The 144,179-nt window shown below is 43.3% G+C and overlaps 1 protein-coding gene across 4 annotated transcripts; it reads right to left on the minus strand.

Annotated features, from left to right (window-relative positions):
- Nucleotides 1–16,942: 16,942 nt before the first annotated feature.
- Nucleotides 16,943–89,900, minus strand: MCUR1 (mitochondrial calcium uniporter regulator 1). Of its 4 annotated transcripts, none has more exons than XR_010126576.1 (10): nucleotides 89,181–89,866; nucleotides 82,081–82,200; nucleotides 77,471–77,574; nucleotides 76,536–76,637; nucleotides 75,592–75,633; nucleotides 74,093–74,164; nucleotides 69,161–69,214; nucleotides 67,167–67,281; nucleotides 17,307–17,428; nucleotides 16,943–17,221 (listed from the first exon to the last, which is right to left on the minus strand). XR_010126576.1 is itself a non-coding variant. In XM_054492304.2 (9 exons), exons 1-9 carry the CDS (start codon nucleotides 89,605–89,607, stop codon nucleotides 66,102–66,104), a joined length of 1,092 nt encoding a protein of 363 aa, XP_054348279.2. In that variant the 5' UTR covers nucleotides 89,608–89,900; the 3' UTR covers nucleotides 66,081–66,101. The 4 variants fall into 4 exon arrangements, 2 of the variants coding, with proteins under 2 accessions (XP_054348279.2, XP_063521897.1); XR_010126575.1 differs by having other exon boundaries at nucleotides 16,943–17,224; XM_054492304.2 differs by lacking the exons at nucleotides 16,943–17,221; nucleotides 17,307–17,428 and adding an exon at nucleotides 66,081–66,157 and having other exon boundaries at nucleotides 89,181–89,900.
- Nucleotides 89,901–144,179: the final 54,279 nt, after the last annotated feature.

The raw sequence follows: 144,179 nt of genomic DNA on the forward strand, positions 1-144,179 counted from the left end.
CAATATAGGCTCACTGCTTGTCTTCATAATTTTATAGCTCTCTCTCTCTCTCTCTCTCTCTCTCGGTTCCGGCCACATTTCAGTAAAGGAAGGGGTTATATAAGCACTCTGGTTTGATGGAAAAGTAATTTTATGATTGAAGTATGAAATGAAATGGCTCTTCCACTGGGCAGAGGCATTAATGCCATAAAACTGCCTTTAAGGGACTATTAGAGGGTCACCATGACTGCTAGAGCTCAGGGCTGTTACTTTCTAACCATTACATGCCTAATGTCATGTGTATTATGCTTTAATAACTATTTAAAAATTTGACCCCGTAAGGACAATTTTGTAGGATAGGTTAGGTGTCCCAGATCAGGTTTCCTAGAAACGGAGGCTGAGATGGGGTTTCTGGTACATGTGATCTTTTGAGAGAGTGCTCTCAAGGGAAATCTGTAGGGGAATAAGGGAAGCAGACTAGCACGGGGAGGAAGCCAGGCAAAGACATAAGCTCGGCGAGGTCTGGCTCCAGCCTAACCCCACAGGAAGCTCTGGAGTGTGTGTGCACCATGGAATCATCCCACCTTAAGGCAAGAGTCCAGGGCTTTTAAAGCCTGTATTAACCACTCATTAGCTGCAGACCACATTCCTCCCTGGGGTGGTATAACATCCCAGGGATCTCTGGGCAAGGAGGTGAGGGTGTGGCTATGAGTCACTGGCAACATTCCCTGCAGCCTGAGATGGGTGCACCAGCAGGTGACAGGACGTGCTCAGGGCACCAAGAGCATCCAAGGATGCTTTTTTTTTTGAGATGGATTCTCACTCTGTCACCCAGGCTGGAGTGCAGTGGTGCCATATCAGCTCACTGCAACCTTCGCCTCCCAGATACAGATGATTTTAATGCCTCAGCCTCCTAAGTAGCAGGGATTACAGGCTCCTGCCACCACACCAGGCTAATTTTTGTATTTTTAGTAGAAACGGTGTCTACCATGTTGGCTAGGCTGGTCTCAAACTTCTGACCTTAGGTGATCCACCTGCCTCGGCCTCCCACAGTGCTGAGATTACAGGTGTGAGCCACTGCGCCTGGCCTTCAAGTGACATTTCTAATCACACACCTGATCATTTCAATGACTACATCTGCCTTAAGAGAACTCTCTGAATGTTGGCATTACTGAGCAATGTTGGGATGTCAAAAGTCTTGCAAATGTGTCCATCAAGTAAGTTCACATTTTAATAGGTTTAATCTGGGAAGAGGGTCTTTCATAAAGAGACCATTTTTAGAATACGTGTGTAAGTAGGAACACAAGCCCGTAAGTTTGGCTGTTGCCACCGTGCTCATTACTGACCTTCATCATGTTTATTTTCATGGTCCATACGCCTTTTTCTACTCTCTGTTGACCATGAGAAAGTCTGTCTGTGTCAGCATGGTTTACCTTAGTTCATAAGGTCCTCATAGATATAGGTCACAACTATTTACTGTTCTCTATGTAGCATGTTGCACAATTATGGGTTTAACAACTGCTTCTTGTTGATGTAGGGATGTAACTCTGCTTTTTTATTATGGCAATGATATTCTATTTGATAATTGCCCAGGCCTTAAATATATGACTAAGGCATCATCCTGAGCAGGACTTGCAAACTCAAATACCTCCATGAGACAGGTAGATAATGTAAAAGAGTGAACGAATATAAAACAATATTTATATTGTATAAATATAATAACAGAGTGGAGGTATAAACAATAACAGAGTGGAGAGCATAAAGGAATTTCAAATCAAAATGTTCCAAACACTTCACAGGTCAAACGAAACACCTCTGTGGGTCAGATCTGGCCAATGGTTCACCAGTTAGTGGCCTAAAGGCTAGGTCTGAACTCAAAGCCGGAAATTCAGGCCAATTACAGGTGTCCTGGATCTGTCTTAGGTTTGCCAAAAGCTATCATTACTTGTCCCTGCCTACCGTGGGTGATCTGAAATACCAGAGTTTTCAGTCATGCTGCCCTGCCTGTAGAACCAGACCTGGAGATTTTGAGATACTTCCTGGCTTGCCAGGGAAATCTGAGTCATAGACGCCCCATTTACTTAACACAACCACAAAAAACACCTTCAAAGAGCCTATTTCCTATTGTAGTGCCCTATATCTAGGAGGCACTCCTTAAATACTTCTTGATGACACAAGCAAGCTACTTTCATAATGCTTGATTTCAAGTCTTTATAACCCATCCAGTGGTCTTCATTCTAAGAATTAAGTGTAGGGGCTGGGCACGGTGGCTCACGCCTGTAATCCCAGCTCTTTGGGAGAGTGAGGCAGGCAGATCACGAGGTCAGGAGATCAAGACCATCCTGGCTAACACGGTGAAACCCCATCTCTACCAAAAATACAAAAAATTAGCCAGGTGCAGTGGCAGGCGCCTGTAATCCCAGCTACTCGGGAGGTTGAGGCAGGAGAATGGTGTGAACCCAGGAGGTGGAGCTTGCAGTGAGCCAAGATCACGCCACTGCACTCCAGCCTGGGAGATAGAGCGAGACTCTGTCTCAAAAAAAAAAAAAAAAAAAAAGAATTAAGTGTTCACAGTTTAATTATGATGCAAAGATTACATATACTATACCAAGTGTTGACAAGGATGTGGAGAAACCAGAGCCCTGATACGCTCAGACACTGCAGGTGTGAAAACAGTATGGCAGTTCCTCCAGGCTTAAACTTAGATTTCCCATATGACCCAGCAATTCTACTCCTGGGTATATACCCAAAAGAAAGGAAAACATATGTTCACATAAAAACTTGCACACAAATGTTCATAGCAGCATTATTCATAATAGTAAAAAAGTAGAAATAATCCAAATATCCATCAATCGATGAATGGATAAATAAAATGTTGGCCAGGCACAGTGGCTCACATCTATAATCTCAGCACTTTGGGAGGCCAGATCACTTGAGTCCAAGAGTTTGAGACCAGCCTGGGCAACATGAAGAAACCCTGTCTCTAGAAAAAAATAAGAAAGTTAGCCAGGCGTAATGGTGCGCACCTGTACACCCAGCTACTCGGAAGGCTGAGGTGGAAGGATCTCTGGAGCCCCTGATGTCGAGGCTGCAGTGGTCTGTGATCATGCCACTGCTCTCCAGCCTGGGTGACAGAGCGAGACCCTGTCTCAAGAATTTTTTAATTAAATTAAATTAAACATTTAAAAATAAAATGTTGTCTACTCATATAGTGGAACATTATTCAGCAGTATAAAGGAATGGAGTTCTGGTTCTGATAAATGTTACAACACGGATGAACCTTCATAATATTATGCTAATTGAAGGGTGCCAATCACAAAAGACCACATATTTTATGTTTCATTTTATATGCAATGTTCAGGATAGGCAAATCCATAGACACAGAAAGTAGATTAGTGGTTGTCAGGAGTTGGGGGGAGGAGAGAGTGAGGAGTGACTGCTAGTGGGTAGAAAATTTCTTTTGGGGGTGGTGAAATGTTCTAAAAGGTATGATGGTGATGGTTGCACAACTTTGTGAATATACTAAAAACTGCTGAACTGTACATATTAAATGGATAAATTATGTGGTATGTGAATTATATATCAATAAAGCTCTTATTTTAAAAAAGATTATATGTGCTATGAAGGTTTTTGTCACAAGCACCAAATACTGTGTACATGAATTTACTGCCATGTAACTTTCAGTGCTTTTCTTACTCCTGGCACATAGTAGGCCATCAATAGATGTTTGTTGAAGGAATGGTGAATGGGTTTCTTAGAAGCTAGAATATTCAGTGAATTGGGCTGGAGGATTCTGATTTAAATTTCTGGAAGCTATCCTGAAAATCCATGGATTTTCTTTCCTACAAGAAAGAAACTAGCATGAAGCTTGGCATATGGCATGCTCTCAATAAATAGCAGTTCCTTCCCTCTTTTTTCAAAACAGTTCTAAAATGTATTATTCTACTGTCTTAGTATCAGCCTTTTCAGCTTTATAATGAATTATCAATGGAAATAAGAGTAGAAATTTTAAAAGACCAATCTTATTTATGTCCAGTAGTGGGAGTCACACTCAGCTAAGAAATGGTTTTTCGATGTTAAAATTTGAATAAATGGGCTAGTACAGTGGCTCTCAGTGCATCAGAATCACCTGAAGAATTGATCTGGAGTGGGGCTCAAGAAGCTGCATTTCCAACAAGTTCTAAGAGAGACCAGCATTTCTTCCTTTTAAAAAAATTTTTTTTAATTTTTGAAACAATCACAAAATTACAGGGAAATCGGAGATACAATTCAAAGAACTACTTCTACTGAGCCATTTGAGAGCAAATTGCTGACATCACCTGTGTGGAATTTCTACAAACAAGATATTCTACATAACCGAAATACAACCATCAGAATCAGGAAAGAAACACTGATGCATTAGTACTATCTAATCTTCACATCCCATTCAAATTTTACCAGTTGCCCCAATAACATTGTTTACAGCTAATGATCCAGTTCAAAACCATGCATTGCAGTTACTTGTCATATGTCTCTAGCCATGAAACACTTCCTCAGTAACTCCTTGACTTTCCTGACCCTGACACTTTTGAAGATTACAGGCCAGTTATTTTTTAGTGTCCTTTAATTTGGGCTTGTCTATTTCCTCATGAGTAGATTCAGGTTATGAATCTTGGGCAGGAATATCATAGAAATGCCTCTGTGTTCTTCTCAGTGTATCAGGTGCCACACAATAGTAATGTGTCGCATTTCTGATGATAACTATCATTTAATAAAGGTGCTATCTGTCAGTCTTCTCCACTATAAAGTTATTCTTTTCCTCTTTGCAATTAATAAATATTTTGTGGAGAGATGCATTGAAATAATCCAAATATCTCATTATTCATCAAACTTTCATTTATTTATTTATAGCTCTATGGATGTGATTTCCAATTTTATTCAATAGGGTTAGAATTCATCATTATTATTTATTTTGATATTCAGATTGTCCCTCAGTAGGCTAGTGGGAGCCCCTCTACCTGGCTTCTATGCCTTTTGACATGTCCCCAACACTTTCTGAGCACTTCCTGACTTTCAGGCACAACAAGATGTTCCAGACTCATCTCGCGCTTTCCATGCTACAGCCCTGGAATCAGCCATTTCTCCAAGAAGCCATAATTCCTTTTAATTGCAAATGGTGTTTGAGGCCAAAATCTAGGTGCTCAGTGTGCTTATTGATATCGGAGTGTTGTTCCTCTAGGCCTTTTCAGCGAGAGCTAAGTAATATACATACATATGTATGTTAGGCATTGATTGCTGTATAACAAATTACCACAAATTTAGCATCTTAAAACAACACACATTCATTACCTCACAGTTTTTGTGGCTCAGGAGTCCTGGCATGGCTTAGTGGAATCCTCTGCTTTAAATTCTCACAAAATGTCAACTGAGGCTATGGTTTTATCTCAGGGTTCATCTGAGGAAAGACACACTTACAAGCTCATGTGGTAGCAAGATTCAGGTCTTTCTGGGTGTGCTGAACTGAGGGCCTCAGGCTTTTACTGGCTATTGGCTGAAGGCTACCCTCAGTTCCTTGCCATGTGGGCCTCTCCATAGGGTGATTCATCACCTAGCAACTTGCTTCATCAAAGTCAGCAAGAAGACCAGATGAGCTGGCTCATGCCTGTAATCCCAGCACTTTGGGAGGCCGAGGCAAGGATGACTTGAGCCCAGGACTTTGAGACCAGCCTGGGCAACATGGCGAAATCCTGTCTCTATAAAAAATACAAAAAAAGTAGCTGGGCATGGTGGCACATGCCTGTAGTCCCAGCTAATTGGGAGGCTAAGGCAGGAGGATCGCTTGAGCCCAGAAGGCAGAGATTGCAGTGAACTATGATGGCGCCATTGCACTCCAGCCTGGGCTACAGAGCAAGACTTTGTCTCAAAAAAAAGCAGAGGCCGGGCACAGTGACTCATGCTTGTAGTCCCAGCATTTTGGGAGGCTGAGGCGAGCGGATCACCTGAGGTCAGGACTTCAAGACCAGCCTGGCCAACATGGTGAAACCCCATCTCTACTAAAAATATGAAAATTAGACAGGCTTGGTGGTGCGCGCCTGTAATCCCAGCTACTCAGGAGGCTGAGGCAGGAGAATCACTTGAACTCGGGAGGTGGAGGCTGCAGTTAGTTGAGATTGCACCACTGCACTCCAGCCTGGGCAACAGAGTGAGACTCCATCTCAAAAGAAAAAAAAAAAAAAAAAAGCAAAAGAGAGTCTCCAAGCAAGATGGACATTATAATCTTATGTAACATACTCACAGAAATGACATTCCATTCTATTTGCTATATTCTCTTGGTTAGAAGTGAGTCATAGGCTCTGCCCACACTCAAGGGGAAGGCATGAATACTGGGGGTGAATACAGGGGGTGCAGATCATTCCAGGCCATCTCAGGAGCATCTTTAACACATGGTAGATGCAAGAGGAGACTCAGGCCTCCCAAAGTGAATAATTGGGGGCCTTCTTAGAGTATGCCCACCACAATACATATATATGGATGTTCATTTATGTTTATAAGTCTATCCATTCATCTATCTTGAAAACTCTGATTCATACTAATACACCCAATTTTAATCGAAAACCACAATATTCATCTTAGTTTTCTTCCTTTCCATATTTTCTAACTCCCCTTTCTGACAGTGAGAAATCTTTATATATATATATATATATATATATATTTTTTTTTTTTTTGAGATGGAGTCTCGCTCTGTCACCCAGACTAGAGTGCAGTGATGCAATCTTGGCTGACTGCAACCTCTGCCTCCTGGGTTCAAGCAATTCTCCTTTCTCAGCCTCCCAAGTAGCTGGGACTGCAGGCGCCTGCCACCACACCCAGCTAACTTTTGTATTTTTAGTAGAGATGGGTTTCACCATGTTGGTCAGGCTGGTCACGAACAGAAACCTTAATATATTTCTTATTGCATCAATCTCCAAACTCCACAGTTGTCTCTTCTCCCTTATGGATGCTTTTCTTTCTCCGCTCAGGCTCTGATGCCCCATGTCAGGCTGCCCCCAGGTAAGGATGCTCGGATACACACATCAAGCACCCCCGTGAGTGGATGCCCCTCACCCTGTAGGCTGTGACTCCTGGGCTGACCTCCCCCTTGCGTGGAGGCCCCTCTACCTGGTGTGGCTCTGACGCACCGCAGCCCTGCCTCTCCCCTCCCTGTGAACGCCCACCTCACTCTGCCCCATCTAATACTTCAGGACTCAGTCATTCAGGAAGAAAGGGTAGGGATAAGAAAGGAAGGAGCACATTTCCCTTTAATGTTTCCATTTTCCTCATTAAATACAGTTCCCCTGCCCTCCCCCAAAATATGAGAGAGAGGGTACAAAACATTCTCTGAACAGATGGTGTAAAGTACGAGTGGCTATTCCATAAACTTGCAGCTTATTAGCTGGAGTTGAAGGAACTCTCCTGTGTGAGGCAGCAGGGAAAAATATAAAGGAGGGACAAATGGAAATAGTCATGCACAGTGTTTTCATTTCACCTCCATGCTCTGCTCCGGCTCAGCTATTTGCCAGTCTGAGATGCCCACTGTTTGTCCTTTGCATTAGTTCAATTCCTCACTCCATTCAAGGGCCAGCTCTCAAGGTTCCTTCCACAGAAATCCCTCACTAACCTGAGCCTGGCTATTTTCCCCTCCTTTGAAATTCCAACCCATTTTCAGTCTTTGCCACTCACATTCTAGCACTTGATTCTACATGAACTTGCACTGGTCTCTAGCTTTTTCTTTTCTTTCTTTTGAGACAGAGTCTTATTCTTGTCATCCAGGCTGGAGTACAGTGGCACAATCTCGGCTCACTGCAACCTCCACCTCCCGGGTTCAAATGATTCTCCTGCCTCAGCCTCCCGAGTAGCTGGGATTTCAGGCGCCCACCACCACACCTGGCTAATTTTTGTATTTTTAGTAGAGATGAGGTTTCACTATATTGGCCAGGCTGGTCTCGAATGCCTGACCTCAAATGATCTGCCTGCCTCGGCCTCCCAAAGTGCTGCGATTACAGGTATGAGCCACCACACCCAGCCTCTAGCTTTTTCATATATACATTTTTTCTCCTAAGCTAGACAATAACTTCCTTATAAATACACTTCATTGTGTGTTTCACGTGCTTGTTGAGTGATGAAAACCAGCCTTGCTGTGGAGTGATATGATATTGACGGGAAGAGGGGAAGATGGAAACCCTTTCAGAAGGGTGGCCACTAGCTATTTCATCTGTTTCTTTGCTTAGCTCATTCTCTTCACTTGAGAGCAAGCACAGCATTGAGATGTTCAATAAATACATACTGAATTATAATTTAAAATTTACGGGAACCACGATTTCTCCAGAACACACGGACCCCAGAATACATGTGCAACATATTTCAATGACCCCAAATGGATAATCAATGACATGCACATAAAACTGGAGGGATGGCTTTATTTCCTTCCCTGTTTTTCTGAACCCTGTACATCATACTAGCCCTGAAAGTTTGAGGATCTTGCTGAATGTGAATGCACAATTATTCCCACAAAGCATTGAAACAGGGATCAAAGGTTAAGATTATGTTCTGATACAGCATCAAACTTTAAAAGGGCAGCAACCTTTGCTGCAATAAGAAAATAGTACGACCAATTTCCTAGTGTGCTGAGTAGCCTTATTGTATCACAGCCAGGGTGTTTAAGGGGATTGTTTCTCACGAATCCTTCAAAGGTATCCAGTGTATGGAGCTACGTGTGATTTGAATTTCAGACTTATTTAAGTAACAACTTAGAAGATTGTCTAATTACAAAGTCCCTAGTAACTATGTAGGGGTTGGATACTAATCATTGTCACAGAAATGTTAAATATCGGCCAGGCGCGGTGGCTCACGCCTATAATCCCAGCACTTTGGGAGGCTGAGGTGGGTGGATCACCTGAGGTCAGGAGTTCAAGACCAACCTGAGCAACATGGAAAAACCCCACCTCTACTAAAAATACAAAAATTAGCCAGGTGTGGTGGTGCATGCCTGTAATCCCAGCTACTCAGGAGGCTGAGGCAGGAGAATCGCTTGAACCTGGGAGGCAGAGGTTGTGGTGAGCTGAGATCACACCACTGCACTCCAGCCTGGGTGACAGATCGAGACTCCGTCTCAAAAAAAGTGTTAAATATCTTGACCCAAATCACTAAAAAGCATCAGATCTGGAAAACCTTGACCTTTTGACCAGTATCTCTTTCTGAAGTCATTGGGGATATTATCATTTTGTTTTTGTTTTTGTTTTTTTGTCTTGTTGGTGTTCACAATGAATAAGAAGACAGTGGCTTTGGCTTGCACATTGTATTCAGGTGATGTTATCAAGCCTTCTCTTATCACCCCAATCTAATATCCAGCTAGTCAAAACAGACCTAGAGCATAACATCACACGATCACAACACACAGTACATCCAGTCGGCAGCTGCTGGGAGGACAGCCGCAGTTCCCCTCGGCTGAACGTGGCTCCTTTAAGGGGCAGCCGCAGGAAAGAATGCATGTGTGCTGCCAAAACAACATGTGAGCCTGCGAAGATGATCCTGAACTTGAGCACGTGAAGAGGGTGATGCAAAACATAGACCGCGCTCTTTCTTTTTGGCAAAAACAAGAGACAAAAGACACCTTGCAGGAGAGAGGAAGGGAATTTTTAGATGTGTTAGTTATAGCCATGTTTAGAGGATTTTCTCATCAAGTAGAATATTTGAGTCTAGTTCCATAAGTAACTGGATACACATGTACACACACACACACACACACACACACAGAGACACACACACACATGCACGCTGGTTTAGTTGCCCAGGGAGTATCTTAAGAAATCAAACTAGCATTTTGACTTTTGTTCCGTATGTCAGGGATCACTCAGAGGTTGACTCTGAGCATTCTTGTTCCTTGTGGGGAGCACTGAGGGGAATGACTGCTTTAGGATAGGGCTTTTTTTTTTTTTAGGATAGGGCTAGCTCTATAAAGAACTGTTTGCTGAAGTCCTTTGTTTGCTTAACTACCATCCTGAATCAACATACTCTCGTGATGAGGACGAGACTGTTAAAACGAGGCTGGACAAGAGCACGCAATGTAAATCTACTCTCAAACACACAAGCGGTTGAAAATGCCCCTATCTGAGAAACTAAGTAACAAATGAGAAGCTTTTGTGCTCAAGAGAGGTTCTGTGATGAATTCCTTTGTTTAGCAAATACCTCAGTTATTTTGGCTATGTATCTGCATTTTCAATTTTCAGGGTGCTTAGTTTAAGTTCCACCTGTACTAATCAGAATGTTGTTTTAAAAAAAATACTGGAAATAACTGCATTTTCCTTTGCCAGACTACTAGGTAGTGAAACAGCAGGGGCTTTGGAGTCAGACCTAACTAGAACCCACCTCTGTCCCTAACTAGTAAAAGCAAAAAGGTCATTTTGCCTCTCTGATTTTCAGTGTCTGTATCTGTAAAAAGGGGACCATTCTTCCAAGTTCACAGAGCAGTGTGCGGTACAGTGCTGGCCTGCAGTAGGTGCACAGGGAGTGAAAGTGATGATTGCGCTTGTTAATTACACAGTCAGAAGTCTACAGAGCTTGCATGTCATAGAAGGCCACCACCTCAGACCTAATTCCTGTCCAGGCCAAGGAGAGGGATAACAGCCAGCTCCTCAGAGAGTTCAAAATTCAGAGCATGGATTCTACAGGAAGGCAGATTGAGAAAACATGTCCTTCGAAATCCATCAGAGGCACGAAAGGACAAATACTATATGATTCCACTTATATGAGGAACCTAGACTAGGAAAATTTATAGGGACACAAAATCGAATAAAGGGTCTCAAGGGCTGGGAGAAGGAGGAGGCGTTGTTTATAGGGTACAGAGTTTGTGTCTGGGATGGTGAAAAAGTTCTAGAGATAGTGATGATGGTTGCATAACCATGCCAATGTACTTAATGCCACTGAACTGAACACTTAAAAATGTTTAAAATGGCAACTTTTGGGCTGGTCATGGTGGCTCATGCCTGTAATTTCAGCATTTTGGGAGGCTGAGGCAGGAGGATTACTTGAGCCCAGGAGTTCAATGCCAGTCTGGGCAATATAGTGAGACCCTGTCTCTACAAAAAATTTAAAGAACTAGCCAGGTGTGGTGGCATGCACCTGTGGTCCCAACTACACAGGAGGCTCAGGCAGGAGGATGGCTTGAGCCCAAGAGGTCAAGGCTGCAGTGAGCCATGTTCACACCACTACACTCCTGCCTGGTGGACAGAGTGAGACCCTATCTCAAATAAAATAAAATAGTAAAATTTTATGTCATGTATGTTTTACCATAATTTTTAAAAAGAGAAAAAACATCACTGGAATGAGGCAAATTAAGATACATCCACTTGTGGAATTCTATGTAGCTGTTAGAGGGAATGGGGTAGATTTTATTCTACTGACATGGAAAGATGCCCAGGATATACAGCTAAATGAGAAAAGCAAGCTGCAATCGTATGTGTAGTATAACGCCAGTTTGTGTTTTTTTTTTCTGCTTGAATTTCTTTACATTCATTAACTAATCTAATCTTCACAACACACCTATGATGTATATATTGTTATCATGACTCCATTTTGCAGATGAGGAAACTAAGGCACAGAGAGGTTAAGTACCTTGCCCCAGGTCACAGATCTAATATGCAGTAAAGCTACAGTTTTTTTTTTTTTTTTGAGATGAAGTCTCACTCTGTCGCCCAGGCTGGAGTGCAGTGAGGTGATCTCGGCTCACTGCAATCTCTGCCTCCTGGGTTCAAGTGATTCTCCTGCCTCTGCCTCCCGAGTAGCTGAGATTACAGGCCCCTGCCACCACACCCAGCTAATGTTTTTGTATTTTTAGTAGAGATGGGGTTTCACCATATTGGCCATGCTGGTCTCGAACTCCTGACCTCGTGATCCACCCGCCTCAGCCTCCCAAAGTGCTGGGATTACTGGCGTGGGCCACCGTGCCTGACCGAGCTACAATTTTGATGCAGATCCAACTATCTGGCCCCCAAAATCTGAGTTCCAAACCCTTCAGCATCAGCTTCCCTGGGAGCATTTTAGAGATGTGGATTCTCTGGCTCTGCCCCTGACCTACTGAATAAGAATCTGCAGGGTAACTATCCCCAGATGATTCTTGTGCACATTAAAGTCTGGGAAGACTGAAGCCTAAAGCACCATGCAACACAACGCCAGTTTTATAGTAAGTATTAATACATGCATAAAATAATTTACTTGGAATTCTGTGGCCTTTTAAGTTTTTTAACTGAGCAATGTATTCTAGAAACTAGACCAAAAAATCTGTATTAAATTGGCCATGAACCAGGTTCACATCCTACGTCATCATTGGCTTAGGAGTTATTCTGTCAGAGTTTAGAAATGTGTTTCTCTTGGAGCTCCTGCCTACAGCTTTCCTAATGTAGTCCTTTACAATATAATAAAACCTTATTAAGTTGAACTGAATTCTTTTATTGTTTTGTTTTGTTTTTTGTTTTTTGTTTTTGAGACTGAGTCTCACTGTCGCCCAGGCTGGAGTACAGTGGAGTGATCTCGGTTCACTGCAAGCTCCGCCTCCTGGGTTCACCTCATTCTCCTGCCTCAGCCTCCCGAATAGCTGTGATGACAGACGCCCACCACCACGCGCGGCTAATTTTGTTTTTGTATTTTTAGTAGAGACGGGTTTTCACTGTGTTAGCCAGGATGGTCTCCATCTCTTGACCTCATGATCCTCCCGCCTCAGCCTCCCAAAGTGCTGGGATTACAGGCGTGAGCCACTGCACCCGGCCAAGTTGAACTCAATTCTGAATTGTAATGCATTCATTTTGAACATGGTGAAGGCTTTAATTAATTTAAGAATTGTTTAGTAAATAAATTGTTATGCTAGTTAATAGACTTGTAAGGGGACACATTTAACTGCTTAAATAAAGCCAGATCCTTTTTTAATTTGAAGGATTTTAGTACATTCATTATTAGTGATTGTAAGTGAGACGTCAACATTTATTAAAGGAACATGACAGTGCTTCTCCATAGACAGTCTGGAAGTACTTAACTAATTGGTAAAATGTAGTTTAATCTACTAGAACAAATTTCCTTAGAAATAATTCCATAATTTGTACACTTTAAGTAGTGAAGTCTACTACCTTTCCACACCCATTCTTGCAACTGAGCTGGGTTAATGACGTTTTATTTTACCAGGGTTTGAATAATAATTATGTAGTGATCATGAGGTTGATTAAACTCTGAAGTAAGAATGTTCACTTAATACCTCCATGCCTCAGTTTCTCCATCTGTAAAATGAGCATATTAAGGGGCACAAGCCAGGTCACAACATGCGGTTGTGGTGGTTGTGCAGGTTGAGAACTGCACAACTCTAGGGGGCACCATTTACAACCTGCATGGTTGTGGGCTGCTCCTCTGCTTGGAGGGTTCCTGAGAGGATTAAATGAGTTAATACACACAGCCCAAGTGAAATTGTGCCTGGAACAGAATAAGCACTGCTTAAGTGTTTAATGTTAACAGAATAGGTATGGATTCAAGGAGTTTTTGCTTTCACATAAATATTGTAATAAATGTCAAGAGAAATGAACTTGGAGGGTGTCATGCACTTTCCTCAATAAAAATCAATATGATAAGCAATTACTGTATTATATCCATATTCTTCCATTTAAACAGTCAGAAAAGCAACCTATAATATAAAGACAAAACGAAAATTTCTGCCTTCAAGGGCCCCATAATCTCGTGTGTAACAGACACACGAGAACAAATTGCTGGGGAGACCGGGCACGGTGGCTCATGCCTGTAATCCCAGCACTTTGGGAGGCCGAGGCAGACAGATCACCTGAGGTCAGCAGTTTGAGATCAGCCTGGCCAACATGGGGACACCCCGTCTCTACTAAAAATACAAAAATATGTAACCAAATTGCTGGGAAGAAGGTGGTAGTTAAGAGTGTGGGTTCTGGAGCCATACAGACTCCAAATCCCAGCTCTGCCATCATCAGCTGGAAGACCTTCACCTTAACTTCAGCTTTATCTCTTTAAACCCAATTTCTTTTTCCATATAATGGGGAGAATGATAACACATCACAGAACTGTCACGAGGGTAAAAAGAGGCAATGCATGCAAATCCCATCCCCACTGCTTTTGTCACTAGTAAACTCTCAGCACATGCTGTTGCTTGTTTATTATCTCATCGGCATCATTATGATTGCATAGGCAACTGTCTTCTGCTTCACCCTCCATTCCCCAACATCCCTACTTTTTTTCAGACCCTGCTCTTACCATTATGATGTCCATGTGTTTCTCCTCCTTGGCCTTTGCTCTTTAGCATTTATTCTAAACCCTTAGCTTGGCCTAATCCAAGACTCACTTTCTTGAACCAAAGCCTAGAAGGAAGACCAAGAGAGGTGGAAGCCCACTTAGACCACTTACCAACAATTAGCATCTGCTCCTATCCCTTAGGAATAGCAAAATGACAATGGTTTTGTCCTTCTAAGGTAAAATGTGGTTTTGTCCTTATAATGACATAATATAAATGTCCTCAAATGTAAAAAAATATATACACCCTGCAATTTTTTTTTTTTTTTTTGAGACGGAGTCTCGCTGTGTCACCCAGGCTGGAGTGCAGTGGCACGGTCTCAGCTTACTGCAACCTCTGCTTCCCGGGTTAAAGTGATTCTCCTGCCTCAGCCTCCTCAGTAGCTGGGATTACAGGTGCCCACCACCACACCTGGCTAATTTTTGTATTTTTAGTACAGACAGGGCTTTGCCATGTTGGCCAGGCTGTTCTCAAACTCCTGACCTCAGGTGATCCACCTGCCTTGACCTCCCAAAGTGCTAGGATTACAGGTGTGAGCCACCGCACCCAGCCTGCCCTGTAGTTTTTTTTTTTTTTAGACTGAGTTTCGCTCATGTTGCCCATGTTGGAGTGCAATGGCACGATCTTAATTCACTGCAACCTCCACCTCCCAGGTTCAAGCAATTCTCCTGCCTCAGCCTCCCGAGTAGCTGGGATAACAGGCATGTGTCACCACCCAGGCTAATTTTCTATTTTTGGTAGAGATGGGGTTTCTCCATGTTGGTCAGGCTGGTCTCAAACTCCCGACTTAAGGTGATCCGCCCGCCTCGGCCTCCCAAAGTGCTGGGATTACAGGCATGAGCCACCGTGCCCGGCAGTTTTAACTGTTTCCTGCAGTTTTATCTGTTTCATGTTTAGCTCTTTATTTTAAAGTATAAGCATTAATTATTGCCACACTTAGTAATTTTTTAAAGTTGAATTTGTAAAAAAAAAAACAAAACAAAAAAGGGCTCATTTGTTCATTAAATGAGACTACTGGACCACCCACCAGCTGCATGGCAAACATTGCGCTGCATAAGATATAAAGAGAAATAAGGTAGAGACTGACTGTTCCTCCAGAAATTTATACATTTGGATAAGAAACCCAGGGTAATGACAGTAACATAGAAAGTGCTATGTCCTGCAACATAGATAAGCTCAGGATGTTGGGGTGTGTTTGATTCATTAGGCACCACTGGCAGGAGCTTAAGGCCTGCAAGCTTTACCAGGAACTATAAAAATATTTGAGTCCTAAAAAAAAAATATATAGATACACACACACACACACACACATATATATGTGTATTATATATATATTCTAAACCCTTAATGGAGAGAATGATAGATGTATAAATGATATATCATATAAATATCATATTCAAAATATAAAAAGAAAACAAATTATATATAAAAATGATATATAAATACATTCAAAATATAAAAATATGAAAACATCAAATAAACCTTTAATTAAATTTCTACATGATGTAAAAATGCAACACTATGTCAATCGCCTCCAAATTCATTTAGTATTTATTTATTTATTTATTTATTGAGATGGAGTCTCCTTCTGTTGCCAAGGCTGGAGTGCAGTGGTGTGATCGTGGCTCACTGAAACCTCTGCCTCCTGGGTTCTAGCGGTTCTCCTGCCTCAGCCTCCCAAGTAGCTGGAATTACAGGCGCCTGCCACCATGCCTGGCTGATTTTTGTATTTTTAACAGAGACAGGGTTTTACCATGTTGGCCAGTCTGGTCTCGAACTCCTGACCTCAGGTGATCCACCCGCCTTGGCCTTCCAAGTGTTGGGATTACACACGTAAGCCACTGAGCACAGCCACATTTAGTATTTATAAAAGTTATTACATCTGAAAACAATTTGTAAACTAGATTATTAAAAGATTTCTGCTGGGCATGGTGGCTCACGCCTGTAATCCCAGCACTTTGGGAGGCTGAGGCGGGTGGATCACCTGAGGTCAGGAGTTTCAGACCTGCCTGGCCAACATGGTAAAACCTTATCTCTATTAAAAATACAAAAATAAGCCAGGTGTGGCAGCAGACGCCTGTAATTCCAGCTACTCGGGAGGCTGAGGCAGGAGAATCACTTGAACCCGGAGGTGGAGGTTACAGTTAGCCAAGATCACGCCATTGCACTCCAGCCTGGGTGACAAGAGTGAAATTCCATCTCAAAAAAAAAAAAAAAAAATTTCTACAGGCCATGGTGGCTTACACCTGTAATCTCAGTCTTAGGGAGGTTGAGGCAGGACAATCACTTGAGCCCAAGAGTTCAAGACCAGCCTGGGCAACAAAGAGAGACTGGTCTCTACAAAAGAATAATAAAAAATGAGTCAGGCATGGTGGCCTGCACCTAGATGGTTCCAGGTACTCGGGAGTCTGAGGTGGGAGAATTGCTTGAACCCGGGAGGTTGAGGCTTCAGTGAGCCGTGATCATACCACCACGCTCAAACCTGAGCAACAGAGCAAGACCCTATCTTAAAAAAACAGAAAATCAAAAACCAAAACCAAAAAAAAAAAAAGATTTTTACAATTACCAGATACGTAGAATTATTACTGATATAAACAATTATAAATTTAAAATAATTACTCATAGTCCATTCCCAAAGCAATGTTATAAAGCAAATTCTTTCAAAACTATACCACGAAATTATATTTAATTTAGGATTTGGACACATTTTAATATGTCTAATATGATGTGGCGTGGGGTGTCCACAGGCAGTATTATAGGCCCACCTGAAGTCTTAGAAGAGCTTGGTTTCTGTGTGAACCTCTGGGAAAGATGAACAATCAGCTGGGCGTGGGGGTTCACACCTGTAATCCCAGCACTTTGGGAGGCAGAGGCAGGCAGATCACAAGGTCAAGAGATCGAGACCATCCTGGCCAACATGGTGAAACTCCGTCTCTACTAAAAAAAAAAAAAAAATATATATATATATATATATATATATATATATATATATAAATTAGCTGGGTGTGGTGACGTGCACCTGTAGTCCCAGCTACTCTGGAGGCTGAGGCAGGAGAATCACTTGAATGCGGGAGGTGGAGATTGCATTGAGCTGAGATTATGCCACTGCACTCCAGCCTGGGCGACAGTGAGAGACTCCATCTGAAAAAAAAGAAGAAAAAGAAAGAAAGAATGATGAATAATCCAGACTTGGAGAGCCAAGAAAGGCCTCCGGGTAATGCCTGAGGGAAGTTGTGAAGGGGAGTTAGGTGGGTTAGTTAGTTTGTTAGAGATGCCTTGACAAGGTACCAAAGACTGGGTGGTTTAAACCACATCAATATATTGTCTCACAGTTCTGGAGGCTGGAAGTTCAAGACCAAGGTGTTGGCAGGGTTGGTTTCTTCTGTGGGCGCAAGTGTGAATCTGTTCTACGCCTCTCTCCTAGCGTCTGGTGGTTTGCCAGCAATCCTTGGCACTCCTTGGCTTGCAGCAGCAAAATTTCAGTCTTCACGTGGCATTCTCTCCCTACATCTCAATCTGTGTCCAAATTTCCCCTTTTCATAAAGACAGTGGTCATATTGGATTAGAGGCCTCCCTGCTTCAGTATGACCTCATCCTAACTAATGATACCTGCAATGACCCTATTTCCAAATAAGGTCACATTTGGAGGTCCTGAGAGTTAGGACTTCAACATAAGGTTTTTTTTAGGGACATAATTCAACCTATAACAGTGGGTAAAGAAGTGATGGGGGGAAGGCCAGGGAAGGAGGACAGAGTAACTCATGCAAAGGTCTCACAGGGAAGAGAGAACACAGGACCTGTCTAAAAACGGAATCAAGAGAGGTGAGATAAGGGATCAGATCACAAAACACTTTGTAAACTAAATATGGGTTTAATCAAAAAGGCAGGATTTTTCAGTGTGATTTTGTTGTTGTTGTTGAGACGCAGTCTCACTCTGTCACCCAGGCTGGAGTGCAGTGGCAGGATCTCAGCTCACTGCAACCTCCTTCTACAGGGTTCAAGCGATTCTCCTGTCTCAGCCTCCTGAGTAGTTGAAACTACAGGCTTGCGCCACCATGCCCAGGTAATTTTTGTATTTTTTAAATAGAGACAGGTTTTGCCATGTTGGCCAGGTTGGTTTTGAACTCCTGACCTCAAATGATCCGCCCCCTCTTGGCCTCCCAAAATGCTGGGATTACAGGCATGAGCCAGGGGGCCTTCAGTGTGATATTTAAAAATCAAAATGAAACGACAGAACAATCCTTATGCATCTCCGCTCTCCCATGCCCTCTCCTTATCAAACTCCCCCTCTCCCAAGATCCTGAAAGCCAACTACGAAAGAACCAAGGCCAGAAGTCTAGGGAGTACTTTGGGTCACATGGCTTGTACCTGGCACAACCCAGGTGAGAATCCAAGGAAGTGACTCCTGTCCAAGTCTCTGCTTTCTACACACCATGCTATTTTTATTTCTCTTACTTAGTAGGTAATTCTTTGGCTGTTATGGAATCTTAGATCATAATTTTTGGAGCAATTTTTAAAATCTGGAGTTCTGTAATCGAGTTAATATCTCTACCTTTATTTTAAAAAAATTCTTTTTTTTGGAGGTGGAGTTTCACTCTTGTTGCCCGGGCTGGAGTGTAATGGTGCGATCTCGGCTTAAGTGCAATGGCACGATCTTGGCTTACTGCAACCTCTGCCTCCCGGGTTCAAGAGATTATCCTGCCTCAGCCTCCCGAGTAGCTGAGATTACAGGCGCCTGCCACCACATCCGGCTAATTTTGGCATTTTTAGTAGAGACAGGGTTTTTGCCATGTTGGCCAGCCTGGTCTTGAACCTCTGACCTCAGGTGATCCGCCTGCCTCAGCCTCCCAAGGTGCTGGTGACAGGTGACAGCTTGCTGGCAGCCCTCACAGCCCTCACTCGCTCTCGGTGCCTCCTCGGCCTCAGCGCCCATTCTGGCCGCGCTTGAGGAGCCCTTCAACCCGCTGCTGCACCGTGGGAGCCCTTCTCTGGGCTGGCCGAGGCCGGAGCCGGCTCCCTGGGCTTGCGAGGAGGTGCGGAGAGGCACGGGCAGGAACTGGGGCTGCCGGCGGTGCTTGCGGGCCAGCTGGAGTTCCGGGTGGGCGTGGGCTTGGCGGATCCCGCACTCGGAGCCACCGCCGGCCCTGGGCAGTGAGGGACTTAGCACCCGGACCAGCAGCTGCGGAGGGTGCACTGGGTCCCCCAACAGTGCTGGCCCACCGGCGCTGCACTTGATTTCTTGTCGGCCTTTAGCTGCCTTCCAGCGGGGTAGGGCTTGGGACCTGCAGCCCGCCTCGCCTGAGTCTCTCCCTTCCCCCCGCCGTGGGCTCCTGCGCGGCCTGAGCCTCCTCGACGAGCACCGTCCCCTGCTCCATGGCGCCTGGTCCCATCCACCGCCCAAAGGTTCAGGAGTGCCGACGCAGAGTACAGGAGTGGCAGGCAGCTCCACCTGCATCCGAGGTGCGAGATCCACTGGGTGAAGCCAGCTGGGCTTCTGAGTCTGGTGGGAACTTGGAAAACCTTTATGTACAGCTAAGGGATTGTAAATACACCAATCAGCACTCTGTATCTAGCTCAAGGTTCGTAAATACACCCATGGACCCTGTATTTAGGTAATCTAACAGGGATGTGGAGAACTTTTGTGACTAGCTCAGGGATTGTAAACGGACCAATCGGCTCTCTGTAAAATGGACCAATCAGCTCTCTGTAAAACAGACCAATCGGCTCTCTGTAAAATGGACCAATCAGCAGGATGTGGGTGGGACCAGATAAGGGAATAAAAACAGGCTGCTTGAAGCCCTCTGTGTCTTCTCCCTGCCCCAACCGAGCCATGCAGTAACGGCTGGACTTCCCTTGCAGGCTGTGGGAGGTTTTTTGTTTTTTGTTTTTTGTTTTTTGGAAGTTTTGTTTTTTCACTGTGCAGTAAAGCTTGTGGAAATCTTGTGGATGTCCATTTTTTAGGTCCACACTGCTGTTATGGGTTGTAATACTCGTTGCAAAGGTCTGAAGCTAGCGAGGCCGCAAACCCACCGGGAGGAATGAACGACTGTAGACGTGCCACCTTAAGAGACCACAAACCCGCTGGGAGGAATGAACAGCTCTAGACGCGGCACCTTAAGAGTTATGACAGTCACCGTGAAGGTCTGCAGCTTCACTCCGGAAGCCAGTGAGATCACGAACCCACCAGAAAGAAAAAATTCCGGACACATCCGAACATCAAAAGGAACAAACTCCAGACTTGCCGCCTTTAGGAACTGTAACAGTCACTGTGAGGGTTCGTGGCTTCATTTTTTAAGTCAGTGAGACCAAGAACCCACCAATTCCAGACACAGTGGGACTACAGGTGTGAGCCACTGGGCCCAGGCTATTTAAATCTTTTACGAGATTAGACTTAATCAGTCATAGTAGGAAAACTGAAATGATCTGTGTATGTATCTGTCTCCTTCACTAGTCTATGCACCACCTGGGCAGGGCCATGGCCTACCCATTCCTAAACTACTGCTGAGTACTGAGCTCGGTAAATGTTAACCATGAGGCCAAGGATGCTGTCTTCCTCAGCTCTGGAGACATGTTCTCAGCTGGGTGTGCCCAGGATCAGGCACTGTATACACAGTTAAAGACCCGGGCTGGGCCTTATAAGCCTTTTCAGACTTTATACATTTAGGAGTCCCAGGCTACTATGAACAAAAATCTCATGGTGAACCCCAAACTCAGAAGTGACTGCTCTAAATAGAAAAGCCAGATATTTGCACATCAGAAATCCTGAAAAAAAAAAAAAATGACAGAGGAGTTCTAAAGAAAAAAAGAAAAATCCTAAACAAGAACTTTTTTAAAAAACACACAACCCAGAAACCACAAGAAAAACATGGACAGACTACGTAAAAAAATAAATGCAACAAAAGACATGGTTAATTCTTAAAAGGCATATGACAGTCTATAATAAAATATTTACATCATATATTCTAACTAAGGTTTAATATCCTAAAGGTACACAAAGAGCCAGAAGAAGAAAAACTCAAAAGGAAAAGGCAAAATAGCTGAATATGAAATTTGTGTAGTGGCAATACAGAGGGCTGATAAAGTGTTGTTGGCTGGGTGCGGTGGCTCACACCTGTAATCCCGGGACTTTGGGAGGTCAAGGTGGGTTAATCACTTGAGGTAAAGAGTTCAAGACCAGCCTGGCTAACATGTTAAAACCCCGTTTCTACTAAAAATACAGAATTAGCCAGAAGTGGTGGCGCACACCTGTAATCCCAGCTACTTGGCAGGCTGAGGCAGGAGAATCACTTGAACCTGGGAGGCAGAGGTTGCAGTGAGTTGAGATCGCACCACTGTACTCCAGCCTGGGCGACAGAGTGAGACTTTGTCTCAGGGAAAAAAAAAAATTAGCGGGGCATGGTGGCACTTGCCTGTAATCCCAGCTACTTGGGAGGCTGAGGCAAGAGGATCGCTTGAACCCAGGAGGTCAAGACTGCAGTGAGCTGAAGTTATGGCACTGCAGTCTAGCCTGGCTGACAGAGCAAGACTCTGCCTCAAAATAAAAGAAGATAAATTTTTTTCTAAAAACCTGTATTGCTTCATCAAGTTGAAATGCTTCAGATGAACTACCTGCATTAAGGGGGTCATCTAAGAGAGGTGATGGGATGTAGAGAGACAAGCGCTGGACTGGGAGTTAGGAGGCCTGGAATCAAGTTTCACTTGTGCTAGTAACAGCAAGACCTTAGGAATACCACAGAACTGTCTAGGACTCAGTTTCCTCATCAGCAAATATTGGTCTTGGATTAGACAACTTTAAAGTTCTCTTCCAGTTCAACTATTCCTCTATTTTTGTTTATAAGATTCTATGTATGTATGTATGTATGTATCTGTCGTTCTATCTACTTAGCTAACTATCCATTCATTTAGGTTAACAATTTTAGCTGGGCAAGGTGGCTCACACCTGTACTCCCAGCACTTTGGGAGGCCAAGGCGGGTGGATCACCTGAGGTCAGGAGTTCAAGACCAGCCTGGCCAACATGGCGAAACCCCATCTCTACTAAAAATACAAAAAATTAGCCGGGCATGGCGGTGGGCACCTGTAATCCCAGCTACTTGGGAGGCTGAGGCAGGAGAATTGTTTGAACATGGGAGGCAGAGGTTGCAGTGAGAGCGGAGATCGCACCACTGCCCTCCAGCCTGGGTAACGAGAGTGAAATTCCATCTCAAAAAAAAAAAAAAAATGGGGGAGCAAGTAAAAATACAATATGATAAGAAAAACATTCTAACAGTACGAAAATACACACAGTGAAAAAGTTTCTCTCTCACCCATGACACACAGCACTCTAGTTTCTGCCCTTTAGCCACTCAACACTCTGTTTTATATGCAGATAATTCTCCATCCTTCCTTTTTTCATATAACTATTTAGAAATGGACCTGCTAGGTTAGAAGATATGTGTATCTTATGGTGTTTGTGTGTGTGTTTGTTTCGTGAGACGGAGTCTTGCTGTGTCACCAGGCTGGAGTGCAGTGGTGTGATCTCAGCTCGCTGCAACCTCCGCCTCGTGGATTCAAGTGATTCCCCTGCCTCAGCCTCCCAAGTAGCTGGGATTACAGGCACACACCACCACGCCCGGCTAATTTTTTGTATTTTAGTAGAAACAGGGTTTCACCATGTTGGCCAAGATGGTTTCGATCTCCTGACCTCGTGATCCACCCACCTCGGCCTCCCAAAGTGCTGGGATTACAGGCGTGAGCCACCACGCTGGGCATATCTTACGTTTTAATAGATGTTGCTAAACTGAGCACCAAAGAGGACCATGCTTATTTTTCCAATTCTTCATCTACACCTTATGTTATCAGACTCTCATTTTTGTTATTCTGCAAGATGGAAAAACTACATCTGGTGGTTTTTACCTTGCCTTTCATTTATTGTGTATGAGGTAGAGAATCTTTTAATATGCTTAAAAGCCATTGACATTCATTATTTTATGAATCACCTATTCACGTACTTGGCCCTTTCTTTTTGTACAACCAGAATTTTTCCTGGAATGCAGAAAATGGGGCACCCTTAACACCCCTGTCATGGAGAGATGGAACTTGAAGGACATCACTCTTAAGGCCTGGGTTACAGGTGGGTGTTTGAGGGCAGCAGTTGGTGGAATGGGCCAGGAAGGACTGGCAGAGTGTAAAGGGAGGGCTCCCGCTGGCCAGCTAAGAATGGCTTTTATATTCCAAAGGTTTTAAAACAACAACAATAAACAAAAAATGAAGAAGAATCTGATACTTTAGGGGATCACATTGACCCACAAAACCTAAAATATTTACTATCGGGCTCCTTGCAAAGAACATTTGGGTTGAAAAGAGAAAGAAGAGGCTGAGATGGAGTCATCTGGGAGGTGGGAACAGACTCAGCTAGAATAGCATCTCAGAATTGAAGAGTTACAAATTATCGGAGATTGGAGGGGTTAACAGTGTTGAATGTGACCCAGAAATCAGGTAAGATGGAGATTTAAGAATGCTGAGGCGGGCGGATCACGAGGTCAGGAGATCGAGACCATCCTGGCTAACACGGTGAAACCCTGTCTCTACTAAAAATACAAAAAAATTAGTCGGGCGTGGCGGCGGGCGCCTGTAGTCCCAGCTACTCGGGAGGCTGAGGCAGGAGAATGGTGTGAACCTGGGAGGCGGAGCTTGTGGTGAGCAGAGATTGCGCCACTGCACTCCAGCCTGGGCGACACAGCCAGACTCCGTCTAAAAAAAAAAAAAAAAAAAAAAAAGAGTGTATTGGAATTGACATTTAGAAAGTAGGTCACTGTGACCACTGAGCAGTTTCGGGGGTGTGTTAATACACAGTCTTTTGAGTCACAAGAAATAAAAACAGAGAGAGAGGGAGGGTGGAGGCGGGGAGGTCGGGGAGACACCTGTAAAAAATGAGGGCTTAGTAAAAGTTAATTGAAAAAAAGTGTCGTGATTTCTTTAAGACAGTTAATATTATGAATGCGAATACGTTCATTTCTTTAAAGCACACCTTTGCAAAAATGTTCATTTCTTTTCTTTTTTTTTTTTTTTTTTGAGACAGAGTCTTGCTCTGTCGCCCAGTCAGATCTCAGCTCACTGCAACCTCTGCCTTCCGGGCTCAAGGGATTCTTCTGCCTCAGCCTCCGGAGTAGCTGGGACTACAGGCGAGCGCCACCACACCTGGCTAATTTTTTGTATTTTTAGTAGAGATGGAGTTTTGCCATGCTGGCCAGCCTCCTAACCTCGAGCTCCTAACCTCAGGTGATCTGCCTGCTTCGGCGTCCCAGAGTGCTGGGATTACAGGCGTGAGCCCAAAAATTTGGCCGTGCCCGGCCAAATATGTTCATTTCTTTAAAGCACAACTTATTTAAAATCTGTCTGACTTAAGCTATGTATCTTTCCATTTCTAATCTCTCACTCTATAAGGAGGCAAATTCCTAATGGACTTAAAAATAGAGTGTATCAGGACCAGGTGCAAGCCAGCCCATCTCCCTCATGTTATTGGTGAGGCAGCCGAGGCCCATGGAGGAGAAGTGACCTGATCAGGTCACACAGCCACTGTGCAAGAGCCACAATTCTGGTTTTCAGTCCCAACTCTTTTCCACTCTATTGCTGCCATTTTATCTTCTTTAACACTCCAGGACCATCTAACATCTTGCTCGCATCTAGTAGATCCTTCATAAATATTTTGAATAATTATATATTTCATTTCTAGACATTGTATTTTATTTTTTTTCAACCTTCTGTTTTCAATACCTTCTTTCAGTTTTGTAAAACTCAACATCATTGTATTTTAAGAATGCAGATTATTGGATTTTGATAAGTATAGACTCATGTAATCATCATAATCAATATTTACAACGTTTCTGTCTTGGCAAAATAATTCTCTACTATTCTTTTTCCATCTTTACTTCTGATCCCAGGTAACCACGAATCTGCTTTCTGTTGTCATAGATGATTTTCCCCTTTTCTGAAGTTTCATATAAATGGGATCATACATTATATACTCTTTGGTGTTTGCTCCTTTGATCTCACCTAATGTTTTTGAAATAAAAATATATTCAGGGCTGGGCATGGTGGCTCACGCCTGTAATCCCAGCACTTTGGGAGGCCGAGGCAGGCGGATCACCTGAAGTCAGGAGTTCGAGATCAGCCTGGCCAACATGGTGAAACCCCGTCTCTACTAAAAATACAAAAATTAGCTGGGCGTGATGGTGCACGACTGTGATCCCAGCTACATGGGAGACTGAGGCAGGAGAATTGCTTGAGCCTGGGAGGCAGAGGTTGCAGTGAGCGGAGATTGTGCCACTGCACCTCAGCCTGGGCAACAGAGTGAGACTCTGTCTCAAAAATAAATAAATAAATAAAATAAACAAATAAAAATATATTCAATGTTTTGAATTTATTCAGGTTGTGTACATCAGTAGTTTATTCCTGTTTATTGCTGAGTAGTGTTCCATTATGTTGACATATATAGATAACACCATCATTATCTATTTACTTGCTAATAGATATTTTGGTTATTTTCTGTTTTGTTTTCACTATTATAAATAAAGCTGCTATAAGCATTTATGTACAAGTCTTCTTGTGGACATGTTTTCATTTCTCTTGGGTAAACAACTAGGAGTGAAATTTCTGGGTCGTATGGTTAGTGTAACCTTATAAGAAACTGCCAAACTATTTTCCAAATTGGTTGTGCTGTTTTGTACATCTATCAGCAATGTTCATCCTGGCCAATACTTGGAACTGTCAGTTTAAAAAATTTTAGCCATTCTGGTGGCTGTGGAGTGGTATTTTCTTGTAGTTTTCATTTGCATTTCTCTGATAAATAAAAATGTTAAGCATTTTTCATGTACTTATTGGACAATTCTATATCTTCTTTTGTAAAATATTTGTTTATATCTTTTGCCCATAAAAAAATTGGGGTTTTGTCTTCTTACTGTTTATTTATACAAGCTGTTTATATATTCTGGATAGAAGTCCTTTGTCAGTCCTTTCTGACGTATATGAAGATTGGAAGTTAAAAATTTGGTGGAGTTCAATTTCTCAATGTCTTCTTTTCATGCCTGTGTGTCCCATCTAAGGAATCTGCCTAACCCAAACTTGTGAAGATTTTTTCCTATTTTTTCTTATAGCAGTGTTATAATTTTAGCCTGTAGAAGTAGGTCTTTGATTATTTCAAGTTAATTTTTGCATATGGTGTGAAGTAAAAGTTAAGGCTCATGTTTTTTCATATGGATATCCAGTTTTTCCAGCACGGTTGTTGAAAAGATACCCTTTGCTCATTGAATTACCTTGGCACTTCTGTCTAAAGTCAATTGACTATATATGTGAGGATCTACTTCCGAACTCTCTGTTCCATTAATCTATTTGTCTGTTCTTACACTAATATTATACTATCTTAATTACTGTAGCTTTATAGTTAGTATTGAATTCAGTTAGTGTAATTCCTCCACCTTCATTCTTCTTTTTAAAAAAAATTCTTGGCCAGGCGTGATGGCTTACGCCTGTAATCCCAGCACTTTGGGAAGCCAAGGTGGGCGGATCATCTGAGGTTGGGAGTTCGAGACCAGCCTGACCGACATGGAGAAACCCCGTCTCTACTAAAAATACAAAATTAGTCAGGCATGGTGGCGCATGCCTGTAATCCCAGCTACTTGGGAGGCTGAGGCAGGAGAACTGCTTGAACCCAGGAGGCAGAGGTTGTGGTGAGCCGAGATTGTGCCATTGCACTCCAGCCTGGGCAAGAAGAGCAAAACTCCATCTCAAAAAAAAAAAAAAAAAAAAAAGAAGAAGTAGTAGTCTTGGCTTTTCTATGTCTTTTGCAATTGCACAGAGATTTTAGTGTGAACTTATCAACTTCTTTTTAATAATATGCTTAGATTTTGATAGAGATTGCACTGAATCTATTGTCAATACTTTTTTCATTAAAAAGTATCATTCAGGGTTTGCTGGCTTTCATGCATGATGGCTTATTTCCTTGTATGTTCTGAGATATTTTCATTGTGAGCTCATATTCCTTGAAAATCTATCTCTTGTAATTTGTTGAGGCCTGGATTTAAAATCTGTTTTCCAGAGAAGATTTGTATATATATTTCCCAGGCATAATTTACTACCTTGGCATATTCTAAACAAAAACTGAAACACAAATTTTAAACAAAAATGGTTTATCTTTTTGTTGTTTTAGAATGATGGTGTCCATTTCTAATAATTATTTTTTCCAGTTTTCCCATGGATATATGGGTGGGGAAGATTGACCAGTTTATGTCACTATATATGTGTAAAATGAAGAAGTTAAAATAGTGTATTTTCTTCATGTAAGGTTAACCACTTGGCAGAGAGTTGGATTAGACCAACTCAGAAAGGACAATCCTAATGAACTAAAATGGGAATTTCTCTAGAATGAGAGCAACTGAACTAATTTCCTTCATTATGAAATTGGAGTCAATCAGCAAAAGATTTATTTGAATCCATCTTTACTACAAATTAACCATACAAATGTAAAAATAGATAAGTAGATTCACAATAGTCACTGCTGATGGTGTGTGGAGGTGTGTTTCTGTGTGGCAGTGTTAGACCAGGAGTGTGTAAAGGTGCAGAGAGGGGCTTGACAGTGTTCACAAGTTGGAGGGGCAACAGAAATAAGCAGGAAAATGCGGGTCCACCTGTAGGAATTTTACCTGCATCTATCTGCCCTCTCCAATTTCTTTTTCTTTTTCTTTCTGTTTCTTTTTTTTTTTTTTGAAATGGAGTCTCACTCTGTCGCCCAGGCTGGAGTGCAATGGTGCGGTCTCAGCTCACTGCAACCTCTGCCTCCAGGGTTCAAGCGATACTCCTGCCTCAGCCTCCTGAGTAGCTGGGATCACAGGCACATGCCACCACATCTGGCTGATTTTTGTATTTGTAGTAGAGACAGGGTTTCACCGTGTTGGCCAGGCTGGTCTCGAACTCCTGACCTCAAGTGATCTGCCCTCCTCGGCCTCCCAAAGTGCTGAGGTTACAGGCGTGAGCCACCGCACCCAGCCCCCTCTCTCCAATTTCTAATAGCACATTTTCCACGTAGACTGGATGGGCAATTCCAATATCTTGTGCTTCTCTAGACCAGTACTTCTCAAACTCACCTGGGGATCTTGTCAAAATACACATTCTGATTTAGTAGGTCTGGGGTACAGGCCTGAGATTCTGTATTTCCATTAAGCCCCTCAGGGGATCTCAATGCTGCTGGTCCACGTGCAAAATTTTAAACAGTAAAGTATGGCCTTAGCTCATGCCTCTAATCCCAGCTACTTGGGAAGCTGAGGCAGGAGAATCGCTTGAATCCAGGAGACAAGACTTTGGGAGGCCGAGGTGGGTGGATCACTTGAGGTCAGAAGTTCAAGGCCAGCCTGACCAACATGGTGAAACCCCGTCTCTGCTAAAAATACAAAACAAATTAGCCAGGCCTGATGGCACATGCCTCTAATCCCAGCTACTTGGGAAGCTGAGGCAGGAGAATCGCTTGAACCCGGGAGATAGAGGTTGCAGCGAGCTGAGATGGTGCCACGGCACTCCAGCCTGGGTGACAGAGCAAGATTGTCTCAAAAATAAAGTAAAATAGGATAAAGCAAACAGTAAAGTCCTACAAAAATATCTATTCTACAGTTTACACTTGCCTACCTAAAGCTCCACTATTAACTTTTTTTTTTTTTTTTTTTTTTTGAGATAGAGTCTCACTCTGTCACCCAGGCTGGAGTGCAGTGGCACAATCTTGGCTCACTGCAACCTCCACCTCCCAGGTTGAAGCGATTCACCAGCCTCAGCCTCCCGAGTAGCTGGGATTACAGGCGCGTGCCACCACGCCTGGCTAATTTTTTGTATTGTTAATAGAGACAGGGTTTCACCATGTTAGCCAGGATGGTCTTGATCTCATGGCCTCATGATCTGCCCACCACAGCCTCCCAAAGTGCTGGGATTACAGGCGTGAGCCACCGCGTCCAGCTGGAGCAGGTCATTCTTATGAAGACACATGGACTGCATGTTGTCTTCATTATGGTGAGGTATACAAATAGCATTGACAGTGCAGCCTCAGAGGGAACACCCTCTCCTCCTGTTTTCTCTTTCTCTTGTTCTTCCCCTCTCCAGTTGAATATTTGAAATCGTAAATGATGTGGGACCTTGTGAAGTCTTCCTGTATCTTCGTTGTTGCTTTGGTCAAAACCTCATCCAAATACAGCAGCTAAAATCCTACCCAGGAAAGTCTCCATGAAGCAATGGGAAGTTTTAGGGGTGACCTCTATACAAATCGAAGTGCTTCTCAAAGAGAAGTGATTATTTGGACATTCATCTGCAGGAAAACCTTTGGTGATCACTATTTACTTTGGAGAGGGAGGCGTTTCCATAAGACATTTCCCCCAAGATTAATAGAAAGCAGGAAGGCATCTTCTAAGGAATTATATGTGGTGCTACTGAAATTTGTTATCCCATAGAGCAGTAGGTGCTGATGCTCACATGAGCAGCCAGAGCCGGAGGAGAGCGTCCGGAGGCTGCAGTGTGTGAACAGGCTGTTAGGGGCTTGTTTTAATCCAAAAGAGATCAGGAAATCAGACCAGAACAAGGTGAGAGGAGAACTGGGACCACAGGTTCACCCAAACCAAGAAACAAGAGAAGCCAGGAGATCACATCTGTGCTACAGAAAAAGAAATGAAAGAAGGTTGGGTGAAGTGAGGAGGAGTTTCTCTACCTGTAGGCCCAGAGGTACCTGCGCCAGGCTGTGACAGGCCATGTGTGTACCCTGGCAGCCTGCTCTCCCCATCGTCTGACATTGATTGACCAACTCATTCATTCTTTTTTTTTTGAGACGGAGTTTTGCTCTGTTGCTCAGGCTGGAGTGCAGTGGCACGTTCTCAGCTCCCTGCAACCTCCGTCCCCTGGGTTCAAGCAATTCTCCTGCCTCAGCCTCCTGAGTAGTTGGGACTACAGGCATGTGCCATCATGCCCGGCTAATTTTTGTACTTTTAGTACAGATGGGGTTTTGCCATGTTGGCCAGGCTGGTCGTGAACTCCTGACCTCAGGTGATCCACCTGCCTCGGTCTCCCAAAGTGCTGGGATTACAGGTGTGAGCCACCGTGCCCGGCCTCATTCACTGTTTCATTCAACAGATATTACCAAGCACCTACTACTCACCAGGCATTCTTCCAGATTCTGGGGATATAATAGTGAACAAGACAAACTATTTCCTTTACGGAAAGGAGGGGGTCAGCCCAATAAACAAACAAACATGTAAAAATGTCCTGGGAGACTATGGAGAAAAATAAGCAAAGTAAGAGGATGGAGACCGTGTGTCCTGGGTGGATTTGCTGTTTCATATAGAGTGCTCAGGAATGGGGTTTCCAGTGATGGTGAGCAGAACCGAGAGGACAGGAGGGAGCAGGCTCTGCATTCCCTATTCAGGCAGAAACATTATAGACCTTAGTCACAGAGGACCTGGAAGGGCCCAGAACCTTCTATTACCAATAGGCTTTAGTATCCACACCTTTGGCCTAGCTCACAAAATATTTATAATGGCCTCAGTGACACCTTATTTAATGAGATGCTTACATACTTTTTTTTTATTTTAAAATTTTGATTCTAAGGTTATTCCAGAGGAAATATTTGTGGATTTCTAATTAGTCGGCCCCACAACTGAATTAAGATGGAATGAGGCAGCCTGGGGGTTCAGAAAAGGCTCAGAAAAAAAATTTCACCAAGTGAAATTTCAAGTGAGACCTGAAGGTTGAGTGAGATTTAGCTGGGGTGGAGGGAAGAGCTGAGTGGCTCAGAGGAAACAGTATGTGCAAAGGCCCTAGGCTGGCTTGCTTATCCTGAAGATGTCATTTTCAAGATTACACTGTACAGTCTTGAATCTCCAAGCACAGGAAGGATACCTTCTCCTCAGTGTAAGCCAAAGCTATTACGCACCATCCTCTCTGCAGGCATTTTGGCATGTACGCGTCCTCTCTTCCCGGCCCCATGCTGCTATTTGTGTGTTGGGGATCTTGTTTATGTTAGATTCTGATTCTTTAATTTCTTAAAGCCCTCCCCAGAGCCTTGAAACCATTTTTTATGGCGCCTGACGTGTATCTCCCTTGGGTCCTGAGGGTGACAGGCCTTCTGGCCCTGAATTCCTGTTCTCTTGATTCATTGCCAGGCTTGGCTGGGCACTCATTCAGTGGCATCTGGAAAATAACTTTCCTGCTCCGTGTTTTAGCTTTTTAAAATTAAAACCATACCATTCTATAATCTCACAGTCATATTGTGATGTCTCCATTAAAAAAAGTTTACAATGATTTGAAGAAAATCTTATATATTTAGTTTTGTACTAGATGGAATAGAGAACTAAAATATGTACTTATAAGTGTACTCAGGTTTTGGAAAAACTGATACATGGAAATTCTTATAGCATAATTCTATTTGGAGAGTATTTTTTCACCTTAAAAATCACTAGTAGTTTCCTTTAAATAATTTTCCCAGTGTAGTTAAAATCAGATCAAATTTTCAAAAAACTCAGTTCCTGTTCAGCCTTTCAGCATCTGTAGGGAGATATTCATTGGATAAGGAGAAGCACATCTATATTGCTCTTCTGCCCTCCTCTACCCACCACACCAGGACTTGCTAGGCCTCTCCCCCCAGAACCATCTCATTTCTAACCTTCAGGTGGACCCCTTTGTGCCCACCGATAGATTCCATTTGGCCCAGATTCTGGAATCAGAGCTGCCCTTGGAATACTCTGTGCTCACTGGTCTTCTCTTGCTCCCAAGTCTACACTAGCTACTGCCCCATCTCTTCACTCCTTTTTCCAACAAAGCTCTTCAGAAAGTAGTCTCCACTGATTGTCTCCAATCCTTCCCCTCCCATTATATCTTGAGCCCTTTTTTTTTTTTTGAGACAGAGTCTCACTCTGTTGCCCAAGCTGGAGTGCAGTGGCACCATCTTGGCTCACTGCAACCTCCGCTTCCTGAGTTCAAGGGATTCTCCTGCCTCAGCCTCCCAAGTAGCTGGGATTACAGGTGTGCACAACCATACCTGGCTATTTTTTTTTTTTTTTTTTTTGAGACGGAGTCTCGCTCTGTCACCAGGCTGGGGTGCAGTGGCATGATCTCAGCTCACTGCAACCTCCGCCTCCCGGGTTCAACTGATTCTCCTGCCTCAGCTTCCCGAATAGCTGGTACTACAGGCATGCGCCACCACGCCCAGCTAATTTTTGTATTATTAATAGAGACGGGGTTTCACTGTGTTGGCTAGGATGGTCTCGATCTCCTGACCTCATGATCTGCCCGCCTCAGCCTCCCAAAGTGCTGGGATTACAGGTGTGAGCCACTGTGCCCAGCCTAATTTTTGTATTTTTAGTAGAGATGGGGTTTCACCACGTTGGTCAGGCTGGTCTCAAACTCCTGACCTCAAGTGATTCACCTGCCTCGGCCTCTCAACGTGCTGGAATTACAGGTATGAGCCACAGCACCTGGCCTTGAGCCCATTTTAATCAGGCTGTCACCCGTCTTCCTCCTCTCAACAGGAGATCTAGTGCCTTTGTCAAGGTCACCAGCCAAATCCAGTGGGCACTGCTGAGTCCTCCTTTTCCTATGGAGCTTGTTACTCTCTCTGCTGTCTCCCTGTCCTTGGCCTCTGGACCGGCATTCTCTCAACTTCTCCCCACTCCCTCACACTCTTTCCTGGATCTTTCTCGCCCTAATCCCCAACCACTGGAATATTCCAGGGCCCAATCTTCAGACTTCTCTCCTCACTGTACAGCAACTCCCTAGCTGGCATCATTTAGTCATGTTGCTTTAAATACAGTAGTCCCCTCTTCTCCGCAGTTTTACTTTTCTTGGTTCCAGTTACCCATGGTCACCTGTGGTCCCAAACTATAAGATATTTTGGGGCCAGGCGCAGTAGCTCATGCCTGTAATCCCAGCACTTTGGGAGGCCGAGGTGGGCAGATCACTTAAGGTCGAGACCAGCCTGGCCAACAGAGTGAAACCCCATCTCTACTAAAAATACGAAAATTAGGCTGGACGCGGTGGCTCACACCTGTAATCCCAGCGCTTTGGGAGGCGATGGTGGATGGATCACGAAGTCAGGAGTTCGAGACCAGCCTGGCCAAGATGGTGAAACCCCATCTCTACTAAAACTACAAAAATTAGCCGGGCGTGGTGGCAGATGCCTGTAATCCCAGCTACTCAAGTGGCTGAGGCAGGAGAATTGCTTGAACCCGGGAGGCAGAAGTTGCAGTGAGCGGAGGTCGCACCATTGCACTCCAGCCTAGGTGACAGAGCGAGACTCTGTCTTGAAAGAGAAAAAAAAAAGAAAAAGAAAAAATTAGCCAGGCATGGTGGCATGCGCCTGTAGTCCCAGCTACTTGGGAGGCTGAGGCAGGAGAACCGCTTGAACCTGGGAGGTCCAGGTGGCAGTGAGCTGAAATGGCGCCACTGCATTCCAGCCTGGGTGACAGAGCAAGACTAGGTCTCAAAAAAAAAGATATTTTGGGAGAGAGAGAGGGAGGGAGGACGAAAGAGACTACATTCACATAACTTTTATTATAGTATACTGTTTTAATTGTTCTAGTTTATTACTAGTTACTGTTAATTTCTTACTGTGCCTAATTTGTACATTAAACTGTATCATGATTATGTATGTATGGGAAAAAACGGAGTATATAGGGTTTGGTAATATCTGAGGTTTCAGGCCCACAGACCCACTGAGGGTCTTGGAAAGTATCCCCCACAGATAAGAGGGCACTTCTGTATATTGGGAAAACTACCAAATTCATATTTCAGCTGGGACTGCTCTTCTGAATGTCAGACTCATATCATATCCAACTGCTGACTTGACATCTCCACCTGAACATTTCACAGGGCATCTCAAATTTAACATGTCCACAATGAAAGTCAGATTCTACCTTGCAAAACAGGCTGTTTCCAAAGTGTGAATAATGGCTCCCCAAATATGCCCACATCCCAATCCCCAGAACTTGTGCGTGCTACCATACAGGGCAAAAGGGAGTTTGCAGATGTGATAAAATTAAAGATCTTGAGAATGAGGAGATGCTGCTGGATTATGTGGGAGGGACTAATGTCATCACAAGGGTCCTTATAAGAGAGAGGGAGGAGGATCAGAGTCAGAAAGAGAAAGATGTGACAGCAGAACCCAGGCTGGAATGACGTACTCTGAAGATGGAGAAGAGGCCGTGAGCCAGGAGACGCAGGCAGCCTCTAGGTGCTGGAAAAGACAAGGAAATGGATTCTCCCTTGAAGCCTCCAGAAGGAACACAGCCCTGCCAACCCCTCGACTTTATCATTTGTTTATTTATTTATTTATTTTTGAGACAGAGTCTCGCTCTGTTGCCCAGGCTGCAGTGTACTGGCATGATCTCAGCTCACTGCAACCTCCACCTCCCGGGTTCAATTACAGGCCTGCTCCACCACACCTGGCTAAGTTTTTTTTTTTTTTTTTTTTGTATTTTTTGTAGAGACAGGGTTTCACCATTTTGGCCAGGCTCGTCTTGAACTCCTGACCTCAGGTGATCCACCCGCCTCGGCCTCCCACAGTGCTGGGATTACAGGCACAAGCCAAGCCACCACACCCAGACTCAACCCCTTGACTTTAGACTTCTGACCTCCAGGACTGTAAGAGAGCATACTAGTGTTGTTTTAAGCCACTAAAGTTGTGGTAGTTTGTTACGGCGTTAATAGGAAACCCATACACAAGCTTCCCCGTGTCAGTAAATGGTGACACCAGCCTTTTAGTTACTCCAGAGAGACACTGGTGTTGTCCTCATTTTTTTCTCTTTCTCACACCCCACATCCAATTCATCAGCAAATCCTATTGGCTCGGTCTTCAAAATATATCCAGAATCCAACAACTGTTCACACCCGCCACCAGCATCACACTGGTCTCCTTTTTCCTGGAGGACTACAGGCACCCCCTAGTGAGCCTGCCTGCTTCCTCCTCGCCCGTCTGCGGTCTATTCCACATGGCTGCCAGCATGATCAGGTTAACCCAGAAGCTAGACTTTAGCATTCCCCTCTCAAACCCTTGGACAGCTCCCCGCCTCATGAGGAAGAGAAGCCCATGTCTTTACCATGGCCCACAATGGCTCCCCAAGTCTGGCTCCTGGACACCTCCCTGAGCTCATCTTCTGTCCCTCCCTCCTGGCTGAAGCTCCAATCCCACCATCAGGTGCTGCCTAGAGTGTCCTTCAGGAGCTGAGACGTGCTCCTGGCTGCCACCCCTCGGATGCTGAGGTGGCCTTGGCTGGGGAGCGCTGTCCCCCTCAACACCCCATCTCACTCCCTTCTCAATGTAGCCAGCATCCAGTGGCTGAATGGTTTGGAGGTGTAAGGGCCTGTCCCCTCTCCCCAGCTCAGAGCAGCTCTGAAGGGCCATCCTATCTTCAACATCCCCATGGGGTTGCCTGGGGCTTTAGTTGAGACTGCATCACAGCTCATCTCCCTTTGCCCAGTCTTGCTTCCTTCCCCTCTTTCCCTTCCACGGTTTGATCCCAAGAGCACTTCCTAGTAAGCATCATATGTGTGTCAACCATCATCTCAGACACTGCTTTCCCTGACCTGTGAACCTGATCTCTTTGCTATACCAAAACACCCCAAGTACACTTGATCTCAAAGCTTCTGCGGTGACTGTTCCTTCGGACTGCAAAGCTCTTCTCCTAGGTATTCAGGAAGTTTACCCTCTCCCTTCCTTCAAGTCTCTGCTCAAATGTCCCATGGCCTGTGGCCTTCCCTCACTACCTTATGTAAAATAGCAAACACCATCACCGTCACCAGTACGATGAACTCCATTATGCAGCTTTTTTTCTATAGTATTTAACCTCATTAGATATATATTTCCTTGTTTATTCATCTTCTCTCACTATACTCCAGTTTCACAAAGGCAGAGACTTGATCTACTTTGTTCACGGCTATTTCCATAATAACTAGAATAGTGCCTGCCACATAGTAGAGGCTTAGTACCGAGTCAGGCTGGTGCTGGTCTTGCTGTGACCTAATTCCAGTAACTGGCTCACCACCATAGCCCCTGTGATGAAAGTTTCGCCTTGAGGCTTTTCATCTTGACCCTTTTGATACCTTTGATTCTGTATCAATGCCATCATGGCTTCCTTTATATCCTCCACAACTAAAGGCCCACCTGTGTTTTCCTCAATCTTTCTAGAGTTTTAAATCCTACTCTGTAGTTTAGTCCCTCCATACCTGCCCTTAAGCTGGAGGAACCCCACCTCTCAGGCTCCAGGTGCACTTGTGTGGTGGATTACCGAAACTCTCCCACTCCAAAAAAGTCCCCATTCTCATCAACGTCCCTCCAGGGTCTGGTCAGGCTCCCTAAAAGCCCTGTCCAGACTGTGAGCCACACCTTGACCTTCAGCATCAAAGAGGGCATTGCTACAGGGGAGGAAGCTCCCATAAGAGCCAGAACGACCTGGGTGTGAGTCCCAGCTCTGTCATGTACCAGTGGGGCAGCCTTGGCGGGTCACTCGCTTCCCTGAGCAATGGCTTACTCCCTGGTAAAGCTAAGTCAATGATGTCAGCCTCACACAGTGGCTGTGCAACAAGACATGAACACATATGAAAACAGTCAGTAAATTTCTCCCGACTGAACTGAAATCCTCTGAAGTACCTGCCCTGTTGTGTTAAATGGAAAAGTGTGATGTCCTTAGGAAGAAACTCTGATACTAGGTAGCTCTATGTGCAAAAGAATTTGCTGTGGGAAACCTTTCAGTACAACATGAAGTTCCATGATAATTCCAAACATATGTGAACAATATATAAGCAGTGCAGCAAAATCATATTGTCAGCCAAGTATACTAGGTCTAGGCATGATCTCAAGGATGGGAAAAGCTTGGCTTCACCTCTGAAAGGTAACCTTCAACCAAGAGGTAGCACAAAAGCATAATCAGTGGATGCGTTTCCCTCCCCCATCCATGCCTTGCCCAGATTTAATGGAAACATTTATACTAAACCTTGCCAAATTCACAGAAGTTTTTCCAGTTCCCATTACTTTGCTATTCAAAAGGAAGGGAGTAATCGCTTCAGAGGTAGGGTGTGGTACAGTACACTTAACAGAGTGCTGAAAGCAAGTTCAACACAGATGACCAGTGTTGCCAGATTGCACAATTCTCGAGTTATTTTCGTGATGGGCAATGTTTTTCCTTTTTATTCCGTTTTCCTCCCTCTGGAGTTGGCTAATGATTTCCAATGAATAGAACTCTGTCCAGTACAATCCAGTTAGCCCACAATGAACAGAGTGTCAATGAGAGATGCTGCATTGACAGCCTTTATTTTAGTGGATTCCCTGTATAGTAAAGGTGGAAAAGGAACTGCTGTTGGGGGCATTCATTTGTAATTTGTCCTCTTGGTCTGGAAGTGGGCCATCAGCTCAGCAAAGATAATACAGAAACATACAATAAGGTCACCACTCTTTCTGAAGCCTGATCCATCATCTCTTGGAGAATCAATACATGTATAGACACGTTATGAATGTGTTTAGTCTTTTCCTACGTGACCAGGTAGGAAGCTTCCTGGTCCAACCTGGGTGAGTCTTCATGTTGGCTTGGCAGGTAGTGTCAGGCATCTGGAGATACGATATACATGTTTAGCTCCCTGCAATCAGCAGTATGGTACATTCACTACCAGCTGCATTTTCTCTGTGATACTGCCAGAAAGAATGTGCTTAAAGTCACTATTGATTACTCTTTAATCCACACTATGTTAGGAGCAAAATTGAATCCGACAAGACATGGTATCTCTTTTCCACATACTTTGTGCATTCCAATAAATAGGGCTGTCCTTGAGGGTATGAAGTGTGCATCCAAGAAGCCCGGCAGATTCCTTCGTATTCAGCCCACGGATTGTTCAGAGATTCCCAATTTCCTCCTGGGGAGTTGGGTGCAGGAGTCAAGAGGGATATTTGAGTCAGGGAATATTTCCCAAGAGGAGCCTTAGTATTTAAACATCCGTTTTCTTTCTTTTTTTTTTGAGACAGAGTTTCACTCTTGCTCCCAGGCTGGAGTGCAATGGGCACGATCTCAGCTAACTGCAACCTCCGCCTCCTGGGTTCAAGAGATTCTCCTATCTCAGCCTCCTGAGTAGCTGGGATTACAGGCGCCCAACACCAGGCCCAGCTAATTTTTGTATTTTTAATAGAGACGGGGTTTCACCATGTTGGTCAGGCTGGTCTTGAACTCCTGACCCCAGGTGATCTGCCTGCCTCAGCCCCCCAAAGTGCTGGGATTACAGGCGTGAGCCACCACGCCCGGCCCAGTTTTCATTTTTAAAAAATCTATTACATGCTCATGATAAAAAAAAATTAAACAGTGCACAGCGAAGAGTATACCCCCCTCACAGCATTTCCCCCCTGCAGTTCCCATCCCCCCAGGCGACTACTGTTATGAATTTTTTTGTGTATCCTTCCAGAAAGAGTCTATGCATATAAGAGCAGCTTTGATTTTTGAGATGCATTTTTGTATGTTCAGTTCAAGTGGTTCACAAGATGCCTTTTCCAAATAACTCCATGGCAACGCAACTCTGGAACTCACACGCACATGGACGTATACATGGACACACACAGTCGTTCTTTTGAGCATAAAATGGAGGGGAAATGATGCAACAGAGAGTGAATAGAAGGCATATTCCAGTAAACCACAGTGGTTAGTGGCTTCTCAGATGGTTCCAGACAGCTTTTTGTACAGAAATAGCTCAGTGAGAACACCCCAGCCTACTCAGACTGCAGAACAAATCCCAGGAACTTGCCTTTGTGCAATCTCCCCCTTGAAGCTCAAGTCTAAACACATCAGAGCTTGGCAGGGCTGCACGGGTACGTTAGTGAACAGACAGAACACCCTGGCTCCTCAGGCGCTCCTTGTTTTTTTCCCTCTGGACCAGCAGATTTTTCTTACAGCTTACACCTGCTCCTCCCCCACCCCCAACAACATGCAGAAATGGAAAGCCCCTCAAGTTTTCCTTGATCAAGAGGTTAAATAAAAAACCAACTCTCTCTCACACTCTAAGGGAAAGGAAAATAAAAACCACCAGTAGGTATGAAGCTAAGACACACACACACACACATTTGGCAGAAATAAATTAAGAAAAATCATTCTATCTATGAGACCATTCTGAAACTAAGTGATGCATGATATTATTCAAATTTGCAAAGTGTATTTGTCCTCAGAATAGAGATGGCTGAATGGGAGTGATAGTGTCTTGATAAATTGTTGTTCTAGAGATTTTCCAGAACTGAAATGTGCAACAGGACATTTGAGAACTATCTTTTATCTAAATACTGATGTATTAATAATTTAGCAGTATTAAAAGCACTGTCATAATTATTAGTAAAATTAGCTCATCTATAAGCATCTGAATAAAAATGTCTCATCAAAAGCCAAATTCTAATATAGGAGCCACATGGAAACCAATAGAAAAGAAACATTTCCACTGCATAGGCTGATATACTTGAAAATACAGGTCTTACTCCGGTCAAAGAAATAGTTGTTTATACAGTTTTGAGGACACTGACAAGATCACTCTTAAGAAAATACCGCCTCACCTTCTGGCTAGTGCCTGAAAATCCTTTTCTAGTTGAGAAAACCTTAAATTCCTCAATAACAGATAAAGTATAATAGGCAAATTCCCTTGAAAAGAACAGCAATAATAATAATAATGCTAATTTCCTGAGCACTTACTTGTGGTAAATGCGTTACTTTCATTCTTACTCAGGACTCCACATGAATGATCTCCTTTAATCCCTGCAGAAGCTAGTTTCCAAGATGGCTTCCTAAGCCCTTGCCTCTGCATATTCATGCCCTTCTGTGGGGGCTTTCCCTTCAATCTGAGTGGGCCCTTTCGTAACCAACAGAATGAGGCAGAAGTGGTACTGTGTGGCCTTTGCAAGGCTAAATCAGGCCTTACAGCTTCTGCCTTGGTCCCTTAGGATGCTCATTCTGAGAAAGTCAACTGCTAAATACAAAATCCAATTACCCTGAAACCACCATGTTGTAAGGAAGCTCAAGCTAGCCATGTGGAGTAGCTGAGTGGAGAAAGAGATGCCTGGCCAGCCCTCAGCTATTCTAGCCAGATGTGTGAATGTAGAAGCCATCTTGGACACCCAGCTCCTTGTAGCTTGTAGATGGTTTGGGGCCCACCCAACTTCTGAGTATAGCTGCATGTGAGACCCCAAGTGAAAACAGCCCAACTGGGCCCAGACAACACACAGAATCATCAGAAATAGTAACAAATTGCTATTTTAAGTCACTAAGTTTGGGGGTATTTTGTTACACAGCAATATGCAACTGAAACAATCCTGTATTTATGGTACAAGGTTTTTTGTTGTTGTTTTGTTTTGTTTTGTTTTCCGAGACATAGCCTTGCTCTGTCACCCAGGCTGGAGTGCAGTGGCACGATCTCAGCTCGCTGCAACCTCTGCCTCCAGGGTTCAAGCAATTCTCCTGCCTCAGTACAGGCACGCACCACCATGCCCAGCTAATTTTTGTATTTTTAGTAGAGACGGGGTTTCACCATGTTGGCAAGGTTGGTCTCGAACTCCTGACCTCGTGATCCGCCCGCCTCGGCCTCCCAACGTGCTGGGATTACAGGCGTGAGCCACCGCACCCGGCCTGTTTCTTTTCTTTTCTTTTCTTTTTTTGAGACGGAGTCTTTCTCTGTCGCCCAGGCTAGAGTGCAGTGGCGCAATCTCAGCTCACTGCAACCTCCGCCTCCTGAGTTCAAGCGATTCTCCTGCCTCAGCCTCCTGAGTAGCTGGGATTACAGGTGTGTGCCACCACACCCGGCTAAATTTTTTTGTATTTTTAGTAGAGCCAGGGTTTCACCATGTTGGCCAGGCTGGTCTTGAACTCCTGACCTCAAGTGATCCGCCTGCCTCGGCCTCCCAATGTGCTGGGATTACAGGCGTGAGCCACTGTGCCTGGCCTGCTACAAGGTTTTGAAGCTCACAATTAACTCTCCAACATCAATTTTACTGCTTCCTCGCTGTGCCATTTGAGGAACTGACCCCAGTCTACAGGTTCCCCTGATTAGTTTGTGCTAGTAGCTCTCAAACTGTGGTAGCATCATTGTCACCTGAGAACTTGTTCTCAGGCCCTTCTCTGGACCTACTGAATTCAAAACTCCGGCCAGCTGGGCGTGGTGGCTCATGCCTGTAATCCTAGCACTTTGGAGGCTGAGGCGGGCGGATCACAAGTTCAGGAGATCGAGACCATCCTGGCTAACATGGTCTCTACTAAAAAATACAAAAACAAAACAAAACAAAAAGCCAGGCATGGTGGCACGCGCCTGTAATCCCAGCTGCTCTGGAGGCTGAGGCAGGAGAATGGCTTGAACCTGGGAGGCGGAGGTTGCAGTGAGCCAAGATCATGCCACTGCACTCCAGCCTGGGCGACAGAGCAAGACTCCGCCTCAAAACAAACAAAAACAAAAACAAAAAACAACTCCAGCTGAGGCGCAGTCATCTATGTGGTCTGATACGTCCTTCAGGTTATTCTGATGCGTGCTCATGTTTGGGAACCACAGGTGTCTGTACCAGTCATGGTAATCCTATCCCTCCTTGCTAGTGACAACCAAAATGAGTGATGGAGGCATAAGTCTCGAATCATTGCGGTTTAGCAAGGCAGCTTAAAGGGAGTGCCCAGGAAAAATGCGAGTCACAGAAGCATCTGTGGCTGTTTTTTCCAAAGAGGGTCTCAGGAGGTTTAGCATTTATACATTTTCCTGAAGAAAGTGGGGCAGGGCATGAGACAAATGATTACATACTTGTGAGACTTTAGTTGGTGCTCATTTTTCCTAAGATAAGGTGAACATTTGAAGAAAAAGGGAATAGAGGAAGAAGATGTCTGAGGAGGAGTGAAGGTGTCTTTGTTCTGTACCTGGAAAGATAAACTAGTAGTCTTTTGAAAGGGCTGCTTTCTGTTTAGCCCTGAGGGAAGAACACCTAATAGCTGTTATAGAGGGAGGGGTATAATGAGGCGTGTCCAATCTGCCATCCCCTCATGGCCGGAAATTCAGCTTGCAAGTTTCCCTTAGCCAAGAAGGGGTCTGTTCAGTCAGTTAGGGGCTTGGAATTTCATTTTTATTTCTTACTCGTGATTGACTTAGGAATCCAGGCTCAAGCCAATCAGCACATAGCATTCCACTGATGTCAGTTATTAGTTTGTGGTTAAAGGAGCGGCCCTATGTCTTTGTGGCAGCCATTCTGACTATGAAGGGAGCCAGCCTTAAAAGGCAGCTGACACTGAGGATGGAAAGCAGAGATGCAGAAAGAACCTAGGTCCTTGACACCAGGGTTCAGTCAGCCTGTCCCATCTTTGAACTTCCAGTTACATAGGTCAATACATTTCCTTCTTGGTTAAACTCATTTGAGTTGGCTTTTCTGTTAGTTGCTGCTGAAAGCACGCTACCAGCTACAGTAAGCATTATAATCCCTACTTTTACACAGGAGAGATTAGTTCAGACAACTAGGAAGCAGATGTGCTAGGATTTTTTTTTTTCTTTTGAGACAGAGTCTTGAGCTGTCACCCAGGCTGCAGTGCAGTGGCACAATCTCAGCTCACTGCAACCTCTGCCTCCTGGGTTCAAGCGATTCTTCTGCTTCAGCCACCTGAGTAGCTGGGACTACAGGTGCACACCACCACACCTGGCTAATTTTTTGTATTTTTAGTAGAGACGGGGTTTCACCATGTTGGCCAGGCTGGTCTGGAACTCCTGACCTCAAGTGATCCTCCCACCTCAGCCTCCCAAAGTGCTGGGATTAGAGGCATGAGCCACTGCACCTGGCCCATGCTAGGATTTGAACCCAGGTCTCTGTTGTTAAATCCTACTTTTATAATGAAGCCATCAATGGTGAGATTTGTCCCTTTCCAGAAAGTAGAGGGTTTTGGTGGGTTAGGGTACTAAGAATACAGGCGGGCAGTGGGCATCAGACAGAAGAAGGGACACCATGGAATGAGGAAAAGGTCGGGAGAGAGGAGGGAAGATGCATACAAGACAAATCACTCCTGCTGAAGTCTTTTCTGGGCCGGCCCCAGGCTCTGGTATTTCTTTATGTCCTTAAATCAAATGACGTCTTTTCTCTTCTCCTCTTCCCCAAAATGCAAGACCAACACTGGAAGAGTGGAAAGCCAGTGTTCCTTTGAGGAGGAGGCTGATTGGTCCAAGTAGTTCTATAAACTGCATCCACCCACACCACGCTACTCCAAAGACACTTTATAATCACAAAAGAAACAATCCGGAAGATTCCAGTTGTCAATGCAGCTTGAATTGTAGCAGCAGCAGACCTTGCCCAAAAACATATAACATGGCATAAAGTCAGGATTGTTATAACCTTGGGGATCCCAAGGCTCTGTACTCCTTCCGTGGATGCCAGCGTTTGCGGGGGCTTGTGTCTCTGTTCCGCTACACCGCTGCCTCCAACGCAGGTCTGCTTCATCCCTCCCACCACGTTCCTGCCTCCTCTGGTGCCCCCCTCTGAGAGTCATGTGGCTAATTTTAAACCGTAATCTGAAGCCCAGAACCAGGAAAGTCCCATGGTCCAAGGGTGGCCACAGCTAAAGGACACTTGGGAAACATGACAAAATGCTTTGGAGAAACAAGGCAAACCGGAAGGGGACAACTTTCTCTCCAGTGAGGATCAAGAGTTTAAAATAAGAGCAGATCATCCTTGTTAAAAAATATGACAAAGGGCTTTGTGCTAACTTGAAACTGATTGCTAAGAGAAGCAGATAGTAAGCATTTATTGCAGACTCTGCTGTGTGTGGAGCACTATTTTAGTACTAGGAAGGGACACCTAGTCCTTCCTAGTACTAGGTGTACTAGAGGACAGTCCTTCTGATGAGGTTTAATTATATAAACTAATTTCTTTTCTTTTTTTCTTTTTCTTTTACTTTTTTCATTCTTTCTTTTCTTTTCTTTTTTTTTTTTTTGAGACAGAGTCTTGCTCTGTTGCCCAGGCTGGAGTGCAGTGGCCCGATCTTGGCTCACTGCAACCTCCACCTCCCAGATTCAAGGGATTCTGGTGCCTCGGCCTCCTGAGTAGCTAGGACTACAGGTGCCCGCCACCACGTCTGGCTAATTTTCATATTCTTAGTAGAGACGTGTTTCACCATGTTGGCCAGGTTGGTCTCAAACTCCTGACGTCAGGTGATCTGCCCGCCTCGGCCTCCCAATGTGCTGGGATTACGGGCATGAGCCACAGCACCTGGCCTAAATAAACTAATTTCATCCTCCTAAGGACCACACGATATAGGTATTACTATTACCCCTATTTCACTGAGGAGGAGACTGAGGCACTGAGAGGTTAAGTCATCTGCCCACCGTCATACAGGGTTCAAACCAAGGCAGCCTGGCTCTGGAGGACACACTCCTTGCCAGGACACAAGGCAAGGAGTCCTGAGGAGGAGGAGTCCATGTTAGCTAACAAGGAGTCCATGTTAGCAGGGGTAAGCACAGAGAAGAATGAGTGGGTCCAGACACCTTCTCAGAGGAAGTCAGTTTTGATAAAAAATGAAGATTGGCTGGGCGCAGTGGCTCATGCCTGTAATCTCAGCACTCTGGGAGTCCAAGGCGGGAGGAATGCTTGAGCCCAGGAGTTTGAGACCAGCCTGGTGCAACATAGCAAGACCTTGTTTCTACTAAAAATAATTTTAAAAATTAGCCTGGGTGTGTGCCTATGATCCCAGCTACTCAGGAGGCCGAGGCAGGAGGACTGCTTCAGCCCAGGAGGTTGAGAATGCAGTGGGCCTTGATTGCCCCATTGGACTCCAGCCGGAACTACAGAAGGAGACCTGTCTCAAAAAAGAAAAAAAGAAAAGAAAAGAAAAAAAAAAAAGATAGAGATTCCGGGCAATGTTGAGAGTGAATGAGAATGAGTTATATTTAAAAAAAAAAAAAAGGAAAAGAAAGGTTGCCCTTTTCGGTCTCTGTCTCTTCTCTCTCTCTCTCTCTCTCTCTCTCGTTCTTTCTTTCGACACGGTCTCACTCTGTCGCTGGAGTACAGTGGCGCGATCACGGCTCTGCCTCCTGCGTTCAAGGGATCCTCTCCCTACTGCCACGGCCTCCTGAGTAGCTGGAACCACAGGCGTGCGCCACCATGGCCCGCAATCGTCCCGCCTCGCCCTCCAGGGTTTGGGTTACCGGCGCGAGTCCCCGCGCCTGGCCTCGGTGGCTTGTAATGGCTGTGGGGCGATGCGAATTTGCTCACGGAGGGTCCCGTCCTTGTGCGCTTCGGTGTTAGCGCTCCTGGATGCTGGTCCCGGGGCCTGTGTGCCCCAAGCTCCAGGCTCGACGCGCCTTGGGATCAGAGTTGCGGGGCTCAGAGGACGGCGGAATCGCTGGGCTCGCCGTCCTTAGTTCACCGATGAGGTACCTGAGCTTTGCGGAGATTTTGTGGGGCCCGGACCAGAACCTCCACGCTCCGGAGTCTCAGCCTAGGGTCCTGCGGCCACCCCACGACTCCCTGAACGACCCGGCCCAGCGGCCTGGCCGGGCCTGCGACAGGAAGCCCGCGGAGAGGCCAGGAGGCCGCCTCAATCGCTGGGTTCTGAGCACAACCGTCTTGCCTGCCTGGGCCTGGGTCTGTCCGGAGTTTGGGGGAGCAGAGAGGAGGTCGCCAGGGCTCTCCTCTGGCGCGGGTGTCTTGGGGTCCCTGCGTGGCCAAGCGCTGAACCTCCCGCCTGGGGCCACGGAGCTGTTGGTGGCGCCCCCTTCTGGCCCCATGCGGACTCGTTCCCTGGAAGAAGGCTCCCTGTGGACAAGGAGCCCCTGCCCGCCACGCGCGACCGCCAGCCCGCGCCCGCTGCAGGGGGCAGTGAGCAGGCCCTGCCCTGCCTTAGGAACCACAGTGCAGCTGGGGATACGCTCATAAACGGATGATTGCATTTTATTACTATTTTTATTTTTGAGACAGGGTCTCGCTTTGTTGCCCAGGCAGGAGTGCGGTGGCATAATCTCGGCTCACTGCTGCCCCCAACACCCAGGTTCAAGTGATTCTCCTGCCTCAGCCTCCTGAGTAGCTGGGACCACAGGCATGCACCACCATGCCTGGCTAATTGAAAAAAAAAAATTTATTTTAGAGATGGAGTCTGGCTATGTTGCCCAGGCTATAAATGTATGGTCTGTTTCTCTCCTTGTGCTGATCAGAAGTAGACTTTGCCCCTCGTTGAACATTTTAAATGTAGGGATGACTAGATTGTTTCATTTCGTTATCACTAAATCCTTTTTTTTCCTTCTTTCTTTCTTTTTTTTTTTTTGAGACGAAGTTTTGCTCTTGTTGCTCAGGCTGGAGTACAATGGCGAAATCTCTGCTCACTGCAACCTCCACCTCCCAGGTTCAAGCACTTCTCCTGCCTCAGCCTCCCGAGTAGCTGGGATTACAGGTGCCTGCCACCACACACCGGCTAATTTTTTGTATTTTTAGTAGAGACGGGGTTTGACCACATTGGCCAGACTGGTCTCGAACTCCTGACCTCAGGTGATCCACCTGCCTTGGTCTCCCAAAGTGCTGGGATTATAGGCATAAGCCATTGCGCCCAGCCTACTAAATCCTAATAAAAAGTGATTTGGGTTTTAACAGCAACGAAAGCATCTTCTTCTAAGGGAGAGGAGTCAGGAGTCATGGAGGGGGACCCACCACGGTGTCATTTGGACCCCAGGCTGGGCCTTCCAGCCACTATCTGTGAGCGCTGCAGTGAAGCACAACATTCTCTGGCTTGGGTTCTTCATCTGTATATTGAAGGTGTAGACGGATAGATGATTTGGGAGGTTCCTTTTAGCATTACTACTTGCTCTTTTTCTTTTTTAAAAGAATGGTGCACTTTCTGAAGTTGTATTTTTTTAATGTCAGCTTTATTGAGACATATTTCAACACACAATTTACCCACTCAAAATGTGCAATTTAATGGTTTTTAGTATATTTACTGAGCCGTGCAACTATCACTATGATTGATTTTAGAACAGTTTCATCACCTCAAAAACAAATCCTGCTTGATTAGCAGTCACCCTCTATTTCATCCGAAGTCCTCCAGTTCCAGGCAACCATAAATCTACTTTTTATCTCTACGGATTGGCCTATTCTGGTGGCACTGTCTCATAGACACGGAAACACACCATCGGCCAGGTGAGGTGGCTCAAGCCTGTAATCTCAGTGATTTGGGAGGCCAAGGCGGGTGGATCACTTGAGCTCAGGAGTTCGAGACAAGCCTAGCCAACATGGCGAAACCCCTGTATAATAAAAATACAAAAATTAGCCGGGTGTGGTGGTGCGTGCCTGTAATCCCAGCTACTCTGGAGGCTGGGGCAGGAGAATCGCTCGAACCCAGGAGGTGGAGGTTGCAGTGAGCCAAGACTGCACCACTGAGCTCCAGCCCAGGCAATAGAGCAAGACTCCGTTTCAAAAATCAAAAAAAAGAAAAAGAAAAAAGAAAGAAAGAAAGAAAAAAACACACCACCACCAGAATAGGCAAATATACATTACATTTTTAACTCACAAGAAGTTGGGGTGAAAAGATGGTGTGCCCTGCAAAAGTCCCAATTTTTCTTGTGCTTTTTTAGGATCTGAAGTCCTGCTTTGCTTGAGAAGAGTGGAAGACACTCTTCTGGACTTCTTTGATATCTGAGAGCAGGCAAGAAGGGTTTTACACAAATAAAGCACAGATTTTGGATGAGATGTGAATGCTCTCAAGGGCCTGGTCAGGATTTGGGTAGCCCAACTTTCTGGGGAAGTTTTAAAAAGCTGCTGAAATTTGTTTTACTTTTTCATGAAGTGTTGCAGATGGTCAACTTGGATGATTAGGAATGAAATATCCCAGGCCGGGCAAAGAGGCTCGCCTGTAATCGCAGCACCTTGGGAGGCCGAGGTGGAAGGATCACGAGGTCAGGCGTTCGAGACCAGCCTGGCCAACATGGTGAAACCCCGTCTCTACTAAAAATACAAAGTTAGCCAGGCGTGGTGGCAGGCTCCTGTAGTCCCAGCTACTTGGGAGGCTAAGGCAGGAGAATCACTTGAAACCGGAAGGCAGAGGTTGCAGTGAGCAGAGATCGCGCCACTGCACTCTAGCCTGGGTGAAAGAGTGAAACTCCATCTCAAAAAAAGAAAATAAAAAGAATGAAATATCTCAGTTAATGATCATGTCACAAAAGAAGGATACTGGAGGCTGGGTGCGGTGGCTCATGTCTGTAATCCCAGCACTTTGGGAGGCCAAGGTGGGTGGATCACGAGGTCAGGAGATCAAGACCATTCTGGCTAACACGGTGAAACCCCATCTCTACTAAAATACAAAAAATTAGCCAGGCGTGGTGGTGGGCACCTGTAGTCCCAGCTACTTGGGAGGCTGATGCAGGAGAATGGCATGAACCTGGGAGGTGGAGCTTGCAGTGAGCCAAGATAGCACCACTGCACTCCAGCCTGGGCAAGAAAGCGAGACTTCGTCTCAAAAAAAAAAACAGAAAAAAAAAAAGGGTACTGAAGGCCGGGCATGGTGGCTCACGCCTGTAATCCTAGCACTTTGGGAGGCCAAGGTGGGCGGATTTCTTGAGTCTAGGAGTTTGAGACCAGCCTGGGCAACATGGCAAAACCGTATCTACAAAAAATACAAAAATTAGCCAGACATGGTAGTGCGTGCCTGTAGTCCCAGCTACATGAAGGGCTGAGGTAGGAGGATGGCTTGAGCATGGGAAGCAGAGGTTGCAGTGGACTGAGATTGCACCACTGCACTCTGGGTGACAGAGTGAGACCTTGTCTCAAAAAAAGGGTACTGAATCAAACAGTAAGAAGTATTTAAGGCCTAAACTTTGGGTGAATCTAAGACCCAAACGGTGGTCTCCATGTCAACATCAACCCCTTTATATGAAGATTCCCCAATAAAAATATAAACATTCACAATCACCCTGGGATCTGTATGAAAGATTGATGTGGTATAACACTCGAGAGCTTACGGATATGTCCGTGGGTTATCTACATTCTTCTAATACCTACTACAGTCTGTACCCTAGATATTCAAAGAAGACTCTTCTTTTACTAGGATACTGCATCTTTCTCAGTAAATTCACCTTAGTACCCTGGGGTGGTTGCCAGGGAGGGCACTAACAGAAGTTTGCTTGTTTGGTGGTTGGGTAAGTAATATTACTAGTAATTACTAGCAAAGGATTCCAGTTATTGCATGCAGACTACACATTTTATATATAGGTATGGGGTTTTACTTTTTATTTATTTATTTATTTATTTATTTATTTATTTATTTATTTATTTAGAGACGGAGTCTCACTCTGTAGCCCAGGCTGGAGTGCAGTGGCATGATCTCATCTCACGGCAACCTCCACCTCCCAGGTTCAGGATGTTCTCCTGCCTCAGCCTCCCAAGTAGCTGAGATTACAGGGGCCTGCCACCACGCCCGACTAATTTTTTTGTATTTTTAGTAGACATGGGGTTTCACCATCTTGGCCAGGTTGGTCTTGAACTCCTGACCTGTGATCCACCCACTTCGGCCTCTCAAAGTGCCGGAATTACAGGCGTCAGCCACTGCGCCTGGCCAGGGTTTTATTGTTTAGAAAATATTTTCATGTATTTGACCTCATTTGATCCTCACCACATGTGATCAGCCAGGTAGGGTATCTATTCCCTGGAATCAGAATGCTTAGGCTTGACTCTGAAGTCACCATTTATTAGCTATGTGTTCTTGGGCAAGTTACTTCAACTTTTTTATTACTTTTTTTTTTTTTGAGCCAAAGTCTCACTCTATCACCCAGGCTGGAGTGCAGTGACACAATTTCAGCTCACTGCAACCTCCACCTCCTGGATTCAGGTGATTCTCCTGCCTCAGCCTCCCGAGTAACTGAGATTACAAGTGCACGCCACTGTGCTTGGCTAATTTTTATATTTTTAGTAGAGACAGGATTTTGCCATGTTAGCCAGACTGGTCTTGAACTCCTGACTTCAGATGATCCACCTACCTCGGCCTCCCAAAGTGCTGGGATTACAGGCATGAGCCACCATGCCAGGCCCACTTTTTTCTTTCTTTCCTTTTTTTTTTTTTTTAAGTAAATAGAGATGGAGTTTCCCTGTGTTGCCCAGGCTGGTCTCAAATTTCTGGGCTCAAGGGATCCTCCCACTTCAGCCTCTCAAGATGTTGGGATTATTGGTGTGAGCCACCTCATCCAGTCTACTTAAACTTTCTATACCTCTGTATCTTCATCTGCAAAATAGAGATCACTATAGTACTTACTTCATAGGGATGTGATGAAGATTAAATGAGATTGTGATTACTTTAAAACTATGCCTGGGCCGGGCACGGTGGCTCACGCCTGTAATTCCAGCACTTTGGGAGGCTGAGGCGGGTGGATCACAAGGTCAGGAGTTCGAGACTAGCCTGGCCAACGTGGTGAAACCCTGTCTGTACTAAAAATACAAAAAAAAAAAAAAAAATTAGCCAGGCATCGTGGCAGGCACTTGTAATTCCAGCTACTCGGGAGGCTGGGGTAGGAGAATTGCTCGAACCCAGGAGGTGGACATTGCAGTGAGCTGAGATCAGCCACTGCATTCCAGTCTGGGTGACAGAGCAAGACTCTCTCTCGGAAAAACAAACAAACAAACAAACTACGTCTGGAGGCCAGGTGTGGTGGCTCATGCTTGTAATCCCAGCACTTTGAGAGGCCAAGGCAGGCAGATAGCTTGAGCTGAGTTTGAGACCAGCCTGCGCAACATGGCGAAACTCCTTCTCCACCAAAAAACACAAAAAATTCGCCGGGTGTGGCGGTACATGCCTATAGTCCCAGCTACTTGGGAGGCTGAGGTGGGAGGATTGCTTGAGCCAGGGAGGTGGAGGCTGCAGTGACCTGAGATCTCTCCACTCCAGCCTGGGTGACAGAGCAAGACCCCAACCCGCACCAAAACAAAAAACAAACAAAAAACTACGGCTGGAATACAGTAAATAAATGCTCTATAAGCATTCCTATTATAATTATTGTTGTTGTTTTCGAAACGTAAGGACTAAGGTGCTCTGGACTGAATTTGTGTTCCCCCAAATTCCCGCGTTGAAACCCTACTCCCCATTGTGATGGTATGAGGAGGTGAGTAGGTCATAGGCATGGAGCCCTCGTGATGGGATGAGTGCCCTTATAAGAAGAGACTCTAGGCGGGGCACGGTGGCTCACGCCTGTAATCCCAGCACTTTGGGAGGCCGAGGCAGGCAGATCACAAGGTCAGGAGATCGAGACCATCCTGGCTAACACAATGAAACCCCGTCTCTACTAAAAACACCAAAAATTAGCCGGGCGTGATGGCGGGCGCCTGTAGTCCCAGCTACGTGGGAGGCTGAGGCAGGAGAATGGCGTGAACCCGGGAGGCAGAGCTTGCCGTGAGCCGAGATCGCGCCCCTGCACTCCAGCCTGGGTGACAGAGCAAGACTCCGTCTCAAAAAAAAAAAAAAAAAAGAAGAAGAGACTCTAGAGAGCTTGTTTCCTCCGTCTCTCCACTCCGTGTGAGGACACAGCAAGAAGACAGCCATTTGTGAAACAGGAAGTGGGCTCTCACCAGACACCAGATCTGCCAGCCAGTACCATGATTTCAGATTTCCCAGCCTCCAGAATTGTGAGAAATAAATGTTTGTTGTTGAAGCCACCCAGTCTACGGTATTCTGTAATAGCAGCCCGGACTGACTAGGACTTAGGCTTGGCAAGGTCAAATGGTTTTCCCAAGAGTGCAACAAGTGGCAAGGCGGGGAGCCACGGCCAGGGCTCCTGACTCATTGTATTCGTAGTGGTCAAATATCTGCCTGTAAAAACTGGGTTTTAGCAACCGTAACAAGATATCATGCTGCTAAAACAAAATAATCATGGTTTTGTTAAGTCTCAGGAAAAAGGTAATAGGTACAGTTTTCTCCATCTTAAATGTTTTCCCATGGAGTTCTAAGCTTTGGAGATTTGCTACTGCTTGCCTCCTAGCACTTGCTGGTGCTTACAACCAAGCAAAGGCATTCACATACATTTTTTCTTTCTTTTCTTTCTTTTTTTTTTTTTTTGAGATGGAGTTTCGCTCTTGTTGCCCAGGCTGGAATGCAATGGCGCAACGTCGGCTCACTGCAACCTCCACCTCCCGGGTTCAAGCGATTCTCCTGCCTTAGCCTCCCAAGTAGCTGGGATTACAGGCATCCGCCACCACGCCCAGCTAATTTTTGTTTTTTTAGTAGAGACAGGGTTTCACCATGTTGGCCAGGCTGGTCTCGAACTCCTGACCTCAGGTGATCCGCCCGCCTCGGCCTCCCAAAGTGCTGGGATTACAGGCGTGAGTCACCGCGCCCAGCCCACATACATTTTTTTCTTTCTTTCTGTTTTTTTGTTTGTTTTGAGACAGGGTCCTGTTCTGTCACCCAGGCTGGAGTGCAGTGGCATGATCAGAGCTCACTGTAGCCTTGACCTCCTGGGCTTGAGTGATCCTCCTGCCTGAGCCTCCTGCCTGCGTCATCACACCCACTTAATTTTTTTTTTTTTTTTTTGAGACAGTCTTGCTCTGTCCTCCAGGGTGGAGTGCAGTGGCGCGATCTCAGCTCACTGCAAGCTCTGCGTCCCGGGTTCACACCATTCTCCTGCCTCAGCCTCCCACGTAGCTGGGACTACAGGTGCCTGCCACCACGCCTGGCTAATTTTTTGTATTTAATTTTTGTATTTTTTAGAGGTGGGGTTTCACCATGTTGTCCAGGCTCATTCACACAAATATTAATAGGGAAAGCTCAAAAAATTAATTCATGACTGCCTATAACCCCTGCCTCCCTGCCTTAAAAACCCTTACCTATACGCCTCAGATCTTAAGCATAAGCTGCCTGATTCTCCTTGCTTGGCACCCTACAAATAAATGCCCCGCTTTCTCCCACTACAAGCCTCGATACAGATATTTGACCTTACTACACAGGGCAAGTAGACCCCAGTTCGGCTCAATAACACTCCCTTCCCTTTAAAAGGGGCAGGAGTAGTTCAACAGCTTTTTTGTTTTCATAAGTATCCAACCTTGTGGTTTAATTGCATACTCGTATCATAGCCGTATTTTCTGTTCCTAGGTTGGATGAAGGAATCAGATACATAAGTAATTTGCAGCATTCCACAAATTCAGTAGAGGACACGATGACTTCTAGGTTTACCACCCTATGAATAAGGCCGAGGGCCCTTACCAACCACGAATAAGCCACAGTCATCCCTTACCAACCACGAATTCTACCAAATATAGATTGATTTTAGTACTCTTTTCCCATAATCATGCAAATTTCAGACCAAGTACATATGATCTGAGTTATTCTTGTAGGTGATAGTTAGAAAAGATGGAACCAGGAAGCTGGAAAAAGGAGAGGGGTGGTGTGCAGGAGTACATACTTTTGCCATGCACCCACCCTAAGGCAACAGGAGGAAAAGAAACAGGTGTTAGAATTCTACTCTTGCCCCTTTTAAAGGGAAGGGAGTGTTATTGAGCCGAACTAGGGTCTACTTGCCTGGTGTAGTAAGGTCAAATATCGATATTGAGGCTTGTAGTGGGAGAAAGGGGGGCGTTTATTTTATTTATTTATTTATGACAGATTTTTGCTCTGTCTCCCAGACTGGAGTGCAATGGCACGATCTCTGCTCACTGCAACCTCTGCCTCCTAGGTTCAAGCGATTCTCTTTCCTCAGCCACCCAAGTAGCTTGGATTCCAGGCGCGTGCCACCACACCGAGCTAATTGTTTGTATTTCTAGTAGAGATGGGGTTTCACCATGTTGGCCAGGCTGGTCTCAAACTCCTGAACTCAGGTGATCCGGGGATGTTTATTTGTAGGGTGTCAAGCAAGGAGAATCAGGCAGCTCATGCTTAAGACCCGAGGCTTACAGGTAAGGGTTTTTAAAGGCGGGAAGGCAAAGGTTATAGGCAGTCATAAATTAATATATGGAGGCTACATGCTGACTTCTCATATAAAGGAGGACATCTCGATGTGAGGACCCACAGGTCATAGGTGGATTTAAAGATTTTTTGATTTGTAATTGGTTAAAAGGAGCTTTGTTTAAAGATTTGAGGTCAGTAGAAAAGAATGGTAGCTCTGGCTCGAGGGTGTGACCCTTTGTAGGCTGCTCAGGAAGAAATTTAGAACAAAGAACAGTGGTTACAGTTCAGCCATCAGTTCCCCCTTATTTGAGGTTTAAGTGCCAGTGGATCCATTCGGTGGGGATCTGAGTTTCTGAAAAACAACCGAGGGATATATGCTCACATGTTATCTTTAGTTTTTGTTGTTGTTGTTGTTTTGTTTTTGTTTTGAGACAGTCTCGCTCTGTCCCCCAGGCTGGAGTGCAATGGTGCAATCTTAGCTAACTGCAACCTCCACCTTCTGGGTTCAAGCGATTCTCCTGCCTCAGCCTCCCGAGTAGCTGGGTTTACAGGTGCCTGCCACCATGCTTGGCTAATTTTTGTATTTTTAGTAGAGACGGGGTTTCACCATATTGGTCAGGCTGGTCTCGAACTCCTCACCTCAGGTGATCCACCCACCTCAGCCTCCCAAAATGGTGGGATTACAGGCGTCAGCCACCGCACCTGGCCGTTATCATTAGTTTTTATAGGGAACCAAATATCTCATGACTTTAACTTTTTTGGCTGTTGTTTCTTTAATTAATTTTTTGCTTATTGTTCATTTTTAGGGCTTGTTAGGTGCCTGGAATTTATTTATTTATTTATTTATTTATTTTTTAAGACAGAGTCTCGCCCTGTCGTCCAGTCTGGAGTGCAGTGGCTCAGTCTTAGCTCACTGCAACCTCCGCCTCCTGGGTTCAAGCAATTCTCCTGCCTCAGCCTCCCAAGTAGCTGGGACTACAGGCGCATGCCACCGTGCCCGGATAATTTTTGTACTTTTAGTAGAGACAGGGTTTCACCATCTGGGTCAGACTGGTCTCGAACTCCTGACCTCAGGTGATCCACTTGCCTCGGCCTCCCAAAGTGCTGAGATTACAGGCATGAGCCAGCACGCCCAGCCTGGAATTTTTTTTAAGTAACTAAATACTTTAAAAATTTTTATTTTATGTGGAGGTTGGTAGGCCTCTAAGGGGTTCCTGCTCCGTCTTAGAAGTTGTACCTAGGTTATGCTACTCTTATTTAGTTAAAACAATATGGCAAAGCCAACACTATACAAGGGGACTTCAAAAAGTTCATGCAAAATGCATATTATGAAAAAAAAACTATGTATGGATTTTAATATGTTTTTGCACCAACATAAACACACACTAACTTGTTGTAACATGTCTGAATAGAACCTAGTTTGAGGCACGAAGAAGGATATTACATCAATTTGAAAACAGGCTGGGCATGCCGGGTGTGGGGGCTCACACCTGTAATCCTAGCACTTCGGGAGGCCCAGGCGGGTGGATTACAAGGTCAGGAGTTTGAGACCAGCCTGGCCAACATGGTGAAACCCCGTCTTTACTAAAAATACAAAAATTAGCTGGGCGAGGTGGTGCGTGCCTGTAATCCCAGCTACCTGAGAGGCTGAGGCAGAAGAACTGCTTGAACCTGGGAGGCAGAGGCTGCAGTGAGCCAAGATCGTACCACTGCACTCCAGCCTGGGCAAGAGTGACACTCTGCCTCAAAAAGAAAAAAAAAATTAAAAAATTAGCCAGGCATGGTGGTGCGTGCCTGTAGCCCCGGCTACTCAGGAGGCTGATGTGGGAGGATCGCTTGAGCTCAGAAGGTCGAGGCTGCAGTGAGCCAAAATCTCGCCACTGCACTCCAGCCTGGGTGACAGAGATAGACCGTGTCTCAAAAAAACCAAAAAAAAAGCAGAGGCCAGGCACAGTAGCTCACTCCTGTAAATCCTAGCACTTTAGGAGGCTGAGGTGGGAGGATTACTTGAGGCCAGGAGTTCAAGACCAACCTGGCCAACAAAGCGAGACCCTGTCTCAATTTATTTTAAATTAAAATATTAATTAATTTTTTTTTTTTTTTTTTTAAAGAAAATAGGCTGGGCACAGTGGCTCACTCCTGTAATTGCTTTTGGGAGGCCAAGGCAGGAGGATTGCTTGAGCTCAGGAGTTTGAGACCAAACTGGGCAACATGGCGAAATCCCATCTGTACCAAAAATACAAAAATTAGCCAGGTGTGGTGGCACGCCTGTAGTCTCAGCCACCTCGGAGGCTGAGGCGGGAGGATGGCTTGAGCCTGGAAGGCAGAGGCTACAGTGAGCTGAGATTGCACCACTGCACTCCAGCCTGGGCAAAGGAGCAAATCCCTGTCTCAAAACAAAAAACAAAAAACCTGTAAAGGGCACCCAATTTTCTTCAGTTAATAATAGAAAAAAGACTGCATTGATATGGTTAAGTTCCCAGGACCCTCAGTTCCTTAAGGATGGACTACATGGCTGGTATCGTTGCTTACAAGAGTGTTGACCTTGATGAAGCTTATATTGAGAAATAAAGTTTATACTTTTAATTTTTATCTTCTAGTTCCATTTTTCCACAAACTTTTTGAAGTCCCTTCATATAAATCAGTGAGTTTTGAGAAATGCCCAAGTGTGTATGTGGATTTTTTTTTTTTTTTTTTTTTGAGACAGGGTCTCACTCTGTCATCCAGGCTGGAGTACAGTGGCACAATCATGGCTCATTGCAGCCTTGACCTCCCAGGCTCAAGTGATCCTCCCACCTCAGCCTCCTGAGTAGCTGGGACTACAGGTGTGAACCACCACACCTGGCTAATTTTTGTATATTGTGTATACAAATATACAAAAGACAGTGTTTCACCATGTTGCCCAGGCTGGTCTCGAACTCCTGAGCAAAAGCCATCCACCCACCTTGGCCTCTCAAAGTGCTAGGATTACAGGCATGAGCCTCTGCGCCCAGCCTATGTGGATTTTTTTTTTTTTTTTGAGATGGAGTCTTGCTCTTTCGCCCAGGCTGGAGTGCAGTGGCGCGATTTCGGCTCACTGTAACCTCCGCCCCCTGGCTTCAGCCCCCCGAGTAGCTGGGATTACAGGTGCATGCCACCACTCCTGGCTAATTTTTGTATTTTTAGTAGAGGCGGGGTTTCTCCATGTTGAATAGGCTGGTGTCGAACTCCTGACCTCAGGTGATCCACCCACCTTGCCTTCCCAAAGTGCTGGGATTACAGGTGTAAGCCACTGTGCTGGACACGGATTTTTTGGTTAACTTTTTTTTTTTTCCCCTCAAGCATCTGAGTTAATCCAGAACTATAGTGGGATCCTAGAAACTAGTCATAACATTAAAAAAAAGTAATTTAAGATTCGGTAGAGAGCTGGTAAAATTATGTGAAACAGAATGAACTGAAATTACCACATGACACTGGCAATCAAAGGAGGGGACATTCTGCAGTATTTCCAGCTACTAAGGGATGGCAACTTAACACTTGCTGTATGGTTCTCTTTAGTGTGCAGCCTGTGTTTTATTTTTGTGAACCTTGTAACCAATGCTGATGAGTGCCAATCCAAAAACCACTTCCAACTTTCTTCTTCCTTGTTCACCTCCTACCAGAGAAGCGGAAAAAGCTAAAAATTCCATTTTGCAACCAGTCTGTGTGACCCAATCCTGTTCTATGAGACACACGGGGGTTTCTGTGGGAGGGAAGATTCTGGAAAAGATTTTTCTCCCTGATTTAAAGGAGAGAGACACATGAGAAGGGCCCTTTCACACCTCCCTCCCTTCTTGCTAGCACCCTCCTCTGGGTGCTATCATGTGAGGATGTGATGCCTGGAGCGGTGGCAGCCCCCTTGAGATCAGACAAACCCCCAGCCTGAAGCTGAAAGCTGACACGTATAGGAAGATAAGAATGGAAAGACCAAAGGAGCTCCAATCCTTGTAGGCACTGTTGAGCTGCCAATCCAACCCTGAGGCTCACCCATTTTAGACTTAAGAAACAGAAGTTCTTAGGTGTAAGCCACTGCTCATTTCACATTAACTGCAGTTGAGAGCATCCACAGGATACAAATGTCAACAAAATATATGTAAGTGTTTTCATGAGGTCACTGTGTTATCTTGATCCTCCGGGCCTCCATCTTTTCCTCACGAAGTCTGTTCAAATTTTCATAGAGATTCTTTTTTTTTTTTTTTTTTTTTTTTTTTGAGACAGAGTCTTACACTATTGCCTGGGCTGGAGTGCAATGGCATAATCTCTGCTCACTGCAACCTCTGCCTCCCGGGTTCAAGTGATTTTCCTGCCTCAGCCTCCCGAGTAGCTGGGATTACAGGCACCTGCCACCATGCCTGGCTTATTTTTTTGTATTTTTTAGTAGAGACGGGGTTTCACTATGTTGGCCAGGCTGGTCTTGAACTCCTGACCCTGTGATCCACCCACCTTGGCCTCCCAAAGAGTTGGGATTACAAGCATGAGCCACTGCGCCTGGCCTCACAGAGATTCTTGAGGTTAGAGAGACACACTGCCTATTACAGCGCCCCTCAGAAGGCTGTGAGGTTCATGCGCTCCAGAAAATACTACACAAATGTAAAAGACAAATAGTAACAAAATACTTCTGTGTTAGGAAAAGACACTGACTTTCATGCTGTAGGGGACAAGATGCTATGAAGCAACTGTGTCTTTTCCGCTGGGGGAAAAGACTGTGAAGCCTGGAGGTGGCAGAGCAGGAAGTATATTTAAAACCTTTGTTGTTAAGACATTAACTGCAGAAATGCCACACTAAGCTGAAACTGGGTGTGCCTCTTCCTGGCTTTAACATTAAGCTGACCTGAACCTTCAGAATCATGGACAACTAATCAGAGTTTACCGAAACAGAGTATGTGCAAAACAAAAACAAAAACAAACAAACAAAAAAAATTAGTTTAAACTGAAAGGGCAAGTTGGGACCTTATAAAATGCCTACATGTTTCAACTATTCATTGCGGAAGGTGTTGCCTAAAAATACTTATCTGCATATTTGTGATATGTAAAAGAAGATCAAAATCTCACTCATCTCTATTTAAGGATGCTGATGCTTACACCTTGGTGGCTGACAGTGGCCACCCCAGCCCCTCTGTAGTGTCCCAAAGGCCACCCTCTTTGGGTCCTCGGCAAGAACCTCCTACAGAAACTGCCGAGTTAAGGTGGAGACAAGATGGGCAGCAGAACAACTGGAGGAGCTCTGCTGTGGGATGCCAGAAAGAAAGCTGTTTCTAGAAAATGCCTTTAAGACAATCTTCTTAGTTTTAAAGAAATCAGCCAGGCGTGGTGGCTCACGCCTGTAATCCTAGCACTTTGGGAGGCCGAGGCGGGTAGATCACCTGAGGTCAGGAGTTCGAGACCAGCCTGGCCAACATGGTGAAACCCCGTCTTTACTAAAAATACAAAAAAATTAGCTGGGTGTGGTGGCGGGCACTTGTAATCCCAGTTACTCAGGAGGCTGAGGCAGGAGAATCGCTTGAATCCGGGAGGCAGAGGTTGCAGTGAGCCGAGATGGCACCATTGTACTCCAGCCTGGGCGACAGAGCGAGACTCCGTCTCAAAAAAAAAAAAAAGAAAGAAAGAAAAGAAAAAGAAATCATGGCTGTGAGTGGTGGCTCACGCCTATAATCCCAGTACTTTGGGAGGCTGAGGTGGGCGGATTACTTGAGGTCAGGAGTTCATGACCAGCCTGGCCAACATGGTGAAACTCTGTCTCTACAAAAAATACAAAAATCAGCCGGACGTGGTGGCAGGCGCCTGTAATCCCCAGCTACTTAGAAGACTGAGGCAGGAGAATTGCCTGAACCCGAGAGGCAGAGGTTGCAGTGAGCCGAGATCGCAACACTGCACTCCAGCCTGGGCGACAAGAGCAAAACTCCATCTCAAAAAAAAAAAAAAAAAAAAGAAAAAGAAAAACAAATAAAAAACTCAAGGCAGAGAAAAAGTTTTTAGTTTGTTCCCCTACCACTGATGTGAAATGGGGACTTAGGGGAGATGTGGAAGGATGACTAAAATCTAACACATTGCCCACCATTTTTTAAATTGAAGGTTGAGTCTGCAAATCATTTACTGCCTTTGCCTACCTCATCTGCTAGTTGCCTTCTGCAAACTTTGCAGTTCCCCCTCAAGTCTAGTTTATTTGATTCTAACTTTGGTACAAGATTTCTGGTTGGAGAAAATGAGATGTACCTGAAATTTCCAGGCTACCATTCATTCATTCACTTTAGATACAGGGTCTTGCTTTGTGGTCCAGGCTAGTCTCGAACTCCTGGCCTCAAGTGATCCTCCTGCCTCGGCCTCCCAAAGAGCTGGGATTACAGATGTGAGCCACCATGCCCAGACTTGTATTTAATTTACCCCCTTTTCTGAGGTGTTCCTTTCCTCTCCTCCTGAGCAGGTATTAATTACACTGAAGATCAACCCACACAGGCTGACTTAAGAAGAGCTCAATTTTTTGGAGGTGGGGAATTTGCTCGATAGGCCCTCAGGGAAGGTGAAGTATGCATCCCTCTGAGGACGCTTCTGCTTCCTGTGACCCCAGCTGCTTGCTTTAGATACTTCCTTCCCAGGCTTTTTCAGGGTGGAGCTCACTAATCATTAAACTGTCAGGGGACGTACTGGGTATTTCCTGCAGACACACAGGCTCTCTGTGCTTGAAGAAGTAGGTCTAGGAGGATTAAGCCCTCCAGAGAAAAAGCGAAGGTAAGAGGTGCAGAGGGGAGTTCTCACAATGGCATTTTTTTGGTCCTTCCTGAACCTTGGTTGCATAAGCCAAAAAAGGATATTCTTTTTTCTGCTCAAGCCAGCCTGATTTGGATTTCCATGAATCCTTATAGCTATTTTTATTTTATTTTGAGACAGGGTCTGGCTCTGTCACCCAGGCTGGAGTGCAGTGGCACAACCACAGCTCACTGCAGCCTCTACCTCCTGGGCTCAAGCCATCCTCCCACCTCAGCCTCCTGAGTAGCTGGGACTACAGGTGTGTGCCACCACATCCAGCTAATTTTTCTATTTTCTGTAGAGACAGGGTTTCACCATGTTAGCCAGACTGGTCTCGAACTCTAGGGCTCAAGTGACCCACCCGCCTTGGCCTCTCATAGTACTGGGATTACAGACAAGACCAACCACGCCCGGCCAGATATTTTTTAAAATTGTGTATTTCTCAGCCAGGTGCAGTGGCTCATGCCTGTAGTACCAGCACTTGGGAGGCTGAGGCAGGAGGATGGCTTAAGCCTAGAAGTTTGAGACCAGCCTGGGCAATATAGTGAGACACCATCTCTGCAAAGAATAGAAAAAAATTAGCTGGGTGTGGTGGCGCATGCCTGTGGTCCCAGCTACTTGGGTCCCAGGCTGAGGTGGGAGGATCGCTTGAGCCTGGGAGGTCGAGGCTGCCATGAGCAGTGACTGCGCCATGCACTCCATCCAGCCTAGGCAATAGTAGTATCTTGTCTCAAAAAAAAAAAAAAAAAGAAAGAAAATTGTCTATTTTTAAAAACCTGTATTTAAACCTCATCATTTCCCCTCAAACAAGTAGGTTGTATAAAACTACTCATAACATGAATATGCTAAAGAAATTCTTTTGAATGATGAAAATTTATTTTGTACATTATATTAAAATTTATTTTCTATGTATACCCAAATTTTCAAGTATTAGATTTACTTACAAATTCACCAGTGTTATCATTATACAATTGGCTGGAATTAACAGTTGCAATACAGTTATTCTAGCTTTTCGTATTCAATTTGAATGATCAGAAAAGTATATTAGTCACACAGAATTAAATGTTTTAGATAATAAGAATCTTACACTTTATTAGATAATAAAACAATTGATATCTGCTTTAAGTAACAAAACAGTCAAGAAATTGTTTGGGTTATAAGCAAAGGAACATAAGTGTAAAATGTGTAGAAAGATAAATATTTTCCAAATAAAATTCTAATAAAAGGCTAAACATTCTCAAATATTTTACATACATGAAGAATAAATTATTTCTGGTTAACATGTTTTTGCCTTAGTGCCAAAAAAGCCAGAACCAATTTGATAAGCTTACATTAAAATCAAAGTTTTCTAGATATGAATTCTATTATACTATCTCTATATTTATTTAGAATTTTGCAAAATTCTTAGATCGCATGTTAGGGTGGGGGAAGATAAATGCTTGCCAATACTGACATGGTTAATTAACAGACAGGCTCAAAAGGAGAAAGCTAGAAAAGAAGAGGGAAGATTATGTCACTAAGCATAGCTACAAAGGGAAAAGCCACATGGAAGCGGAGACAAAGGCAATCCCGGCACACAGAGGCATGTTTGCTGTGGCTCAGGGTTTCTGTTTTTCAAGTGTTCAGAGACGAATTCCAGCAAGACTTCTGGTTTGAGTCAAGCCTTTCAACTGAGGTGCTTGGCATACTTAATGGAAAAAGCGAGTACATTCAGATTTAGTTTTGCTAGATATTAAACTAGAAAATTGGATGACAGTAAAACCAATACAGAAACAAAAAGTCAGGTTTCCAGTAAAGAACCACACACACAAGCAGGTTTTGCTTATTAATGTAGCAGGAGAGCATGGAAATCGGAGTTCAGACTCTTTAGAAAAGACAAAAGGCAGGGGAGGGGAGAGAAGAAAAGGAGGAATGCAGAGGAGCCTTCCAAGAATGACGAGTGATTTGTGCAGGAGAGGGAAATACAGACATTCTGTCCATGTGAGATTCTGCTTCAGGTATTGGACATTGTTCCCTCCACCTGCACCTAGAGGGGTGTGTGTTCAGGATCTCGCTATGGTTAGTTACCCACGTGCTAGACATAGGTTGCTAGCTAGAAGTTTTGCCAGCCATCTTCCCCCTTCCTAGTGCTAATGCCTAATTTCCTAAAGTAATCTGAATCCTTATAAGCCAGGGTAGCTCAGGAGATTCTATTTACTTATTTATTTATTTTGAGACAGAGTATCACTGTGTTGCCCAGGCAGATCTCACCTGGGCGCGAGTCTCGTTGCAGTGGTGTAATCTCGGCTCACTACAACCTCTGCCTCCCGGGTTCATGCGATTCTCCTGTCTCAGCCTCCTGAGTAGGTAGGATTACAGGGGTGTGCCACCACGCCTGGCTAATTTTTGTATTTTTAGTAGAGAGAGCATTTCGTCATGTTGGCCAGTCTGGTCTCCAACTCCTGACCTCAGGTAATCTGCCTGCCCTGGCCTCCCAAAGTGCTGGGATTATAGGCATGAGCCACCGCGCCCAGCCTCAGTAAGTTTTAATATTACATCTAGTCGGCTCACAGATGCTTGAGCCAGAAGTGGGAAGGGTACACTTGTATTTTGGGCCCAAATGGTTTTCAAATAGAATACATTTGACCAAATAAAGTGAACACAGTCCTGAACCCTCCTCTCTCCAGATATGCATGCAATCCACATCATCAAAAGAAGAGTTCACTGTTCCCAAGGCCAAAAAGAGGCTATGCTGTACTGCAAAGAACTCTATAGCAAAACTGAACACCCAAATTAAGTGCCAGAATGATGCAGCCTGCTATCACCAGGAAGAATGACATGTGAGAAAACTTTTAGCAGATGCAAAAATGTCACCCCACCATGTTATTTTAAAAAATATTTTATCAGGATACAAAAGGACACTTCAGTTTTTAACCTACACAAGGTTAGGTAATGTTTACCTTGAAACATAATTGCATATGGCCCTTTATGCCACTCACCTAGGCCTTTAATTAATCTAATTAATTAAATTAATGAGGGCAACTGCTAAGTGTGCCGTCTCTTCTGGGGACTTTTCTCTGAAAGGGGGACGATATATTGATAAAATATTTTATTAACCAGTTAAGAATTTTTGATCTACTTGAAAAAGATTAAATTATAATATTTCACTTTGAAACTGCTATTGCTCATGCAAAAGTACTTGATTTTCATATTATATGGAGCTCAGAATCTTTGGACTACACAAACATTCTCTAAAAGGGCAATGACTTATATTTTCCAAAGTTTAGACATGACATCCAAAGGACAAAAGGTAACTATTTTTTTTACCAATGTGGTTGGAACAGTGACAATGAGTAATGTATTCACCAAACTGATAAAAAAATCTGCCTGTGGTTCCTCCACTGTACCTGTGTGCATGTGTATGCAGAGAAAGGCAGAAAAGGTTCTATCAATGTCATTGTCTCTAAAATGCTTACTCTTGCCCATGTGTCAGTAATTTGAATAAGATGAGAATGGGCCAGGCGCAGTGGCTCACGCCTGTAATCCCAGCACTTTGGGAGGCCAAGGCGGGCGAATCACGAGGTCAGGAGTTAGAGGCCAACATGGTGAAACCTCATCTCTACTAAAAATACAAAAATTAGCTGGGTGTGGTGGTGGGCACCTGTAATCCCAGCTACTCAGGAGACTGAGGCAGGAGAATTGCTTGAACCTGGGAGGCAGAAGTTGCAGTGAGCAGAGATCACGCCAATGCACTCCAGCCCTGCGACAGCGCGAGACTCCATCTCAAAAAAAAAAAAAAAAAGGTGAAAATGTGCTTTACCAGAATACCCCGAGTTGCAGCTAGAATTTACTTGTTTTCAATATAAAGGCAGGTATGAGAATGTTTTTAACAACAGAATTAATCCATCTAGATTAGGATGCTGTGTGGCATGACCATTCTCAAATTTTGAAAGCCTGAGCTGGTTGTGGGCAAGGGGATATTCATTAATGACATAAATTTCATTTATGAAATATGTATCCATCATCTAGGTATCTTACACATGGAGAGCTGAGTACATCCCTTGTATAAAAAGTAAATGAAGACTACAAGGAAGCAGACTTTGTCCTGCAAACTGAAGCAGAGTTCCAGCTAAGAATCAGCAGGTTTTCTAGGTAGGTAATGCCACCAGTGGAGGATTATTACAGTTCTCACATCAGGAGGGAAAGAGATGGAGAAGAGGGAGGGAGGAGGGAAAATCTTGCATTCTAAGAGGTAAAAGAGTCCCCATTACAATTGCAATGCTTCTTTAGACAGCTGATTTTTCTGGCTGGAAGGCACATTAAAAATAACCCTAACAATAACTTACCAAGACAATGGAAATCAAAAGAAAAGAAGGTAGAGGTGCAGCTGTCTTATTAACATAACAACTAACTACAGCTGAAACAATACTCTGGTACAGGGACTAACTCATGTTAAAGACTGGGTATTTAGGTAAAGAGGATCTGGTGCTCTTGGTTTAGCTTCAGTGATTTTCCAGCACTTATTAAAGCCATTGTGCCCTGAACATGGAGACCCCCAAATCCTCTGTGTGCCAAAGATTAAGTCGTAGAGAATTACACCAATGTTTGCTGTTTGTGTGCACCACAGATGAGACCAAGCTTCCTGGTCCAGCTAAGTGGAATCTTCCATGCACTGTGCGCCGCTCAGTTAGAAAGTCAACTAAGCAGAAAGGAGATGAGGAATGGCTATGGAATACCTGACTTCTTTATCTTGGTTATGTGTCCATAATTTTCATAAAAATAAATAATATGCATTAAGTCAAAATCTGGGCTCAAATGTGTAACAAGAAAACAAAAGGACAACAATCTGGTATCTGGTATTCTTTTTTTTTTTTTTTTTTGAGACGGAGTCTCGCTCTGTTGCCCAGGCTGGAGTGCAGTGGCGTGATCTCGGCTCACTGCAAGCTCCGCCTCCTAGGTTCATGTCATAGCCTCCCGAGTAGCTGGGACTACAGGTGCCCGCCACCACGCCCAGCTAATTTTTTATATTTTTTAGTAGAGATGGGGTTTCACTGTGCTGGCCAGGCTGGTCTCGAACTCCTGACCTCAGGTAATCCACCTGCCTCAGCCTCCCAAAATGCTGGGATTACAGGCGTGAGCCACCGCACCTGGTCAACTATCTGGTATTCTTAAGGCAAAACAGTAGAAATCTCTTTAAATATACACTTTATTAGATCCACAGGCGATAAAATCCCAGAGCTACTGTTAGACATGTAAATATAGACCCTGTAAGAAAAAAACAATTGACAGTACTATTAGTTCTATTAAGAGTTACTTGAGGGAACATCTTTTTTTAAGAAAATCTAAAAAACAAAACCTAGAGACTTAGATTGCTCACTGATGTGCCATATTCCGTGAAACACCTGCCTACTGAAAAAACAAATCCCACACCCCTTATTTATTTTCTTATTTTAGAGACACAGTCTCATCTGCCACCCAGGTGGAGTGCACTATGCAATGGTGTGACTACCGCTCACTGTGCCTCAAAATCCTGGGCTCATGCGATCCTCCTGCCTCAGCCTCCCAAGAAGCTGAAGCTGCAGGCGGATGACACCACGCCCGGCTACATCTTTTTGTAGAGACTAGGTCTCGCTGTGTTGCCTAGGCTAAGAAAACTTTTCAATAAAAGTTTTGAATTGCAAAAATTCTGTGGTCACAAGGTCTATGTATATGCACTATATAGACAGGAATACACAATTTAATATAAAGAACAACATTTCACTGTTAAATGATGCTGTAACCTTAAAATATTTAATTAATCCAAGATGTTAAACCTGACTTGAAATAATGGTTAATTTGGGTGTGGGGTGGTACATGAATGTTAATTCTCTCTTTTGGATCAAAAATCTCGAGAGTAAAACAACTCAAAAGGAGTTTAAGCAATTGAAGCAGAAAGATTACAACCGAAACACCTTCCATTTTATCCACAAAATATTTCCTGTCTTGAATCTCATTAAAATCCCTAATAACTATAGTTCAATTATAGTATCTTATCAAATTTCCAATTCTATCAATTATAAAGTACACAATTACTTTATTTACTACTAAGAAAGAAAAAGTGCCAATTAAACTATGATACTTCATCTACTGGAAATTGTAAGATGCTTTCCAATTTCAGAGATGTTAAAATATTTCAGAAAGTGTTGGAATCAATGAAATGCAGTATCTGTCAACGACTTATTTTATAAATTTATTTTCTTTTCAGGTTGATTTAAATAGATATAAAATAGCTTACCTGCTAAATATTTAATATTATCAAGCTTGTGTGACTCAAGCATGGTTTTGAGGCCAGCAACCTCAGTTTCGATCTTCCTGTCTGTCTGAGTAAGGGCCCGATCTTGCTGGGCATGCTTTTAAAATGAAGAGAGTCACAGCGTTAGACCACAGCACGTCCCCTCTGCTCACCATCCTATAGCTCATTCCCAATGGGGTGCAGTCACAGGGAAACCTGGGTAAGACTATGGAGGCCTGGGCTTTAGTCTCAGTTCTAAAATCCTAATGCTACACTGCATTGGTCAGGACCCTTAACCTCTCTAGGCCTTAGTTTTCTTCTATTTGAAAAAATGAAAACAGAACAAAATGAAACAACCAACCTAGTGGCCCTGCCTTTACCTGGACTGTTTAGAGAATCAAATGCGATAATCTATGTGAAAAAGCGTTTGTAAGCTCTAGGTTGCTATACAAATGATGTGGCATTATGAGGCCAGTCTGTTCTCAAAGGCAACGGCTACATCTCATCCTTCTAAATCCTCCTTAGTCAAAGATAGACACTAAACTCAAAAATGTTTTCAAGAAATGGAGTCTTAGATAATGTAAAAGCAGCAGTGCTTGTCTTGAGCTATTTCTAGTCATATTTTTTAAAAACTTTCTTCTTTCATGTTCAAATATCAAGTGTTTCGTTACTATGAGGCTTGGCTACCCAGGGCCAATTTGTGTCCTTCCCCAAATACAATACAGTTAAACTGGATACATAATCAACCCTCAAAAAGGCAGTGGGTTTGGCCGACGCTATATGGGGTTGTATAACTGCATTAAAGAATAAAAATCGTGGGAATGCTTCACTAAAACTCCTAGAGCAACTAAATTTTCCCCTACGGCTACCAATTCAGGCAGAGAAAAAAAGAAATAAATGCCTGGATGAGTAGAAAAGTATTCCAGAGAAATATCGCAGGATTCTGGAATTCTCTCATGAAAGCATCTTGGGGGTTTCAGAGGTCCCAGGTTCCATACAGTATGGAAAAAGAGTAATGTATGCTATAAATTAAAAATAGAATAAGACTTCTCCATTCCTATTATTCAATTACTGAGATTTAAACTTTCTTAATAAAACTTCCATTAAGAAAAACAAACTTTCAAGTAGGATGTGGTGGTGCACACCTGTGGTCCCAGCTACTCTAGAGGCTGAGGTGAAGGAGGCTGCGATGAGCTGAGATTGCACCACTGCACTCCAGCCTGGGTGACAGAGCGAGACCCCATCTCAAAAAAAAAAGAAGAAAGAAGAAAAGGAAACTTTAATTAAGAAAGTTAAAATCTTTCATAGGATAACTACCTTCCATTAAGATAACCAAATATTTTGTGAGGTGCAAAAAATCCTGTGACACTCCACTTCTGCATATATACCCAAAAGAACTGAAAGCAGGGATCCCAGCAGACGTTTGTGCACCCACGCCCACTGCAGCACTATTCACAAAAGCCAACGGGTGGAAGCAACACAAGTACCTTTGACAGACGAATAAAGAAAATGTGGTATATACATATAATGGAATACTAATCAGCCTTAAAAAGGAAGAAAGTCCTGTCATTGCAACAACATGGATGAACCTTCAGGACACTGTGTTAAGCGAAATAAGCCAGCCACAAAAAATGATTCTATTTATGTGAGGTATGTAGAATAGTCAAATTCATAGACAGTAGAATGGAGGTTGCCAGGGGCTGGAAAATGGAATGTATAAAGGGTGCAGAGTTTCAATTTTGCAAAATAAAGAGTTCTGTGATGGACAGTGGTGATGGTTGCCCCAAAATGTGAATGTACTTTAAGTGTACTGAACTGTACACTTAAAAGATGGTTAAGATTCTAATTTTTATGTTATGTGTATTTTAGCACAATGTAAAAAATTCCCATGACAGTAAACCTGCATGTAACTTACTATTATCATTACAAACAACCATGCATGGGACGAAGCAAAGATGAGTACAAAGACAAAGAAAAATCAAAGTCTTGTTTCTTACCAATGCCACTATTTCTGTTCTCAATTCCAGCAGCTTCTTTTCGTTCAATGAATACTGAAATAAACACGTATCATGGGTCAGATTCTGATCTACTCCTCTCTCTTCTCCTCCTCTGGTGCCTTAAATATTCTGGTCTCAGTACCTCCTAGAATATCTAACACCAGAAAGTCACCTCTGGGATTAAGTAGCCTACCTGCCTCTTTATATCTGTTACTTGAGGTTTCCTTTTTTTTTTTTTTTTTCATAGAGATGGGGTTTTGCCATGTTGCCCAGGCTGGTCTCAAACTTCTGAGCTCAAGTAATCTGCCCACCTCGGCCTCCCAAGGTGCTGGGATTACAAGCATGACCTGCCGTGCTGGCTAAAGTTTCTTATTTATACTTATTCATTCCTCTAATATCTGGATTTCCTTAGTCATCTGTCACTTCTCCCTGCATCTTTCCTGTGATGTCTTTGGGTCCCTCCCACTATTGTAGCAGCACTCCCTGGGGACCAATTTCGAAGGATGCTGAGTCATATGGTTTTTGGTTTTGAGAGGGCCGAAAATGGAGACTCAACTCAATTTAGGAGCTATCCCATCATAACTAGTAGCAAAACAGGTTACTACTTGAGTCTCCACAAAAGACAGAAAAGGTATGAAGTTGGGCAAAAAATAGCTGCCAAGGATTATTATTCTATGACAAAGACATTGTGTTGTGATTATAAAACACAATGTAAATACATAAATACACTAACTCATCACACGTTGGGTTTTTTTTTGGCTTGGTTTTTTGTTTTGAGATGGAGTCTCACTCTATTGCCCAGGCTGGAGTACAGTGGCTTGATCTCGGGTCCCTGCAACCTCTGCCTCCCAGGTTCAAGCAATTCTCCTGCCTTAGCCTCCTGCACATGTTGGTTTTAATAACAATAAAAAAACCCACTTGGGCATAGTCACAATCCAGTGCTACTAAAGGAACTAATTCTACCCAGAGTTAAAGTATCTCACCTTTTGGCTATTAACGTCAGTGAAAAGATTTAGTGCAGTTTTGTAGACAGTAAGATTGAAATCAGACTTATCTCCTTAGTAGTGGGCAACAGGATTTAATTGAGCATATGACAATCAGTAATTTAAATGAAGACTTTTAAGACCTACATTAACCTTGTTAGAAAAAGTTAATGCTTTGAAGTATATAGAAACTTTCTAGCTATAAAGTGTTCCCCTGGGACTACTGGGAGCTTAGAAGTAGAAAAAAAAGAAAAAAAAAGAGAAAGAGAAACAAAAACAAAAACAAAAAACCCCAAAACCCTAAGCCAAGGAGTAGGTTGTAAAACCAAGAACAATGCTCTTTAAACCTCAGGGTTTCAGACCAGGAGAGCCCTATGCATCAGATCACCACTAGAGGGCGGCGTGGAACAAGATTTTGTCCACCACTAAACCTCAGTCTTCATTAACTCAACATTGACTCACCCACAAAAGAAGAGCCTAAATCTTGACGCTGCCATGGTTTTAAAAATAACATCTATGTGGCTCTATATCCCCATGCCCCAGAAGTTTATATGCCATACTGCTTTTGGAACTGGCTGTAAATATCATAGTTAATTTGCAATTTAATATTTAACATTATAACTTTACTGAAAGAACGAGAGCCAAAAAACTCATCTTCACCAATGCATGTTACAAACACACTCGCTGTATAATTTACTACTGCCTTGTGCTTCAGAGTAATCCAAGTTTATGATTACCAAGAACAACCTCCCAGCTAGGTTACTAAATCACATAAATTCACTGGCTTGATGGGAGCTAAGCTATGAGGATGCAAAGGCAAAAGGATGACACAGTGGACTTTGAGGACTTGGGGGAAAGGGTGGGAGGTGGGTGAGGGGCAAAAGACTACACACTGGGTACAGTGTACGCTGCTAGGGTGATGGGGGCACCAAAAATCTCAGAAATCACCTCTAAATAACATCTTCATGTAACCAAACACCACCTGTTCCCCCAAAACCCACTGAAATTAAAATAATAATGAAACACTAAAAAAAGACTATAAGAACAATTCATAGTCACAGTTACTGTTCAAATATACCACAAAGACACTTTTGTGTCATGTAGAAAAAGTTACTATCATGATGGACAGGATTTAACTGAAACTCTGCATTGGTTGCTTTCTGGAGATTAAGGTCAATATAGTCATTCCAGATAAAGTAATTACATGTAAATTATATTTATCAGCATATTTAACTAATAAATTCAAGTAAAATAAAATCAGGTTAAGTATTTTAAGTGCTGCATTATCAAATTTGCAAAATATTATAAGCTTTACTTTTCTTATTTTATAAGAACACTGAATGGATCCACTCTATATATCCAATAATTTAAAAATATGAATATTTGCAAGAATGAAATATCTTTTTTTTTTTTTTTTTTTTTTTTGAGACAAGGTCTCACTCTGTCACCCAGGCTGGAGTGCAGTGGCGTGATCTCGGCTCACTGCAATCTCTGCCTCCTGGGTTCAAATGATTCTTCTGCCTCAGTCTCCCGAGTAGCCGAGACTACAGGTGGGCCATCATGCCGGGCTAATTTTTGTATTTTTGGTAGAGACAGGGTTTCACCACGTTGGCCAGGCTGGCCTCGAACTCCTGACCTCAGGTGATCCACCCACCTCGGCCTCCCAAAGTGCTGGGATTACAGGTGTGAGCCACCGTGCCCAGCAGAAATTTTTTCATTTTGGTTTAAAGACTAAAACTGTAATTGTGAAAAAAATTTCTGGAAAATTTTTGTTTGCTGGATGATGTCAATGACTTAAAATGAGTAAAATCTAAATGTTACATGATTGAAAAATGTGCATATATATCAGCCTAGTTACGTTATTAAAATGACTCCATATAAAATTTAAAAAAAATTCACTGGCTTTCATCTACATTCATGCCCTGTATTTCCTGATGTCCTTGATGTAGTTTTTCCCAGGTTGGTTAGCTACACACAGTCATTTTCCTACATCAAGTGAATTCAGTTCTTCCTGAGTACACAACCCATAAAGATAAAGGTAACCAAAAGAGTTTCTCCTCTTCCAGACATCAGTGACATGCTATAGTCAGTAACTATTTTAGTAACACTAGGTGATTTAATCTTTATGGGTGGAGACTGTTGTTGTAAGACTAGAAAGACAGGTAACACAGCCTTAATAATTATTTTGTATAACGAAGCTTGGATTAACTCTTGAAATCCAGTGGCAGTTCCAAAACACAAGTAGGTTACTTTTTTGAGTTTCAGTATTAGCTTCACTTATCATTACAGCACATTTTAACTAAAAGCAAATTGTCAAAAATGAGAAGACAACAAACATTTGTGAGTACTCAGTTTCTGCATGTGTATTCAGTTTTGTGTTAGTGCAAGATGCTCTCTCTGCCCTATTTCTCATTATGCTAAGAATAAAAAAGGCACCTGATGTTACCAAATTCAAATAAAGTCTGAGCAAGAAGACGGCTGAATATTCAGACAGGGTTAAAAATCACTAAAGGCAACCCAACACATATCTTTATTAAAACACACTTAGGCTGGGCGCGGTGGCTCACTCCAGTAATCCCAGCACTTTGGAAGGCCGAGGCGGGTGGATCACGAGGTCAGGAGATCGAGACCATCCTGGCTAACACGGTGAAACCCCGTCTCTACTAAAAATACAAAAAATTAGCTGGGCCTGCTAGCAGGGGCCTGTAGTCCCAGCTACTCTGGAGGCTGAGGCAGGAGAATGACGTGAACCCGGGAGGCGGAGCTTGCAGTGAGCTGAGATCACGTCACTGCTCTCCAGCCTGGGTGACAGAGCGAGACTCCGTCTCAAACAAAAAAAAAGAAAAAAAAAAAACACACTTGCCGGCCAGGCGCAGTGGCTCACTCCAGTGATCCCAGCACTTTGGGAGGGCAAGGTGGGCAGATCACTTGAGGTTAGGAGTTTGAGATCAGCCTGGCCAACATGGTGAAACCCTGTCTCTACTAAAAATATAAAAACTAGCCGGGCGTGGTGGTGGCGTCTGTAATCCCAGCTACTCGGGAGGCTGAGGCAGGAGAATTGCTTGAACCCAGGAGACGGAGGTTGCAGTGGGCCGACACGGTGCCACTGCACTCCAGCCTCGGCAACATAGTGAGACTCTCTCTCAAAAAAAAAACAAAAAAAGAAAACAAAACAAAATACCCTCACAACTTCTCACTGCATTTAAGACAACATAGAAATTTTCTTTTTGAGCCAGAGTTTTGCTCTTGTCACCCAGGCTAGAGAGCAGTGGCACGATCTCAGCTCACTGCAACCTCTGCCTCCTGGGTTCAAGCGATTCTCCTGCCTCAGCCTCCCAAGTAGCTGGGATTACAGGTGCCCGCCACCATGCCCGGCTAATTTTTTGTATTTTTAGTAGAGACAGGGTTTCACCATGTTGGGCAGGCAGGCTGCCTCGAACTCCTGACCTTAGGTGATCTGCCCATCTTGGCCTCCCAAAGTAGTGGGATTACAGGCGTGAGCCACCGCGCCTGGCCAGAGATGTTTTAATCTTGAATTGCAGTATATAATTTAATATTATTTAATGTTAATAATTTACTATTATTCAAGCCTGAGATAATCAACTTAACTTTTGCAAGATCAAGAACTATGAAGATTTAAGTCAGTATTGAATAGATCAAGATTGCATTTAATTTCCTTATGAATCTCTATGTAACATATATCTAATATTTCTGAAACAAAGATTCAAACTGACTAATTTGACTAGGATTTTAATTTTAATGTTACTTTTGAAAGCATCAGATTTAAGTCTTAATCCAAAATTATTATAATAGAGAAAATACAGCCTAACACTGATAAACAGATAAATATTTAACAGTCCCTATGAGATGTACATAAACTTAGGCTTAACCAAGCATTCCATTCCAAAAATAAATTAATTCATAATGTATTTTTAGTAAAAGAACGTACCAATTCTTTTACTCTGCTCTTTTCTAGGTTGAAGTCTAATTTGGTATCTGTTCGGACTTTGATCACTTCATCCTAAAAGGAGGGCAAACAACAAAGAAGGAAAAATCCAAAGTAAGAAACCCAAACCCTCTGAGGACGTGACACTGGGACCACTGCCCCCACTGTCCCCATCCTAGGGGAGGCAGCCCAGGGAGGGACAGAACCAGGGGCTTCCAGAGAAGTGGACCTAGGCCTCCTGGCATCAGGGAACTCTGGCCAAGCCACATCTGGAGGCAGCCCGCCCCAGGACTTCCCAGTTAGACACAAATAACCCCCTTCTATGCTTATGCCAGTCTAGAGTGGGTTGTTGCTGTTTTTTTTTTTTTTTGAGATGGAGTCTCACTCTGTCACCCAGGCTGGAGTGCAATGGCATGATCTCCGCTCACTGCAACTTCTGCCTCCTGCGTTCAAGCAGTTCTCCTGCACCAGCCTTCTGAGTAGCTGGGATTATAGGTGCATGCCACCACGTCTGGCTAATTTTTGTATGTTTAGTAGAGATGGGGTTTCACCATGTTGGTCAGGCTGGTGTTGAACTCCTGACCTTGTGATCCGCCCACCTCGGCCTCCCAAAGTGCTGGGATTACTGGCGTAAGCCATCACGCCCGGCCTGTTGCTGCTTTTAACCTCAAGACTCCTCATACAATCTCCGAATGGAACTTATGAATAAAGCTGATCTTAAACAACTTTGGAAAGCAAAGATGGACTCAAAGCAGCAAAATATTAAAATCCGGTTTACATAGAGCCTTTTGTCTGATACATATCAAAGCCTTTTTTTCTTTAACATCTATGTTTTTTCTATTTAAAAAATATCAAATAGCTGGCACAGTAAGCATTTAAAAATCACGTGTGATTCTCTAAAGACAGTCTAAGAGAACTTAAGGGTTCCTTCCATGTGGCTACTTTAGAAAAACTTTTACTTAAAAATGACTTAATTCCTCCTAGAACACAATTTTCTTTTTTTTTTTTTTGAGACAGAGTTTCGTTCTTGTTACCACGGCTGGAGTGCAATAGCGCAATCTCGGCTCACTGCAACCTCCGCTTCCTGGGTTCAAGTGATTCTCCTGCCTCAGTCTCCCAAGTAGCTGGGATTACAGGCACCTGCCACCATGCCCAGCTAATTTTTCTATTTTTAGTAGAGATGGGGTTTCACTATGTTGGCCAAGCTGGTCTGAACTCCTGACCTCAGGTGATCCACCCGCCTCAGCCTCCCAAAGTGCTGGGATTACAGGCATGAGCCACCGTGCCCGGCCACAATTTTCTTAATGAATACGGTTATAGACAACAGTAATTCATTCATTGGCTGTGTTCTTAGCTAAATCTTCCAATGTGTACTTTTGAGGCATATTACACAAACATTTCACAAAGAATTAAGTTTTTAAAAACATCTATTTCTAATATTATACTTATTAATAAGTTTATATAATTACAAACAAGCCAACAAACAGGAAAGTGAATCTTACCATTACTTGTTGTTTTAACTGATGTAGTTCAAGTTTTATTTTCTAAAAACATATCAAAAAAAAGTCATTAGAAAGAACAACATAAAACATAGTAATCAACAAATATTACTATATATATATGCACAAGTTCCTCAGGTTTTTCCTTCATTCAGAACACCGTATTGATTGCAGAATGGCATTACAACACATGTATCTTGAAATCAGTTTGAATTCATCTTGAAGGCTACATAAAGTTAACTCAGTTGTGTTTGGCATACACATTTGCCTTCAGTGACCCTGCTTTATTTAGTATCTCCTTCAGTTTATCTTTTAACTAATTCTACCCTCAAATAACTGATTTCAAGGACAACCTAGACAGTCTGAAACTTTACCACTTTAATTTTTGCTAGAAGGTTTCTTACAAGGCTAGGGTCAACAGGCAATAAATGGCCTTCCCTCTTATGGGACTTCAAATAGGACTGAAAATAAAAGGAAAATGCATAGAGAGCACTTATTTAAATGCTGATCCCATATGCTCTATTTAAAGAAACACAAGAGATATTTCACAGCAGCAATTATTTAAAATAACCAAAAACTGGAAACAATTCTAATATCCATTACAATAGAATCATGGGGCCTATTGATGTAAGACTATAGACAATGAAAAAAATGATCTCTTGCTACAAGACACACAGTATGATACCATCAAATGGTTCTAGAATAGGCGAAACTAGTCAATGGTGTCATCAGCCAGGACAGCGTTTCCTCTGGGGCAGGGGCAACTGGGAGGCACGAGAAAGACTTCTGGGACACTGGTCAAGTTTTCCTGCTTCATCTGACTGGAAGTGCACACTGTTTGAAAATTCACTGAGATGTACACTTAACGTGTGCTCTTTTATGTGTATATAATTTATCTCAATGTCTTAATATAATCAACTTTCTAAGTGTGAGTGGCTCTGTTTTACCTCATTTTCTGCTCTGAGGGCTGAAAATTCACTCTTCTCCAAAATAATCATATCCTTTTTCACATTCGCAATCTGAGACATTACTTGCTGAAAAGTGATTTCCTAGGAAAAGAAAAACAGAACACATAATCTAGTCTACCCTAAAAAGTCCACTTCCTATCATCTCAATGTGCTATCTTCTTATTGAGAAACCAGGAGAATGTGAACACAAAAAGAGGTTCAGTAAGGTCATCCTTTATTCCAAAAGGCGAAAAGGAAAAGAAAAAAACAACACATATCTGGCCAGGCAAGGTGGCTCACACCTGTAATCCCAGTACTTTGGGAGGCCAAGGCAGGTGGATCGCTTGAGCCAAGGAGTTCGAGACCAGCTTAAGCAACATGGTGAAACCCCATCTCTACCAAAAGTAAAAAAATTAGCCAGCTGTAGCAGTGCACGCCTGTAGTCCCAGCTACTTGGGAGGCTGATGTGGGAGGATCGCTTGAACCCAGGAGCTGAGACTGCACCACTGCACTCCAGCCTGGGCAAAAGAGTGAGACCCTGTCTCAAAAAAACCCCCCCAAAACACAAAAAAACAAAAACCACATATCTGGTTATTGTTACCAAGTGAATCACAGCTAAAAGGGTGGTGATCTGAAGACTCGAGAACATCATGCTATAATACTACAATTCAGGCCACGTCTCCATTTATTAAAGTATATTTCAGTGGAATAATTTTGAACAGTGAGCTTTCAAGCATAACAATTCTACAACTGTTGACTAAATAGCTCTGAGCAAGTATTTTTTATGCCACTGTAATCTTTTGCCTCTTAATCACGGTAAAAGTTACTATATACTTTCCAACTGGGTATTATCCAAAAAATTACATTAAAACATTACTACAAATAATACCCCATCTTCACAGTCCTAATTTGCTAAACCACCCGACGAGGCTAACCTGCTGCATCTTGGTGACCATATCTTCGTAGACGATGTCCATGTTGGCCTCCAGGATCTTGACCAATGAGGACACAATGATTTCTGCTTGTTGAGTAGCAAACCCTAAGCAAGCACACAAGCAAAAAAAATCATGCTCAGAGTTACAAAAGCCCACAGCAAATGCACACGTTCATGTGAACGTCCAAATCCAGGAGCAAGAGTACAGCACAGTGTGGCAGGAGGCAGGGAGGAAGGTACAGCCACAAACTGTGACGTGTTGGTCACTCAGAGCAAGCATGAAACATACAAGTTGGCTTCCCCAGGTACCGGTGGCTTTGCTGACTGATCTGTAAGTCCTTCCTAGCTATCAAAAGTCATGTTTTCAGAGACTATTTAATGACATAGACAATGCCGGCAAGTCAATGTCAAGTGAAAAAAGGCAAGACTCAAAATTACAGATGCAGTTCTTGTTTTTATAATTTAACAAAGATTCATAGTCATTTTTATTTTCTTCTTTATGTTTCTCTGCATTATGTAGATTTTCTACAGTGGACAATATTTCTTTAATTTTATAATGTGTACATTATTAAAAAAAAATTTCCTTAAATAGGAAAGCTCAGTTGTTTTATGTCCAGCATAAGGCAGTCAAATCATTGACTATATAAATAGTAATCTAGCTGTTGGCTAACTTCATGTTAAAAGACAAAATCAGTTCTTTCATTTTTCCTCCACAATTCTCTTCAGTAACTAGTCTGGGGGACCCAAAGTGGAAAAAATATGTTCTTTGGTAGTCAATAAATGATACTGAATTGAATGACAGAGATTCAATGCAGTACTTGGTATTTTTTTTTTTTTTGAGACAGGGTTTCGCTCTTGTTGCCCAGGCTGGAGTGCAATGGCGCGATCTCAGCTCACAGCAACCTCCACCTCCCGGGTTCAAAGCCATTCTCCTGCCTCAGCCTCCAGAGTAGCTGGAATTACAGGCATGTGCCACCATGCCCAGCTAATTTTGTATTTTCAGTAGAGATGAAGTTTCTCCATGTTGGTCAGGCTGTTCTCGAACTTCGACCTCAGGTGAGCCGCCCGCCTTGGCCTCCCAAAGTGCTGGGATTACAGGTGCAAGCCACCACGCCTGGCCAGTACTTGGTATTGTTTTTAAAAACGTTGGATAGTAACCCCTATTTCACATAAATTCTAATTAAATGCTTAAAACTGAGTGCCTGGGAAATAGTTCTATTAAATGCTTCCAGCTATAAGAATTTCAGAAGACTCTATTGATTCCTGTAATTAATTGTGTATTTTTTGGAATAAAGTAGTACTTAATTAATGGAATTTGTTTGGATGGGATGAAGCATGGGACTATAATGAACAAAAAAACCAAAGGCACAGATTTAAAGGAGAAGGAAAAAAACCTTCAAAGACCTATTCCCATCACTTTCATCAAAATCCTTTAATTTTTCAACATATGTTGTGCACATGTCTAGAAAACAAATACAAAAGGTTACCCACCAAAATGTTAACACTGTTTAGCTCTGACTCTGTTTTCTTTTTTCTCGTCTGTCTTCCTAGTTTTTAAAAACTCAAACTAAATTTTCGCAAATTTTAAAGCTTTATTAAGAAGAGTTCACCGGCTGTGTGTGGTGGCTCACGCCTGTAATCCTAACACTCTGGGAGACCAAGGCGGGAGGATCTTTGAGCCTAGTTCAGAACCAGCATGGCCAACATAGTGAGATCCCATCTCCATTTTAATGTAAAGAAAATTTAAAACAAATTTTAATTAAAAAAAAGAGTTCATGTTTAAACATAATTAGGTTTGGCAACTGGACACAGTGGTTCACGCCTGTAATCCCAGTACTTTGGGAAGCCAAGGTGGGTGGATCACTTGAGGTCAGAAGTTTGAGACCAGCCTGGCCAACATGGTGAAACCCCGTCTCTAGTAAAAACACAGAAAAATTATCCAGGTGTGGTGGTGCATGCCTGTAATCCCAGCTACTCAGGAGGATGAGGTGGGAGGATCGCTTGAAACTGGGAGGTGGGGGTTGCAGTAGCCCAAGACTGTGCCACTGCACTCCAGCCTGGGCGAAAGAGTGAGACTCTGTCTCAAAAAAAAAAAAAAAAAAAAAAAAAATTAGGTTTGGCAATGATGAGGAAAAGAAAAATAAAGGTAGAAAGAGAACTTATGTTGATTGTAAAACAAACTCTAAAGCCATATACTTTATAACCACTTGTGGGAGGAGAAAGGGATAAGAAAAAGTGGAAGTCTTGGCCAGGCGCGGTGGCTCACGTCTGTAATCCCAGCACTTTGGGAGGCTGAGGCGGGCGGATCACGAGGTCAGGAGATCGAGACCATCCTAGCTCACACAGTGAAACCCCGTCTCTACTAAAAATACAAAAACTTAGCCGGGCGTGGTGGCAGGCGCCTGTAGTCCCAGCTACTCGTAGTCTTAGGTACTCGGGAGCCTGAGGCAGGAGAACGGCGTGAACCCGGGAGGCAGAGCTGGCAGTGAGCCGAGATTGTGCCACTGCACTCCAGCCTGGACGACAGAGCCAGATTCTGTCTTTAAAAAAAAAAAAAAAAAAAAAAAGTGGAAGTCTGAAAACCTACCGAGTTATGAGGCAGAAATTAATTTTTTGTAGACTCGAGGGAATAGGACAGAACCAGGGTCAGTGAGACCACAGGCACATGAGGGTAGAATATGCCTTGAAAAGTCCTTCCTGGCCTCCTACTCAGCCAGTCATCTCAGACACCCCCAACTCATCCACGTTGGATTGAACAGCCCCTCCACACCACAGTCTTAAAAGATGCAAATAACCATGGGTTAAGGTTTAAAATCAAGAAAACTAGGAAGACTTCTGCTTATCAATTTTCTTCTTTTTTTTGGTGGAGTCAGGCTCTCACTATGTTGCACAGACTGGTCTTGAACTCCTGGGTTCAAGCCATCCTCCACCTCAGCCTCCTGAAGTGCTGGGATTACAGGCATGAGCCACCTCGCCTGGCCTTAGCAGAGTAACTTTTACATGCTCCCTTCTCACTTCTACTTTTCTCTTTTAAATTCTGTAATGAAAGAAGTTTTGGCAAAAAAAAGCCTACTGCTTGACAGGAAAAGTTGTGAAAATTATTACACAGCATATGACAGTTTTTCCAAAGTTCATTCATGCATATTATCTTGTTTAATATTCAAAAAGATCTTTGGAATTCTTATTACACTCATACTATAGATGGGCAAATGGAAACTGAGAAGGGGAAAGAGGCTTCCTAAGCTATGCAACTAGAAGTCTGCAGAGTTAGGCTCGAGCCCAGAGCTGCTCTCTCCCACAAAGCACAAAATAATTCATTACATCACTTTGTCTTAGGCATGTAAAGTACCTCTACAGAGAGTAGCTTTTCTGACACAAACATGTACAACTGGACAAATAACTACACAATGAAGTAAAAACACAGGCAAATTTATTTCAGAAGCATAATTTACACTATTTTGAAATTCTGATTTTTGAGAATGTGTCATCATATAGAGAATTATAATCAGTTTATTTGTCTAAATATGATTTAGTACGAGAATGTTCCCTACATTCTAAGTCTAAAGTGCATTTTCAATGAATGCCATATATACCAGAACAATCTTTTATCTTAACAGCAATAAGGGAGAATGTTAGTCTGAGTATTAAAAAGAAAAAAGAGGGCTGGGTGCGGTGGCTCACGCCTGTAATCCCAGCACTTTGGGAGGCTGAGGCAGGTAGATCACAAGGTCAGGAGTTCGAGACCAGCCTGGCCAACATGGTGAAACCCCATCTCTACGAAAAACACAAAAATTAGCTGGGCGTGGAGGCTCGTGCCTATAATCCCAGCTATTCGGGAGACTGAGGCAGGAGAATCGCTTGAACCCGAGAGGTGGAGGTTGCAGTGAGCCAAGATGGCGCCATTGCACTCCAGCCTGGGTGACAGGGCGAGACTCCATCTCAAAAAAAAAAGAAAGAAAAAGAAAAAAGAAAAAAGAACAGTAAGTTGAAATTATCAAGAACTGCTACTCAGCAACATTTCAATTTCACAGGATTTTAAAAAGCACACAAGACGCACAGTAATAAAACTATCACCTCTGTGCTTCAGACACTGTTGTCATAGGAATCATTCCTCAGCTTTGCTGACTTGTGTCTAAATTTTTACCTATAACGCTGTACTTCCATGGTGATGTTACAGAAATACACTTGACTTGGACAAAGAGACAATGTGTGAGAAAAGTCTCCATTCTATTGACGAAGCAAAAATGTCCTCAAGCAAAAAATGAGGACTTAAAAAAATGGAGATTAATTAAAAGATTGCCCATAGGCCTAAAAGTCAAAGAGATATAAAAATCAGCCAGACGTGGTGGTGTGCCTGTAGTCCCAGCTACTCGGGAGGCTGAGGTGGGAGGATGGCTTGAGCCTGGGAGGCAGGTTACAGTGAGCCGAGACTGCGCCACTGCAATCCAGCCTGGGTGACAGCCAGAGCCTGTCTCTAAATAAATCAATTAATTAAATACAAATAAAAAATAGAAGTCAAAGAGAAACATGAGAAATTAAACGAAACCATAAGAGAAGTCATAATTTAAAGTGTTTTCCTAAGGCACTAAATGACGGATCAGAGAGGATTACCATTGTCTTCCAGTAAGCACACTAAGGCATGAGTGTCGAAGTAGAGTTTCCTACTCCCAGAGGAGGTGAAATCTCTCCTTTTGCGCTCCAGCTGCAGGGATCCAGCAGACAGGCTTAGCTCTAGGGTGGAAAGGACAGTAAGCTCAAAACAGACTTCATGCCAAACAAAAGCAACTCAGCACCCTGAGAAAATAAGGCATACCCCAAAGCCTACCTGGTACTTTATAACAGCTTCATTGAGATACACAATTCACCCAATTTCAAGCATATAGTTCAATAGGTTTTGGCATACAGTTGTGCTACCGTCCCACAATCAAATTTAGAATATTTTCATCACTCTCAAGACAAACTGTACCCCTTAGCTGTCACCTTCCAATGCCCCCAGCCCTTCTCAACTGCCCCCAGCCATACCCAGGACAAGCACTGGTCTATTTGCTGTCTCTTTTGTTTACCTACTCCGCAGATTTCATAGAAATGGAATCATATAATATATATAGTCTTTTGTGACTGGCTTCTTTCACTTAGCATATTTTCAAGGGTCATCCATGTTGTAGCACGTCAGTACTTTTATTTCTTTGTATTGCTGAATACTCCTCCATTGTATAGCTACATTAAATTTTGTTTATCCATTTACTAGTTGAAGGATGCTTGAGCTGTTTCTACTTCTTAGCGATTACGAATTACATGGATGTTGTTTTCAATGATCTTGAGAATATATTTGGGGTAGAATTGCTGGATCATATGGTAACTCCATGTTCGTTTTAGCAACTGCCAGACTGTTTTCCAAAGCAGCTATACCATTTTACACTCCCTCGAGCAGCGCACGAGGCTCTCAATTTCTCCACATCCTCACCAACCCTTGCAATTATCTGGGTTTTTAAAAAATTATAGTTACCCTATTGGGTGTAAAGTGGTATCTCACTGTGGTTTTAATCAGCATTTCCCTGATGACTAATGATGTTGAGCATCTTTTTATGGGCTTGTTGGCCATTTGGATATCTTCTTTGGAGAAATGTATATTCAAGTCAGCTATGGTTTGAACGTGTTCCCCAAAGTTTATGTGTTGAAAACTTAATCCCCAAAGCAACAGTGTTAGGAGGTGGGTCCTTTAAGGGATGACTAGGCTATCAGGAGGGCTCTGTTCATGAATGGATTAATGCTGCTATCTTGGGGGTAGGTTTCTGATAAAAGAATGAGTTTGCCACCCCTTCCCCGACATGTGTGCTGTTCTGCCTTCTGCCATGTAATGAAGCAGCAAGAAGGGCCTGACCAGATGTGGGCCCCTCAATCTTGAACTTCCTAGCCTCCAGAATTGCAAGAAATGTATCTCTTTTCTTTATAAAGTACCAGTCTGTGGTATCTCCTTATAGCAGCACAAAACAGACTAAGGCAAAGTCCTTTGCCCATTTTTAATAGGGTTGTCTTTCTATTACTGAGCTGTTAAGAGTTCTTCATATATTCTAGATACAAGCTCCTTATCTGATTATGATTTGAAAATATTTTCTCCCATTCTGTGGGTTGTCTTTTCACTTTTTGATACTGTCTTTTGAAGCACAGAAGTTTACTTTTGATGAAGTCCAATTGATCTGTTTTTTCTTTTGTTGCCTGTACTTTTTTCTTTGGTTGCTTGTGCTTTTGATAACATACGTAAGAAACCACTAGGTAATCCAAGTACATGAAGATTTACACCCATGTCTTCTAAGAGTTTTACAGTTTTAGCTCTTACATTGAGGTCTTTTCCTCGTTTTGAATTAGTGTTTTAAATGGTGTGTGGTAGTGGGTTCAGCTTCATTGTTCTCCATGTGGATATCTAGTTGTCCCAGCACCATTCCCTCCACTGAAATGTCTTGTCACTCTTGTTGAAAATCAGTGGGCTGTAAGCATGAGGCCTTGTGTCTGAGCTCTCCATTCTAATGCACTGATCTATGTGTTTGTCCTTACGCCAGTGCCACACTTTCTTGATTACTTGTAAGTTTGTTTTAAGTTTGACGTCAGAAAGTGTTTTTTTTGTTGTTGCTCTTGACTTTTTTTCAGACAGGGTCTCGCTCTATTGCCCAGGATGGAGTGCAGTGGTGCAATCATAGCTCACTACAGACTCGACCTCAGCCTCCCAAGGTGTGGGTTTTAAACTCTGTTGTTTGTCAAGGTTGTTTAGCTATTCTTGTTTTCTTGTATTTTCATATGAATTTCAGGATCTGTGTGTCAATTTCTACAAGAAAACCACTTGGGATTTTGACAGGGATGTGTTAAATTTGTAGATCAGTTTGAAAAGTACTGCCACCTTAATATTAAGTATTCAGATCAATGAACATGGATGTCTTTCCATTTATTTAGGAACGTTATACTTTAATGTATATTATACATTGCACTTTTTATAAGTTGCTGGATTTGGCTTGCTAGTATTTTGTTAAGGATTTTCTCATCTTTAATCATATGAGGTATCGGTCAATAGCATTCTTTTCTTGTAATGTCTTCGCAAAAGCCTATCTTTAGAGAGCTATGTGCTAACAATTTTTACATTACCTTTTCTATAAGTTTTTGTGCATTTAGCCACAGATCCAATCCATTTTGTAAACTTCTTGTTTCAAGGTACTCATCTGAGGGAGGTGGTATAGTATATGGTACAGTTTCTTGGCTTTTGGATTTTATGAATTGCTAAAATCTTTTTTTTTTTTTTTTAATTGGGCCAGGTGAACTAGTTCACGGTTGTAATTCCAATACTTTGAGAAGCCAAGGTGGGAAGATCACTTGAGGCCAGGTATTTGAGACCAACCTGGGCAACACTGCAAGACCTTGTCTCAAAAAAAAAAAAAAAAAAAATTAGCTGAGTGTGGTGGTGTGTGCCTGTAGTCCCAGCTATTCCAAGCTACTTGGGAGGCTGAGGCAGGAGGATGGCTTGAGCCCAGGAGTTTGAGGCTGCAGTGAGCTATGATCGCACCACTGCACTCCAGCCTGGGTGACAAAGCAAGATCCTGTATTGAAAACAAAAATATTAAAAGGCCAGGCGTGGTGGCTCACGCCTGTAATCCCAGCACTTTGGGAGGCCGAAGCAGATGGATCACGAGGTCAGGCGTTCAAGATCAGCCTGGCCAAGATGGTGAAACCCCATCTCTACTAAAAATACAAAAATTAGCCATGTGTGGTGGCGGGCACCTTTAATCCCAGCTACTCGGGAGGCTGAGGAAAGAGAATTGCTTGAACCCGGGAGGCGGAGGTTGCAGTGAGCCAAGATCGTACCATTGCACTACAGCCTAGGTGACAGAGTGAGACTCCATCTCAAAAAAATAAATCAATTAAAAATAAATAAATAAAACAATATTTGAGTTGCCGATTTTTAATTGTCATGAAAGAACATTTAAATATAGCTGCTTACTACTACTATTAAATATTGTACTAAAAAAGACATTATGACCCTAAAAGAAAAAAAAGATGAACGATCTAAAGAACTTCCATTTAATCAACTTAGTATATGAAAATCTTGCTACATATTTGCCATTACTTTTCTAATTTTGCCATTAACTGGCACCAGTCTGAGGTCCGGTGTTGTAGAAGACTGGTAGGAGCAAGAAGGGTCACCTGCCAACTCAAAGGTCAAAGGTTTCCCCAGCAGGCCTCTGAATGACCAGAAAGATGCTCCAGCTGATCAGTTTCCACTCTCAGTCCTTCACCCCTGATTACCCTATAATGAAATCGACAGTAAACAAAAATATGATGTGGACTGAACCCTACAGATGTGACGCTTTGCTGCAGCCTATGGGAGTTGTTCCCAGCCTACTCACAGCTTGGGAGGGGGAGGGTAGCTGTGGTCATTGTAATCATCCAGAAGAGTGCAAGAGATGCAATAATCCATATCTGTATCAAGAACCATTTGCAGACTGACACAATATGAAGTGCAATGACTTATGTGTGTTTGTGTTTGTTGGTAAAACTGGGCCCTGAGATTCAAAGAAGCACTGTGCTATGACAGGAGGTCCTTGACCTGGCATACAAAGCCCTTGCTATTTATGACTACGCTTATCCTTTCAGCTTTCTTTCTAGCAACCTAAGCTACTCTATTTCCTGCAATTGCATGCTTAAGCATGGCTTGCTCCCCTTTCCCGATCGTTAAACTTTAAGCATTCTTTTTACCCTTCTTCATTCAATTGCCAATTTACTGAGTATACATTATGTTCCAGGTATGGCATTTTCTTTTTTACACTTTATGGTTCTCTCTGCTTCCTCCACCCAGCTAAGGGAGCAACCTTTATTGCGCCCATACCTGTGTTCTCAGCTCAGTACAGATAGCTCATCATAGCACTTACTACATTATTTCCTCATCTGTATCATCTGTTTGTCCAAGCTGCCCAGAAGCAGCCAGTCTTGCTCACTTTTTATCTTTAGCATCTGGCAAGGGGCCTGGCATACAGCAGGCTAGGAATAATTTTTTTTTTTTTTTTTTGGTAATTGAACTGTAATGACTTCTACAACCTGGATTATGAAACTGTCTAGAGGGAAAATTTGAGATGAATTCCTTTCTCCTCAGTTCTTCCCTTTTCACATAAATGAGCTCACTTAAATCTGGTACCTCTTTTTTAGTTTATTTCCAGTCCTGAGACTAAAACTGGCCTCCATGAGAAGAGACCCAGGATGTCTGCCCAACACAGAAGAGACCTAGCTTGAGAAACAGTGGGAGTGAATGAATGAAAGCACTTCTCTAGGGGACCTCTTAAGGACCACCTCACCTGCCCTAGAACTCTACTGGACTGTCCCATGTGTCAGGGAGCTCGAAAACACACCTGAGTTTGGAATGACTTGTGAAGAGTGGCAGGGTTACTCTAGACCTAAATTCCTTGTTTCTAGTAAGAAAATAATCATTCATGTATTTAAAACATAACCTCCTCACCCCCACCCCCACATAAACAAAACAATCACATGACTACTTTGTAATGCCAATTTGGATACTATAGTTTTTTTTGTTATTGTTCTTTTTCAAAAAGATTGGAACCAGAAACACCAAGCTTATTTCCAAGAAATCCTGCCTCTGAAAGGTTGATAGAAGGACTGGCCACTTCCCAGTGGGCACTCCAACCCCTGCTGAGGGAAGGAAATGCCCTCTTGCCTTCTGTCAAAGGGCAGTACCTGAGGACGTGGCCAACTCCCAGACTCCTCACTGATCATAAGGAAGCGAGTCAACTGAGCTGTGTTAACGTGTAACATGCAATTCCCCTTTCTGGGGACCTTCAACCCATCAAGAGGATATTAAAAACCCACAATTACAATAGGGCCCAAAGTTAGCCTTGGACAAGATGAGGAAACCAAATACAAACTTCCTACTCATGACATCCTTAAGTAGCCCAATTGAGAACCTCAGGCACCAAGCGAACAAATGGTTGGGAAACGCTCATTAGCTGGTTAATGGGCATACACGCTTCCTTAACTGTGTCTCTGCTCTGCTTCTGTTTTTATGCAGCCATACTCATTTTTTATGATGACTGAAGAATGAGATCGCTGACACTAAAACAACAGTACCACCTTACTGACTGGTCAGCAAATCCATGAGAAAGAACACTCTCTTTTTGCCCCACACTCTTGCATTGAGAGAAAAACAAATTGGAAATTACTAGCTTGTCAGAAAAAGCACAACAAAAGGCAAAATACAGAAATAAAGACCAAACTCATGTCCGACTCCTAATTACTGAAGAACAGTGACACCGAGTTCACTACTCATTCCCCACTCTCTGAATATAAAGTTTCCTTCAACTTTATTGCTCTACGAATCAGTTTTCACCCCAGCCGATGATATTCTTAAATTTTAGATATAGTCAACATTTACTGGGCCTATCTGTTGAAGAAAATATGAAAAATGTGTGGTTAGTGATGGCTACTAATGAATATGTATAGACTGCCCAAAGTGATAATTTTGCCAAGTTTGTTGATTATCCGAAATTATTTTTTTCTTTAATCAACAATATGCTATCTAATAAGTTGATTCTATTTACTTTCCTAATCTCCAGGGCAGTGATCTCTCTCACCTCCTTTAAATAGTCATGCGCCCCACAACTACCTTTCAGCCCAGGACAGAGAGGCACACACGACAGTGGTCTATGAGACAATAATACATATTTTTACTGTACCTTTTCTACATTTAGATGCGCAAATACCGTTGTGTTCAGATTGCCTCTAGTATTCAGTACAGTAACACGCTGTTCAGGTTTGTAGCCTAGGAGCACTAGGTTCTACCTGATAGTCTAGGTGTGTAGTAGGCTGTAGCATCCAGGTTTGTGTAAGCACACCCTACAATATTCACACAAGGAAGAAGTCGCCTAATGACTCATTTCTCAGTAGGCGATTGTCCTGAAGGGATGCATGACTCTAATTAAATGCTACCTTCTCAATGAAATCGATTCTGATCACCCTATTTAAATTCACAACCGGAGACCCATTCCACTTCCCAAGCCTCATCCTATTTTTCTATACCATGTATCAAATTATGAATATATAAAAATTATTTGTATATGTAAATTATATATACATCAATTATGCACACGTATATCCACACACACATATTTACTGCGTCTGCTCTGCTAGAATTAAGCCCCAGAGGGAAGATTTTGTGGACTGATGTATCTCACACATCTAGAAAAGCGCCAGGGACAGGGTAGACGCTAGAGCTCCACGAATTAATGATTCCATCAGAATCTGAAATCAAACTGTAAAGCAATCCCTTCATTTCCCAGGGCTTTGCTCCTCAAACATACACACCCCTTCCCCCTGAACGGCCAACAGGCTGGGCGCTGCCAAACAGAACACCTGGAAGGCGGCGCCCAAAAGCAGACCCTAGGAGTGGGCGGGCACCACCTCCCCGCCCTAGCACGCACCTCCCTCCAACTTTAGCGCCCGGAATTCCCAAGAATTCGTCTCTTCTGGGCTAAGCCCCGCCACCGCGGCCGAGCAGGGCGGGCCCGGACCTTAGACCCACGCTCCGGGCAGATGCCGGTGGCCTTGGCTGACCCGCCCTCCCGCCTGCCGGGCCTTTCCTCGGGGAGGCTGTAGCTGAGATCCCCGCCCCACCGTCCAAGCCCGCGAGACGAGCCCCCTCTCCTCTCCCGCCCGGGCCTCACCTCTCCTGCAGGAAACGCGTGCAGGCGCCGGGCCGTGGTACTGGGGAAGGGCGCCGGCGGCAGCGGCGACGCCCGGGCCGAGGCGCGGTGAGCACCTCCACGCGCCGCTGCGCCCGGCCGGGGGTGCGGCACACCCGAGGCGCGAACGCTCCCAGTCCCCGAGCTGCCGGCGCGGGGCTGCGGCGGCCAAGCGCGGGGAGGGCACTAGCAGGAGGAGGAGCAGCGGCGAGGCACGTGACACGCCGCCGCGGGCCGCCGGGGCGCGAGACCGCAGCGCCCCCAGACCGTCGGAGAGCGCAGAGAGGCAGCGGCGTGCTGAGGTTTCGCTGCCGCCCGGTCTTCCGCTGAGGCCCGCGGGCAAGAAGAAAAGCCGCCGGCGGCCGGGCAGGCGCTGGGTCCTCTGGCCGCCGACCGAGCCGCAGTCCATCCCCGAGCCGCTCACTGGCCCGGGCGCGCGCTCATGCCTCTCGCTCGCGGCGCCGGTCACGCGCGGTCCAGGCCCAGAGTCCGACGGCGCGAGCGAGTGTGGGCGGCAGCGCAGGACCGCCCTTTCCTGCCGGGCGCGCGGGCGGGGCTCGGGACGCGCGCCGGGGGTGGGGCGGGGTGTCGGGAGCCCGCGGTGGCGCTCCGGGATGCAGGGCCGAGCCGGGGTGGCTAGTCTCGGGGCTCTGCGGGGACCGTGCGAGCCCCCACCCCATTCACTAGGCGATGGCGGCGACCAGGAGGAGCCTGCGGGCACTCCGGAACTGGAAGGAGCTTGCTGCTGTCAAGATTTGCATATTCACTGCACTGCTGTCCTTAAAAAGGAATTACCCCGGTGCCCTTCAGTGTCCTGTGAAAAGTCCCAGACCGACAGGCTGCCCTGGATTTCACTGATTATCCTAAGTCACCCAACATGTGGTTCTGGGGAGCATTTTAAGGAATTTTTAGCAGGGCCCAGGGAAAGGCCCTCACATAATACATTCAAAACTAAATTTTCAGAGTTTTTGTTCCAGATTAGAGCACCAAAAATATGGGACAGTAGCAATCTGGGAACTTAAAACGTGGGGCATGAATGTTAAAATGAGACCTGTCGGGTATATTTGAAACTGGTAATGTTCAGTTTTGTGGGCTTTTTGAAGGCCTGTTACACCATTCACAGATAACTGATCCCTTATGTGGACTTGGAAGATGTTAGTTGAATGAATAAATGAAATGCATAAGGCACCAAGCTAGGAGATTTTATTAAAAATAAAAAACCGCAAAACAAATTGTTCTTATCCTCCAGAAGCTGTTTTCCTATACAGCCATATGTGTACACATACGTGATGGAAGAAGAATGTGTTATGAGCCATGAGAGATGTACAAAGTGCTGGGAAGAGAGGAGCGTGCATATGGATGTGCAAGATAAGTGTCTATCAAAATTTGAAGAACTAAAAAACAGGATTCAAGTCATAGGCTGGTGCAAAAGTAATTGCGGTTTTTGCCATTACTTGCAATGGCAAAAGCCGCAACTACTTTTGCACCAACCTAAGAGACACTTTTGTAGAAGGAGTATATACATTTATAAAATTGGTAGAAAAAGCAGTTTAGCAATGAGTATCAACAAAAATTTGTAAACTTTTCTCAAGTCACCTAACTAAAAATGGGGATAATGGGAATAATCCAAAATATTAAAAATCTACTAGGTTTGACTATATAAACTTGTCATTTTTATGGGTCAAAATGCTTAATATTGGTAATTTCACATATGCACAAAAAATAGTCATCGTATCATAATTTGTGATTGTGAAAAAATGGGAAAATAGTGCACAACATTAGAGGAACGATTAAACTGTGGCACAAACTTTAATGTTAGTCCTTTGTAATTTTTAAAAATTGAGGTATAATTTGCATACAGTAAATTCCACAGACTTAGGTGTTCAACTTGATGACATTTAGCAGTTGTATACGCCACCCAGTCAAGATCTAGAATATTTTCATTGCTCCAGAAAGTTATTTTGTGCCAGTTTTCCAGACAATCCACCACCACCCCAAGGCAACTATTTTCTCTTTTTTTTTGAGACGGAGTCTTGCTCTGTCACCCAGGCTGGAGTGCAGTGGCACAGTCTCAGCTCACTGCGTCCTCTGCCTCCCGGGTTCAAGCAATTCTCCTGCCTCAGCTTCCCGAGTAGCTGGGATTACAGGTGTCTGCCACCATGCCTGGTTAATTTTTGTATTTTTAGTAGAGACGGGGTTTTACCATATTGTGGCCAGGCTGGTCTCGAACTCCTCACCTTGTGATCTGCCCGCCTCGGCCTCCCAACGTGCTAGGATTACAGGCGTGAGCCACCGTGCCCGGCCAACTATTTTCAAATTTCAATGACCATAGGTTAGTTTTGTCTTTTTTTGAACTTCATGTAAATGGAGACCTACAATACGCATTGCCTTGTGTCTTTCTTCTGCTTTGCATCTGACTTCAATATCAATGAGATTCATCCATGCTGCTGTATCAGTAATTAGTTGCTTTTAATTGTTGAATAGTATTCCATTGTATGACTATACCACAAGCAGTCATCCATTCTATTAATAGGCATTTGCTTTGCTTATAGTTTTTGGTTATTATGCATAGGGCGTTATGAACATTCTTGTGTAAGACCTTGTGTGGACATAATTTTTATCCCTGTTGGGGAAAGTATCTGGGTCAAATTGCTGAATCATATGGTAGCTTAACTTTAGACACTGCTGAATTGTTTTTCCAAAGCGACTGCACCCTTTCACACTCTTAGCAATAGATGAGAGTTTCGGTTGTTCCACATCCTTGCCAAATTTTGATATTTTCCATCCTCATAGAATGGTACCTTATTGTGATTTTTAACATACATTTCCCTGATGCCTAATGATGTTGACTAACTTTTCATGTATTACTATTACCAGTCATATTGAATACAGTAACATATGTAAAGCACTTAGCACAGTGCCTGGCCTATAATAGGAGTATAATGAATGTCAGTTTTAACTACAGGTTGGATAGCATCCACTTTTCCTTGGATGTGACACCTGTTTTGTTTTCCAAAGCATTCCCTTTCTTTTGGTCTCAGCACCCTAGTTTTCCATGGGCAGTAGCTCTTCTCCAGTCTCATTCCATGCGGTTTGGAGGGACTGATCACTCCGCAGACCACAGGCATGGGCATGTCACCCAATCAAAGTTAATGAGCAGCTGGGCGCGGTGGCTTACGCCTGTAATCCCAGCACTTTGGGAGGCCAAGGCGGGCGGATCACTCGAGGTCGGGAGTTTGAGACCAGTCTAGAGAAACCCCGTCTCTACTAAAAATACACAATTAGCTGGGTGTGGTTTCACATGCCTGTAATCCCCGATACTTGGAAGGCTGAGCCAGGAGGATTGCTTGAACCCAGGAGGTGGAGGTTGCGGTGAGCTGAGATTGCACCATTGCATTCCAGCCTGGGCAACAAGAGCAAAACTCCGTCTTAAAAAAAAAAAACCTTCAATTCTAGGATTCGTTTTTTGTTTGTTTATTTGAGATGGAGTCTCACTCTGTTGCCCAAGCTGGAGTGTGGTGGCTCAATCTTGGCTCATTGCAACCTCCACCTCCTGGGTTCAAGCGATTCTCCTGTCTCAGCCTCCCACGTAACTGGGATTACAAGCAAGCACCACCATGCCCAGCTAATTTTTGTATTTTTAGTAGAGATGGGGTTTCACCATGTTGGCCGGGCTAGTCTCAAACTCCTGACCTCAAGTGATCTGCCTGCCTCAGCCTCCCAAATATTTGGGATTATAGGTGTGAGCCACCATGCCTGGCCCAATTCTAGGGTTCTTAATAGGAACTATTGGGAAGAGGTAGTCTTATTTTATTGTGATGTCTAGGTATAGGATGATCTGAACCATGAGCTCCTGGGGCTACCTTGTGGCCTAAGACTAAAGCCATTATGAAGAAAAGAAGACTGAGAAATGAAGAGACGGGTCCTTTTGAGTGTCTGATTCTAGCTGAGGCTGAAATTGGCATTTTATGTATGTAATCCAATAAGTTGCTTTTACTTACACCAGCTGGGATAGGGCTTCTGATTCCTATCCCGGATACATTAGTGTACATTAGGATAATCTAGACATGTTAGACTTCTGTCTATGTATAAAGAGACTAGATACAGGAATCTAATGGCCGATGAAGAAGTATCAACTAATTAATGGATCAGGCAGGAGCCAGACAACCCCCATGTGAACCATGACAAAGTTGGACTTTATGACAAAGTTGGATTGGTGAATATACTTGGATCTGGGGCCAAAGTGGGGCCTTGTTACTCTCTTTCCGTATCTAGACTTAGGGACCTCCCATGAGTAAAGCTGGATTCACAGAGCAGACTCAGACTTAGCCACCATCTGTGAGAACTTTAGGTGGCCTTACATGTTCTAGGTGTCATCAGGAGAAAAGAGATGGAAGATGGCCAGAGCTATCCCTGAAAGATCTCCTGGGCCTGTTTTAGCAGGTGGTAACAGAAAGGTCAGGGGCTCATTGTCCCTGGTGCGAGCAGGTCAAAGAGAGAACAAAGGAGTTGGAACATTCCTGGATGTGACCTTTAGCCTACTGATACTCTTACTAGTAAACACTGTTGGGGGAATTTCAACTTCCACTAATTAAACTACTATTCTCCGTAATTGAAGACTGTTAAAGGGTGAAGAAAGGATTCTCCTTCTGGGTAAAATGAAATAAGCACACTCCACCGTGTCTTTCTACCTGAACGCAGCCATAAAAGCTGGACAGAATGCACAGAGCCACTATTTGAGGACTCTGAAAAGTACATAATAGCAGGCACATCAGTGCAGAAGACAAAAATCAAAGTACCACTGAACTGATGTTTAGTTTAGTATTTTTTCCAATGTATGAGCTCCCCTAGCTTGAACTGTCAACCCGGAGTTCTATTACTAGCAAAAATATCCTTCAGTAATGAAGTGATGAAATAAAGACATCCTCAGATGAAGGAAAACTAAGAGGAGTTGTTTTTAGTAAGCTTGCACTAAAAGAATTGCTAAAGGAAATTCACCATATAGTAGGGAAATGATACCAAAAGGAAACTTGGAGCATTAGGAATAAAGGAAGAGCAACAGAAATGGCAAATACCAAGATAAGTATAATATTCTTCTCCTCTTTAGTTCTTTAAAATATGTTAAATGATGGAAAGCAAAAATTCAAACAATGTCTGGTGAAGTTTTTAATGTTTATAGATGTAGTATATAGTGACTACCAAATAAAGGGGCAAGGATAAAGAGACTTATATGGTAGTGAAGTTTTCATATTGCACTTATAGTGGTAAAATACTGATTCTAAGTAGAGTTAGAAAAGTGAAACATGTCTCCTGTAATCCCTAGAGCAACCCATAAAGATACTGTACAAAGAGATATAGGTTGGGCACAGAGGCTCATGCCTGTAATCCCAATACTTTGGGAGGCTGAGGTGGGAGGATGGCTTGAGGTCAGGAATTCAAGATTAGCCTGGGAAACATAGTGAGACCCCACCTCTACCAAAAAAAAAAAAAAAGAAAAAGAAAAAAAGAAAGCCAGACATGGTGGTGAATGCTTATAGTCCTAGCTACTCAGGGGGCTGAGGTGGGAGGATCACTTGAGCCCGAGTTTGAGGCTGCAGTGAGCTATGATCAAGTCAAAACACATAATAGATAAAATGTAATATTAAAAAATGTTCAAGTAACCCAAAAGGAGATAGGAAAGGAGAAATAGAAGAACAAAAAAACAGAGATAAAAACTAAAAGCAAACAATAAAATATTAGGCATCAATCTAAACATATCAATAATTACATTAAGTATAAATGGTCTAAATCAGTGGTTGATAAACGTTTTTAAAAAGCCGTATAGTAAATATTCGGCTTTGTGAACCACAAGCAATCTCTTTTACATATTGTTCTGTTTCGAAAACAGGTGGTGGGTTGGATTTGGCCCATGGGCCATAGTTGGCCAACCTTTGGTCTCAACATGCCAATTAAAGCAGAGAGAATGTCGGAATGGATTAAAAAAAGAAGGAAGCATAGCCTAGTTATATACTACCTACAAGACACTCACATCAGTTATAATAACATACGTAGGTCAAAAGTCAAGGATGAGGAAAGGAGGATGCTCCTCAGGGGTGAAAGACTTGATAAAAGTTTTTTCTAATGTGTACTAAGATGGGAAATTGAGAGGAGTAGAAGGGATTCTTCCTGATCCTTTCTCTTCCTTTGTATGAAAGTCAGACTCCTGATAACATCTGTGTTTAAGAACATAGCCCTGGAACTGGAAGTAAAGGATGCCTCTGAGTTTTATCAGTAACCTTCACCAAACCTGAGCTCTTTATGCCACAATAAAGGCCATTAGACACTCATTCTGAGCCTACTTACTCTTATTTTACACATACTGTTAACTATGTTAGCCACTCCACCAGTGTCATGAGATGAGAAAAAAGATAGAAGGGAGGAAAAATGAGAAACTAATGTGTAAAGTAGAGTAAGAAAGGTGTGTGACAATACAATTGCCACTGGACCATGTAATGGTAACCAAGAGCACCTAAGGAAGGTCAAGATATAACTAACTTCTCCTGTTTAAGCATTTAATTCAGTACAAATCTTACTCAAAGGAGAACTTTCTTTTCAATCTGTGAGTTCCATTTTTCTTTTAGAGAATGTTTTCTTTATATATATATTTGCATATAATATATAATATTATTATATTATATATAAAATATATTTTAATAGAGTTGGGGGTCTTTCTATGTTGCCCTGACTCGTCTTGAACTCCTGAGCTCAAGGAATGTACCCACCCTGGCCTCCCAAATTGCTGGGATTACAGGTGTGAGCCACTGTGCCTGGCTTTGCTTTCACATATTTTTGATAATTTTTCTGTTGCTTCGTTGAATTTTTACTTCAAGGAACAATTATCTATATATTGGGTCACTTTTTTAAAATGATGTCTTTCATTTTCTTTAATCTAGAACAATCTTTAAGTTATTTTCTGGGAAGGGTGGGGAGGGAGGTTTTATGACAATGACATTTTTGAGGAGTCCAGACAAGTTGTCTCGTGAAATGTCCCACAATTCAAATTTGTCCAATTATTTGCTTATGATTAGATTCAGATTACCCATTTTTGCAAGAATAGCTAGTGTGTAGTGTTCAATTCATCACATTGGGATACATACTGTCTCAGGCTTTCCCATCATTCATTGCACTAAATTTGAGCACGTGGCTAAGGTAAGTGTTCAGCGGATTTCTCCATTGGACCTGGGTCACTTTTATTTTCCGTATCTATTCATTTTTGTTAAACGACTTTTTGGGTTATATTTCCTTATGCTCACTTTATTTGTCTCAAGACTTTCCTTCTTGGGAATAATTTAATTTTTTGCTATATCAGTTTTTTTCCTTACTGATAAGCGGTGCTGCTCCTGATATTTGTGGGAATAAGAGCAAGAAAATAAATGCAGGCCCATCCTCCATATATCTAAATATTTAGAAGTTATAAGCCAAACTAAGAAATTATTAAATTAAAAAATATGCTCTATCCTTCCTCTATGACAAATATACTTTCATACTAACAAAATAGACAATATGTGTAAAAGCCATGGTTTTTACATGACTGAAATTTGACAAAATATTAAAGGGTGATGCATGTAATTATAATTGGGCATATTTGAATGTTCTGTTCATGGGCCAGCAATGGTTAGATGTGTACTAAAGTAAAAACTTTTATAGTTCATATGCTTTTTGTCTATTCATAACATTAATTTTTCTTTCATTTTAGCAAAGTCACTCATTATGTTGGTATAATGAAGATTTTCATATAATTTGTTTTTTAAGAACGGTTTTTACGTTTTCTTTTTTTTTTTTTTTGAGACAGAGTGTCGCTCTGTCGCCCAGGCTGGAATGCAGTGGCGTGATCTCGGCTCACTGCAAGCTCCGCCTCCCGGGTCCACGCCATTCTTCTGCCTCAGCCTCCCAAGTAGCTGGGACTACAGGCGCCCGCCACCATACCCGGCTAATTTTTTGTATTTTTAGTAGAGATGGGTTTCACCGTGTTGGCCAGGATGGTCTCGACCTCCTGACCTTGTAATCTTCCCGCCTCGGCCTCCCAAAGTGCTGGGATTACAGGCATGAGCCACCGCGTCTGGCCGTTTTTCACATTTTCACATAATTTTTAAAAAACAATATAGAAGAGGCCGGGCACAGTGGCTCATGCCTGTAATCCCAGCACTTGGGAGGCCAAGGCAGGTGGATCATGAGGTCAGGAGGTCAAGACCATCCTGGCCAACATGGTGAAACCCCATCTCTACTACAAAGACAAAAAATTAGCTGGGTGTGGTGGCGCATGCCTGTAATCCCAGCTACTCAGGAGGCTGAGGTAGGAGAATCACTCAAACCAGCGGTTGCAGTGAGCTGCGCGCCACTGCACTCTTCAGCCTGGCGACAGAGCGAGATGCTGTCTCAAAAAAAAAAATTTTATATATATATATATGATTAAAAATTAAAAAAGAACAAAATTTGAATAATTTTCATCAAAAACAAAATAGATGTAAAAATTTAAATTTTTAAATTGTTTTAATGATTTTTATATTTTTCTTCTAAAATTGAAATTTAAAAACTTTTTTTTTTAAGAGACAGAGTCTTCCTCTGTCATCCAGGCTGGAATGCAGTGGCACAATCATAGCTTACTGCAACCTTGAGCTCCTGGGTTCAAGCAGTTCTCCCATGTCAGCCTCCTGAGTAGCTGGGACTATACAGGCACATACCACCATACCAGGCTAATTTTTTGAATTTTTTTGTAGAGAAGGGTCTCTTGGTTTCCCAGCCTAAACAATCCTCCCATCTGAGCCTCCCAAAGCACTGGGATGACAGGTGTGAGCCATTGCATGCTGCCTGAAATTTCTCTATCAAAAGACAAAACAGGCCGGGTGCAGTGGTTCATGCCTGCAATCCCAGCATTTTGGGAGGGCGAGGCAGGCAGATCACCTGATGGATCAGGAGTTTGAGACCAGCCTGCCCAAGATGGTGAAACCCTGTCTCCACTAAAAGTACAAAGATTTGCCAGATGTGGTGGTGGGCTCCTGTAATCCCAGCTACTTGGGAGGCAGAGGCAGGAGAATGGCTTGAACCTGGGAGGTGGAGGTTGCAGTGAGCTGAGATTGTGCCACTGCACTTCAGCCTGGGCAACAGAGTCACTCTGTCACAAATAAAAATAAAAATAAAAATAATTACATTGAACAAAAATCAAAATTACATAAAAATTTACATAAAACATTGCATAAAAAATTACATAAAGTTGATATTTTATTTAGTATTTTAAATACTAGAGTATTTAATACTAAATACTAAATATTAAATACTAGAGTATTTAAATACTAAATAGAGTATTTAATACTAAATAGAGTATTTAGTATTTTTAATACTAGAGTATTTAAATACTCTAAATAATGTATTTAAATAGAGTATTCAAATACAGTAATAGTAAAGATTTTTACATTGTAAAACTATTTGTAGTGTTAATGTTCAAAGTCCACAGTTACCAATGTAAATAATTGAAACGACACTTCACATACGTTATTTCTTGTCTGTATGTATGTACACCTTTAAGAATAATAGGTAATATGAGTTGTTTAATGTTGCAAAATGCTCCTCAGATGCCATGTGTAACAGTTGTGAATATGCTCTAATATTTTAGTACCTTCAAAACCAATGAATTAGATACAAAAAGACATGAGAGAATGAATGTTTGGCCTTCTGGGAAATGATACTTTCTTCAGTAAGAATCTATGGGATTCATGCTGAGACTATGTATCTGACAAGCAAGTGAATTGGTCTATTATCCTTCTTAAATTTTTCAGCTCAAATCTTTCTCATTCTCCTGAGCAGTGTCCATCTCTGATATTGGCAAAGGCGCAAAAACCTTCATGGCGTTTGGCATTCTTCAGTACATCAGAAGAAACCTATCCTTGGAGCCCGAGGGGTGTGAATTATGAGAGTAGGTTTAGGGTTGTGGGTTTTGCTGTGCCAGCACAGAACATCAGAGATGCCCACGTGTTCTTTAATAAATTTATCTTCCTGGTCTTTGTGATCTCCTCGGTCCTCTAAAGAGCAGGGCCCAGAGCCTGGGTCTCTTTTATCTGTGTGTAATGTCATATGTAAGAAGCAGAATCTATGAGTTATGATGAGTATTCTTTTAGTCTTTAATCTGTTTACTTAGAATTATAAGTTTCTCTTTTCCTATTGTTGTTTTGTATTTCATCATGTATTTAAGTTCTTATTTATAGAATTCTTTTTTTTTTAGTTGCTTTATAGAGAAGCTGTTATAGAGAATTTCCTTCTCTCCTTTGAGTTATATTTTCTTCAACACTGAGTTCCATATCTTTTTTTTATTAATCTGGTTGTTTCTTTGTCCTCCTTTTAAAAAAGTAATAGATTTTCATAATGCAGACAGTATTTGTTTTCATCTTCTTAATGTTTAATGTAGGGGAGTCTATCCAGACTTTCAATTTGCTTGGGTGTAATTTCTCCTCAAATCCTTTCTCATTTTTATGCAAGACCTGTTTGTTTTGCCCTCTGGACTGTGGCTGGAGGGCATAGTTCTAGTACTCCGTCAGCTTTTCTGTATCTGTGCATTGGTGGGGAAGAGGTTGCTGGAATGTCCAGTATCCTTTCTTTTTTTTTTTTTTTTTTTTTGAGATGGAGTCTTGTCGTGTCACCCAGGCTGTAGTGCGATGGTACGATCTCGGCTCACTACAACCTCCGCCTCCCGGGTTCGAGCGATTCTCCTGCATCAGCCTCCCAAGTAGCTGGGATTACAGAGGCGCACCACCACGCACGGCTAATTTTTCGTATCTTTAGTAGAGACAGGTTTTCACCATGTTGGCCAGGCTAGTCTCAAACTCCTGACCTTGTGATCTGCCTGCCTTGGCCTCCCAAAGTGCTGGGATTACAGGCGTGAGCCACTGCACCTGGCCTCCAGTATCCTTTCTTAGAGAAACTGAGCTCTAATACCTTTTTGAGGTTTTAATAAGTATCTTGTGTCAGACTTTCCTTTTCTATGATGGGTTGGATGTGAAGGGGGAGGATATGGAGGGGTAATTATATTCCCATTGGAAGCACAGATTTCCCTGGAGTGTGTATTTCTGTTTTAGAGATTCAAAGCTGGCTGCTTAATCTCCCATCTCTTCTGTCTTCTTCCTACCAACAGGTCAAAGATGACATTTTGAAGATTAGTCTTGCATCAATAACCAGGATGTTTTGAAATGGAAGAAATTGGACACAGGGAGACCAAAGAAGCTACTGTTACGGTAATGCATGTGAGAAATGAATTAGGTGAAAACATTGTATATGAAGAGAAAAAGATGAACTCTCATAATTTGGAGAAGAAAAAAACCCATAAACTTATAGTGACAGAAGAGACATCCATAACAAAGGATTGGGAATAGATAACATTTATTTAACCTTAGGGACTGAAGGATTCATAATGTTATCTGTGATATGCTGAAAACTGTATTGATTCTTCTGAATATGCAGAGAAAGATGACCTCAGTTTGGGCATCATATAACTTTTTTGAAAGTGAAAAAGGAAGCAAATAATACTGTATATTTCATATCCTTTATCTTAATTTGAGATATATACGTATGTATATTTAAATTTGGAACCAGATATTAAAGTTTTTGCAGTGGTTATTTCTGAAAGGTGGTTTATGGATGGATTAAATTTCTTTCTTTGTACTTTTCTGTATTTTTCAACTTTTCTACAAACGACCGTAGTAGAAAATAATAGAGAAGCTGCAAAAAAGGGAGAAAAAGTCCTATAATAGAGAAAAAGTTGCAAAAAATGGGAGACATCCAAGTTTATAGTACTATATTTTAGGCAAATTGCCATGAAAAATTGTTAAACTTAAAAAAAAAAACTTAAAGAGGTAAGGTTTCATGTTATTGAGCACTTCAAATGTGGCTAGCTTCAATTGAGATAGCTGTAAGTATAAATTACCAAATGGATTTCAGAGTCTTAGTGCAAAAAGAGAATATGAAATATCTCATGTATTTTTAAACATTGGTTACATGATAAAAAAAAATTTGTTAGATTAAATAAACTATATTATTTTCTTAGTCCATTTTGTGCTGCTACAACAGAATGTCTAACACTGGTTAGTTTATAAAGAACAGAGGTTTATTTCTTACAGTTCTGGAGGCTGGAGTCCAAGGTCAAACGGTGGCATCTGGTGATGGCCTTCTTGCTTCATCATCCCATGGCAGAAGGCAGGAGAGCAAGAGAATGTGTAGGGGAGAAATAGAGGGCCAAACTCATTTTTCTAACAAGCCCTCCCTCGAGATAACTAACTTACTCCCTCAATAACAACATTCATCCACTCACAAGGGCAGAGCCTTCATGACCTAATCACCACTTATTAGGCTGTACCCCCAACATTGCTGCATTGGGGATAAAGTTTCTGATACATAAACTTTGGGGAACATATTCAAATCATAGGAATTGTTAAAAGTAATTTTATGTATTTCTTTTTACTTTTTAAAATGTACCTGTCAGAAAGTTTACAGTTAAACATATGACTGATGTCTGTGGCTATATATGTATTGGACAGTGCTGGTCTAGAATATCATCCAATTTTTAATAAACCCATGAAACCCAAGTGACTTTAAGTGCTTTACCTTTCCCCTAACGTCCTCTTCAGTATTATCCAATAAAAAGGCTTTATCCTCCATCCTAAGTACTAAGGAAATCTCATTCCTCTTCCTGTACCTCCAAAGGTTCTAGTGACTCGGTGTATTTGGGAAAAATACAGAATCTATCCACAACACAGGTGGGTTTGCAGCTGGAACCTGTCATCTCATCCCTGTGTAGATTTTTGAAAGTACTGCCACTGATTATTATTATTATTATTATTATTTTTTTTTTTTTTTTGAGACAGAGTCTTGCTCTGTCACCTAGGCTGGAGTGCAATGGCATGATCTCAGCTCACTGCAACCTCTGCCTCCTGGGTTGAAGTGATTCTCTGCCTCAGCCTCCTGAGTAGCTGGGATTACAGGCATGCACCACCATGCCCGGTTAATTTTTGTATTTTTTAGTAGAGACAGGGTTTCACCGTGTTGGCCAAGCTGGTCTCGAACTCCTGACCTCAAGTGATCCACCTGCTTCAGCCTCCCAAAGTGCTGGGATTATAGGTGTGAGCCACCACACCTGGCCTACTGCCACGTTTTACTCCTTCTCCAAAACAATGCTAATACAAGGCTATTTCAATTAACAGATGTTTCTGAAGTTTCAGAGAATAATTATAGCATACGCAGAAAACTGCTTCAGATTGTGTATTACTCCTTGCTCTTCTTGTACCTTTTCCTGCCATTCCCCACTAGAGGGGATTTCTCACTGCTTCAAGAGGAAGTGCCCTTCCTCCCCTCCCTTCGTTCTTCCAGAGTCCAGTTCCCTTCTCAGAGCACCAGCTGACAACTCCAGAATTTCTTGAGACCTTATTATGTGGAGCATTTTGGCCAAATATTTTTCATATAGCTTCTGCCTAGGCTACCTTGCACTTCAAAGCCAAATAGGCCCTTTTGGTGCTTTCCAAAAGGCTACCCTGCTCAAATTCCCATGAGCTCTTTACAATAACACCATTTTATTTGGTTACACTAGTTTTGTTTATACACAGGTGGTGTAAGTATCATTATGAGCCAAGCTCTGTTGTATTGACAGTTCTCAGGTAACAGAAAGGCTTCAGGCATAGAATGCTGTCTGTCCTCCAAAAATTAAGATCAAATGGCTGGTGTTATTTGCAGATCAATACACTGCTTATGAGCATGACACTCTCTGACACTTACTGGGTGACCTTAGGTGAGTTTCCTTGTCTCTCTCATTGAATTATCCCATGCTTAAGAAGAACTCTGTCATAATAATAATAATAATAATACCATCTATCTCTTAGGTGAGGATTAAAATGAGATCATGGCGGGGTGTGGTGGCTCATGCCTGTAATACCAGCTCTTTGGGAGGCCAAGGCGAGCAGATCACGAGGTCAGGAGATCAAGACCATCCTGGCTAAAACAGTGAGACCTTGTTTCTACTAAAAATACAAAAAATTAGCCAGGCATGGTGGCAGGCGCCTGTAGTCCCAGCTACTTGGGAGGCTGAGGCAGGAGAATGGCGTGAACCCAGGAGGCGGAGCTTGCAGTGAGCTGAGATTGTGCCACTGCACTCCAGCCTGGGTGACAGAGCAAGACTCTGTCTCAAAAAATAATAATAATAATAAAATGAGATCATGAATCATCAACATTTATTACTGTGCTTGATCTGTAGTATGAGGTCAATAAATAGTACCTATGTTGGTTATTAATATTGCACATAACTCCAAGGAGTCCTAGGTAATAAGAAATGTATACCTCCATAGGGTATCATATCTCTTAGAAATGCTTTTGGTTGCAAATAACAGAAAACTTGACCTTTGGTAGCTCAAACAATTAGGGATTTATTTAATTTTACAGAACATCATTGGAAGTTGGCAATTCAGGGCTGATTCAGTGCTCAGCAATGTCATGAAAGACCCTGACTTCTTCTTTCTGCTCTATCCTGCTCAGTGAGTGGTTTTCATTTTTAGGCCTGTTGGATTCATAGTCACAAGATGGCTGCTGCATCACAAGGCCCCACAACCACATTCCAGGCTGGAAGAAAAGAGAAAGGTGAAGTAGCCGAATCCTCACACTAAGGCTTTGCCATTTATTTCAGGAAGGGATGGCCTCCCCAGGGCCTTTTTCTCACATCTCATTGGTTGGAACTGTGTCATTAACCAGCCTCAGGTGTAAGCAAGGCTGGAAAGTCACGTTTGGCCTCTCTGCTTCAACAGAAAAGGAAAACAAAGCAAAAGTAGGGAAATGGGTATTGATCAAACCTGTAACATCAGTTAGAAGGAGGCAGTATAATTTGGCATGCCAAGAGGGCCAGCTTCTAAGCAAGTAGCATCATTTCCCCTATTGGGGGAACATGCCCCCAACATTTCAACGTAGGTTCTTTCTGTTTTCCATAAGTCGGCCAGCTGAGAAATAAAGAGAGACAGTACAAAGAGAGGAATTTTACAGCTGGGCCGCCAGGGGTGACATCACATATCGGTAGGACCGTGATGCCCGCCTGAGTCTCAGACCAGCAAGTTTTTATTAAGGGTTTCAAAAGGGGAGGCGGTGTAAGAACAGGGAGTAGGTACAAAGATCACATGCTTCAAAGGACAAAAAGCAGAACCACTGATAAGGGTCTAACAAAGATCACATGCTTCTGAGGGAACAGGACAAAGGGCAAAAGCAGAACCACTGATAAGGGTCCAACAAAGATCACAAGGCAAAGGGCAAAGCAGAACCACTGATAAGGGTCTATGTTCAGCGGTGTACATATTGTCTTGAAAAACATCTTAAACAACAGAGAACAGGGTTTGAGAGCAGAGAACCAGTCTGACCACAAATTTACCAGAGTGGAGTTTTCCCAACCCTAGTAAGCCTGAGGGTTCTGCAGGAGACCAGGGCGTATCTCAGTCCTTATCTCAACTGCCCAAGACAGACATTCCCAGAGCGGCCGTTTATAGACCTCCCCCTAGGAACGCATTCCTTTCCCAGAGTATTAATATTAATATTCCTTGCTAGGAAAAGAATTTAGCGATATCTCTCCTACTTGGATGTCCATTTATAGGATCTCCGCAAGAAGAAAAATATGGCTCTTTTTGCCTGACCTTGCAGGCAGTCAGACCTTATGGCTGTCTTTGCTTGTTCCATAAAAATCGCTGCTACTCTGTTCTTTTTCAAGGTGCACTGATTTCATATTGTTCAAACACGCATGTTTTGCAATCAATTTGTACAGTTAACACAATTATCACAGTGGTCCTGAGGTGACGTACATCCTCAGCTTATGAAGATAACAAGATTAAGAGATTAAAGTAAAGACAGGCATAAGAAATTATAAAAGTATTATTTGGGAACTGATAAATGTCCATATTAAGATGAGATCTTCACAATTATGTTTCTCTGCTGTGGCTTCAGCTGGTCCCTCTGTTTGGGGTCCCTGACTTCCCGCAACTTTCCCCACCCTAGGAACATAAGGACTAGAGCTGCAACATATGGGAACATACGTAAGTGTTCTGCTTCCAGCCAGGCCCTTGAGAGGGGAAAAGGCACTCTGCCCCTTTTTGCTTTTCACTATCACTTATCAAGGGGCTGTTACGTAACTAGGACTGAACAGCTGAATAACATTGATGCAGTCATTGTCTTCAAAGGTGGAGGAACACATGCTTGTCAAACTGTCTATTACATCCATAGAGATATGCATGTGATGCTGTGGGAAAATACAGAAGAGGGGGCCTCTGGCTCAGATTGGGAAATCAGGGAAGCCTGCCCAAAGGAGGTGACACTGGAGCTATGTTTGGAAAGATGGCAAAGATCTGGGACGGTAAACAAGGGAGTGGAAAAATATTACAAGTAGAGGTAACATGTGCAAAGACCCGGAAGTAAGGAGACCATGCAGGTGATTCAAAGAATTCTGAGGAGTTTATTAGGACTGGAGCTTAGGGTTTATGTTGGGGTCTAATGAGAAAGTGGACTAGAAAAATAGGCTGAAGCAGGCTCAAGTGTGCCTTGTTTGCCAAACCAAGAAATGTATATGGCACCAAATGTGTATGGCAGGACCTCAAGTCAGGGAATAATGTGATTAAACTCACATTTAAAATTTTAGCAGGCAATGTAAAAGCTAGACCAGAGGAAGGGAAGATGAGATCAGAGGCAGAGTGATTAGAAGGTAATTGGGAGAACTGGGGAGGAAGGCTGAGCGTCTGAACCATCGTGGTATTGGAGGCCGTTGCATCTAGAGGAGATTTGGGAGATGCTGAAGAGGTCAAATCAATAGGACTTCATAAGTGACTGGATATACATGTTCATGAGAATTCAGGGATGACACCACGTTTCTGGCTCGGGCAACTGGGTTGATGTGCCGCCTCGTGATGTCAAAGGGATTACTGAAGAAGAACAAAGTAATTTTTGAAGAAGTATCGACTTTGGACAAGTTGAGTTTGAAGTGCCTGTAGAATGTGTAAATGAGTATGTCTGGTAGGCAGCTTGGAGATATAAGTCAGGAGAATGGTCTGGCAGGAGATATGGATTTACCATCTGCAAACAGATAATGCTTGAAGTCTCTGAAATGAGTATGCACACCACCCCCCACCCCCAGGGGAATTGTATCAGTCACCACAACCTCAAAGCCTCCCTTCCCCTCCTCTCCCCTCCCCTCCCCTCCCCTTCTCTTCCTCTCCTTTCCTTTCCTTTCTTTTTTTTCTTCTCTTTTCTTTGAGATGGAGTCTTTCTCTGTTCCCCAGGCTGGAGTGCAGTTGTGCGATCTCAGCTCACTGCAACTTCTGCCACCCGGGTTCAAGCAATTCTTTGCCTCAGCCTCCCAAGTAGCTGGGACCACAGGCACCCACCACAACGCCCAGCTAATTTTTGTATTTTTTTTTTTCTTTTTTAGACGGAGTCTCGCTCTGTCGCCCAGGCTGGGTTGCAATGGCGCGATCTCAGCTCACTGCAAGCTCCGCCTCCTGGGTTCACGCCATTCTCCTGCCTCAGCCTTCCGAGCAGCTGGGACTACAGGCGCCTGCCACCAAGCCCGGCTATTTTTTTTATATTTTTTTGTATAAAAGTAGAGACGGGGTTTCGCTGTGTTAGCCAGGATGGTCTCGATCTCCTGACCTCATGATCCACCCACCTCGGCCTCCCAAAGTGCTGGGATTACAGGTGTGAGCCACCACACCTGGCATTCCTCACCGTTTTCTTTAAAAACCTTTGTCAGCTGGGCGCAGTGACTCACACCTATAATCCCAGCACTTTGGGAGGCCCAGGTGAGCGGATCACCTGAGGTCAGGAGTTTGAGACAAGCCTGGCCAACATGGCAAAACCCCGTGTCTAATAAAAATACAAAAATTAGCCGGGCGTGATGGCAGGCACCTGTAATACCAGCTACTCGGGAGCAGCTACGGAGGCAGGAGAATCCCTTGAACCCTGGAGGCGGAGGTTGCAGTGAGCTGAGACTGCATCTCTGCACTCCAGCCTGGGCAGCAGAGTGAGACTGTTTCAAAACAAACAACAAACAAACACCTCTGTCTTCCTTTGCCTCCCTCAATATGCACATGGTTTACGATGGCATGCATATTCCCATTGCAATGCTCTACTCCCAGATAAACATTTCCTTTTAGAGCCTCACTCTGTTTGTTATTTAGGTTAACGTTACTTTCAATGTTCAGAAATCTTTGTTGGCGTCCAGAAACAGCATATGCAAAGGATCTGAGGTAAGGAAGAATATGAAATGCTGGGTAATGGCAAGTAGTTTGGTGTGACTGCAGCTTATGGTGGAGTGGGAAGCCTATTAGTGAAAGGTGAGGCCAGAGATGCAGCAATGCCTATATGCCAAGATAAGGAGTTTAGACTTTATAATGGTGATGTTTTCGGCAAAGACAAGAGATGATTACTTTGCATTTTAGAAAGGTCATTGTATTTGCATTTGCCTAAGTTCTTGCACAAAAGAGAAGCTGACTCTGGCCGATTAGGCAGAAATAGAGTTAATTAAAATACCATTGCATCATAGAATTATTAGGAACTTGGTCTGACGTTCAGTTTCCAGGAACAGTGTCCCAAACCATGTGGCAGACCTGGTTTGATGACAAAGCTGTCCTTCCACTGTCACTATTGTCATGGAGCATTAGTTGCTATAGTTTGCACTGCTGCCAGCAAGTCAGCACAACTGAAATTTCCACAGACTCCAGCCACTGCAGCCATTTCTGCACCTTAGGAATCCAAGTTTGCAGACACTGCTGCTTCTGAAGGCTGGATACCTTTACCACCAGCAAGGAGATTCTCTGTGGATCCTCCTGCCTACCCTGCTCTACTGCTGAATCAGATTCTGATTTAGACGTCTGGTGGAGCTTAGGTTACAAGGTGCCTGCAAAGAAGCCTTTTGGGTAGCATTTTCTAAGTTAACTCCCCAAACATAAAAAGGATGTTTCAAAGGTACCGGCTGGCCGGAAAACATGATAAATGCCCACATCATAACTTTTTAACGTGGTCTGTTTTTCCAGAAATACACTGTCTGGACCCAGACATTTATCTTGGTCTTGGACAAGAGGGAGAAGGTAGCAATTCTTTTTGCTAAGCACAGGTGTTACTTGTCTTTCCAGTTCCACATTTTAAATAACAATCACAAATTTTCACTCAAATTTCATTGCCAGGCATTATGCCAGGTACTTTTATTACACTCCTCCTCAACTCCTTGTGCATCAACTCCCCACTATTAGACAGATGAGCAAACTGAGACTCAGAAAGTTTAAATGATTTAAAAAGGCCAGGGAACTTGGAAGTGAGGGAACCAGGATTCTAACCCAAGTTTCCTGACTTCAAGTCTTTTTCCATTATACTTTGTTGTGTATAAAACCCTGGAATTTTCTAAAATTAGGAAAAGATTTTAATAAGTTATATGAACTTATTTATTTCCTTATTGCTGGTAAATGGGAACTCATGGATTTAGCTTATATAAAAACAACATCTTTCTTTTTAAGTGAGCACAAGGAGCCTTCTACGCATTCCATGAGGTGTTTTTTTTTTTTTTTTTCCAGTTATTCCAGGGCCCCTGGAAACCTCTAGGTACCATCTTTCCTTAGAGCAGATATAAACCCACCTAGCATCCCTAGAACTGACTAGGCAGTAATCCTCATGGCTGCTGTGGATGATGGGCCTAACTCATGGTAACTCATTGTTGGTGATAACTGAGCCTTTTGGGAGGCACAATTGTGAATGCAAATTTGGGATTTAGTGCCAAACACTCTCCCACCCTCAAATGTTTATACCCTTATATTTTTGAAAGGGTATTAAATGTTTATACCCTTATACTTATGAAAAATAAGCATGATATAGTAAGTTTCTTATGATAAAAACAATTTATTAATTGCTTACCATACTGACATTTTGGCCTTCCCAACTTGTTACTCTTGACATAATTTTTTTTCTTTTTTTGAGTCAGTGTCTTGCTCTGTCATCCAGGCTGGAGTGCAGTGGCATGATCTTGGCTCACTGCAATCTCTGCCTCCAGGGCTCAAGCCGTCCTCCCACCCCAGCCGCTTAAGTAGCTGGGACTGCAGGCATGCGCCATGGTGCCCAGCTAATTTTTGTATATTTTTGTAGAGACAGGGTTTTGCCATGTTTCCCAGGCTGTTTTCAAACTCCTGAGCTCAAGCAGTCCTCCTGCCTTGGCCTCCAAAGGTGCTGAGATTACAGGTATCAGCCACTGCTCTCAGCTGACATAATTTTTTTTAAAAGAAAATCATTGTTTTAGTATATAGTGAGTCCCTTTATTTAACTTTTAAAAAATGTTTTACTGATTTATGAAAACTGAAAGATCATTTTACCTAAAGGAAGGCCTATTCCACTTGGAAGTATTTGTGTATGTTTGTATGTGTGAGACAGACTTTTATATTGCCAGAAAAAGAAACACACACACACTTCCTTAGTGAACAATAGTGCAAACTATTTCTTTTAATCTTGATAATTTGACTGAAGCCGGGTCCAGAAATCTCACTGTTGCCTCCAAGGGCTGATCTGTTCCATTTCAAGGCGCCTGCCTATTGCTTCACTTTAGATTCAGCCAGTTCTAAGCAGAAGCCTGCCCAGATCCCGACTTCCCAGCTGTTACCCAGTTTGGGGTTTGGGGCCTGGAGAAAATGAATGTCCAACAACGCATTTTATAAATGTTCAAGTTAATGTGACAAGTTCAAAATACATTTTTTTTTTTTGAGACGGAGTCCCGCTCTGTCGCCCAGGCTGGAGTGCAGCGGCGCGATCTCCGCTCACTGCAAGCTCCGCCTCCAGGGTTCACACCGTTCTCCTGCCTCAGCCTCCGGAGCAGCTGGGACTACAAGCGCCTGCCACCAAGCCCGGCTAATTTTTTGTGTTTTTAGTAGAGACAGGGTTTCACCGTGTTAGCCAGGATGGTCTCAATCTCCTGACCTCGTGATTCTCCCGTCTCGGCCTCCCAAAGTGCTGGGATTACAGGCGTGAGCCACTGCGCCCGGCCCAAAATACGTATTTTTTAGCAGAGAGCTCAGATGACATCAGGCTGGAATATATTTCATGAGCGTGGCTTCCCCAGTCCCCAGTGTTCTCATGGGATATGTGCGAGGCTGAGTCATGAAATCCTGCCAAACCAGAGCCAGGTTTTCGAGTCCTGGGAAGCTCTGGTGGGGATTTAGCAATCCCCTCTATCACCCCAAGCAAGTCACCCTCAAATGCTGGCACAGTTACCTTTTAGAATTGCAATCACATCATTTGGATCTAATATTTAGGTCCCAACTACTATTTCTTATGATGCTATTAGTGCCATTTTGCTACAGTGTTTCAAAGATTACATATTGTGAAAATGACTAGTCATCACACCACTACATCTCACCCGTCTCAAGATAACCTGTCTGAGACAAGTGCAATAATTACCAGGCCCAGGAGAAACCCAGCACAGCTGGCTTGCCAGGGCATACGCCCTCCACCCACAGTCCCACTTCTTTTCTCGACTTGACTCATCAACTCCTCTAATACTGGGCAGTGATCAGACCAAGGAATCAATTCCTTGCTTATCTACCTAACACTGTTATTTTAAAAACTGCTGCTCTCTCTGGGTGAGAATAAAAGTATCTTCTGGCGATAAAGGTGACTGAAGTGGAATAGATGCGGCTCCAGGAGAATGTCATCTAGAGCACCATTGATTGTAGCATCCTGGTCTTTGAGGAGTTATCTGACCCTGTATACAACCTGCTGAGTCTGGAGGTGGGAAGGAAAGAGTCAACAAAACAGCCCCAAACTGCTATCCTTGAAAAGGTCTACTTGCCAGGCTGGCCCTTGGCTGGTATCTGAGAATTCAGACTTCAAGAGAGTTCCCACTGTTAACTGATAGGAGTGGCTCAATGTGCCTAAGCTGTTTGTAGAAACAATATGGTTTATGACAAATATCTGCTTTGCTTCTGCGAGTCTGGAATTTCAGTACATGTCCAGCAGAGGCTGTCTACATGACCAGTACCCCTCGCAAAAAACTCTGAGCATTGAGTCTCTAATGAGCTACCCTGGCAGGCACTATTTCACACCTGTGGTCACAACTCATTGCTGAGGGAATGAACATATTCTATGCGATTCTAATAAAAGAGGATCTGGAAGCTTCTGCCTGGTTCCCCCCATGTCTCGCCCCATGCACTCCCTTTGCTGATGGTGCTTGGCATCCTTTTGCCCTAATAAATCATAGCCATGAGTATGTTTATATTTATATGCTGAGTCCTGTGAGTTCTCCTAGTGAATTACTGAAACCAAGGGTGATCTTGGAGACTTCCCATGCACAGGGCAGTAAAAACTCCTCAACAGCAATGTAACGTCCGCCACATATGCAATGACTTAAAACCTGTCTATCCTATAGAATGCAAGCTCCATGAGTTCAGGGGCTATGTTCTGTTCATCACTATCTTTAGTACACGGTACAGTGCGTATAACACAAATGGTATTGACTAACTTTTCTGAAGAACTGACTGACTAAACAGGATGGGAGGAGCAGGTTCTTAGCCAGTGAACTGTGGGCAACTATATGCTATGGGTTTGAGCCCAAATTTGACTTCATTTTTGATCATGTAGATAAACGACCCAGATTGTGGGACAATATTTTAGGCTAAGTATCGCATCACACATTATGCAGCCATCCCTGGCATAGGCCTAGCTCATATTCTTTTGTTACGAAATGTGATCCCGCCTATTTTCATTCACCTATAATTCCCCCGTGTACGGGGTTAGAATAGTACCTCCCCTAAGTTCATGTCCTCTTGGAACCTCTGAATGTGACCTTATTTGAAAATAGAATCTTTACAGATATAATGAGTTAAAATGAGGTTAAACTGCGTAGGTGCGGTGGCTCATACCTGTAATCCCAGCACTTTGGGAAGCCAAAGCTGGCGGATCACCTGAGGTCAGGAGTTCAAGACCAGCCTGGCCAACATGGAGAAACCCCGTCTCTACTAAAAATACAAAAATTAGCTGGGCATGGTGGTGGGTGCCTGTAATCCCAACTACTCAGGAGGCTGAGGCAAGAGAATCGCTTGAACCCGGGAGGCAGAGGTTGGAGTAGCTGAAATCGCACTGCTGTACTCCAGCCTGCCTGGGTGACAGAGTGAGACTATGTCTCAAAAAAAAAAAAAAAGGGGGGGGGTGTTAAACTGGATTAGAATGGGCCATAATCCAGTGATTGGTTTCTTTTTAAGAAAAGACAGATGCAGGCAGACACAGAGAGGAGGCAATGTGAAGAGTCGCAGAGGTGCGGTAAAAGGTGGGACTTGACTCCAGAGGTGGGACTCAGACACCAGACCAGCCTGAGGACTAACTAAAACAGGGCCAGGGCAAAAGCGCTTTCAATCAGTCATGACTACCTGGGAGTTACCGCCTCTTTCCATGGCAATGACCCAATGATTACTCCTTCCCTAGAAATTTCTGCATAAATTACCCCCTAATCTGCATGCAATTAAAGGTGGATATAATTACGACTGCAAAGCTGCCCTGAGCTGCTACTCTCTGCCTGTGGAGTAGCCCTGCTCTGCAGGAACAGTCATGAAGCTGACACACTGCCTCTTCCTTAAAGCTGTTTTCTTCTACCTCTGGCTTGCCCTTGAATTATTTCCTGGGTGAAGCCAAGAACCCTCGTGGGCTAAGCTCCACTTTGGGGCTTGCCTACCCTGCATCAGAGGGAGAAGGCCATTTGAAGGGGGAGCTAGAGACTGGAGTGATGCATCTATAAGCCAAGGAATGTGAAGGATCGCTGGCAAATGCCAGAAGCTGAGAGAGAGAGGCATGGAACAGATTCTCCCTCAGAGCCTCCAGAAGGAACCAACCCTGTTGACACCATGATTTCAGCCTCCTAGACTCCAGAAGTATGAGAGAATCAATTTCCATGCTTTTAAGCCACCCAGTTTGTGGTACGCTGCTATAGCAGTGCTAGAAAACTGATACAGCCCTTAAATCCTGAGCCTTTTATGTGATGAAGATACTTCTTTTTCCTTTGCACTTCTAGGAAACAGGCAAGTATTGTTGTATCACACTGGTGTACCTTTTACATTTTTGCTTATATAACTTTACTTGATATTCATATCTGTAAACACAGGCCTTTATTCTTGTATACAAGCTCCTGTCTCTAAATGAACCTGCCTAGATGGTTTTCTTCAGCCAGGTTTGATGTTAAAAAGAAATTACTCTACCAAAACCAATTATCTTGTATAAATATATCTGGACAGCTATTTGGAACTTAAGTATTTTTTTTTTTTTTTTAATTTCTTGTTTGGAAGAAATGGCACAATACAAATCCAACAAGTATATATTCACGAAAGTACATTATAAGTATTTTTGCCTCTGTGAAATCAGTGAAGACATTTGTAGAGGGTGGGAGAAGAATCCTACAAATGCCACAGCAATAAGCAGATCAGAATAAACTTCAATTTGATAAAAATACTCAGGGGCGGCCGGGCGCGGTGGCTCACGCCTGTAATGCCAGCACTTTGGGAGGCTGAGGCGGGCGGATCACAAGGTCAGGAGATCAAGACCATCCTGGCTAACACGGTGAAACCCCGTCTCTACTAAAAAAACCGCAAAAAATTAGCTAGGTGTGGCAGCGGGTGCCTGTAGTCCCAGCTACTCGGGAGGCTGAGGCAGGAGAATGGCGTGAACCTGGGAGGCGGAGCTTGCAGTGAGCTGAGATCGCGCCGTTGCACTCCAGCCTGGGGGACAGAACGAGACTGCGTCTCAAAAAAAAAAAAAAAAAAAAAAAAATTCAGGGGCACCTGACCAGCGGTGGGAGAGGAGAGGTGAAGATAAAAGCACGTTTATTTTTATCCACTAATAGATGGATAAAATGTGGCTCCAAAATGCGGCCCTGCTTGGGTGATGCCCCCCATCTTACTGGGATCAGAGAGTACAACGATGTTTTCAGTGACATTCTCCTCCTGCCATTGGCTAATCAACAACATTTGCTAAGTGCTTATTCTGTGCTTATGACAGGTTAATGATCATCATTATCATCATGAGATAAAGTACCAATATGAGATTTTTCTTTTCTTTTCTTTTTTTTTTTTTTTTTGAGACGGAGTTTCGCTGTGGTTGCCCAAGCTGGAGTGCAATGGCGCGATCTCGGCTCACTGCAACCTCTGCCTCCCGGGTTCAAGCGATTCTCCTGCCTCACTCAGCCTCCCGAATAGCTGAGATTACAAGTGCTCGCCACCATGCCCGGCTAATTTTTGCAATATGAGATTTTTTCTACCAAACTTGCTTTACCCAGCTCAGGCTAGAGGGCATTCCAAATGCACTCCCTTAGGGAAGAGATGTTACAGTAGCAATATGAATAAAAATAAGAGTCAATCTTAGTTTTTCAGGTTTTTTTAGAATACAAATTTCTCCTTGTTTTATTTACTTACTTATTTTTTAGAGATGGGGGCCTTGTTATGTTGCCCAGGCTGGATTTGACCTCCTGGGCTCAAGTGGTCCTCCTGTCTCAGCCTCCCCACTAGTTGGGACAATAGGCATTAACCATCATGCCTGGCTTAGTTTTTGGATTTTTTTTTTTTTTTTTTAATTTGAGGCAGGGCCTCACTATGTCACCCAGGCTGGAGTGCAGTTGTGTGATCTTTGGCTTACTGCAATCTCCACTTCCCAGGCTCAAGGGATTCTCCTGCCTCAGCCTCCCAAGTAGCTGGGACCACAGGTGCCCACCACCATGCCCAGCTAATTTTTGTATTTTTAGTAAAGACGGGGTTTCACCTTGTTGGCCAGGCTGGTCTCGAACTCCTGACCTCAAGTGATCTGCTCGCCTTGGCCTCCCTAAGTGCTGGGATTACAGATGTGAGCCACCTTGCCCAGCCAGTGTTTGGATTTTTTTTTTTTTTTTTTTGAGACGGAGTCTTGCTCAGTTGTCCAGGCTGGAGTGCAGTGGCATGATCTCAGCTCACTGCAAGCTCCGCTTCCCGGGTTCACGCCATTCTCCTGCCTCAGCCTCCCGAGTAGCTGGGACTACAGGTGCCCGCCACCACGCCCAGCTAATTTTTTTTTGTATTTTTAGTAGAGACGGGGTTTCACCATGTTAGCCAGGATGGTCTCTATCTCCTGACCTCGTGATCCACCCGCCTCAGCCTCCCAAAGTGGTGGGATTACAGGCATGAGCCACCGCGCCCAGCCCAGTGTTTGGATTATAAAATAGGCTTTTACTTTCAGAGGGCAAGGTTGGCGGATCACTTTAGCCCAGGAGTTCGAGACCAGCCTGGGCAATGTGGTAAAACCCCTACAAAAAACCTCTACAAAAAATGCAAAAATTAGCCCGGCATGGTGGCACTCGCCTGTAGTTCTGGCTACTCTGGAGGCTGAGGTGGGAGGATCCCTTGAGCCCAGGTGGTTAAGACTGCAGTGAGCCAAGATCACACCACTGCACTGCATCCTGGGCGACAGAGCAAGACACTGTCTCAAAACAACAACAAAAAATACTTTTGTTTTTAAAATATGGGTTTTACTATTATTCAGGTACGGCGAGGCCAACAGATGAGGAGAGGACCGCCATTGAAAAAGATTGTTAAAACTTTCCAATCCCAAGAGGAGGGGGTGCGACACCCAAGGAGGGCCACAGGGGGAGCAGCACGGTCAGTCAGGAGGCAGCAGGAGTGAGGCAAAAACACGGGCAAGGATTGGCTGGTTTGAACAATTTCAGTGGACTCTGGGGTGAAGGGACTGTCCTGAGGTATCTGGTACCTGGCCCTGTATTGTCCCAAGTATGGAGGAGGTAGAGGAGGTGGTGGAACAAGCGGGCTCTAGATGAACGCGTTTGCATATGAAAGGCACACTCGAGGGAGAATCATTTACTGCCTCTAGGAATTGGCTAACCCTGGGAAGGGCAGTCTCTCCAGGGTCAGCAAGACCCAGTGAAACTGCATTTGCAGAATTACAAATAATGAGAGAAATCTAACATGACTGACTCCATCTTGCTTCTAATCTCACAGGCAAAATTGCTTTTTTGCTTATTCTAGCACAGAGGCCATGATAACTCCCGGCTACGGGAAACTCATAAGCAATGAGAAGAATTTGGTTTATAGTTAAACTTGGAGGTCAGGGAAACTAACCCCACTCTTTGTCCGGAGATTGAAGCTGCATTCATAAGACAAGGTTAGACTTATGGACTTTGCTAATGAATAGGCAGAGTTAAACAATGACCTGCCATTGCTTAGCTTGTTTTCCTATAAGCTGCTGACCGCCCCAGAGTCATGTAACTGGGGTTCCCGAGATTTATAACTTCCCCAATTACTCCTAGATAACAGCACTATTGTGAAACCTAAAAAACTTGTTTTGAGATATTTTCGGTAGACGAAGAGATGCTGCCTGGTCCTGAGACACTCCTCCCACCCACCCCTCCTGGAAACTGACTCAGTGGCATGAAGACAGTTTTAGACACCCCTATGATTTCATCCCCAGCCAATCAATTGTTGCAGTTCCCCAGCCCTGTGCCTTCCAAAGTACCCTTAAAAAAACCCTAGCCTCCAAATTCTCAAAGAAATGGGTTGAGAAATTTCTCCCTGTTCTCCTCGCCTGGCCGACCCTGTGATTATTAATCTCTTTCTTTGCTGCAGTACCTGCTGTTCTCTTTGGAGTATTTATAGGGCAGCGGGGAAGAAGAACCTGTCAGCCTGTGACACCAAGATGTCAAAACATCAGAATTATAGAAAATTAAAAGGCATGATTAATACATCGGGTTTTTAAATTACAAAAATGTTCAAATGGATACAAAAATAGAGACAATAGTATAAGGAACTCCATTTACCCATCTTCCAGCTTCAATAATTATCAACAAATCCTGTTTCATCTAGTCCCTACCTACTCTCCATCTTCCTCACCATTGGATTGTTTTGAAACAAATCCCACATGTCTAATCATTTCATCCATAACTATTTCACTATTCTAAAAGAAAAGGACTTTTTAAACATACAACACTATTACCATATATTAAAATTAACAATAACTCTTTACTATCATCAAATATCCAGTCAGTATTCAAATGTCCTCAGTTACCTTATAATATTTTTCAAAGTTTGCCCAAGTCAGGATAGAAATAAGATCCATACATTGTATTTCATTGGCATATCACTTGAGTCTCTATTAATTTTAAATTCTCTTCCTTAGGGTATTAGGGTAGCAATATAAAGAAAAGGTAAGAATCAAGTCTCATCTTATGAGTTTCACCGTAGTCTTTTAAATATCACAGCACAGATAGTAGTTAAAAGTGTTTTGAATCTTAAGCTTTCGAATATCCAGTTTTTTAAGGATTCAAATATTCATACCATAAACAGCAGATGTGGAGGAATACTCACTGAGCCATTTTTTTTCCTTGCCTCAGAGGAATTGAAACTATGTGGGAGCTGGGAGAAGGGTCAGAGCTGGATGGGAGAGCAACTGAGTTGGAGAGCGACTGTCTGAGTGGGCTTCAAGCCTGCCTCGGCACCTCTCTGATAAGGACCACCAGTGGGAGAGTGTGTGGAAATAGAATCCCTAAATATGTTTGGGGATCAGAGGTGTGGAAATAAATAAAGACCAACCAGATGAGAAGAGGCTAAGGCTGTTTATTCAGAGCTTGCTACAGCAGGGAGTCAGCCACTGTTACTTGTGCTTGGCAGCAACTCTGAGGCTGGCAGAGGAGTGGGGAAGCTTTACAGTGGAAGAAAGGGAGGGCTTCAGGTGTGCACCGATTGGAGGCTGTTGGTGTGGGAAGCTGGATTGGCTCCCTAGAAGCAGGGTGTCCTATGTGGTTGCTTAGGGGTAAATATTTACCTTTCTCTGGTTAGTACTGAATTGGAAAGAAGGACAAAAATTAGGGAAGCATCAGTTGTTAATCAAATCCTGACCATTTTTGGCCAAATGAAAAGAATTATTGTTTGCCTTCCTGGATTATTACTAGGCATAGCGATCTGACTTCCTACAAGTTTGAGTTAAGGCAGGCTGACTTCCTGGGCTGGCTATTGTAGGTAAGGGGCTGGTTTCCTGGGCAGGCTGCTGCAGGCTGTGGGTCAGTTCTTTTTTTTTTTTTTTTTGAGATGGAGTTTGACTCTTGTTGCCTAAGCTGGAGTGCAATGGCGCGATCTCGGCTTACTGCAAGCTCTGCCTCCTGGGTTCAAGTGATTCTCCTGCCTCAGCCTCCCGAGTAGCTGGGATTATAGGTGCACACCACCATGCCCAGCTAACTTTTTGTATTCTTAGTAGAAGCGGAGTTTCATCATGTTAGCCAGACTGATCTCGAACTCCTGACCTCAGGTGATCCGTCCGCTTCAGCCTCCTAAAATGCTGGGATTACAGGCGTGAGCCACCACTCCCAGCCCCCCCCCTTTTTTTTTTTTTTGTTTGAGCTGGAGTCTCACTCTGTCACCCAGGCTGGAGGGCAGTGGCTTGATCTTGGCTCACTGCAAGCTCCGCCTCCCGGGTTCAAGCAATTCTCCTGCCTCAGCCTCCCGAGTAGCTGGCATTACAGGCATGCACCACTGCATCCAGCTGATTTTTGTAGTTTTAGTAGAGATGAGGTTTCACCATGTTACCCAGGCTGGTCTTGAACTCCTGACCTCAGGTGATCCACTCACCTGGGCCTCCCAAAGTGCTGGGATTACAGGTGAGAGCCACCGCGCCCGGTGCCAGTTCTATTTTTATACAGGGTCTGGCCATCATCTGTTTATATATTCAATCTCTCAGAGGGTAGAGAGGCCGCCTGTGCTGCACTTCCCAGGTGGGCCTTGCTAAGTTCTTCTCTTGCCAATCAGCTGTGACAGGCATAGAGCAGATAGGTGAGGAACTGATAAAACTTCCTGAGTGAGTGGCAGGGAAAATATCCAAAGTTCCCAGGCTCTTTCTCAGAGCTTGGCAAGTGCTGAGGGAGGGCCCTGCTGTCCTGGGAGGCCACGTCCTGGGAAAAAAGAGCAACCTGCCCAGTTCAAGCACCGGAGACCAGATGGGAACAAGGGGCTTATTACTCAGTGCTCAATCTTTGCTCTTTAACGGTCTTCTTAAAAGTATTTTTTTCTTTACCGTCACAAACATGACACCATTTCAGTCTGATATGGTTTGGCTCTGTGTCCCCACCCAAATCTCACCTTGAATTGCAATCTGAATTGTAATCCTCTGGTGTTGAGGGGAGGGACCTGGTGGGAGGTGACTGTTCTCATGATAGTGAGGGAGTTTTCAAGAGAGCTGATGGTTTTATTTTATTTATTTTTATTTATTTATTTGTTTGAGATGGAGTTGCGCTCTGTTGCCCAGGCTGGAATGCAAAGGTGTGATCTCAGCTTACAGCAACCTCCACCTCCCGGGTTCAAGCAATTCTCCTGCCTCAGCCTCCTGAGTTGCTGAGATTACAGGCACCCGCCACCATGCCTAGCTAATTTTGTATTTTTAGTAGAGAGGGGGTTTCACCATGTTGGCCAGGCTGGTCTCAAACTCCTGATCTCAGGTGATCTGCCCACCTCGGCCTCCCAAAGTGCTAGGATTACAGGCATGAGTCACTGTGCCCGGCCACGAGAGCTGATGGTTTTAGAAGTGTTTGGAAGTTCCCCCTTCACACTGCTCTCTCCCCTGCTGCCATATAAGATGTGCTTGCTTCCCTTTTGCCTTCTGCCATGGTTTTAAGTTCTCTGAGGCCTCCTAGCCATGTTTCCTGTTAAGCCTGTGGAACTGTGAGTCAATTAAACCTCTTTTCTTTATAAATTACCCAGTCTCAGGTATTCTTTATAGCAGTGTGAAAACAGACTAACACAAGCCCCATGGTGGCCCTGTGTATTAGCTACATTTTCTTATTTTCTGGCATGTAGGGCCTTGGTCCTGGAGAGGCTGCCCCTCTGGGGCTAGCTAATTCCTAGACAGTAAAAGACTCCCAGGAGCATGCCTTTATACAAACCAATCAACCCAGAGCCCACACCTCCAACCTTCTCCTTCGTCAAACTCTCCAAGCCAAGCCAATAATCCCCCCGCCCCAAATTACCACTGTACCAGGTACCCAGACAACTAGGGATCACCCCTGTAGGCCAGAGCCCTTTGGAGTTACTCACACGATGCAATCCTAAACTTCCTCTGCATATGTGTGCTGCCTTGCAACAACCCCATTAAAGGCTCCAGGCCATGCTGTAACCTTTGTCCCTCTTCTGCCTCCTCAGGGTCCCTGGTGCTTCCCTGTGTGGCATGCCACACCTCCCATTTCTAGGAATCTGGGAGTAGGAAGTCCTTCCTTCATGACGATCATTTCTGTGTCTGCAGGTCTCACTATACCTGATTAAAACAAGTCCCAGATACATTTTAACATACCCTGTCAGAAGATGCTTTGGTCTGAATGTGTGTGCCCCTCAAAACTCCAATGTGATAGGATTGGGACGTGATTAGGTCATGAGAGGGGAGCTCTCATGAGTGGGATTACTGCCCTTATAAAAGAGGTCCCAGAGAGATCCCTCACCCCTTCCACCAAGTGAGGACACAGATAGAAGGCGCCATCTATCAACCAGGAAGCAGGTCCTCACCAGACACTAAACCTGCCTGTGACTTCATCTGAGACTTCCAGCCTCCAGAAATGTGAGAAATTTTTCTTTCTTTTTCTCTCTCTCTCCCTTTCTCTTTTTTTCTTTCTGTTTTTCCTTCTTTCTTTTCCTTTCTTCTCTCTCTCCTTCCTTTCCCTTCCTTCCCTCCTCCCTTCCTCCCTCCCTCTCCCTCCCCTCCCCTCCTCTTCCCTCCCCTCCACTTCCCTTCCCTCTCTTTTCTTTTTTTTTCTTTCAACAGGGTCTCACTCCTTTTGCCCGGGCTGGAGTACAATGGCATGATCTTGGCTCACTGCAGCCTTGACATCCTGGGTTCAGGTGATCTTTCCACCTCAGCCTCCTGAGTAGCTGGGACCACAGGCACATGCCACCGTAGCCAGCTAATATTTGCATTTTTTTGTAGAGACGGGGTCTCCCTATGTTGCCCAGGCTAGCCTCAAATTCCTAGGCTTAAGTAATCCTCCTGCCTCAGCCTCCCAAGGTGCTGGGATTACAGGCATGAGCCACCACACCTGGTGAAATAAATTTCTGTTGTTTATAAGCTACCTGGTTTATGGTATTCTGTTCTATCAGCCTGAATGGGCTAAGACAGAAGGTTTTACTATTCTCATTTAAAGATGGGTTAACTGGAACTTGGAGCAGTGTAGTATTTGCTAAGCTGGTGAATTATGGAATTTGAATACAAATCCAGATGGTTCTCCTACCTTCACCCAGATGCCTAAAGAGCATGGCCTCCACCATGTTCTTCATAGATGCTTCCTCTGCTAATCTCATTCTCAAAGCTTTGGTGAAGGCCATGTCTTCTGGCCCACTGAGAGCCACAGTTAGGGGCGGGGCAGCAGGTATGAGGTGTGATGCATGAGGTCACACATCACTAATATGCTGCACGGTCCCATCTCCCCAGGTCCTCAGGTTCCTTCCTCCAAACCAAGGAATTTCTGGCCTCTCAACTTCAGTTGGGGGCAAACTCCACTGGATCCAGTGTTTAGTCCATCCAGTGAGAAAGCAGCAAGAATCCCTCCTAGGTTCATGGACTTCCTAGCACCGCGAATCCAGAATCTCAGGTAATCTCGCCACATAGATGACACTGGTTTCATCTAATTACATTCTTCCCTTTTTGGTCTAGCCTCTTAAGGATCTATTCCCACATCCATTTTCTAGAGTATTGGAAGGTCCACAAACGGCATTTCTTCTGCTGTGAAACTAAACATTGACTTGGAGTCTTTTTTTTTTTTGAGACAGGATCTTGCTCTGTTGCCCAGACTAGGGTGCAGTGGTGCAATCATAGCTCACTCAACCTCCTGGGTTCAAGTAATCCTTCTGTCTCAGCCTCCTGAGTAGCTAGGACTTTAGGTGTGTGCCACCATGCCCAGCTATTTTCTTATTTTTTTGTAGAGATGGGGGTCTTGTTGTGCTGCTCAGGCTCGTCTCAAACTTCTGGGCTCAGTTCATCCTCCTGCCTTAACCTTCCAAAGTGCTAGGATTATAGGTGTGAGCCACTGCACTTTGCCGAACTGTCTTTTGAATTGACCCCCTAGGGACAAAGATCTGACTGTATCTAGGTTTAGGAGATGAGAGATGGAGGGAGGGGGCATGACAACAGTTGCCAGCTGAGTTTCTTGAAGGTCATTCCAGGGTCCTCAGGCAAGCCAAGGCCAGCCTCATTAGAGAGGAGGAAGTCAACTTTTTCTAGCTGGAGGGACTCTAGATGGAGTTTTTGGAGATTCAAGTACTCTGAATAACCCAACTTTTCAACATCCACATTTTAAAAGATTTTTGGAAATTCTGATTTTGAGAGACCATTTTTTTTTTTTTAACAGCTCTGGTTAGATTGTTTTTACCTTGTGGTATAGCTAATAAAGAGCTTGCATAGGAAACAACAACTCTGCCATTTTCTTATTATTCCCTTGTGCTAGTGTGTCTGGAATTGGTGGGTTCTTTGGTCTCACTGACTTCAAGAATGAAGCTATGGACCCTCATGGTAAGTGTTACCGTTCTTCAGGACAGCATACCTGAAGCTTGTTCCTACTGATGTTCCCATGTGTTCAGTTTCTTCCTTCTGGTGGGTTCATGGTCTTGCTGTCCCAGAAGTGAAACTATAGACTTTCACAGAGAGTGTTACAGCTCTTAAGTGGCACATCTGGAGTTGTTCAGTCTTCCCAGCGGGCTCGTAGTCTTCCTGGCTTCAGGAATGAAGCTACAGACTTTAACAGTGAGTATTACAGCTCATAAAGGTAACGTGGACCTAAACAAAGTGCAATAGCAAGATACATTGCAAACAGCAAATGTACAAAGCTTCCACGCTACAAAACAAAACCCGAGCAGGTTGCCACTGCAAGTTCGGGCAGCCTGCTTTTATTCTCTTATCTGGCCCCACCCACAGCCTGCTGATTGGTAGAGCCGAGTGGTCTGTTTTGACAGGGCGCTGATTACTGCGTTTACAATCCCTGAGCTAGACACAAAGGTTCTCCATGTCCCCACCAGAGTAGCTAGATACAGAGTGTCGATTGGTGCATTCACAAACCCTGAGCTAGACACAAGGTGCTGATTGGTGTGTTTACAAACCTTGAGCTAAATACAGAGTGCCGATTGGTGTATTTACAGTCCCTGAGCTAGACGTAAAGGTTCTCCATGTCCCCACCAGACTCGGAAGCCCAGCTGGATACACCCAGTGGATCCTGCACCGGTGCTGCAGGTGGAGCTGCCTGCTAGTCTCGCTCTGTGCCTCCGTACTTCTCAGCCCTTGGGTGGTCGATGCGACTGGGGGCCGTGGAGCAGGGGGCGGCGCTCGTCTGGTAGGCTCGGGCCGCACAGGAGCCCACGGAGTGAGTGGGAGGTTCGGGCATGGCGGGCTGCAGGTCCCGAGCCCTGCCCCGCGGGAAGGTAGCTAACGCCTGGCGAGAAATCGAGCGCAGCGCCGGTGGGCCGGCAGTGCCGGGGGACCCAGTACGCCCTCCGCAGCCGCTGGCCCGGGTGCTACGCCCCTTATTGCCCGGGGCCGGCAGGGTCGGCCGGGTGCTCCGAGTGCGGGGCCCGCCAAGCCGACGCCCCCCCGGAACTGCAGCTGGCCCGCAAGCGCCGCGCGCAGCCCCGGTTCCCGCTCGCACCTCTCCCTCCCCACCTCCCTGCAAGCTGAGGGAGCCGGCTCCGGCCTTGGCCAGCCCAGAAAGGGGCTCCCAGTGCAGCAGTGGGCTGAAGGGCTCCTCAAGTGCCGCTAAAGTGGGAGCCCAGGCAGAGGAGGCGCCGAGAACGAGCGAGGGCTGTGAGGACTGCCAGCAGGCTGTCATCTCTTGCTAACATCATACACATCTTCCACCTGAGATCTATTCATGGGTGTTTTAATTTGCCAAGGCTCTGTAACAAAGTACCACAAACTGGGTGGCTTAAATAACAGAAATTTGTTGTCTCACAGTTCTTGAGGCTGGAAACCCAAGATCAAAGTGTCGGCAGGGTTGGTTTCTTCTGGGGCCTCTCCCCTTGGCTTGTAGATGGCGTCTTCTCCGTGTGTCCTCACATCATCTTCTTTCTGTGTGTGTCCGTGTTTAAATGTCCCGTTCTCATAAAGACACCATCATATTGGATTAGGGCACTCTCATGGCCTTACTTTAACTTGATTACCTCTGTAAAGACCCTATCTCCAAAATAAGGTCATATTTTGAGGTACTAGGGGGTTAGGACTTGAACATATAAATTTTGAGGAGACAAATTCAATGTGTAACAATGGATATCTTAAGACGCTTGTGTATTTAGTGACACCAGTTCCATCTAATTATGTTAGTTTAGGTAACATTAGATATCATAATTCTTAAATTGAGTTAACTAGCACTGGTAAACTAATTATCAGCAACTCTTTCAAAATAAATGATAGTGGAAGGGGCTGCCACAAATTCTCATTGTAGTGAAATTCCTCCTTTCCCCTCAGGGCCCCTCACCTGCTGTATATGACGTATGACCTTAATACCTATGGACCATGTTGGGGCAGAGTCAAGCTATATACTAAACATGGGTAATGTTTTATTTCCTATTCTTTAAGGTAAAAATAAATATTTATTCAAGTTCTAGAGTGTGTGTTTTATTTTAACTTTGGAGACTACTATTTTATTGAAGTGCCTTTCTGTCCAAATAAAACGGTCTCCAACTTGAAGGAATAAAGGTACATTTTAGAGAGAATGAAAGAGACCTAGCAATCTTTACCACTAAAATAGCTGTCATAGCTAAGAATAAGGAAGGTGTTCCTCCACGTGGAGTGAAGGAGCTGCAACCATTGATTTAAAGGAGACATACCAGTCAAAGAGGTACCAGTGCAGAGCTTCAGCCAGTGGCATGCTTAGTAAGGTGGCCCCGAATCAAATTCCTAATTCAAAAGTCATGTTCCCCCACAACTCCTTGCACAGCTGAACAAGCCTAGGTTGACGTGTATTTGTACATAACTTTATTAATAACAAAATAGCAGTTTGATGAAATAAAATATTTATTACATGAACAAACTTTAAAACTTCGAACTTAAAATCAACAAGATAAATGCAATATTCTGCTAATGCAACAATGGATTTTGATATTACTTGGCATTAACCGAATAACAATAATTTCTTCAATTTCCTTTTTTCCCAGCTCTTTGAGGTTGTATGCCTTGAGGTGCTAACTCTGTTTTTGGCTATTGTCCTGTAGGATGGGTTTATGAAATAGTTTTGAATTGGCTGTAGTTAGCCCAGTCCTTCTCTTGCTGTAGAGTGCATCAGAATCACTGGCGAGCTTGTTAAAACACAGATTGCTGGACCCCCTCCTTTCTGATTGAAAAAGTTGGGGGTTGAGTAGGGTGAGAACTTGCTTTTTTTTTTTTTTTTTTTGAGACGGAGTATTACTCTGTCGCCCAGGCTGGAATGCAGTGGCACGATTTTGGCTTACTGCAACCTCGGCTTCCCAGGTTCAAGGGATTCTCCTGCCTGAGCCTCCCGAGTAGCTGGGACTACAGGTGTGCACCACTGCACCCAGCTAATTTTTGTGTTTTTTTTTTAGAGATAGGGTTTCACCATGTTGGCCAGGCTGGTCTCGAACTCCTGACCTCGTGATCCACCTGCCTCAACCTCCCAAAGTGCTGGGATTACAGGTGTGAGCCACCACGCCCGGCCCCAAGAACTTGCATTTTTGACAAGTTTCAAGGTGCTGCCATTGCTATGTGGGGACTGCACTTTGAGAACAACTGTTCTGAAGCCCTTGTCTGTTTTCTTTATTTGTAATGATTTTTCTGTTTGTTTGTTTTTGAGATGGAGTCTCAATTGGCCGCCCAGGCTAGAGTGCAGTGGCTCAATCTTGGCTCCCTGCAACCTCCTTCTCCCGGGTTCAAGCAATTCTCCCTGCCTCAGCCTCCTGAATAGCGGAGATTACAGGTGCCTGCCACTATGCCTGGCTAATTTTTGTATTTTTTTAGTAGAGACAGGGTTTCACCATGTTGGCCAGGCTGGTCTTCAACTCCTGACCTCAGTTGATCGGCCTGCCTAGGCCTCCCAAACTGCTGGAATTACAGGCGTGAGCCACCACACCCGGCCTGTAATGATTTTTGATACCCTTTTAATTGAAAACTGAAGCAAATGGCAAAGCCTAAATGCATGCTATTTTATACTCTTTTGTAAATGTTATTTTTGACTGACTATCTGAAGCTGTGATTCTATTGGTAATAACTATACCAAGTTACAAGATGTTTTTTCTGTATGGCTCTACATTACTCCCAATGGGCTTTTCACACATTTGTGTTGGCATAAGAAATATATTTGTATAAGTCAGCAGCTGTATCTTGTGTTTGGTTTAGGGAATTGTGGATAATATTAACTTTAATATACATTTCTGTATTGCCAGTTCATCAAAAAGAAGACTTGCGATTGTTCCCTGTTTATTTAAAAATTGACATTTTAGGTTTCATTTCTGCATAGTAGATGTTGCTTCCTTAATGGTTATGTTAAAATTCATTTCTGTTTTAAAAACTTGACTATATGATGTTTCCAGGGAGTATAAACCTTATCAAACATCTGTTCTAATTTTTCTTGGTAAAATCATTGCTGTTGCATTAACATTCAGTAAGATTTTTGTATTCATATTGTGAAAAGTTTTTTAAATCAAAGTTTTGAGTTTTATTGTTAATCCAAACAGCCTAAGAACTTTTATTATCTTTCACTAATTCAAAGAAGATTTTTTTCACAGTGTCTCTATTAGTCTGGAAAATTCAGTTTCATAGAAATTGAAGCTATAAAGGGAATGTTAACTTGTTCAGAATTTAAATTCTTTGATACAGTGTCTGAATTTCTTGGGATGGAATTTGTGGCAATCTCAAGAATTCACACAGTAGATAAAAAACATATGTGTCTTTTGAACAATGCCAAAATAAATGGGTATGTCTGGTGCTCGCTTACTGCCTTGTTACTTAAGAAATTGAGATTCTGAACCAGGTGGTGTATGTTGTCTTTCTCTTAGGCCTGCTTCTATGCAGGAATATACTCAATTTATTGTATTCTATTCTACCATAGCCCTGCCTGTAACATTTTGAAAGCTTCTAATCATTACAATTAACGAGTCCCCCAAATGAATGTAATTCCCGAAGTTGAATCATACTCTCTAACAGCAAAATCAAGAAATGGTTTCTTTATATTTTATTTCCTTTTTCAAAAAATTGGATCAGTGGGATGTATTTGCATTCTAAACTCAGTTAATTATTCTGAAAAATATTTTGCGTTATTTGAACAATGAAACAAAATATAGAAGTTCCTTAATTTCTCTAGTTATTTTATTAAAGTTGGCCGAACCATTCAATAATTTAATTTTGCATTTTAGGACTTAGGTATGTCATAAATCCAAAAGCTGCTCAATGCTTACATCATATTCTATTGAAAGCTTTGTGTTCAATAAATACTTTTACACATTAAAACTTTCAAAAAGCCTTATTAGAATGTATAAAGTTACAAAAACAACAAATGCTTGTTAAGCGATAAGGGGTTTATAATTCAAGATATCCTACTTTAATTTTGCTCTTGCGAAGTATGTTCTCTGTGCTAAAAAACCATATATTTATATCCTGTAGTCATTAAAATGTAAAAAAATGGAAAGATGCTAATCTTATCACTTTATAGTTTGATTTTTTCACTTAACATTATATCATGGACAGATTAATCTTCAAGTTAAAGAGTTTTGCTGTAAGGGCACAGAAAAATCAGATGGAAGCTAGAAAAGTAAGATATTTCTTTTTTTTAAGGAAGCTATAAAATGAATATTTTAAATGTATATTTTAAGTGAATGCTTCAAGTCATTGTCAGCATATCCATTAAGTTAGGGTCAACTTAGAGGCGAGATATTTCTGAAATACCTAATATTTTGGAAAGACTTCATTAACTCTATAAGCGTTCTTTTATACTATGTTGTTTTGTACTTGTGAATACTGTGAGATTTTCATGATGAGCTATATCTCAATCTTAAATGATTCAGCAGTGCAATTCATTTTCTATGGCTGTTTTGGCCACTAAATAACATTTCCAATTTGAAGATTCTTTACCTCCAGATGTTTTTTGGATTATGAATCTGTTGCTTAAAATAAAATATGAATTTATTTATTGTTTTCTCAGTACTAACACATATAGACATTTGTAATTGATGGTGAAGCATCAAGCAGATTTTTTGAAATTTTCATCTTCAGAATTTTGGTTGCATCATATTTTGTTTACACGTCTTCTCTTATAGAGCTGCAAGAACTTTGTATATTAAGTAGATTAGCCATTTATTCTGTGTCTTGCAAATGTTTTTATACTTTATTATTTATTTGTGTTGGTTTTGACGGATGAAATTTAAATTTTATGTAGTCAAATTGAGAGGTGACAGCATGCTGGCATCCCTCGCAGCCTTCGTTAGCTCTCGGTGCCTCCTCGGCCTCGGCGCCCATTCTGACCGCGCTTGAGGAGCCCTTCAGCCCGCCGCTGCACCATGGGAGCCCTTCTCTGCGCTGGCCGAGGCCGGAGCCGGCTCCCTCGGCTTGCGGGTAGGTGTGGAGGGAGAGGCACGGTCGGGAACTGGGGCTGCGGGAAGCGCTTGCGGGCCAGCTAGAGTTCCGGGTGGGCGTGGGCTCGGCGGGCCCTGCCCCCCCGGGCAGTGAGGAGCTTAGCACCCCGGCCAGCAGCTGCGGAGGGTGCGCGGGTCCCCCAGCAGTGCTGGCCCGCTGGCGCTGCGCTCGATCCGCCAGGCCTTAGCTGCCTCCCCGCAGGGCAGTGCTCCGAACTTGTAGCCCGCCAAGCCTGAGTCCCGTCCCGCCCCGCACCGCCCCGCCCCGCCCCCGCCGTGGGCTCCTGCACGGCCTGAACCTCCCGGACAAGAGGTGCCTTCTGCTCCACGGCGCCCAGTTCCATCGACCCCCAAGGGCTGAGGAGTGCGGGTGCACGGCGTGGTACTGGCAGGCCGCTCCACTTGCTTCCCCGTTGGGAGATCCACTGGATGAGGTCAGCTGGGCTTATGAGTCTAGTGGGGACTTGGAGAACCTTTGTGTCTAGCTAAGGGATTGTGAGTGCACCAATCAGCACTCTGTGTCTAGCTCAAGTTTTGTGAACACACCAATCAGCACCCTGTGTCTAGCTCAGGGTTTGTGGATGCACCAATCAGCACTCTGTACCTAGCTAATCTGGTGGGAACTTGGAGAATCTTTATGTCTGGCTAAGGGATTGTGAATGCACCAATCGGCACTCTGTCTAGCTCAAGGTTGAAAATGCACCAATCAGCATTCTGTGTCTAGCTCAGCGTTTGTAAATACACCAATCGACACTGTGTCTAGCTAATCTGGTGGGGAGGGAGAACTTTTGTGTCTAGCTCAGGGATTATAAACGCACCAATCAGCACCCTGTCAAAACGGACCAATCAGCTCTCTGTAAAACAGGCCAATGGGCTCTCTGTAAAATGGACCAATCAGCAGAATGGGGGGGAGGGGCCAGATAAGAGAATAAAAGCGGGCTGCCTGAGCCAGTAGTAGCAGCTTACTTGGGTTGTGTTTTGCAGTGTGGTGGGTATGTTCTTTTTCTCTGCAACAAACTTTATTAATGTTCACTTTTTGGGTCCACATTTGTTTTTACGAGTTGTAACACTCACTACTAGAAGTCTGTAGCTTTACTTTTAAGTCTGTGAGACCATGGATTTACCGTGATGAATGAACAACTCCAGAGATGTAGCATTAAGAGCTGTGACACTCACTATGAAGGTTTAGAGTTTCATTCCTGAGCCAGCATAGACCAAGAATCCACAAGAAGGAAGAAACTGAACCCATCCAAACATAAGAAGGAACAAACTCAGAACATACTGCTTTTAAGAACTGTAACATTCACCAAGGGAGTTTACAGCTTCATTTTTGAAGTCATTGAGACCAAGAACCCAGTTCTGGACACAGTTTATCAGTGTTTTTTCTTGTGGATACTGGGTTTTATCTCAAGCTTAGGTCTCTTTAGGGTGCAGTGGCTCATGCCTGTAATCCCAGCACATTGCAAGGCCAAGGTGGGAGGATCACTTGAGTCCAAGAGCTGGAGACCAACTAGGCCAACATAGTGAGACCCTGTCTCTGCAAAAAAACCAACAAAACAACACCTAGCTAGGTGTGGTTGCATCTGCCTGTAGTACCAGCTATTTGGGAGGCTGAGGTGAGGTGATTGCTTGAGCCCAGAAGATTGAGACTGCAGTGAGTTGTGATTGCATAACTGCAGTCCAGCCTGGATGACAGAGCAAGATCCTGTCTCAAAAGAAAAGAAAGGCCTTTTCTTTAAGCTTATTCACTGAAGTTTTCTTCTAATATTTTCATAGTTTTATTTTTAATGTTTACTTCTTTGATTCACTTGGATTTTTAAAAAAGAGTAAGGTAGAAATTCAATTAAGTTTTTTCCGCAGACAGCTGGCCAGTTGTCTCAACACCATTTATTTCATATGCCGCTGATTTGAAATACCAATGTTATACGTCAAAGTCCCATATAAACTTGGGGTCATTCCCAGATTTTCTGTTTTGTTCCACTGACACGTCTTTTTCCGCATCGTTACCATGTATTTGAGAACATCACTCTTATTTTTTCGTTCTAAAAGTAATATCCTGCTTATAGTATTTATATAATTCTTCATCATAGTCACCAATGAAATTTATATTGAATTAAAGTTCAGAAACTGAAGTTCCACGGTGGTAAAACTGATTTTTGTTCGTTGTTCAGGGTCTCCCTGAGATATACTTCCTTTCCTGCCACCTCCAAAAATGCTCATTTGTCTCCTTGATTCCTTTCCCCACCGTTTACCTTGCTCTATTTCCTCTTTCCTGTGAGAACTTTGTCCATATGCGCACAGGTACACCGAGAGGGAGGTGTTTGCTGTGGCTATTTCTTCACAAAATTGAATGTCTTCCAAATTTGCCTCTGGTCAGTGGTCTGTCAGTCGACCCAGCTGGGTATACCCCTCCTAGCTCCTGTATCCAAGGCAATGCATTAGCTGTATCAGTTCAGTTTTACCCTTGGCTACACTGTGGGGTAGAGGGCTGATGGTGGTCGTGGCTTTTTAGGTAGAAGTTGTAAAAACTCTATAGCTCTAGATCCCCAAATTTCCAACCTTAGAGGAAGTGCACTAACCCTGACACATGAAGAATGAAAAACATTATGGGTGGGCAGTACAGATGGTGGCATTACCACAGTGATGTGATGGGAACTGACAGGGTAGCCAAATACAGATTATTGTAATTCAGCTTAAGTTTTTCTTGTGGCAATAATTCAGAAAGAGCCTTTCTAGAGACACATAATCTAGAGATCTATTTTTCAATGAAAGTAATGAAACAAATGAGGCTACATTCTAGTTTTTTTTTTTTTAGACAGAGTCTAACTCTGTCCCAGGCTGGCATGCAATGATGCGATCTTGGCTCACTGCAACCTCCACTTCCCTGATTCAAGTGATTCTTGTGCCTCAGCCTCCTGAGTAGCTGGGATTACAGGCACCTGCCACCACACCTGGCTAATTTTGTATTTTTAGTAGAGATGAGGTTTTACCATGTTGGCTAGGCTGGTCTCAAACTCCTGACCTCAGGTGATCTCAAACTGCCTGCCTCGGCCTCCCAAAGTGCTGGATTATAGGCATGAGCCACTGTGCCCGGCCTACATTCTACTTTTAAGTGAGAACCTCCTGAAAAATTTCTCGTCTCCTATACAACATGATAGTAAAGAATGAACATCTTTGCTTTAAAAAAGTAAACTGTTGAGTAAGCAAGATAGTTACTTTAAAGTATTTGAGTATATTTATCATAACATTGAGGGATAAATGTGAAAAAATATAATGAAAATATAACTTTTTGGTTACAACATGATCAGTTAATTAAGAAACAAAATTTGCAATAATCATACCACTGCTGATTATTATAAACCTATTATATTTTAGGATTCACATAATCCAATTCTAGAATTCAAAGGAAAAAAACCCATCCAAAAAGTAATAGATTAGATTATGTGTAAAAATTGACATGTAATAGATTAATGTAAAAATGGACAATTTCTGCATTATACAATAAAACTGTGTTTTGAAGTATAGTATATTCATAGAAAATTTGAGGTACAGTAAAGCCCACAGATCAGGAGATGGCTGCCACTGATAAGATAACTTGTTACTCACAGTTCCCAAGAGGCAGGGGCATGACACACCATGGGAGGTCACATGAGAAGCACCAGGGTCAGTTAATAGTCAGAGGGAGGGAGAGGAACTGTGTACAAAGGCCTTTATTATGGTTTCTCAAGAAAGAAACAGGTGAGACAGGGTAAGCAGGCTTAGGATTGGCGAGTGTGAATAATTTTAGTCGGTTCTGGGGCCTAGGGGGCTCTCACTGGTTGTCTGGTACCTGGTTCTTGGGTTATTAGGACCGGTGGATAATCGCCTGGAATGCGAAAGCAAGATAAAGGAGGTGGCTGGTGTGTGGGCCCTGGATTTGTTTATTGATATTTGACAAGTATGCTCAAAGGTGAGTCATTTACTATCTCTAGGAATTAGTTAACCCCGGAATGAGCCAGCTCCTTCAGGGTCAGCAAAGCTCCAAGAGGTCAAAGCACCAGAATAGAAAATAAAAGACATACTTAACACATTCTACAATATCAATTTCTAAAAATATAATATAAGCTTCCCAATGTATAGAATATGTTCATCTTAAATAACTCTAGACCGAATGACCACTTATACCTAATAATCCCACATGGTCACAAATTGATATCCTCATTGTCTCTATTTCACATGGCAGTAAGATGAGAAATAAAGGAGCCTCAATTCTTACATAATTGTAATTGTTTTATGAGAAAAGGAGGGTTAGGAGGTAGAAGTTATAGAATAGTAATTGTTATAATAAAAAGTTATTTTTCCTATAGGCATTTCAATGTAAAGGTGCTGCTTTTATTATAAATGCAGAGCTGAACAACCAAAATACCACTGGGCAAATCCGATATTTGATTATATCTACTTTTTTTTAAGGTTTTTCTTTTCCTATTATTACTACTACTCTATTGTTGGGGAACACTCTATTTATATATACTTCTCATGTTTTTCACATTTATCACTCAATGTTATGATAAAACATAAACTTTTTTTAATTTTAATTTTTTATTTTACTTTAAGTTCTGGGATACATGTGCAGAACGTGCAGGTTTGTTACATAGGTTTACATGTGCCATGGTGGTTTCATGCACCCATCAACCCATCATCTAGGTTTTAATCCCTGCATGCATTAGGTATTTCTCCTAAGACTCTCCCTCCCCTTGCCCTCCACCCCCCGACAGGCCCCAGTGTTTGATGTTCCCCTCCGTGTGTCCATGTGTTCTCAATGTTCAACTCCCACTTATGAGTGAGAACATGCGGTGTTTGGTTTTCTCTTCCTTTGTTAGTTTGCTGGGAATGATGACTTCCAGATTCATCCATGTCTCTGCAAAGGACATAAATTCATTCTTTTTTATGGCTGCAACACAAACATTTTTGAACAAAATAATCAAATTAGTCAACGGCATTTTTTAAAGCAAAGAATGTTAATTTTTTTATTACTCTGTTGTTGTATAAGGAGGTGAATAATTTTATTCACCAGGAAATTCTCATGTAAGAAGGATACTCTTTACCAAGGAGTTTAGTGGCGATTAGGGTTTGACCAAGAGGAAGGAAGTTCTAGAGAAGGAGAGAAGGAAGATAGAGAGGCACCTTGGAAGGAAAGTATCTGGGAGAGTTTCAGGAGGGAAGTGAGAATGAGAAGAGGCTCAGAGGCGCAGCGGCCACTGAGGAATTTGAAAGAAGTAGAAAGAGGCAATGGAGCCTCCTCATTGGTCTTGGAACTATAAAAATCACATCTGGAATTATTTTTAGTGACTTTTGTGGTGTTCCTTTTTTCTTTGAATCCTGGAACTGGATTATGTGAATCCTAAGATATAATAGGTTTATAGGAATCAGCAGTGGCATGATTATTGCAAATTTTGTTTCTTAATTAACTGATTCTGTTGTAACCAAAAAGTTCTATTTTGGTTATATTTTTTTAACATGTATCACTCAATGTTATGATAAATATACTCAAATGGTTTAGAGTAACCATGTTGCTCACTCAACAGTTTCTTTTTTTGTTAAAGCAAAGGTGTTAACTCTTTGCTACCATGTTGTATAAGGAGGTGAGGAATTTTATTCACCAGGAAATTCTCATTTAAAACTAAAATGAAGCCTCATTTGCTATTTTGTGTCCTTAACTGCTACAATATGGTACTTTTCAACCTAAGGAAATTTCTTTGATTAGTATAGTGATTTTTTTCTATATTGAGTTGAGAAATCGTTTATTTGGAGACAATTAACTTTTCCTTTTATATATATGTTCAAAGCTTTTTTTTTCTGATAATTGCTACATTTCTATTTTGAGTAGTATAGTTGTGTTCTTTTAGTGGCTTGTCATATGGTTAAAAATATTATACTTTGTGCTTTCTTCTCCCTTAACATATGTTTATAATAGACTTCAGACATATTTGTGTATTTTCTATTTCAGATGTATGGTTTAAATAACTATATGGAATCTATAATAATTATTGTTCTTTGAGAATCTAATCCATGTGGTTACAAAGTAGTCATATAGCTATAACTATCTGATACTAGTGAACCTGGAGAACACATTTCTTTTTAAGTTTGACTGTGTTTTTGTCTTGATAACATGCCATTTTTGGCAGTTGTTCATCAAAGGAGATCCCCATGAAGTAGCCACTGTAGGCATCAGATATTAAGTAGGTATTAAAGGAGGCATCCCTTCTAATAAACTTCAGGAATCTTTGGAGTTTGTGAGAAGAGGAAGAAGAAGAAAGAGCACAGCCCCTTTCCCAGATGGAGGGTGTGGCTGGCCAGCATTACCATCTCAGAGCTGGCCGTGACAAGTGCCATCTGCCATGGCGGTTCAGCTCTGGCCTTTTTCCAGAATGGCAACATCAGTGCTATAGTTCCCTGTGAAATTGGAGAAGTTAATTATACTTTAAAACTTTTTTCTGTTGCCTTAAAGATGCTGACTTTGGTATATAGGTAAGAATATACATGTGTAAAATGCAAGAATTACGTGATGAATTTTCACTTGAATGTGGGAATTAAAACTAAGTTCTAGAGCCAGATTGGTTGAGTTTGAGGCCTGGTTCTGTTGCTTACCAGTCCTATGACAGGGGAAGTTACACAATCCTTCTGAGCCTCTGTTTCCCGTCTGCAAAATGGGAGTGGTAACAGTACCTACGGCACAGTTGTGAGAGCTAAATGAAATTGTGTAGGTAAAGCACTTAAGAGCACACAGTAAGCATTCAATACATGCTATTATTATTATTATCATCATCAATATCACCAGTCATTTAAATAATAGCCTCCTTTATTACATTTGAAATAATTTGTTGTATGGTGTAATGGGAAGATTACTGGACTTGGAGTCAAAATCAATGGTTTCTTGGTCTCCATTTTACTATTATTCCTCTGTGATGCCTTGAGCATGCTTCTTATCCTCTCTGGGCTTCAGCTTCCTCACCTATAAAATGGAATCAGATAATGCTTAAGTTCTTTCAAAATATTATTTGCTTCTTTTTATGACTTCTATTAAAACTTACAGTTGTCTTTAAAAAAAACCCTGCCCTAATACTAAACCTACACTAGTAGTGTCTATACATGCTTTCTCTCTCTCTCTCTCTTTTACACACACACACACACACACACACACACACACAGATAATCTTACTGTAGGATTTACTTTATATGTCGCTAGGCTGATGCAGAATCATTGAGCAAAATAAAAATCATATTGGATTTTTCTTAAGGTCATAGTGATACTGCACTGCAGCAAATGACTAGTGTTTTCTAGCTTAATACACACACACACACACACACACACACACACACACACACACCCCTCAAACCCCTAACATCTTACAAATAAGACCTTTCCATATGAGTCCATAATTTTTTGGCCTTTCAGCCTTTTTTTTTTTTTTTTTAAGATGGAGTCTCGCTCTGTTGCCCAGGCTGGTGTGCAATGGCACCATCTTGGCTCACTGCAATCTCCACGTCCCAGGTTCAAGTGATTCTCCTGCCTCAGCCTCCTGAGTAGCTGGGACTGCAGGTGCACACCACCACACCTGGCTACTTTTTTGTATTTTTAGTAGAGATGGGGTTTTGCCATATTGGCCAGGCTGGTCTCAAACTCCTGGCCTCAAGTGATTGGCCCAACTCGGCCTCCCAAAGTGCTGGGATTAAAGGCATAAGCCACCACACCCAGCCTAGCCTGGTCATCTTGATGTAGATTAGTTTTGACTTAGCCTTCAAAGCTAACACCGTTAATCAAACAACTGACACTAAACAACTGACACAAATATGTATGTTTTGAAAAAAGTTACCAAGATAGTTTGGGTTCTCCTGAAAGTTGAGCCTGAATCAAAGGCTTGGAGGAGAGTTGACGCCAGAAAATAACAGACTGGAGAGAGGTAGATTAGGAAAGAAGGAAAACTGATATAGAGGTGAGTTATCCAGGTGATAGGAGTACAATTGCAGCTGGATCTCTGAGTAGTGTGGGTCTCAGTAGGTAGCCTCTCAGAATTGTCTCTCTGTTGGATGAAACCCTGGGGCATTCATCATCCACCACCAGTTCTATCCATCCATTGGTTGGGGTTGCCCTAGGGGTGTTAATTGCCTTGTACGTCCAGGTTGTGTTTTGTAAGGGCCTGGTGGGCTCCTGGGAGTTCAGCGAATGATTTGAGGCAAGATGTGGAGACTAAGGTGAGGGTGTCAGGTGGGCTCCATAGGCGAATCTGAATTAGCAGGAACCGTTTACTGCAGCTGTGACCGAAATCAGAGGTGAGTCAAGAGGATGGGACACAGGGCACCAAAACAGGCTGCTACAATTTCCCCTTAATGTGGCCACTTGCTGTCTCACCCTGTTTGCGACACTCAACTTTTCCTTGGGCCTCTTGCCCTCACTGTGGTAGGAGTGAGTGTGAGGAATGGGATGGCGGGGGCACTGGGGTGAAGGTCAGGGATATCCATAAGTCTCTGGTGAAAAGTGTTTAATTTTAAAAATGAAACTTTTTACAATGGTATATTGTTATTGTGATGTGGGGGTGAGGGCAGGGGAAAGGCACAGAGACAGCGTAAGGCTGAGGGCAAGGTGCGTGCAATGTCAGAGATGTTTGTTTGAAATATTACTAGGCAATAAAAAATAGTGTTTCTTTATTTTGATGCAGTGTTTTGATAGGATTGACAAATGGCAGGTCAAAATGTCATACCTTCACCCCCCATGTCAAAATGCCTGTTCTGATCAGCAGTGTAAGCACATTCCATCTAGCTGGATCTAAAAGATCTAAAATGTAAATGATTTTCGATAAGATAATATTTATGCTGAGTTTTAATTGTATATATTTAAGGCGTACAATATGATGGTTTATATACCTACCTTGATATACATATACCTAGTGAAATAATTACTACAGTCAAGCAAATTAATATATCCATCATCTATCTCATAGAGTTACCTTTCACGCACATGCGCGCTTGTGTGTGTGTGTGTGTATTTGTGCGGCGCCTAAGAGTACCTCAAATCTACTCTTTTGGCAAATTACCCATCTATAATACAATATTAACTATAGTCCTCATGTTGCACATTTGATCTCTAGACTCATTAATCCTGTGAAACTGCTTTATGCAAATGTTTGTATTGAAAAGACAAAGATACTTGGAGATGCATATTTGGGTGACATATCCTTCTTTCCATAATTATGAAAAGGTTGATCAATATTTTGACAGAATCATTTTGACAATGATAATTCATTGCAGGCTAAAAAAAAATCCATGTGACTTTCAACTTTTAAAAATTACTAGATAACATTCCTAGTAGATACTGCCACCTCTCCTGGCCCCATCCCCTCCTTGATTCTCATCTTTTCCTTCATTCCTTCTCTCTTCTGTAAGAAAATTATTTTAAAAATATATGTCTTCATTTATTGTTTTTCCCCAATAAATTTACCACATTAGCCATTTTTAAGTACAGAGCTGTTAAGTACATTTATACTGTTGGTTGTGCAAACATCACCACTATCCATCCACAGAGCTATTTTCATCTTGACAAACTGAAACTCTGTACCCATTAAATAATAGCTCCCCATCCCCATCCCCCAGCCCAGGCAACAACCATTCTACTTTCTGTCTTTATGACTTTGGCTACGGTAGGTACCTCGTATAAGTGGAATCATACAGTATTTGTCTTTTTGTGACTGGCTTATTTCATCTAGCATAATGCCCTTGAGGTTCATTTGTATTGTGGCATGTATCGGAATTTCCTTCCTTCTTAAAGCTGAATAACATTCCATTATATATATATATATAAAATATGTATACACACACACACACACACACACACACACACACACACATCAAATTTTGTTTATCCATTCATTTATTGATGGGCACTTGTGTTGGCTTCTACCTTTTAGTTGTTGTGAATAATATAGCTATGAAAATGGGTATACAAATAATCTCTTTGAGACCCAGCCTTCAGTTCTTTTGGATGTATACTCAGTCATGGAATTGCTAGATCATATGATAATTCTACTCTTAATATTTTGAGAAACTGTCCTTCTGTTTTCCATAGCAGCTACTCCAGTTTGCATTCCCATGCACCGTGCGTAAGAGTCCAAATTTCTCCATGTTTCCTGATATTTATTATTTTCTGGTTTTCCAACAGTAGCCATTCTAATGGATGTGAAACACTCTTTCTCCTTTAACTGGTACAGGATGTGAGGATTCCAATTGCTTGGAATCAGTTGTCCCGGAGAACCTCTGGGTAAAGAAAGCCAGTAGCTCTTGGCAGTGGTTACAGAAACAAGACACAAGATACACTGAGCTAGAAAATGCATTGCTGTGCTGAAGTTCATTGGGACCACACAAAATAGGCTCACTGCAGTCATTTATTGTGTTTTAATAGATTCGCTCAGGATAAATGGGAACCAAAACCTCTTCAGTTATGGTGCTGTGAGAGGCATTAAGAAAAGCTGTCTACCTTGGTTTTGCTCAGTAGTTGCAAGAAGTCAAAAGTAGTGAAGATCTAGATACTCGGGAGGGTGTCTGGGGAGTGGGGTGGTGAGCAGTTAAGCTTGCTATGAGTTATACTTCGGTGAAATGCTTCCTTGGAACAAATGCATCTATAATTCTCATTAATGCTTCTCACAGAGCCTTACGGCAGTGAAAGAAAAATTTCCAATGTGACAGCATATTCAAGGTGTGGTCTTGGGATTTCAGCCAGCTCCAGCAGCATTGGCTTTGGCCTTCATTTTTTTTAGTTTGCTTCTGGTGAGGGTGAGTCCAGGGACTTTTCAACCTCCTGTCTATACTTGTGGCTCAATCTCTTTGCACACAAGGAAGCAATTTCTACTGTACGGGAAAGGTTCATTTCCCCATGACCCCCACATTTTGTTTTTCAAGTGCTCAACAATTGGGAACAAGTTTATTGTCATCCAGGTGAGGCAGTTAAGCGGGAGTGTCACACCAGTATTTGTGAAGGAGGGGGCTTAAATATGGGTAACAGAGGAATGTGATGTGTTTACTTCGGCAACAACCTAAGACATTAAACTTCCTCTTCTCCTGATCCTACACCTCTCCTTCCCCATCACCAGTGGTTAGGCAACAGAGTGACTGTCATGGGCTGAACTGTGTTCCCCTTACCACCCCCCCTAGTTTACATGTTGAAGCCCCAACCCCTGTATCTCAGAATGTCACCATATTTGGAGATAAGGTCTTTACAGAGGTGACTGAGGTAAAATGAGGCCACTAGCATGGGCCCTAATCCAATATGAGATGTCTAATGGAGACACCAGGGGTCCTGGGGCACAGAGAAAAGACCATATGAGGACATAGCAAGAAAGTGGCCATCTACAAGCCACAGAAGGGAGGTCTTGGAAGAAACCAACCCTGCCAACACTTTGATCTTGGACTTCCAGTTTCCAGAACTGTGAGAGAATCAATTTTTGTTGTTTAAGCCCCTCAGTGTGTTGACTTTGTTCTGGTGGCCCTAGCAAACTAATATAGTGGCCTTCTGCAGGTGAGACAGTTGAGAAAAAGAGGAAAACTGGTTTTCCCTCTTTTCCTGTGTGTGTGTGTGTGTGTGTGTGTGTGTGTGTGTGTGTGAGAGAGAGAGAGAGAGAGAGAGAGAGAGAGAGGTTAGAGGGCGGGGAGGGGAGAAGAGAGGAAGCAAGCTAACCGGAGAGACAGCAGGTGAGTTTTCTTTTGCAAAACAGAGTTAATGAAGTGGCAACTCTGCCTTCCCCGTGCCTTTCCTGTGAATCTGGGAATTTCCACCCGTCCCTCCCACTGCATGCAGCTGGTTGACTGCCCACCCACGAAGTCCCAGTAGGATCCCCCAGGCCCGGCAGAGCCTGGCCTGCGGTCCTGCCGGCTCTTCGCCCAGATGCCCAGTACTCGCAGGGTGATGGGCCGGGACTTGGCGGGAGGCAGAGGGACGTCGGAGGGCAGGGCGGGAGCGAGATCGCGTCTGGTTTCTGTGGACTCCTGCACCTGGGTCAGTGTTTCAGCCACGGACTCGGGGCGCGGCTCTGCAGAGCGAAGCAGGAGCTCCACCCGTTCGCAGGGAGGGAGGGCGCGGAGGTGGCCTCAGTGCCTGAGGAGTCCTACCTCTCCGGAGGACGCCAGGCAAAAGCCAGTAGACTCACGACGCCCCCCGCATGTCACACGACAAAGCCAGCAGGGCCGCCACCAGAGGGCACCAGCGGCTGGGACCCGCAGGAAAGGGAGGAAGAACAGGTGGCGCCGGCGAGGGCACGAAAGGGCGGCCTGCGGCCCGCGCTGCTCCGGGGAGGGTCTTCCACCTGGACAGTGACGGAAGCCAGGGCGACCCAGCAGGACACATTCGCACCACTTACATGGCTGAGTGAAACGACAACCCCTCAGCTGGGCTCAAATTACCTGAAGGGTCAGCATCTGCAACTGACTAGCTTTCGGTTTTCCTCTCGGGCTGCTCCTAGGGCACCCAGGGGGAGAGTTCCACAAAGTAGAGTCATTAAAATTACCAATAAGAAGAGGAAAACTGCTACGTATTTGTTCTGATTGAGCTGAAAATCCTGAATCCCGAGAATCCTGAAATAGAATTGGTTCAGGGACCACCATCCGACAACTGTTGTGTAATCATCCGTCACACAAATGGAAGTCTTCTTACGGGTGTGCCCCTCACTGTGTCTACAGGCTGGATTTTAGGACTAACGCGAGCACAGATGCGCTGTAGCTTAACACAGAAAATCTCAGCGTTAGGCTAGAACACTACTAGCCCTAGTAAAGAGGGCCACTTCATAATAATAAAACATATTTAGCAGGAAGAGAGAATACTTGCGCGCACTTAATAACAGAGCTTTGTGGTATACCAAGGAAAATGGACAGAACTATTAGGAAAAATAGACAAATCCACTCTCGTAGTTAAATATTTTAAACGCACTATATTAGATCATTCTTGCATTGCTGTAAATAAACACTGGAGACTGGGTAATTTATAAAAAAGGTTTAATTGGCTCACGGTTCTGCAGGCTGTACAGCAAGCTTGTCCAACCTGTGGCCTACAGACCTCATGCGGCCCAGGACAGCTTTGAATGTGGCCCAACACAAATTCATAAACTTTCTTAAAACATTATGAGATCTTTTTGCAATTTTTTTTAAAGCTCATCAGCTATCGTTAGTGTTAGTGTATTGTATGCGTGGCTCAAGACAATTCTTCTTCCAGTGTGGCCTATGAAAGCCCAAAGATTGGACACCCCTGCTTTACAGGAAGCATAGTGGCATCTGCTCAGCTTCTGTGGAGCCTCAGGAAATTCACAGTCATGGTAGAAGTTGAAGTGGGGCAGGCATCTCACATGGCGAATGCAGAGGCAAGAGAGGGAGAGCAGGAGGATGGTGCCACACACTTTCAAACGACCAGGTCCCGAGTGAACTCAGCATGAGAGCTCATTGATCACCAAGGGGATGGCCCAAGCCATTCATGAGGGATCCATCCCCATGATCCAAATACCTCCCACCAGGCCCCACCTCCAACATTGGGGATGACAATCAACATAAGATTTGGGCGAGGGGCAGGCGCAGTGGCTCATGCCTATAATCCCAGCACTTTGGGAGGCTGAGGTGGGTGGATCACGAGGCCAGGAGTTCGAGCCCAGCCTGGCCAACATGGTGAAACCCTGTGTCTGCTAAAAATACACACATTAGCTGCGCATTGTGGCATGCCCTTGTAGTCCTAGCTACTCAGGAGGCTAAGGCAGAAGAATCGCTTGAACCAAGGAGGCAGAGGTTGCAGTAAGCTGAGATTGTGCCACTGCACTGCACTGCAGCCTGGGCGACAGGGCGAGACTCTGGCTCAAAAAAAAAAGATTTGGGCGGGGACAAATCTCCAAACTATATCACAGACTTTTCTCAATTATTGAAGATCAAAAGATTGTAAATCAATAAGGACATGGGTGATTTCAATACTACTATTAGAACTAACAATACTATAATGTAACGTATTATAAAACCTTGCATCCAAAAGTTGGAGGATATACATATTTTTTACCAGTACACCTGGAACACACACAGAAATTGACCATGAATGAGCCATAAAACTCATCTCAGCAAATTTCAGAGATCACCTATTTTGACTATAGTACAATTAAGGTAAAAATCAACAGGAAAAGATAACAATCCTGTGTGTTTGGAAGTTAAACAAATAAAATTCTAAATACCCAGTGAATTAAAAGAAGCATAATGAAAATTCAAAAATATTAAAAATAGAATGGTAATAATACTACATATCAACATTTAAGTATACAACCAAAGAGGTATTTCATGAGAAATTTTTAGCCTTAAAAGGAAAAGCTGAACATTTAGAAAGCCATAAACCTCATCTCAGCAAATTTCAGAGATCACCTATTTTGACTATAGTATAATTAAGGTAAAAATCAACCAGAAAAGATAACAATTCTATGTGTTTGGAAATTAAACATATAAAATTCTAAATACCCAGTGAATTAAAAGAAGCATAATGAAAATTCAAAAATATTAAAAATAGAATGGTAATAATACTACATATCAACATTTAAGTATACAACTAAAGAGGTATTTCATGAGAAATTTTCAGCCTTAAAAGGGAAAGCTGAACATTTAGAAAGGAAATAAGAGAGAAGTAATGAAACAGAAAATGAAGAAACAATAGTGAGTATCAACGAAGTTAAAAGCTGGCTCATTGAAGAGACAAATTTCTGGCAATGTTAAATAAAAGAAAATCTGCAATTAGACATATGGTAATAAAATTGCAAACCATCAAAGACAAAGAAAAAATGTTAAAAATGTATTACCCAAATAAGAACAAATTATACTGTCAGTAGAGGTATCAAGAGCAAAAATAGAAACCAGAAAAGAAGGAAACAATATTTTTAAAGTGCTGAAGGAAAATAACATCAATGTAGAATTGTATACCCAGCAAAACTTTTTCAATAACAAGCCTGAAATATAGATTATTCTAATAAATAAAAGCTCAGAGTTTATCACCAACAGATTATCACTAAGGAATTTCTAAAAGATATACCTCAGGAAGATGGACAACAACTTCAGAAGAAAGAGCCAAGATATATACTTTGGGAGGCTGAGGCAGGTGGATTGCCTGAGTTCAGGAGTTCAAGACCAGCCTGGCTAACATGGTGAAACCCTGTCTCTACTAAAAATACAAAAATTAGCCAGGTGTGGTAGTGGGCACCTGTTATCCCACCTACTCGGGAGGCTGAGGCAGGAGAAATACTTGAACCTGGGAAGCTGAGGTTGCAGATCGCGCCACTGCACTCCAGCCTGGGTGACAGAGCAAGGCTTTGTATAAAAAAAAGAAAAA

This window comes from Pongo pygmaeus, chromosome 5, assembly GCF_028885625.2.
Source record: "Pongo pygmaeus isolate AG05252 chromosome 5, NHGRI_mPonPyg2-v2.0_pri, whole genome shotgun sequence".
NCBI lineage: Eukaryota > Metazoa > Chordata > Mammalia > Primates > Hominidae > Pongo > Pongo pygmaeus.

Coding starts and splice junctions, on each gene's coding strand:
- MCUR1 (XM_054492304.2), bottom strand. CDS start 89,607: ATGGACTGCGGCTCGGTCGGCGGCCAGAGGACCCAGCGCCTGCCCGGC. Junction 74,165..75,591: donor AGTTAAAACAACAAGTAATG/GTAAGATTCACT, acceptor CCCTCCTTTTAG/GATGAAGTGATCAAAGTCCG. Junction 66,158..67,166: donor TAATATTAAATATTTAGCAG/GTAAGCTATTTT, acceptor TTTTTCTTACAG/GGTCTATATTTACATGTCTA.